This window comes from Amblyomma americanum, chromosome 6 (genome assembly GCF_052857255.1).
Source record: "Amblyomma americanum isolate KBUSLIRL-KWMA chromosome 6, ASM5285725v1, whole genome shotgun sequence".
NCBI lineage: Eukaryota > Metazoa > Arthropoda > Arachnida > Ixodida > Ixodidae > Amblyomma > Amblyomma americanum.
The window spans coordinates 175785896-175930074 of NC_135502.1; the positions used below are offsets into that span (position 1 = coordinate 175785896).

A 144179-nucleotide genomic window follows, 5' to 3' on the forward strand; every position below is an offset into this window, starting at 1 on the left:
TTGATGCAATTGGAACCCTTCGCTCACGAACTCGGTACTAAACAGGCGGTTCTCACTGTTGAAGCGCCCGTTTATGCTCCTCGTGGTGCAGGTCTAGCTTTCATGGTGCGCGCATCGCTGGACGTAGTTGTTGTGGCAGGTTCATACCAGAATAGGTCGCCGTTACTGTGCCTAGGCACAGTAACGGCCGCTATCGCTTGAGTGCTACATATCTGCGGGAATAACACTTGAAAATTCAAGCGAGGATCTCCTTTAATCGTAGCGGCAGACATTTTCTTTTTCTGTTTTCAATTGTCGGTTTAAACGACTTCCTAAATGGCCAACGTGTTTGCTTTAATCTGGGCTGAATAAATTATTTATTATTTTTCAGCGCTTGAATTTTTTTTTGCATGCTGCTTCGACCGAAAGCGATTAATTAACTGCGGCAGTCCAGGCTACTGCGCGTTAGGCATGGAGAATACAAGAGGGAAAGCAATGCTCTCTTACAAGCTATTATTGCATACTCTGACCCAAGACGATAATCACCTAAACAAGCAGCATTCGAATGACTCATGCGGCGCTGTAGTTGCTCACTAAACAGCGTCTAAAGGCCTTCTTTGTTGCGGTTAATCAACCCAACTATTAACCCTACATCCAACTTCTGATCACAACCGTGTTACAGTGAGCAACAATAGGCCATCGTATTCGCCTGTTTACAAACAAACATAACGTGACTACCGTCAGTCGGATATTTTTAATGGTAGCCTGCGAGGTTTCCGAGGTATATTAACTCCGAAATAATCTCCAACCTTTCCTGCCCTAAAATAATTAAAATTGAGATGGGCAATCGCCTACACACTGAATAGCACAGCCCTTTGCACGAGCGAACGCGCCTTTGAGAAAATATATTATAGGAGCTTTGAACCTCCATCCATTCAAACAAAGCCTAGGCCGCACATCCTGTCGAATGTCTTTTCTCTTCCTCTTTACGCAATTAAAATTTTAATAAGATTGGGCAAAAGATGCCGGTTGAAAAACACGACTCCGAGACGCGAGCTCGCGAGCTCACTCCACTTCCACCGTGTGCACCGCGATCAAAGCGATCGCAGTACGAAAAGTTCCGATAAAGCAGTGCAACGCGGGTCGCGGCATTTACTTGGGTAAGTAATTTTTGTATCTCCCATGCCATGCGGCCGAATAAGAGGAAGAAAATGCAAAAAACTCATTCGGGCGCGGTCCACTGCGCGCCAAACCGCGAGCGTTGGGAGCGCAACGTGCAGAGTATATTCATTATAGTGCCGCGTACTCGCTCGCGCACGCCACTTCCAACGTATGCCCCGCAATCAAAGCGATCGCAGGACAAAAAGTTTTGATAAAGCAGCGCAGCGTTGGTCGCGGCAGTTAATTCATGAACTGATTTTTCGATCTTCGATGCCATCATGTCATTTCGTCCGAAGCCAAGACAAAAAAAAACGCAACACAAAATTCATTCGGGCGCGCGGTCTGCTGCGCGCCAAAAGGCGAGCATTGGGAGCGTCTGCTAGCATCCCCCTGCCCAGGTGCCGCCACCGTCGGCGCCCGGGAGGAGCCGCGAGAAGGAGCGCCGGCATAGGTGCAGGAAGGAGGAGATGTTACCTTTAGTCTATTGAGGGGTTTAAAGGGATGGATGGATGGATAAGGCTGAACCCTTTATATCGGGCGGTGGCTCAAGCCACCTAGCCATGACTTGTGAAATTTTACTCTTGTCTTGCTTCGCTTGGTTACTTCTACCGCTGAAAATCTACTTTCCCTTCACTGTCCTTAAACCCCAATGCCTTGGATAAATCAGCCCCGCTGCTTTCCACTGTAGTATGAAGCCCTTTACAAAAAAGTGTCAAGTGTTCAGCCGTTTTCTCCTCCTCTCCGCACGCAACGCACAACGTGTCTTTCTCGTGGTACCTGATTCCGTCTGTCTTCTGTTTATCTATCTATCTCGCGGCACCTAAGGCTGGCAGCTCAGTAGTGCCATCTCTCGCCCTGCAGACGAAGGAACATTTTGTGGTTTATGGCTCACGGGGTGTTTATCGTCCCTAAGCGACTCGCGCTATGAGGGACATCTTAGTGAAGAGCTCCGTAAATTTCGCCCACTTGGGGTTGTTTAACGTGCGCTGACATCGCGCAGTACACGGGCCACTAGCATTTTGCCTTCATCGAAATTCGACCGGCGTAGCCGGCAAGCCTTTTGCTGTGAAATCAAGCATCTGTTTGGAAAAAAGTGAACGATATTTTCCCGAACCGTAACCGATCTGAGAACTGGCATCTGTATATCGGCCACTATGGAGATTCGCCGTGAGATCGAGCTATAGGTGGCGGCACCGTCGCTCCACGAGTGTGGATCGGCAGCCGGCGGCGGTTCGCTTCCAAGTTCACGGAGGGTTTTCTGCCGAAGAAAACGTGCCCTGTTCAATGGATGAGTGATATATTTGGTGAAATGTTTGATTGGCACAGAAAAGCGTAAAATTTTCGAACGATGCGTAAAAGAAGCGCGGATTGTAGAAAAACACGGGGGCTGCCATGCAACCACATAAAATCGGTTTTGTGATTTTGACATTTTTGGCATGAGTTTGCCTTGTACTCCTCTCACGGGGCCGATATATTTCGTGCGTGACACTTCACTAACGGCACCTTTTTTTTCTTCGCCTTTTCATCAATGTGCACGCCACTGCCTGTGCCACAGAAGTTATATAGTCGTAGGCTGTCAGGAAAATTCAGCATGACTGACTGCCAGTGGGTGCATTTCGCCTCATGGAGTGTCACTGTGGCGAGACATGGTGCAACACTTAGATAGGCGCCATACAAAACGTACTTTTTTCCAGCAACGTACAATGCATGCGCTTTCCCTCCACTATTTGTTCTAAAGCGACGCCGCTGTGCCTGTCTTCCACGACAGGCGCTTCACTGGGCAGAGACACGACGAACTTCGGGGCAATGCATTAGTTGCTGTGTCAGCATTTTCTCAGCGCACACAGAGGCGCAGGTACTTTCCGCCCTTACCTGCTTAAACAAAAAAGACACGGTCTTTTTCACTAGCTTTCATCAGTCGAAGATTAAGTGGTTTGAATGGAGCGTTGCCGGCGTACCACCCGGCGGGTGTGTCCAGATGGTGAGCGCACATATCTGGTCTTGCTAGACGACACCGGCACTTCTCCAAACTGTTCCCCGAAAGTAAATCAGGCAGGCATTGCAAAAGAACTTTCGCCGCAAAAGAAAACTAACTAGTCATGCGTGTGCCGTGCGAGGAATGTTTCAGCCGAGTGGAGCCAGCTCGCGACGTGAGGCTATCATTTTTGCAGCCAGTTAGTGAACCATTTGACGCTGCGCGAATGACTCTGAACGCGAGTGTAAACGTTTAAAATTACAGTCATCCAAATTTAAAAGCTTCAGCAATTAATTTTTTATATGCTGATGTGCAAGCTACGCATTAGTCGCTTTAAAGACACTGCAGATCCTTGCGGGTAAATGCGGTTAGGCGTATGAAATTAATTGTGGGGGAATGAAGATTTCTTTAGCACTGTAATTAAATGCAGTACCAGTATTATTAAAATGTAAATGGGGGATATTTAGAAAAGATATGCTGGAAATAAAACGGGGTAAAGACGACAGGAAAGAAACGCAACTTTCAACTTTGATAACGACAAAAGAAGCCAGGCACGCACTTATATATCCGCTGTTATCCAGAGACGAGCTGCATGAAAGTGCGTGAACCTAACAACCAAACAAGAGATCGAGCAATAGGGCATATCTAATGAGATTATAAAAAATCCAAGAGAGAGAGAGAGAGAAAAGTGGTAGAGGAAAGGCAGAGAGGTTAACCAGAAGAATTTTCCGGTTGGCTACCCTGCACATGGGGAAAGGGATGAGGGGGGCGTAAAAGAATAAGAAGTAGAGCAATGCGGTCTGTATCTAGCACGACAAAAAATGACAAGCGCACTGAAAGTCACAGGCCGTCGAAGCAGTAGTCAGCACACCTTGAGGGCTGCCGAACACTGCGACCTAAGCAGAACAGATCAACAGTCCTCTATCACTGATACGAGGCAGACAGGCAGCGCAGACGTTCTAGTGTGTGGAAAGGCTGCTTGCCGTTCCGGCTGATAATGTTGATGACAACGTAGCACATCCCGACTTCTCAAAACAATGAAGCTGGAGGATGCGTTGTGCCAGCTATAGGACAGCTGCAAGCACTGTATTCAACAAATCCAGCATCTGCAGTGCATTCTGAGCAGCTGGTATGTGCAAGCTGGAAAGCAGCACAATCATGGCATTCAGGATTGGCTTCAGCATTGCAATCACTTGCTCCTCTGCGACTTGGGCCGGTTCCTGACCTACTGCCCGACCAGCAGTAGGCTCAACATACTGGGTGCGCGGTGACTGTTCTGTCATTGATGTTGTGCAGTCCTTCGGGAGCAATGGCCAAGTCACTTGCCGGTCCCGGTCTTGGGCCTTGTGTTTGATTACCAGTAGGCTCAGGACTCTGGATGCGCAATACCTGCTTGGTCACTGCCGATGTGTGTAGCTCCGGCAGGGATGGCCAAGGCCCGTCTGCAACAACCGTCCCTGCCTCGCCAGTCGTGTGGCTCCCGTTCCTTAAAGTAGTATACGGAGGGGGAGGAGAAGCTGCGAAAATTCTTGGAGCATCCTTTCCAATGCTCACTACACGTTTAGAAGGCTTGTGACGGGGGTGACGACGTCGTCGCCCCTTAGCGGCGGCTTCTCTGTGCGTGGAATTGTCTCTTGCCATTTGTTTGAGTATCGCCCTTTCCCTTTTCAGTCGAGGACAATCCTTTGGGGCAGCGTCATGAGGGTCCGCGAAAGCTGGCACACTTAAAGGGACTACGCAAAGAATTCAAAGTCGCTGGTAAATGTTTTCTACGTTTAGAAATGATGCTAATGAGCATTCGCACCAAGTATAAGTCTTCGAAGGGAGCCGGCAATTTAATAAAAATTTAAAAAAAAAAGTGTTTTTTTAAAATTCGCGGGCCGCTTGGTGTGCTCGTAGTGACCGATTTTGGAACTAAAATCGTGGAAGAAAGACGTCACAATAGAAGCGTTTGCGGGTCGGTGGGCTGGAAACGCCGATTGGTCGGTGGGATGCGTGTCTGCGTGACGTTTTTTCGCTTCGCCCTCGTTCTCAGCCGGATGTGGGGTCGCCGCGCCTCTCTCGGCCTGTCCCTAGAGTGCCTAGGGAATCGCTAGGGCCGGCTGGCCGGCCGCCGGGCGTGCGTGGTCTGCGGGCATTCTCTTCGTGAGCGTAGGCGGCGGCGCGCGCGTTTCGGAAGCTGTCCAGGTATGGCTTTTTTTTTTGCGTGGTGCGCTCGTCGGCGCAGCCAGCTGAAATTTCTGTACAGTTCTTGCTTCCACGACATTGTGACGACCCCCAAAAGGCGCTGGCCCGCGAGAAATCGCCAGCGACATAAAGGTACGCATTTAATCTCAAATTTCGCTTCATGAAGTGCTGTACCGCTTACCTACATGCCTTGCGCCTCGTTTTCCTGCTGCAGGAGCACGTCGTGCTGGTGTTCAAAATTTTGCAACTCCATTACGACGACCCACATAAGGTGCGGTTTGAGGACCGCCGGCGTCGCCATCTGAACCGCCGTCTGACAGCCACGATGAAGCGCTTGTCGGGCGTGCACGTTCTCAATCACGAGGTAAGGGTTGAACAACGTTTTCGCAAGTTTTCTCGTGCAGAACTCACCAAATTGCGGCGCTTGTAACGTAACTTTTTTTGCAGCATCGTTTCCTGGATGCTTCTGGCGAGCCGATGCTGTCCTTATTTGCCGCGGACCGATACCACGTGGCGAGACGCCAGGGCATCGACCCCAGTGCGCCTTTGTTCCTTTGCAGTGGCAAGTCCAGGGTAAAAGTGGCCACGATAATTCTGCCACTACAATCTGCCCTTTAGGATCGCTATCAGCTGTAACGGTAAGTCCAGAAGTTCCGACTCGCGCATTGTGGAAATCGCGCCTGGCCTAAGTGTCCAGCATTCACCCAGTGCAGTGCAGCTTTGTTTAATTCCTTAGAGACTTCTCGCGCTTTACATATTAGACCCCGCTACAGCATTATCCCAGCGCAGCGCGCCTTTGTTTCTTTGCGTCGGCAAGCGTTAGAAGTGCGCGCCGTCTCGCGCTTTGTCCAAGTCGGCTCTAAAACTCGCGCTAGGCCTCGTTGCCTGGTTGACAAAGTGCACGGCTTTGTTCCTTTCAATGACAAGCTTCTGTCACTACAGTCGGCGGCCTTAATTTTTATGATCGCTGTCAGCTTCAACAGCAAGTCGAAGAAAAGTTATGACGATCACGCGGTGTGGAAATCGGCGGTAGAGACAAAAAACTCGTGCTTGTAGCTGCAGACTTACCCAGCTCCAGTGCGCCTTTGTTTATTTCCGTAGCGACTACCCGCGCTTTGTAGAAATCGACGCCAGCCGTGAAATTTTACATATTAGACCTCGCTACAGCATTAGCGCAGGGCGCCTTCGTTTCTTAGCGTTCTAACTTGTTTGCTCGTTACTTTTGTTCTTTTCAGTCGTTTCCTGAATCTGTCCAAAGAGCCGGGCTAGGTGGATGATTGTTCGCCGTCACTGGAACCACATGGCGATCGCACAGCATACAGCACGACTTTGGTCCATGTGTTTTTTAAATAAAAACATCAGATGTCGAAGGTCGTGCCCGAGTATTGGTTCGACAGCTGGGGCAAAACCATGGGGACCGCACACGCTGTGTCGTCGCTGCCAAGTGAAGAGGCACAAAACGGCTGTCAACCTTAATAAAGGCCCTTCTCGGGGCCGCCTCAGTGTTTCCTGGCAGATCACACGCTTTCCACCCTGTGCACGTGTTCTCATTTCCAATTAAATAGGTCCTTCAAACCCTGCAGAAGGCTTGAATTAGGAACTACTAATATCAAGATGGTACTTGAGAAACAATAGCGGCTACGATAACAGAGATGAAGAGGGGCTGGAGTTACACGCAAATAAATAAGGTTGGAGGTACCCATATAGGCTGAAATGGTTTTGGGCGGGAGTCCTACTTATTCTATATAGGACTCAAATAATGCATATTAAGCGTTTATCAATGTTTTTTGTAGAAATATATAAAGAACATTAAACAGTCTAAACGAATAAGAGAACCATGGATCACGCCAGAGCTCAGAAGAATGATAAAGAGCAAAAACAAGTACCAGGCCTTTTTAAATAATCGCTCTCTTGAATCTCTTATTAAAAAAAACAAGAAATAATCTAAATGCTGAGCTTAAGCGTGCTAAGACTGTGTATCATCAAAAACTGTTCTCTTATGTTAGAATGAAAAATTCAGACACTGTGTGGAAAGTTGTAGATAACTTGTTACGTCGCAATACGAAAAATGCGCCAGCTCAACGAATAATCTATAATGGCTCTGAATTATCCGGTCAGGCTCTTGCTGGCCATTTAAACAGCAATTTTTAACCACCCAGTTACCTATGATGCATCTACCTGAACTTCCTTCATTTTGTAGCCCTTTCGAAAGCCTTTTCCTTGAGCCCACCAGTGAGACCTTTATGAATTTGAATAATAGCAAAGCCTTAGATGTTGACAATATTCAGATAAAACCAGTCAAATATGTACTATCATATATTGCACCTGTGCTTGCATACATCTTCAATTTGTTAATTGAAACGGGAGTTTACCCGGAATAAATGAAGAAAGCAAGAGTGACAGTTGTGTTTAAAGGGGGAGATAAAGATGTAGTGTCCAATTATAGACCAATATCTGTAATTCCAGTCTTTTCAAAGGGCTTGGAAAAAGTAATCTTTTCCCGTGTAGTGAACTTTTTTAATGCAAAACAAATCCTGTCTGATGCTCAATTTGGCTTCCGAAGGGGAAAGTCGACGGAAACGGCTTTGTTATCACTTAAGGAATGTATCCTGCAAAACACTGAAGCAGGTATTCTCACTGTCAGACTCTTCATTGATTTTAGTAAGGCTTTCGATTCCCTAAACCATCAAATTTTAACTCATAAACTTTCTCAAAACGGAGTTCGTAGAACACCTTTAGACCTCATGAAATCATACCTGCAAAATCGAAAACAATCTGTCTATATCCACAACCATCAGTCTTTTTTTCTGGCGGTACGAAATGGCGTGCCTCAAGGCAGCATTCTGGGCCCGATGCTTTTTAACATCTATATAAATGACATTGTGCATATTTATGACAAAGCGAAATTTATTATATACGCCGATGATAGCAGTTTACTAATCCCTGGTCACGACACAAACAAGTTAATTGAAGATTTCTACGTAATCCTTACGAAACTAGAAAACTGGTCCTCTTCTAATTGCCTACAAATAAACCCTACAAAGACAAAGGTAATGATTTTCCGTGCAAGGAACAAGCCAGTCGAACTACAACGCGCTCCTAAATACGAAGGTCAAGAAATTCAAATTGTAGACAGCCACAAAATCCTTGAAGTTACTTTCTCGTCGCATCTCAGGTGGGATCGACATGTGGAAAATATTTGCAAAAAGCTCTCTTCAGTAGCAGGTGTTCTAACACGATGTCGATGGCTCCTTCCCACTCACGTGAAAATTCAAATTTATCATGCTCTTTTCGGTTCCATAACTCTGTTTGGGCAACACCACAAAAACAAATGTGATAAAAATACAGGTTCTGCAGAAGAAAATGATCCGCTACATTGCAAACCTTCTTTATCTGTCTCTCCAACGCAAACTGCTTTTAGAAATTATAACATCATTCGTTTTGAACATATTAATGTTTTTCGCATTTTGAGGTTCTTTTACCATTCTTCTCCTGCTTAGAGAGATTTCTTAATACGTACTACACATTTAAGGACCGCTTCGAATCGACTCTACACCTGAAATACCGATCTCTGGTATATTCCATATTTTCGAATTAATTATAAACTACAAACGCTTGAATACAATTTACCGACAACTCTTAATAAGCACAAAGTTTTGGATAGTGTTAAACCAAGCGAGTTAAAAATGTATTTTGTTAATATAAAGCCAGGTTGCATTTAATGTTCCTTTGTTGTCTGCCGGTGCCATGTATGCCTATTGAGTGTTTCTTTTCTCTTTATTTTTCTCGGGTCTTCTCTTTGTTTTCATGCGTCTGTAAACTATTGTTAGTGAACATACATGCTCATTGTTTTCATTGCAGTTCAAAAAATTGAACAAAAAAGTAAAAAAAATAAAGATAGGGGTGTGGGGAGCACACAGGGACAAGATTGGGGGAGGAAGCAAAAAATAGAAAGAAAAAAAAAGGGGAGGGGACTATTCTAGTAAGGAAGGACGGGGTAAAAAAAGGAGATGGCGAAACGAGAGAAAGGGAGAGGAGGACGGTGCCCGCGACATGGGCAGCGCGGCAACGACAGGCGTACGAAAGCAAAACGTGCAAACAAGACACAAACAAAATGCACAAACACAAAGATGGGCGCCGCTGCAGATGCGTGGCCAAAGAGGCGCCGCTGCGCAAATGACACTGGCAGCGACGAACAGGCCAAACCAGGCGCATTTTGGGGGGTCTCACTAATTTCCGGTGAGCCGAGGGCTAGAACGTTAAGGAAGGAGTGGGCTACGTTAACGAGCACATGTGGAAGAACTTACTCAGGGGTATGGGCTTCACTGAACGGTGCACCCCTCTCCCTGGGCGGGTCGTTGAACCGACTTCGTCGGGAATACTTGGTTGTAGTGGAGGAGGGCTGGGCTAGCAGTGTACAAAGATTTCAAATTGTCGGAAAAAACTAAGGAAAGAACGTCAAAGCTTATTAATACTGCACGAGGCAGGATAGTGTAAGTATGGAGGGGTATGATTGCCTGGGATATACACTAGGAGTTATAAAGGGTATATCTGAGTTAGCCAATTAACGAGAGGTGCAGTATTATTTTGTTTGGAGGTCGTGAATAAAAGAAAGGATACCAGGCTTTTCGTTAAGACATCCTTGAATAGTATTAAACTTGTGGATAAAATAGAATTCACGTTGTTCACGTTCTCGCCTGTTTTTGAAGCCCCCTTGAATAATTGTTACTTTTAGTTGGCCAAATGGGTGTCCTTCTGAGTTTACATGCTTGGATAGGGGAAGATTTGGGAGAGACTTGGTGTGTGCGCGGTGATTGTTAAATCGAATGCGGAATGCAGTGTTTGTCTGTCCTATGTATTGCTGGTTACACTCGGTGCATTAAAAAAGGTAATGTTTGATGAGTCGCAGTCAAAGTTACCGTTAATTGAATGCTGCAAAACTGACCTCGTACTAGTTGCGGAACACGTAGTCTTCATGGGCTTGCAAACTTTGCAGCGATCTTTACTACAGGGCTGGCATCCATATTTTGGGGTATTGCGTTCCTTGGAGTGGACTAGATGGTTCTGAATGTTTTTGGCACGCCTGTCAATCACGCGGGGTGCGCATGTAAATATTTTCGATAGTCGTTGACTTTGCTGGGGAATATTAAAGTACTTATTAAGAATTCTGTTTATGTTCGGTGCGTTACTGTTAAATGTGAGAATAAGGTTTGTAGTGTAATCATTTCGGTTATCTCTTCGGTGCCCCTGGAGTATTAGACTACGGTTCAGATTTGAAGCTCTGCTTATGGCGTCATCAATAAAAGAGCGGGCGCGGCGGAAGCCTTGGGCGCACAACGCTGACTATGCGTCCGATTCTTCTTGTACAGGTTTTGTTCCTGCCAACTGCCAGCCTCCTTGTTGCGCCTTCAGCCAAGCCGTTTACAACAGTGACATCAAGCCATATCGACGATGCAGTTTCGTGCCTCTTTCCGAAAACGGATGATGCAGTGTTTTCAAGTCACGGGTTCCTGACGTCACCAGCTTCAACTGCTATAAAGACAGCACCGCACGATGGACTTACCAGTGGGCGCGGCGAAAGCCTTGGGCGCACAACGCTGACTATGCGTCCGATTCTTCTTGTACAGGTTTTGTTCCTGCCAACTGCCAGCCTCCTTGTTGCGCCTTCAGCCAAGCCGTTTACAACAGTGACATCAAGCCATATCGACGATGCAGTTTCGTGCCTCTTTCCGAAAACGGATGATGCAGTGTTTTCAAGTCACGGGTTCCTGACGTCACCAGCTTCAACTGCTATAAAGACAGCACCGCACGATGGACTTACCAGTGGGCGCGGCGAAAGCCTTGGGCGCACAACGCTGACTATGCGTCCGATTCTTCTTGTACAGGTTAGTTACAACAGCACAATACGCAGTGATGATCGTTTTCTTGTTGTACTGCCGCGCCCACATCTGTGTTTGAGTATTGCCTATGAGTGTTTAAATTCGTGTAAGCTTCTCGTTTGTGGGGACATTGAAGAAAATCCGGGACCGACTGTTGATGAAATGTTCGAGTCTATATTGAGTGGCCAGCAAGCAATTAGAGCTGACATCGCTTCATTGAAAGAACGCCTTGAATCCACGGAGACAGCAATACACTGTTTCGAACAGCGTTTAATCAGCTTGGAATGCAGTATGACCGAGGTTCGAGCAAAGACCCGTGAAAATGAAGAAACACATGCAGTTGCAACCGCAGCGCATGACCTACTTAAACTTCACCATGAAAAACTGGTTGATTTGGAAAACCGCAGCCGCCGTTCAAATTTGATTGTTTTTGGGATTACCGAAGATCCTAATGAAACGGAAACAACGCTACGGGAGAAGGTTATTGAAGACGTCTTCAAGGATAAGGTGGGGGTAGATTGTGTTTCAGTAGCGAGAATTCACAGACTCGGGAAGAGACCCACAGGAAGGCCCGTCATCGCGTTTTTCCAGGATTACACTGAAAAACAAGCCCTCATGAAGAATGCTCACAAACTGAAAGGATCAGGAATATCCTTGCAAAATGATTACTGCGCAGACACGCTGCGCAAGCGCCGACTACTTTGGAACAGCGCGAAAGAAGAAAAAGATAGCGGCAGAAAGGTCTGGCTTGTTCATGATAAGATTCGCGTTGGCGGCGACTTATATATTTGGGACGACGTACACAACACACGGAAACTAGTTGCAAAAAGGGATGACACAGAAATGAGACTAGAGCAGGCAGAATAGCAATCACGGTCTTTCCAGTTTCGGCTGCTTTCACTAAATGCCCAAAGCATTGTCAATAAAACAGACAGACTGAAAGATCTTTTATTAGTATACGATCCTCATATATGCGTTATTTCTGAAACCTGGTTGCATGACGGGGTGCAGGATGATGAAATAATTTCGCCAGGTTACCAACTGTTTAGAAGAGATAGATTCTCCCGAGGTGGTGGCGTCGCAGTTATAGCAAAAAATAGTGTTGATATACGAGAACTAGATCAGATTGATAACCACGAAAGCTTGTTTTTGAATGTCTCTGTCTGGGGTTTTTCATTCATACTATGTTCTGTGTACCGCGCACCAAATGCTGATGATCACTTTATGCAGAAATTATATGATCACCTTTTGAAATTCAGAGGAAAAAACTTAATTATAACTGGTGATTTTAATCTTCCTCAAATAAAATGGAATAACTGGAGCTATGGGCACAGTCCTTCCTGTGATATACTCATTGATATGATGCTAACTTTTAGTCTTGAACAGGTTATTACTGTTTCTACCAGAGGAGACAATATTCTAGACCTCTTATTCCTCAGTGAAATTTTCCATGAAGGAACCGCTGAAATTGATGCAGGCATTTCAGACCACAAATTAATTTCTTTTTCATCAACAATCAACGTGAATAGAAGAAAACAACGTGAACGATTTAAGGTTAGGGACTATGCTAAAGCAGATGATACATCAATTATCGATTACTTAGACCTATACCTAAATGTTGTCCATGATGATGTCGAGCTTTCATGGCAAAAGTTCAGGGACATAGCCTCTTATTGCATTAACAGATTCATTCCACTGAGAAGTGTCAAGAAACCTCCATCAAACCCGTGGATAAACAGAGATATTATCCAAACTAAGCGAAAGCTAAAGCGAATGAAGAAACATAGCAGGCAGAGTTTGTCTTCCAAAAAATTGAAAACTGAATTACTAACAAAAGTGAAAGCAGCCCGAGATAAGTTTTTCAGTCATGATCTTGTTGATTTTATTTCACATGCCCCACAGAAGTTTTGGCGTTTTTTAGGTCAATCTAAACAGGCAATTCATAAAATTAAGGTTAATGATGAAATAATTGAAGACGCTTCCAGTATTGCCGAACACTTCAATGAATATTTTTGGAGTGTGTTTTCTGACCTGGATGAATTTGAACATCATAACAATGATAGGTCTTTTGTACATGACATTGTGATTTCCAGGCAAGGTGTTTTGGATATGCTCTTAAAAATTGATGTCAGGAAATCTGCCGGGCCGGATAATATACCAAATGCTTTTTTACGAAGGTATGCGGAACAGATATGCGTTTTTTTAACTGACTTTTTCAAATTATCATTACAATTAGGAGAAATACCATCTGACTGGCGTACCGCAAGAGTTGTTCCAATTCATAAAAAGGGTGACCATCTTACAGTATCGAATTATCGTCCCATTTCTATAACGACCACTTGCAGCAAATTATTAGAGCACATTGTCGCAGGCTTTATTCGTCAGTTTTTGACAGACCATAATGTCCTCTCTCCATTTCAACATGGGTTTCGAAAGAGACTGTCGACAACAACTCAACTTGTGTCAGTTGTTCATGAAATCTCTCAGGTGCTTGACACGTCCGGGCAAGTCGATATGCTCTTTTTTGATTTTAGTAAAGCATTCGATAAGGTTCCCCATGGAAAATTACTCCACAAACTAGAGCGCATTGGTCTTCCTACAAATATTATAACATGGATCCAGGCCTACCTCCGCCATAGACAGCAATTTGTTGAAATAAACAAATGTACTTCCAATATCCGTCAGGTAACTTCTGGTGTACCGCAAGGCAGCGTATTAGGACCACTTTTATTTTTGATCTATATTAATGATATAGTCGACGTAATTCCTGATGATGTCCATGTTAATTTATTTGCGGATGACTGTGTCATTTTTAGAAAAATTGTTTCCAGGAACGACAGCAATTACTTACAGGAATCAGTTAATGCTATCCGTGATTGGTGTGAACTTTGGTGCATGGAAATCAATTTAAACAAAACAGTTTTGCTGCGAGTCACACGGAAAAAAGAACCTAGTGTATTTTCTTATGTACTTAACAACACAATAATATCTGAGGTTGAAAAATACAAGTATTTGGGTCTCACATTCAACAGTAAACTCTCTTGGTCAAACCATATTTCCATTACATGTTCAGCAGCATTGCGCAAATTGTGGTTCTTGAAAAGGAAACTTAGAAATGCACCTGCAAATACCAAAATGTTAGCATACAACACATTTGTCCGTTCCAAACTGGAGTATGCAGCAGTTGTATGGGATCCTCATACTAAAAAGAATATAATGAATTTAGAGCGTGTTCAAAGGAAGGCTATCAGATTTATCTTTAGTAAATATAAAAGAGAGGATTCTCCGTCTTTAATAATGCTTGCAAATAAAATCAGTACGCTGGAAAACAGGCGGAAGATAAGTCGTCTCCAATTTTTACATAACATTATAAATGGAAAAAGCGCACTTCAGCAGCCTCATTACGTAAAACCTCTAAGTTCACGCCAGACAAGACACAGACATAACCTTTCACTTACGCCAATATTTTCTAAAACAAAATCCCATATGAATAGTTTCTTTCCGCGTACTATACATGAATGGAATTCTATACCTGTCGATGTATTGCAGTCACAAAACTTTGCAGAAGAGCTGGAAAAACATCTTTCTTCCATAAACTAACTGAAACAAAACCAGTGTTCACAATCTGTTATGTTTTCCTAACTCCTTCACTTTGTGATGCCTTTTTTTTCCCCCAGAAACAGTTCTGTTGTTCTGAGTAAAAATTGCCCGCCTGTTTGTTATTTCACATGTGCCACTCTTCATGTTTTGTTCGTTATTGTGCTGGTGCCAGAGCGTATTCATTGAGTAACACTGCTACACCCAGCATTATTTTTCGTTACTGTTTATTGTTGTTTTGCACTGTCACACTTTTTACTGTACTGCCTCTCCTGCTAGGGCCAGTTTATTGGCCTGCAGTATCAATAAATAAATAAATAAATAAACGTGGATAGCGCTGCGTTAAGAGCACGTAAACATTTCTTAATGCTTTTTATACGTATATGTAAACATTTTTTTTTGCTTGAACTGCGTTTGTCGTGTACTGCCATTTCAGAGGCGCTTGGGCCCAGTCAAGCTGCTTTTTAGCAGCTTTTAGCCCTTGCATCTCTGTAGTATGTAACTTGCATTTTGTAAAAATGAAATGAAATTGCATTTGGAAGAGAAAGACAAGGTTTCATTTTGCAGTGTAAGCTTGCGTCTCTAGAATGAACAGAGAACGTTGCCTCACACTGCTTGGGCCTGTCGTTTGACCCCTCGTTCACCGCAGGGAAAAAAAGGACCTCTCTAGGAAACTATTTGTGGGATCTTTCCTCTGCTTCAGGAGGGGAGAGGGAGGGGAAGGGGGTTGATGGCCTCCCCTTTGTCGGGTTCGCCGCGACACGCGACGCACGACGGACGACGAAAGGAAGCGGGGAAAGCTGCCTTGCCGATATTAACCGTGACTTGCAGGTGCCTATAGGTGTGTTTGGATTCCAGGGAAGTAGCAGCCGACCTCTGAATCCTCCTCGCCCATTCCTACGGGGCTCCGCGTGCCATGTCGCCATGTGCGGTGAAAAGAGCAGTGTGCAGAGTTTAAATTAAACAAGTATGAAGCTATACAATGAAGCCAATTACAGACAGCTAGAGGAATTTCAAGAGCATGCTGTGTGATGCTAGTTATCTCAGTGAAAACTAATGCAGCCAATTAATATTTCGTTTTTTTTTTACCCAACAGACATGAAAGGTCTGAAGATGAATTACTACCAAACACATCGGTACGTCAGTTGTAATGCCTGAAAGAAGTTGTACCAAAATATAGATGCCCATGTCGTGATAATCAGGAATACTGAAGAATTAAGGAAAATTAAATCATTTATTTTTGTTCGGGCTCACACACCTGCTACAAACATCTTTATACGTAGCAATTTAAATGACTCTGTGGGAAGCTTTTTGGGTAAAAAGTACAGTATGGCAGAAAGGAGTCTTTAGGAAATGCACTGTGTAGAAATAGCCATACCAATTCCATCTCATCGTTCGATAAATATAACAAATACCGTGCAAAGAAGCTTGCTGCATAGTATAGTTGCAAGTTACTGGTTGCAGACCGCACTGCAGTCACTGAACTGTGATTGTGTATGTACTGCATGACAGTGCGTGGATAGCAAAGCAGTTAACCAACAAAGAGATGCTTGTTCATATCGTTTACCACACATATAAACAACATCAATGAAACAGGATGCTATGTGTAACTTTTTGACATGTTCCTTTTTGGCAGCCTCTAAAAATGTTTCCGCCTAAATGAGCTGGCTTGTTTTGCAACAATATAACCACGGGACTGCTGTAAATTGCCACATTTTCAAATTGTATGAAAATCATTGCATGTGAGGGGTCACAACTATATCCTGTTTCTTGAAGGTCCCGTTGCTTTGTTGGCAATGCTTGGACAACCATGGCCAGCTTTCCGCATTCATGTGCACAGGGTATGTCCATTACGTGCATGCCTTTCCACCTAGTAATGGCTTACATTGCAAACTGACAAAAAAAACACATAGAGCACAAGTACAGTTAGTATTTGTAGTCCACACTCTTCTTCTTCACCTCAGTAAATATGGCACATACCCACGCGGGGAGATTGGCCAAGGTTCAGTGGAGATTTGCCAGTGAAGTATTTGCACGGGAAAAAAGACGTGAGGCGGCGGCGTAGAAGACTGAATCAAGATTAAGATAGGAAAATTCAATTAAATTTAAGAAATATGAATTACCAGGAATAGAACCAAGCATTTCGGACATGAGACAAAATTTTGTATACAGCTAACAAGGTAACCAATCAGTTGCACTTATGCAATCATGAAGGTAGCCACAAACACTTCTTAACGGGAATTCCTTGGCGCTCGCACCGAACGAGAGAAGAACTGGAAGAGACAGAGGGAGGCCTAACCTCGAAAGAGGGACCTCCAAATACTGCTTTCCTTGAACTGCGAACCGCCGGCGAGACAGGAGAAAATGACCTATTGTTTCAACTTGCCCACATGAGACACAAAGGTGTGTCGCAGCGAACCCGTATCTGCGTAAGTACAAAATTTAAGTGAGGGATTCTGCATCGCAGAAGCGTCATTGACACCTCAAAACGCCTTGATTTACACCATCGGACATCCCATGGGTACTTTAAGTGGTGAAAATCCACGGTATTGAGCAACGGATCACTCAAGCTGGCTGAAATATGTTAGAACCACTGGAAACGTGAAGCTTCCAACAGAATGAGGTGAGGGATGGGATAGATTAAGATTACAGGAGCGCTGAGAGCTGACATTGCCAATAAATCAGCCACCTCGTTAAAATAGACACCAGAATGCCTGCAGGTACCCGGACAAAGCGGTTCTCACGCACTCTGCACGGAACAAAAAACCTAAGCGGCCGATTCAATAAAGATTTTCCGGAGTTTTGGAGAGAGCCTAAAACTGAAAGGCAGTCTGCAAGAATAAGAACCCGTGCTACATGTCTGGGAATTTTGAGAAGAACAAAACCAATAGCCAAAAACTCAACGAAGAATTTAGAAGTATAATCAGGGATACGAACGGAATAGCTCTAAGTCAGATCCTGCGAATATATCCCAATCGCCGCCTTCTGACAGCTGCCGGAGGCATCAGTGGAGAGAACAGTATGATGAGGAAAATTGTGTAGGTGTTCAGAAAGAAGACCATTTAGGATATTTGCGGGCATATGTTTCGCATGGAACGGGTAAATATGGTCGTAATAGAAGACGAGGTCAGCCTGCGTATCAGCAACTCGTTGCAAGGAGATCAGATCAACCTGAAGCGGAGCTTGCGTGAACCTAACTTGCGGAAGCTGATAGCCTGGCCAATGTTGCTGTTGTTGTTAGCCTATCAAAAGATCGCACATACCCACACTGGGCGATCGGCGAAGAATCCGGTGGCTATTCATCTGTACTCAATTAACAAAAAAGAAAACCACGCGGGAACGTAACACTGGCGGATGTGCTGAATTTCAGGAACAAACCATGCAACAAGTAACAAAATATTCCTAAATCAGATTTTACATTGCATAATGAACCATGACTGTACCAAAGCAATGAGACATAAGTGAAGCATTTCATTCCTTTCGTGACGTAAATGAGTTATGAGGTTTGTTGAACAATTAAAAAAGTGATTTTTCATGGCAGCCAGCATGGGTCATTTCAAGTTATAGCTCAAGATTACAATCACATCTGATATAGATGACACGCATGCTATGAAAGCAAGATAATTTTTTTTCCTTTTTTTATGAGAAATGCACAGGCAGTTTCAAGGCTTGCTTCACAATTTAATTTCTGGCGTATACACAAAGGCATGTCTATAAATTATTCGTGCGTTACACCAGAACCAACACTACTTAAGTTGGTAAATCATGTTCAATACCTGGTTGTCATTAATAGCAAACATATGCTAATGCTGCTAATGTTATAGACGAACAAACAGTGGTTTTATGAAGACGTTAAGCGATACGTGATACTGTTGTGTCTATCAGGTAATGAACTGTGCGGCAGTTTCAGTTTCGCTTCTCTTATTTTCAAATTCAATTCTCTTACTTTCAGTTTCTCTTCTTCAGAGTTTCAGTTTCAGTCACATGCATGTTGCTTGACACCGCGTATACGTGACGCAGAAAAAGTAGAGGGGGGGGGGGAGGTGAGGGGGGGGGGGGGGGGTCGGAGGAAACTTGGCGTCAGCATGACATCGCTCGCTCCGGTGTGTCGTTCGATCTTGCGTCTACAATACAACAACGTGCCGACGAGGTAAACCTTTACTATGAGTTTCACGGGATCTTACGCCCCCTCGTAGATTCCTGAAAACCCCGGATCAGCCACCAATACCATGGAACCAGTGGAAGGCACTGTTTTCTACCTACTTAGAGGCGTCTGGCGCCTGCGTTTCCTGCATCCCGGCGCAAAGCTATAGATGCTTCTGCAATCGCGCGGCGTCGGAGGTCAGCGTCGTTCCAGAACGCCTCCCGCCACGAGCGCAATTTTAAAACGAAGGAGACCTCAATTAAGTGAGGTCACGTAACGCGAAGATGCGTCGAAGGTGCCTCCGCCCGCCTTCCGTCGCGGAGACAAAAAGAGGGCTCCTTCCTAAAAACTGAGGGAGAGGGGAGAGCAACAGAAAGAAAATGGGGAACGAAGGCGCGAAATCGCCCAAGTGTGCGTTTTTGCAATAGGTTACTGCCCTATATGGAGCATCACGCTCTATTATCTGCAAAGCAGGAAAAAAGAAATAAATCAAATATATAAAAAATATAAAAAGTTGAGGGGGGGAATAGGCAATATGCTTTGCTCTCATAACTGTTTTCTCTGGTCATGAGCAAGAAAGACTGGCAGGGGGAGGAGAAGGGCGGCATGTGGAAGCAAGCACGCAAATTGGCATGACCTCAGGCGATGCAGTCCGGGTGCTGTGAATTTCAGTAGGGCTAGGACTATGATCTTTGAAGTGTGGAGAGAGTACCAGGGTTTTCATTCATACCGGCCTGCACAGTATTAAACTGATATATAAAGTATGACTCGTTGCTCACGCTCACGGGCATTATGGAAGCCGCTCTGTAGCAGCGTAACTTTTAGTTTGTGAAACTCGTGACCTTCCTGGGAAAGATGTTTCGACAGGGGGAGGAGAGAAAGAGATCTGGTGTGCGCGCGGTGGTTATTGAATCTAATTCGGAAGGAATTCTCTGTTTGGCCAATGTATTGCATCTGACAATCGCCACACTCGAGCATGCATACTACGTTACTACTGTCACAGTTCAAGTTTTCACGGATGGAGTGTTTGAAGTTAGAGTGTGTGCTTTGAGCTAGTGTTGTTGTCCGCATGTGCTGGCAAACTTGACAGCGATTCTTCCTGCATGTTTTTTGGTAGTCTGTAGGTAACCTGTAGAACTGTTTGAAAAATTTTTGACAGTCGATCGTTTTGTTCGATTATGTTGAAATGTTTTTTTAGAGTTTTGTTGACATTAGGAAGGTTGTTTGCGAAGGTTAAGACGAGATTAGAGCGGTGTTCATTTGCGGTTGCTAATGGGGGATCCCCAAACATTTAATTACGATCTGTTGCTTCCGCTTTCGTAACGGCATAATCAATAATGGAGGCCGGATAGCATTGGTCCCTCAGAACCTCCCGCATACGGCTAGAATTTTTTTCGAAGTCTTCTGGTCGCGAGCAGATCCGTTTGAATCTGATGGCTTGAGAATATGGAATTGAAGTTTTGCAGTGGCGTGGGTGGCAGCTCTTCTAATGAAGGTACTGTTGCCTATCCGTGGGCTTTCTATAGACACTGGTGATTAAGGTACCCTTCTCCATTCGAATTGAGACGTCCAAGAAATTAATTTGACTGGTGGAGTAAGGGTGTGTGAAACAGATGTTTGGATGTACGTTGTTAAATGCTGAAATAAACTGGATGAATTGGTCCTCTGTTTTCGTCCATACCATGAATATGTTGTCTAGGAAGCGTTTGTAAAAAGCCGTTTTTGTTGGGTATGAGCGGATAAACTCCGATTCAATGCTATGCATATATATGTTGGCATAGTTTGGGGCCATTTTCGTTCCCATAGCGGTACCACTCGTTTGTAGGTAAAAGGAGTTGTTGAATTCAAAAAAGTGGAGCTTGAGGACCAGATCAGTAAGTGCAGCGATGGTACTTAATTTGGCTAGGAGCATCATCGTTTTTGTGTTTTCCATAGGATGCGACCAGAATCGGATGCCATCATCATGCGGTATGTTTGTGTACAGAGACACTACAACAAGGGTAACTAAATATATATATATGCAAAGTTGAGAGACGCTTCATTTAGACAGATTTATTTTGAGTCGACGTTTCGGACAGAGCCTGTCCTTTCTCAAGAGTGAAGTTACAGCGATCTTCCTCCCGTTCTTGAGGAGTTGTAATTGGCACACATGTCCGCCACATGAAAATAGCAACAAGCAATCGGGTGCTGGAAAGAAGATGGGCAGAAAAGAAAAGTACTAGAAAAGGAAGAAAGAGTAATAAATAGAAAAAGAATACGCGCTATCGCACCCTGTCCACCGAAAAGCCGCTGGGAGCGTGCAGAAAAAAAAGAGAAAGAATTAAAGGAAAACGAGGAGCGGGAGGGGAGAATGGTCGCGCCTCAAGGCAGAGCGGCGGCGAGTACAGAAGCAGACGGTGGCGGATTCGCGGAGATGCGTGTACTCGCGTGCGCCTGGCCAAAACGAGTAAAAAAAAAAAACAGAATAAAGCGCAGACATGGCAGGACACTTCCCTGGAGCCTCTTCGGCAGGAATAGTCAATGTGGAATCAGCGGCGCAGTATGCTTAAGTAGAGACATGTGCACTGTGCATGCAAACACAAAAAATAAAAATAAAAAAGGCGACAAAACATCCGAGTTCGGGAAAGTGTCGGGGGGGGGGGGGGGGGGGGAAGGCGGGGGGTAAACGTGAATGGCGGGAGCATTTAGGCAAGGGTTCTTCAACTGCACCCCGCTCGGCAAAGTGTTCGAACTGGGTGGGGTGCAGGTAAAGATGCGCTTCTTTATCCCGCGCACGCTGTCACAAACGTGGGGAATTCTGAGAAAACTCTAGAGAAAATGTGTCTGTCCCCAACCGGACATGACGTCATTAAAAGTCACGTGACCATGACGTTAGAGGCGTGACGTCACTTTTTTTGGGCCAATCAGCGTTTTTAGCCCACCGACCCGCAATCGCTTGTGTCACAATACCAATAACGTAGCCAGGCCACCACACGCTGTCATTAGAGAAGCGTTTGCGGTTCGGTAGGCTGCACACGCCGATTGGTCGGTGGGATGCGTGCCTGCGTGACGTTTTTTTCGCTTCGCCCTCGTTCTCAACCGGATGTGGGGTCGCCGCGCCTCTCTCGGCCTGTGCCTAGAGTGCCTAGGGAATCGCTAGGTCCGGCCGTCCGCCGTGCGTGCGGGTCCGCGGACATTCCCTTCGTGAGCTTAGGCGGCGGCGCGCGCGTTTCGGGAGCTGTCCAGGTATCGCTTTTTTGCGTGGTGCGCTCGTCGGCGACAGCCAGCTGAAATTTCTCTACAGTTCTCGCTTCCACGACATTACGACGACCCGCATAAAGGTACGTATTTTATCTCAAATTTCGCTTCAGGTAGTGCTGTACTGTTTACCTACATGCCTTGCGCATTCCAGGACCTCGTTTTACTGCTGCAGGAGCACGTGGGTAGTGTCGTGCTGGTGTTGAAAGCTTTGCCACGCCATTACGACGACCCACATAAGGCGCGGTTTGAGGACCGCCGGCGCCGCCAGCTGAACCGCCGTCTGCCAGTGCAGTGCAGCTTTGTTTTAATTCCTTAGAGACTTCTCGCGTTTTGTCGAAATCGACGGCAGCCGTGAAAATCCGCCTTTTTCATGTTCCTGTGCTGCCACCTCGCGTACAGCGCTAGAAGCTCATTGGAAGGGTACTGTGCGCCCAACCCGGCCGGAGTGAGTGCCGCTGCGGAGCAGGTTTTGTAGGAATCTGTCAACGATTGCTTGTCCTGGGCAGCACCTGGTGCCTGGAGGATTTCTAGGATTGACTGGTGGCTGTGTGCGAACTCCGAGGCAGGCTGCTGAGCCCACCGAAGAGCAAATTCTTCAGTACCTCCGATCATGCGGCATGCGATGCAATCGCCAGCTGAGCAAGGGCCGCCGCTTCAAAGATGAAGGCTACATTCGGAACACAATGTTCAATGAAATATCCGCGATCAGTGAGAATGGCGTTTTCCGCTGTATCTGCCTGCAATCCATGAAAGGTGGATACTACATCGTGCACGCCGTAGCACAGAAAACGACTGGAGACAACAGTTTTCACAATCCCGCCGTGCTGGCCGAGTGGTTATGGCGCTCGGCTGCTGGCCCGAAAGACGCGGGTTCGATCCCGGCCTCGGGGGTCGAATTTCAATGAAGGCGAAATTATAGAGGCCCGTGTGCTGTGTCAGTGCACGTTAAAGAACCCCAGGTGGCCGAAATTTTCGGAGCCCTTCACTACGGCGTCCCTCATAGCCTGAGTCGCTTAGGGACGTTAAATCCCACTAAACCAAACCAAGTTTTCACAAGCAATCGTTGTGCTCAAGCGCTTCCGAATAGCTACACGAGCGCAAAAGCACAAGCGTACTCGCAACATGGCAGCTCTGCTAGCATTTTACTTCATTTTCCCGCAGCACACCGCTGCATAGGTTAAACAAGCATGCGCGTCCATAAAGACGTGCGCGAGAAGCGCACATTGAGCCATTCCGACGAAACCACGCAGAACTTATCATCATGGATATGATGCGAACACACGCATAACGCACCTTCTGCTTCTTCTGCCTCTTAATACATGGCACATACCCACATAGGGGTATTGGCCAAGATGTAGTGGCATAAACAAGGAAATTTCCTTAGGAGATTACGACAAAATTGTAGCATCATGCGTGAATGCTCTCGTAGCTTCATTTTCGTTGCCCGCTCCATCGCGCGTTGAAAGCGGCTCACAGCACTTGCCCATTTGGCCTTCTTGCTTGAGAAAGCAAAAAGCGTCGGAACGAAGTTTGGGTGCCGCGGTGACATTCGAGGCCTTCCTGCCCATGAATAAAACACTTCCTGAGAGACTGCACACACATTTAAACCCAGTACCTCGTCCGCACCTGTCACAAAGTGATTCCCGCACAGTCTTGACGGTGCCCAATGGCGGCCACGATCGTCGAGCCGGCGAACGGCTTTTATCATGCACGCTTCGCGTTGAAGGCGGTTCCGGGAAGCGTTCGGAAAGCGAAAAAATCCGAGTTTGCTTCCCTTTACATATTGGGCAATGCAGCCGTATGCAACACATGTCGTACGCATTGCCAAATGCGTCGCACTGAACGCCCGACAGCTGCAGCAACGCACCCCGCCCGCGTAGGAAGCCGGTTTGTTTACACTTCCACGACCGGTCTCGAGTGGCGCGCGACCCTTCCAATATGTTTCGCGACACCGCCGCCAGGGGATGGGCGCATGCGCAGTCGCGTCGTGAAAAAGGCGGATTTACATATTAGACCACGCTACAGCGTTATCCCAGCGGTGCGCGCCTTTGTTTCTTTGCGTTGGCAAGCGTTAGAAGCGCGCGCCGTCTAGCGCTTTGTCCAAGTCGGCCCTAAAACTCGCGCTAGGCCTCGTTACCGGGTTGACAAAGTGCATGGCTTTGTTCCTTTCAATGGCAAGCCTCTGTCACTACGTTTGGCGCCCTTAATTTTATATCGCTGTCAGCTTCAACAGCAAGTCCAAGAAAAGTTATGACGATCACGCGGTGTGGAAATCGGCGGTAGAGACAAAAAACTCGTGCTTGTAGCTAGAGACTTACCCAGCTCCAGTGCGCCTTTGTTTATTTCCGTACCGACTACTCGCGCTTTGTAGAAATCGACGCCAGCCGTGAAAGTTATATTAGACCTCGCTAGAGCATTAGCCCAGCGCAGCGCGCCTTCGTTTCTTTGCGTTCTAACTTGTATGCAGCACACCTTTGTTTGCTCGTTACTTTTGTTCTTTTCAGTCGTTTCCTGAATCTGTCCAAAGAGCCGGGCTAGGTAGATGATTGTTCGCCGTCAGTGGAACCACGTGGCGATCGCACTGCATACAGCACGACTTTGGTACATGTGTTTTTTGAATAAAAACATCAGATGTCGAAGGTCATGGTCGTGTCCGAGTATTGGTTCGACAGCTGGGGCAAAACCATGGGGACCGCACACGCTGTGTCGTCGCTGCCAAGTGAAGAGGCACAAAACGGCTGTCAACCTTAATAAAGGCCTTTTCGGGGCCGCCTCAGTGTTTCCTGGCAGATTACACGCTTTCCACCCTGCGCACGTGTTCTTCTCATTTCCAATTAAATAGGTCCTTCAAACCCTGCAGAAGGCTTGAATTAGGAACTGCTATATTAAGATGGTGCATGGTACTTGAGAAACAATAGCGGCTACAATGGCAAAGGTGAAGCAGGGCTGGAGTTACACGCAAATAAAGAAAGTTTGTGGGTACCCAGATAACAAGCTGAAATGGTTTTGGACAGGACTCCTAGTTATTCGATATCAAAGACTCAAATAATGCATATTCAAGAGTTTATCAAGGTTTTTGTTGAAATATACTCTAAGCACTTTCCCTTCAAGAACAATAAGCAGTCTAAACGAATAAGAAAACCATGGATCACGCCATGCCTTTTTGAATAATCCCTTTCTAGAATCTCTAATCTTATTTGAAAAAAACAAGAAATTAACTAAATGCTGAGCTTAGGCGTGCTAAGATTGTGTATCATCAAAAACTGTTCTCTGATGTTAGAATGAAATATTCAGACGCTGTCTGAAAATGTTGTAAATAACTTGTTACGTCGCAATACGAGAAATGCGCCAACTCAACGAATAATCTATAAGGGCTCTGAATTATCCGATCAGGCTCTTGCTGACCATTTCAACAGCAATTTTTAACTATCCATTTATCTATGATGCATCTACCTGAAGTTCCTTCATCTTGTAGCCCTTTCGAAAGCCTTTTCCATGAGCCCACCAGTGAGACCGAAGTATGTACAACCTTTATGAATTTAAGTAATAGGAAAGCCTTAGATGTTGGCAATATTCAGATAAAACCAGTCAAATATGTACTATCTTTTATTATAACTGCTTGCATACATCTTCAATTTGTTAATTGAAACGGGAGTTTACCCGGAAGAAATGAAGAAATCAAGAGTGACAGCTGTGTTTAAAGGGGGAGATAAAGATGTAGTGTCCAATTATAGACCAATATCTGTGATTCCAATGTTTTCAAAGTGCTTGGAAAAAGTAATCTTTTCCCGTGTAGTGCACTTTTTTAATGCAAAACAAATCCTGTCTGATGCTCAATTTGGCTTCCGAAGGGGCAAGTCGACGGAAACGGCTTTGTTACCACATAAGGAATGTATCCTGCAAAACATTGAAGCAAATATTCTCACTGTCGGACCCTTCATTGATTTTAGTAATGCTTTAGATTACCTAAACCATCAAATATTAACTCATAAACTTTCTCAAAATGGAGTTCGCGGAACACCTTTAGACCTCATGAAATCATACCTCAAAATCGAAAACAATCTGTCTATATCCACAACCATCAGTCTTCTTTTCTGGCGGTACGAAGTGGCGTGCCTCAAGGCAGCATTCTGCGCCCGGTGCTTTTTATTATCTATATAAATGACATTGTGCATATTTATGACAAAGCGAAATTTATTATATACGCCGATGATAGCAGTTTACTAATCCCTGGTCACGACATAAACAAGTTAATTGAAGAGTGCAACGTAATCCTTACGAAACTAGAGAACTGGTCCTCTTCTGATTGCCTCCAAATAAACCCTACAAAGACTAAGGTAATAATTTTCCGTGCAAGGAACAAGCCAGTCGAACTACAATGCGCTTCTAAATACGCAGGTTAAGACATTCAAATTGTAGACAGCCACAAAATCCTTGAAGTTACATTCTCGTCGCATCTCAGGTGGGATCGGCATGTGAAAAATATTTGCAAAAACCTCTCTTCAGTAGCAGGTGTTCTAACACGATGTCGATGGCTCCTTCCCACTCACGTGAAAATTCAAATTTATCATGCCCTTTTCGGTTCCGTAACTCTGTTTGGGAACCACCACAGAAACAAATGTGATAAAAATACAGGTTCTGCAGAAGAAAATGATCCGCTACATTGCAAACCTTCCTTATCTGTCTCTCCAACGCAAACTGCTTTTAGAAATTATAACATAATTCGTTTTGAACATATATATGTTTTTCGCATTTTGAGGTTCTTTTACCATTCTTCTCCTGCTTATAGAGATTTCTTAATACGTACTACACATTTAAGGACCGCTTCGAATCGACTCTACACCTGAAACACCGATCTCTGGTATATTCCATATTTTCGTATTAATTGTAAACTACAAACGCTTGAACACAATTTACCGACCACTCTTAATAAGTACAAAGTTTTGGCTAGTGTTAAACCAAGCGAGTTAAAAACGTATTTTGTTAATATATAGCCAGGTTGCATTTTATGTGCCTCTGTTGTCTGCCGGTGCCATGTATGCCTATTGAGTGTCTTTTTTTCTCTTTATTTTTCTCGGGTCTTCTCTTTGTTTTCATGCGTCTGTAAACTATTGTTAGTGAACATACATGCTCATTGTTTTCATTGCATTTAATCTGTATGTCACTTGCTTCGTTGTTCTTTTGTTTATTCTAAAAGAATATATATATATATATATATATATATATATACACTTGCTTCGTTGTTCTTTTGTTTATTCTAAAAGAATATATATATATATATATATATATATATATAATATATATATATATATATATATATATATATATATATATATATATATATATATATATATAGACTGGTGGAGGAAGCAAAAAATAGGAAGAAAAGAAAAAAAGGTGGGGGAACTGTTATAGTAAGGAAGGATGGGGTCAAAAAAGGAGATGGCGAAACGAGAGAAAGGGAGAGGAAGACGGTGCGGTGGACATGGGCAGCGCGGCAACCACAGGCGTACGAAAGCAAAACGTGCAAACACGACACAAACAAAATCCACAAACATAAAGATGGGCGCCGCTGCAGATGCGTGGCCAAAGAGGCGCCGCTGCGCAAATGACACTGGCAGCGACGAACAGGCCAAACCAGGCGCCTTTTGGCGGGTCTCACTAATTTCCGGTGAGCCGAGGGCTAGAACGTTAAGGAAGGAGTGGGCTACGTTAACGACCACATGTGGAAGAACTTACTCAGGGGTATGGGCTTCACTGAACGGTGCACCCCTCTCCCTGGGCGGGTCGTTGAACAGACTTCGTCGGGAATATTGTTTGTAGGGGTGGAGGACTGGGCTAGCTGTGTACAAAGATTTCAAATTGTCGGAAAAAACTAAGGAAAGAACGTCAAAGCTTATCAATACTGCACGAGGCAGGATAGTATAAGTAAGAAGGGCTATGATTGCCTGGGATATACACTAGGATTTATAAAGCGTATATCAGAGTTAGCCAATTAACGAGAGGTGTAGTATTATTCTATTTGGAGGTCGTGAATAAAAGAAAGGATACCAGGCTTTTCGTTAAGATATTCTTGAATAGTATTAAACTTGTGGATAAAATAGAATTCACGTTGTTCACGTTCTCGCCTGTTTTTGAAGCCCCCTTGAATAATTGTTACTTTTAGTTGGCCAAATGGGTGTCCTTCTGAGTTTACATGCTTGGATAAGGGAACATTTGGGAGAGACTTGGTGTGTGCGCGGTGATTGTTAAATCGAATGCGGAATGCAGTGTTTGTCTGTCCTATGTATTGCTGGTTACACTCGGTGCATTAAAAAAGGTAATGTTTGATGAGTCGCAGTCAAACTTGCCGTTGATTCAATGCTGGAAAACTGACCTCGTACTAGTTGCGGAACACGTAGTCTTCATGTGCTTGCAAACTTTTCAGCGACCTTCACCACAGGGCTGGCATCCATATTTTGGGGTTCTGTATTCCTTGGAGTGGACGAGATGGTTCTGAATGTTTTTGGCACGCCTGTAAATCACGCGGGGTGCGCATGTAAATATTTTCGATAGTCGTTGACTTTGCTGGAGAATATTAAAGTGCTTATTAAGAATTCTGTTTATGTTCGGTGCGTTACTGTTAAATGTGAGAATAAGGTTTGTAGTGTAATCATTTCGGTTATCTCTTCGGTGCCCCTGGAGTATTTGACTACGGTTCAGATTTGAAGTTCTGCTTATGGCGTCATCAATAAAAGAACGTGGATAGCGCTGCGTTAAGAGCACGTAAACATTTTTAATGCTTTTTTATACGTATATGTAAACATTTTTTTTTTGCTTGAAGTGCGTTTGTCGTGTACTGCCATTTCAGAGGCACTTGGGCCCAGTCAAGCTGCTTTTTAGCAGCTTTTAGCTCTTGCATGTCTCTAGGATGTAACTTGCATTCTGTAAAAATGAAATGAAATTGCATTTGGTAGAGAAAGACAAGGTTTCATTTTGCAGTGTAAGCTTGCGTCTCTAGAATGAACAGAGAACGTTGCCTCACACTGCTTGGTCCTGCCGTTTGACCCCTCGTTGACCCCACGAAAAAAAAGGATGTCTCTAGGAAACTATTTTGAAAACTAACCATTTTGACAGATTTGCATGTCTGGTTGGGTTTGAAGACATAATAAACTGCACATCTCCAACCAAAATTTTAACTTTAACCCGACGTTTCGAAGCCGCCTCGGCTCCTTCATCAGGGGTGACTGAGGGCAGTAGCTAGCGTCTTTTAAGTATGGAGGGGAGGAGGGGAGGAGGGTGAAGAGAACTACAGCTGTGTCGCGAAAGGCGCGGGGGAGGGGGAGAGGGGTTTAGGCTGTTAGTCACGCTGGCGCACTGCAGGGAGGTGCTGAGTGGCGAGTTTTTTTCGTTGCGTTGAAAAGCGAAGTCCCTTGGCATTTACTGGGGGCAGGTTTCCTTTTGTACGGTTGATATTGTTCGGGGTGGTTTGGATATGCCAGGATTCCAGGAGGAGCCTCTTGTGGTAATTTGTTTCGGTTCCGAGGATGCGGGTTTCTTCAAAGTTGATTCTATGGTCGGAGTCCTCGGACTGTTCGGCTACTGGATCGCGCTCTCTTGTGAATTTGCGGACGTCGTTCTTATGTTGCCTAATTCTTTCTTTGAAATTTCTGGTTTCGCCGATGTAGCTTGTGTCGCAGTCGGCGCATGGAATTTGGTAGACAATGCCTTGGGCTCTTTCTCTCGGCGACCGGTCTTTGGGAACAGGTAGACAAAGCGCAACAGTGTTTGTGGGCTTGTGCGTGGAATTTGGTAGACAATGCCTTGGGCTCTTTCTCTCGGCGGCCGGTCTTTGGGAACAGGTAGGCAAAGCGCAACAGTGTTTGTGGGCTTTTGCGCACAAGCCCACAAACACTGTTGCGCTTTGCAGCGTGCAGTGCGCCAAACCCCCCCCCCCCCCCCCCCCCCCCCCGCGCGCCTTTCGCGACATAGCTGTCGTTCTTTTCACCCCCCCCCCCCCCCCCCTTCATACTTCAAAGACGCTAGCTACTTACAATGCTTACAATGCAAACAGACAAAAAAAAACACAGAGCACAAGTACAGATAGTGTTTGCAGTCCACTCTCTTCTTCTTCTTCTTCACCTCAGTAAACATGGCACATATCCACGCGGCGGGATTGGCCAAGGTACAGTGGAGATTGCCAATGAACTATTTGCACGGGGGAAAAAAAAGACGTGAGGCGGCGGCGTAGAAGACTGAATCGAGATAAAGATAGGGAAATTCAGTTAAATTTAAGAAATATGAATTACCAGGAATAGAATCAAGCATTTTGGACATGAGACAGAATTTTGTATACAGCTAACAAGGTAACCGATCAGTCGCACTTATGCAATCATGAAGGTAGCCACAAACACTTCTTAACGGGAATTCCTTGGCGCTCGCACCGAACGAGAGAAGAACTGGAAGAGACAGAGGGAGGCCTAACCTCGAAAGAGGGACCTCCAAATACTCCTTTCCTTGAACTGCGAACCGCCGGCGAGACAGGAGAAAATGACCTATTGTTTCAACTTGCCCACATGAGACACAAAGGTTTGTCGCAGCGAACACGTATATGCGTAAGTACAAATTTAAGTGAGGGATTCTGCATCGCAGAAGCGTCATTGACACCTCAAAACGCCTTGATTTACACCACCGGACATCCCATGGGTACTTCAAGTGGTGAAAATTCACAATATTGAGCAACGGATCACTCAAGCAGGCTGAAATATGTTGGAACCACTGGAAACGTGAAGTTTCCAAGAGAATGAGGTGAAGGACGGGATAGATTACAGGAACGCTGAGAGCTGACCTTGCCAATAAATCAGCCACCTCTTTAAAATAGACACCCGAATGCCTGCAGGTACCCGGACAAAGCGGATATCACGCACTGAGCACGGAACAAAAAACCTAAGCGGCCGATTCAATATAGATTTTCCGGAGTTTTGGAGAGAGCCTAAAACTGAAAGGCAGTCTGCAAGAATAAGAGCCCGTGCTACATGTCTGGGAATTTTGAGAAGAACCAAACCAATAGTCAAAAACTCTACGAAGAATATAGAAGTATAATCAGGGATACGAACGGAATAGCTCCAAGCCAGATCCCGCGAATATATCCCAATCGCCGCCTTCTCACAGCTGCCGGATGCATCAGTGGAGAGAACAGTATGATGAGAAAAAATTGTATAGGTGTTCAGAAAGAAGACCGTTTAGGATATTTGCGGGCATATGTTTCGCATGGAACGGGTAAATATGGTCGTAATAGAAGACGGGGTCAGCCTGCGTATCAGCAACTCGTTGCAAGGAGATCAGATCAACCTGAAGCGGAGCTCGCGTGAACCTGACTTGCGGAAACTGATAGCGTGGCCAATGTTGCTGTTGTTGTTAGCCTATCAAAAGATGGCACATACCCACACTGGGCGATCGGCGAAGAATCCGGTGGCTACTCACCTGTACTCAATTAACAAAAAAGAAAACCACGTCGGAACGCAACACTGGTGGATGTGCTGAATTTCAGGAACAGACCGTGCAACAAGTAACAAAACTATTCGTGAATCAGATTTTACATTGCATAATGATCCATGACTGTACCAAAGCAATGATATATAAGTGGAGCATTTCATTCCTTTCGTGACAGAAATAAGTTATGAGGTTTGTTGATTAATTAAAGTGATTTTTGATGGCAGCTAGTACGGGTCATTTCAAGTTATAGCTCAAGATTACAATCACATCTGATATAGATGACACGCATGCTATGAAAGCAAGATAATTTTTTCCTTTTTTTTATGAGAAATGCACAGGCAGTTTCAAGGCTTGCTTCACAATTTGATTTCTGACGTATACCCAAAGGCATGCCTATAAATTATTCGTTTGTTACACCAGAACCAGCACTACTTAAGTTGGTAAATCATGTTCATTACCTGGGTGTCATTAATAGCAAACATATACTAACGCTGCTAATCCTATAGAAGAACAAACAGCGGTTTTATGAAGACGTTAAGTATTACGTGATACCGTGTCCATCAGGTAATGAGCTGTGCGGCAGTTTCAGTTTCTCTTCTCTTATTTTCAGTTTCTCTTCAGAGTTTCAGTTTCTGTCACATGCATGTTGCTTGACACCACGTATACGTGACGCAGGAAAAGTAGAGGGGGGGGGGGGGGCGGTCGGTGGAAACTTGGCGTCAGCATGACATCGCTCGCTCCGGTCGTTCGATCTTGCATCTACAATACAACAACGTGCTGACGAGGTAAACCTTTACTACGAGTTTCACGGGATCATACGCCCCCTCGTACATTCCTGGGAACCCGGCCAGCCACCAATACCATGGAACCAGTGAAAGCACTGTTTTTCTACTTACTTAGAGGCCTCTGGCGCATGAGTTTGCTGCATCCCGGCGCAAAGCTATGCTCCTGCATTCGCGCGGCGTCGAAGGTCAGCGCCGTTCCGGAACGCCTTCCACCACGAGCGCAATTTTAAAACGAAGGAGGCCTCAATTACGTGAAGTTACGAAAGGCGAAGTGCGTTTCAAACCGCGCTCAGCACTTGCGACCGTCTGTTCTCAGCCACGACAGAACGCCACCGCGGTTCAAGATATGTTTACAGAACCCTGGTAAGCCTGTCAGAGGTTTATATTGCTCAGTTACGCGAACTTGCGAAGAATTGCGACTTCGACAATTCCTGCCGCTCCCCGCGACTGCTCGGTGAACAGGGGGCGACCAACGCGTTTTTCTCTCTCTCTTATTCTCTTTCTTCCTTTTCTAGTAATTCTCTTTTGTGCCCATCTTCTTTTCAGCATCTGATTGTTTGTTGCCCTGTCATGTGGGCGGACATGTGTGCCAATTCCAACTCCTTAAGAAGGGGAGGAAGATCGCTGTAACTTCAGTCTTGAGAAAGGACAGGATCTGTCCGAAACATCGACTCAAAATAAATCTGTCTAAATGAAGCGTTTCTAAACTTTGCACACACACACACACACACACACACACACACACACACACACACACACACACACACACACACACACACACACACACACACACACACACACACGGGTCGGTAGGATGGAAACGCTGATTGGTCAAAAAAATGTGACGTCACGTTTGTAACGTCATGTCCGGTTGGAGACACATTTTCCCCAGGTTTTCTCGGAATTCCTCACGTTTTTCCAACGCGCGAGGCATAAAAAAAAACGCATCTTGCACGTGTGCACGTGTCTCTAGTTAAGCTAACTGCGCCGCTGATCCGCATTGACTATTCTGCCGAAGAGGCTCCAGGGAAGTGTGCCCTGTCTGCGTTTGATTCTGTTTATTTGTTTACTCGTTTTGGCCAGCGGCACTTGAGTACATGCATCTATAATCTTATCTGTTCCGCGAATCCGCCACCGTCTGTTTCTGTACTAGACGCCGCTCTGCCTTGTGGGCGCCTATTCTCACGTCCTGCTCTCGTTTTTCTTTTTTTATTTCTCTTTTTTTTCTGCCCGCTCCCTGCGGCTGCTAGGCAGACAGGGGGCGACAGCGCGTTTTTTCTTTTCTCTTCATTTCTCTTTCTCCTTTGAAAAACGCTCTCCTTAGAGCAAACAAACAGATCACACAAGAGACAAACAGCGAGCGACCAGACTCCTCTCTTCTACTGAGGGAAAGGAGTAGGGTGGTGAAAGGAACAGACGAAAAAAAAAAGGGGGGGGGGGGGGAATAGAAAGCAGAGGTTAGAGACAGCGGGGGCGGAGAGGAGTGAATCCGCCTTTTTTCACGACGCGACTGCGCATGCGCCCATCCCCTGGCGGCGGTGTCGCGAAACATATTAGAAGGGTGGCGCGCTCCCTCGAGACCGGCCGCGGGAGTGTAAACAAACCGGCTTCCTACGCGGGGTGCGTTGCTGCAGGCGTCGGGCGTTCAGCGCGACGCAATTGCGATACCTACGAAATGTGTTGCAATACGGCATGATGGATTCAACGAACCACCTTAAAGAAAGCCGCCCTGTCAGCTCGTCCGGAGGTAAGGGACGCCTTTGCAATCTTATGATGGATTCGCGCTATGTGAAGCGACAGGTTCGGAACGAGCGCTGGACTGCCGGGCTCGGCGGTGCGCGTGGTTTTCGGCTTTTCGCGCCTCGTTTTCCTTCTTCATTTGTTGAAACTGGTCGCTTGCGTTGCTTCTGTTTGTAAATTGCCTCTTACGTCTTCAATTTTGCTTTTACGAAACACTGCTGCATAGAGTTCGTGCCGTATCTTGTGTAGTGCGTGGCTGCCTGCGTTAATTGCAACCTAATTCAGTTCCGGAGTCGTAATCAGGCAAAACTGAGCACGGTTTCTGTTTACACTGGTTCTTCGCGGCCTCGTTAAAAGCGCTGATAGTGCTCGAGGCTACGCGCTGCTGTGTTCCTGTTAACCGTCGTTACTGCAATAGCTGGTCTCAGCAGAACGATGTATCAGTAGTACAGTGCAGTAGCGCAGAGAGCAGTAAACGAACTCTCTATATAACGATTCAAACCAAGTGTGATCCGGAGTTCCCGGGTTCGAACCCGACCGCGGCGGCTGCGTTTTTATGGAGGAAAAACGCTAAGGCACCCGTGTGCTGTGCGATGTCAGTGCATGTTGAGGATCCCCAGGTGGTCGAGATTATTCCGGAGCCCTCCACTACGGCACCTTTCTTCCTTCTTTCACTCCCTCCCTTATCCCTTCCCTTACGGCGCGGTTCAGGTGTCCAACGATATATGAGACAGATCCTGCGCCATTTCCTTTCCCCAAAACCAATTATTATTATTATTATTATTATTATTATTATTATTATTATTATTATTATTATTATTATTATTATTATTATTATTATTATTATTATACGGCTGCAATGCCCAATATGTAAAGGGAAGCAAACTCAGATTTTTCGCTTCCCGGGACAGCTTCGACGCGAAGCGTGGATAAAAGCAGTTCGCCGGCTCGACGATAGTGGCCGCCCTTGGCACCGGTCAAGCACGTCAAGACAGTGCGGGAATCACTTTGTGACAGGTACGGACGAGGTACTGGGTTTAAATGCGTGTGCAGTCTATCACGAAGTGTTTTATTCATGGGCAGGAAGGCCTCGAATGTCACCGCGGCACCCAAACTTCGTTCCGACGCTTTTTGCTTTCTCAAGCAAGAAGGCCAAATGGGCAAGTGCTGTGAGCCGCTTTCAACGCGCGATGGAGCGGGGCAACGAAAAAGAAGCTACGAGAGCATTCACGCATGGTGCTAAAATTTTGTCATAATCTCCTATATTTTCTTGTTTATGCCACTACACCCTGACCAATCCCCCGGTGTGGGTATGTGCCATGTATTAACAGGCAGAAGAAGAAGGTGCGTTATGCGTGTGTTCGAATCATATCCATGATGAAGAGCTCTGCGTGGTATCTCCGGAATGGATCAATGTGCGCCTCTCACGCTCGTCTTTATGGACGTGCATGCTTGTTTAACCTATGCAGCGGTGTGTTGTGGGAAAATACAGTGAAATGCTAGCAGAGCTGCTTTGTTGCGAGAACGCTTGTGCTTTTATAGCTCGTGTAGCTATTCGGCAGCGCTTGAGCACAACGATTGCTTGTGAAAACTGTTGTCCCCAGTCGTTTTCTGTACTACGGCGTGCACGATGTAGTATCCACCTTTCATGAATGGCAGGCATATACAGCGGAAAACGCCAACCTCACTGATCGGGGATATTTCATTGAACATTATGTTCCGAATGTAGCCTTCATCTCTGAAGCGGCGGCCCTTGCTCAGCTGGTGTTCGCATCGCATGCCGGATGATCGGAGATACTGAAGAATTTGCTCTTCGGTGGGCACTGCAGCCTGCCTCGGACTTCGCACCCAGCCATCAGTCAACCCTAGAAATCCTCCAGGTACCAGGTGCTGCCCAGGACACGCCATCGTTGACAGATTCCAACAAAACGTGCTCCGCAGCGGCACTCAGACCGGCCGGGTTGGGCGCGCAGTACCCTACCAGTGAGCTTCCAGCGTTGTACGCCAGGTGGCAGCACAGGAAAATGAAAAGGGCGGATTGTCCGCAAGGAAAATAGGGGGGGGGGGGGGGGCGCCAAGAATTATTATGGGGGGAAGCTTCCATCGGCGGAAGCGAGAGCTTCGAACAGCAGGAAAGAAAATATCATAAACAAGCAAACAGCAAGAAGAGAACAAAGAAACGGAAAACAACACTGCGCGCATATGCCTCAGAGCGCGATGCGCTCCCCGCGGGTGCGGCTGTTAACAGTTAAAATGTAAGTTACGGCGGTGTTGCGGCCGGCCAAACGCACCGCAGAAACCCGATTCCGCACCCGGGTGCCGCAAAGCACAGTCTCCGCGCTGCCTCGCGTCAGAAGGGCGCCTCCGCCCCGCGTTCCCTCGCGGAGACAAAAAGAGGGCTCCTTCCTGGAAACTAAGAGAGAGAGGAGAGTAACAGATGGAAAATGGGGAACGAAGGCGCGAAATCGCCCAAGTGTCCCTTATTGCAATGGGTCCTATATGGAGCATCGCGCTCTACTATCTGAAAAATAGGATAAAAGAAATAAATAAAAATAAAATATAAAAATATAAAAAGTTGAGGGGGGAATAGGCAATATGCTTTGCTCTCAGAACTGTTTTCTCTGGTCATGAGCAAGAAAGAATGGCAGGGGGAGGAGAAGGGCGGCATGTGGAAGCAAGCACGCAAATTGGCATGACCTCAGGCGATGCAGTCGGTGTGCTGTGAATTTCAGTAGGGCTAGGACTATGATCTCTGAAGTGTGGAGAGTGCCAGGGTTTTCATTTATACCGGCCTGCACAGTATTAAACTGATATATAAAGTGTGACTCTCATTGCTCACGCTCACGGGTATTTTGGAAGCCGCTCTGTAGCAGCGTAACTTATAGTTTGTGAAACTCGTGACCTTCCTGGGAAAGATGTTTCGACAGGGGGAGGAGAGGAAGAGATCTGGTGTGCGCGCGGTGGTTGTTGAATCTAATTCGGAAGGAATTCTCGGTTTGGCCAATGTATTGCACCTGACAATCACCACACTCGAGCATCTACACTACGTTACTACTGCCACAATTCAAGTTTTCACGGATGCAGTGTTTGAAGTTAGAGTGTGTGCTTTGAGCTAGTGTTGTTGTCCGCATATGCTGGCAAACTTGACATCGATTCTTCCTGCAAGGTAGGCAACCAACAGGCTTTCCCTTATAGTCAGTAGAGTGAACTACATAATCATGTATATTTTTTTGGTAGCCTGTAGGTAACGTGTGGAACTGTTGGAAAATTTTTTGACAGTCTATCGTTTTGTTCGATTATGTTGAAATGTTTTTTTAGAATTTTGTTGACATTAGGAAGGTTGCTTGCGAAGGTTAAGTCGAGATTAGAGCGGTGTCATTTGCGGTTGCTGATGGGGGATCCCCAAACATTTCGTTACGACTTTTTACTTCCGCTTTCCTAATGGCATCATCAAAAATAGAGGCCGTGGATAGCATTGGTCCCTCAGAACCTCCCGCATACGGTTAGAATTTTCTTTGAAGTCTTCTGGTCGTGAGCAGATCCGTTTGAATCTGATGACTTGGGAATATGGAATTGAACTTTTGCAGTGGCGTTGGTGGCAGCTCTTGTAATGAAGGTACTGTTGTCTAGCCGTGGGCTTTCTATAGACACTGGTGATTAAGCTACCCTTCTCCACTCGAACTGAGACGTCCAAGAAATTAATTTGACTCGTGGAGTAAGTGTGTGTGAAACAGAGGTTTGGATGTATGTCGTTAAATGTTGAAATAAACTGGATAAATTGGTCCTCGGTTTTCGTCCATACCATTAATATGTCGTCTAGGAAGCGTTTGTTAAAAGCCGGTTTTGTTGGGTATGAGCGGAAAAACTCCGATTCAATGCTATGCATATATATGTTGGCATAGTTTGGCGCCATTTTCGTTCCCATAGTGGTACCACTCGTTTGTAGGTAAAAGGAGTTGTAGAACTTTCGAAAGAGTTGAGTTTGAGGACCAGATCAGTAAGTGCAGCGATGGTACTTTGGCTAGGAGCATCAGCGCTTGTGTGTTTTCCATAGGATGCGACCAGAGCTCGGATGCCATCATCATGCGGTAAGTTGGTGTACAGAGACACTACATCAAGGGTAACTAATATATGTATATATATATATATATATATATATATATATATTATATATATATATATATATATATATTTATATATATATATATATATATATATATATATATATATATATATATAATATATATATATATATATATATATATATAGACAGATTTATTTTGAGTCTATGTTTTGGACAGATCCTGTCCTTTCTCAAGACTGAAGTTACAGCGATCTTCCTCCCCTTCTTAAGGAGTTGGAATTGGCACACATGTCCGCCACATGAACAGAGCAACACACAATGAGATGCTGAAAAGAAGATGGGCACAAAAGAGAAATACTAGAAAAGGAAGAAAGAGAAATAAAAAGAGAGAAAAACGCGCTGTCACCCCCTATTCACCGAGCAGTCGCGGGGAGCGGCAGGAATTGTCGAAGTCGCAATTCTTCGCAAGTTCGCGTAACTGATCAATATAAACCTCTGACAGGCTCACCAGGGTTCTGTAAACATATCTTGAACCGTGGTGGCGTTTCTGTCGTGGCTGAAAACAGACGGTCGCAAGTGCTGAGCGCGGTTTGAAACGCATCTTCGCCTTTCGTAACTTCACTTAATTGAGGCCTCCTTCGTTTTAAAATTGCGCTCGTGGTGGAAGGCGTTCCGGAACGGCGCTGACCTTCGACGCCGCGCGAATGCAGGAGCATAGCTTTGCGCCGGGATGCAGCAAACTCATGCGCCAGAGGCCTCTTAGTAAGTAGAAAACAGTCCCTTTCACTGGTTCCATGGTATTGGTGGCTGGCCCGGGGTTCCCAGGAATGTACGAGGGGGCGTAAGATCCCGCGAAACTCATAGTAAAGGTTTACCTCGTCGGCACGTTGTATTGTAGATGCAAGTTCGAACGACACACCGGAGCGAACGATATCATGCTGACGCCAAGTTCCCGCCAACCCCCCCCCCCCCTCTCTCTCTACTTTTCCTGCGTCACGTATACGTGGTGTCAAGCAACATGCATGTGACTGAAACTGAAACTCTGAAGAGAAACTGAAAATAAGAGAAGAGAAACTGAAACTGCCGCACAGTTCATTACCTGATGGACACAACGGTATCACGTATTACTTAACGTCTTCATAACACCGCTGTCTGTTCTTCTATAGGATTAGCAGCATTAGTATATGTCTGCTATTAATGACACCCAGGTAATGAACATGATTTACCAACTTAAGTAGTGTTGGTTCTGATGTAACACACGAATAATTTATAGGCATGCCTTTGTGTATACGTCAGAAATCAAATTGTGAAGCAAGCCTTGAAACTGCCTGTGCATTTCTCATAAAAAAAGGAAAAAATTTTCTTGCTTTCATAGCATGTGTGTCATCTATATCAGATATGATTGTAATCTTGAGCTATAACTTGAAAGGACCCGTAGTAGCCATCAGAAATCACTTTTTTAATTGTTCAACAAACCTCATAACTCATTTCTGTCACGAAAGGAATGAAATGCTTCACTTATGTCTCATTGCTTTGGTACTGTCATGGTTCAATATGCAATGTAAAATCTGATTCAGGAATATTTTGTTACTTGTTGCATAGTTTGTTCCTGAAATTCAGCACATCCGCCTGTGTTGCGTTCCCGCGCGGTTTTCGTTTTTGTTAATTGAGTACAGATGAATAGCCACCGGATTCTTCTCCGATCGACCAGTTGTGTATGTGCCATCTTTTGATAGGCTAACAACAACAGCAACATTGGCCACGCTATCAGCTTCCGCAAGTTAGGTTCACGCAAGCTCCGCTTCAGGTTGATCTGATCTCCTTGCAACGAGTTGCTGATACGCAGGCTGACCCCGTCTTCTATTACGACCATATTTACCAGTCCCATGCGAAACATAAGCCCGCAGATATCCTAAATGGTCTTCTTTCTGAACACCTACACAATTTTCCTCATCATACTGTTCTCTCCACTGATGCCTCCGGCAGCTGTGTGAAGGCGGCGATTGGGATATATTCGCAGGATCTGGCTTGGAGCTATTCCGTTCGTATCCCTGATTATACTTCTGTGACGTTCCTTGTGTGTGCTACGAGCGTCCGCGTTCGACGGCGCGGCGTAGACGGAGCCCCCAGTGGCGGCGAAAGCACAACCGGACCCCATTTCATTTTTCTACTGTATATGGCTGCAAGCAAATTGAGTGGGATTGCTTTCGGGCCTGCCGCCGTGGACCGCACGGAGACGACCAGAACGAAGGGGTTTAAGCACAACCGGACCCCCTTTCCATAGTGTCGGCACGAGACGAACGCCGCCGCCGCCGCGGGGAGACGGGCGTTATCATCCCCAATTGCCGTGGCCGTTCCAGGGCGGCCTCGTTTCGGCGGGCCTGGCCCCGTGGCAAGACGGCGGGCATCATCAATCAACCCTTCCGAGCACATCCCAGGACAAGGGACCACTTTCCCGGCCTTTTAGTGACCTCGCGTTCCGGCCTTGAGGGGCGAGTGTCATTTGTTGGAGAACGGAGGCCGGTGACCCGCGGCAACCGACAGCGGGCCAGAGCGCGCCTTACCACAGCCGACGCTATGCGCTACCTCGACGACAACCTTCTTTCCCTCGGACTCAACACGTGAGGGGGGCGAGACCATAAGTGCGGTGGTGTGTTTGTGCGCCCAAGTGAAAGCCCTAGCCCCCCCCCCCCACTCCGGCGTGGGCGTCCTCACCCTAGGGAGTGTGGGGATCATCATCATCAGCCTTACTACACCCACTGCAGGGCAAAGGCCTCTCCCAAGTCTCTCCAATTAACCCTATCCTTTGCCAGCTGCATCCACCCTTTGCCTGCAAACTTCTTAATCTCATCCGCCCACCTAACCTTCTGCCGCCCCCTGCTACGCTTACTTTCTCTTGGAATCCACTCCGTTACCCTTAAGGACCAGCGGTTATCTTGCCTTCGCATTACATGCCCTGCCCAAGCCCATTTCTTTCTCTTGATTTCGACTAGGATGTCATTAACCCGTGTTTGTTCCCTCACCCACTCTGCCCGCTTCCGATCTCTTAACGTTACACCTATCATTTTTCTTTCCATGGCTCGCTGCGTTGTCCTTAACTTAAGCTGAACTCTTTTCGTTAGCCTCCACGTTTCTGCCCCGTAGGTGAGTACCGGTAGCATTATGCTGTTGTACACTTTCCTCTTGAGGGAAATTGGTAAACTGCCACTCATGATCTGCGAGAATTTGCCATATGCGCTCCACCCCATTCTTATCCTTCTAGTTATCTCCCTCTCATGATCCGGATCAGCTGTCACTACCTGCCCTAAGTAGACGTATTCCGGCACAATTTCTAGGCTCTCGCTGCCAATTGTGAACTGTTGTTCCCTTGCTAGGCTGTTGAACATTACCTTGGTTTTCTGCATGTTAATTTTTAGACCCATCGATCTGCTCTGCCTGTCTAACTCATTGATCATGATTTGCAGTTCACCTCCTGAGTGACTCAGCAAGGCAATGTCATCAGCAAATCGCAGATTATTTAGGTATTCTCCATTTATTCTTATTCCCAACTGTTCCCAATTCAGGCCTCGAAATACCTCCTGTAAACATGCGGTGAACAGCATTGGAGAGATCGTGTCTCCTTGCCTGACGCCCTTCCTTATTGGAATTTTATTGCTGACTTTATGGAGGACTATAGTAGCTGTGCAGTTGCTATATATATCTTCCAGTATTTTGACATAAGGCTCTTCTACCCCCTGATTACGCAATGCCTGTATGACTGCTGAGGTTTCCACTGAGTCGAATGCTTTCTCGTAATCAATGAAAGCTGTATATAGAGGTTGGTTATATTCTGCGCATTTCTCTATCACCTGATTGATAGTGTGAATATGATCTATTGTGGAATATCCTTTACGAAAGCCTGCCTGATCATTTGGGTGATTAAAGTCTAATGTTGCCCTGACTCTATTAGCGATTACCTTAGTAAATACTTTGTAGGCAACGGATAGTAAGCTGATCGGCCTGTAATTTTTCAAGTCCTTGGCGTCTCCCTTCTTATGAATTAAGATAATGTTTGCATTCTTCCAAGCTTCTGGTACAGTCGAGGTCATAAGGCTTTGCGTATACAGGGTGGCTAGTTTTTCTAGCACGATGTCCCCTCCATCCTTCAACAGATCGGTTGTTACCTGATCCTCCCCAGCTGCTTTTCCCCTTTTCATTGCTTCTAAGGCTTTCTTTACTTCATCTTTCGTTACTGGCGGGATGACGCATTGCTGTGCACTGCTGTCTTTCTCAATAACGCTCTGATTACATTGGCTACTGTACAGGTCTGTGTAGAACTCTTCGGCTATGTTAACTATCTTATCCATATTGCTAATGACATTGCCCTGCTTGTCTCTTAATGCATACATCTGGTTTTTACCTATGCCTAGTTTCCTCTTCACTGTTTTTAGGCTACGTCCGTTCTTTATAGCATGCTCGATTCTCTCCATGTTAAACTTCCTTATGTCGGCTACCTTGCGCTTATTTATTAACTTTGATAGCTCCGTTAGTTCTATTCTATCGGTAGGGTTAGATGCCCTCATGTTTTGGCGCTTCTTAATCAGATCTTTCGTCACCTGAGATAGCTTCCCGGTATCTTTTCGAACTGTCCTACCGCCTACTTCTACTGCGCACTCCGTAATTATTGATGTCAGATTATCGTGCATTGAATGAACATCAAGATCATCTTCCTCAGTTAAAGCCGAATATCTGTTTTGCAGCGCTATCCTAAACTCCTGTGCTTTCCCTCTTACGGCTAACTCGTTAATGGTCTTCTTCTTCACTAGCTTCTTCCGTTCCCTCTTCAAGTCTAAGCTAATTCTAGACCTTACCATTCTGTGGTCGCTACAACGCACCTTTCCGAGGACGGCCACATCCTGAATGATGCCAGGTTTAGCGCATAGTATGAAGTCGATTTCATTTTTAATCTCACCATTGGGGCTCTTCCAGGTCCACTTCCTGTTTTCTCGTTTGCGGAAGAAGGTATTCATGATCCGTAAATTATTTCTATCCGCGAATTCGACTAATAACTCTCCCCTGCTATTTCTAGAGCCTATCCCAAAGTCACCTACCGCGTGGTCATCAGCCTGCTTCTTGCCCACCTTTGCATTGAAGTCGCCCATCAGTACTGTGTACTGCGATTTTACTTTATTCAATGCTGATTCTACGTCCTCATAGAAACTTTCAACGGTCTGGTCTTCATGGCTGGATGTGGGTGCGTAGGCCTGCACCACTTTCAGCTTGTACCTCCTATTCAGCCTAATTACTATAGCTGCTACTCTCTCGTTAATACTGTAGAGCTCCTCTACGTTGCCAGCTATATCCTTATTAATGAGGAATCCCACGCCTAGTTCTCTTCTATCCTCTAACCCGCGATAGCACAGTATGTGGCCGTCCTTTAGTACTGTATACGCCTCACCTGTCCTCCTAACTTCACTAAGCCCTATCACATCCCATTTAATTCCCGCTAGTTCCTCAAACAGCACTGCTAGGCTAGCCTCACTAGCTAAAGTTCTAGCGTTAAACGTTGCCAGGTTCAGATTCCAATGGCGGCCTGTCCGGAGCCAGAGATTCTTAGCACCCTCCGCTGCATCACAGGTCTGACCGCCGCCGTGGTCAGTTGCTCTGCAGCCGCTGGGGACTGAGGGCCGAAGGTTAATTGGTTCGATCATAGAAGGTGTTGGCCAAGTACTACACCAGGGTGGCCAAATCCTTCTCTGGTGAGAGAGTGCGTTATCGGTTCTGGTCACCGAGATCAGGCCGCACTCCAGGCCTGGTTATGCAATTCCATCGACACGCGGATTTTTTTTTAAACCCGGTGGAGAATTGCGCGGCACCAGGATTTGAACCCCGGTCCTCTTGCACGCGATGCGGATGTTCTACCTCTACGCCATCGCTGCACAGAGTGTGGGGATAAGAGGATATCAAAATCGACAAGGAGTACCGAAGAACGAACGCTCAGGACGACATCGTTCGCCAAGGGGGCCTTCAGCGCCGAAGCCCGACGGCGTGCAGCTTCTGCCAGCAACCGTTCGAGCTCAACTCCGGAGCCCCTCCATCGTCCCCATGAATTCGTCGGCACGTAAGCTCGGACGCCCCAGCCTCTGATGTATAATCTTAATCATGTGTAATATTGAATATATCTGTTTGTTTAAACTGAGCCATACGGTGTCTTTTTGCCTCTCCGTCCCGTGTGGACCTGCGCATTATGGGGGGTCATCACACTGGTGTCAGAAGTGGGGTCTCAAAAGCAAATGTCCTCTGAATGCTGCGACATTCATGACTTCAAAATTGCAATCAAAAGGGAATCACGGGACTGATTGTGGGACTTTTACCCCCATTTGAGAGGCTTGAGGCACCGGAGGGCTTGAAAAAAAAATGTCTTTATCTGAGGGAGCTCCCACTCCACAGCCGTCGCTCGGAGCAAGCATGCTGGCATTAGGAAGCGTCATTCCGACGTTTACAGGAGATAAGACAGGGGTTCCAATCTGCGATTTCTTTTCCATGCTAGAAGAGATTGGGAAAATGGGGGGATGGTCCGATGCTCAAATGCTGGGAATGGCGAGGTGTAAGATGGCAGGAGCTGCTCATGATTTTGCATGGCGAGACGAAAAGGCAAAATCCACAAAATCATTTGCGGAATTTAAGAAGCTCGCGTTCGAGCATTTCGACACTGAACCACGTCACGTGCGGGTACAGAGGTTCCGTGACGCCGGACAGATGGTAGGGGAGGACGTGCGAACGTTTGCGTCGCGGCTTCAGCGCCTAGCACGCGATACGTTAAGCAGGGAGGAGGAAGGGGACCAGCTAAGGAAGAAATACGCGGAGGATCTACTTAAAGAGGAAGTGACCGCTTTGTTCGTGGCTGGTCTGCAAGACCCCGTGCGCCGGTTCGTGCTCTCGCGCAAGCCGAGCAATTTCGACCAAGCCGTGGCGGCCGCATTGGAGGAGGAACGAAATGAGGCGTTAACGACAGCCGCAGCGAGAGTACGCCTCATAGAGAGAGCGGTGCTCAACCCTGAGGTTGCTCTCTTGACAGAGCGGTTAGATCGCTTACTACAGCTGCTATCTCAGCAGGTGGAATGCCAGGTGGAAGCGCGCGCTCAACAGCGCCCATTCGCTGGAAACCGGAGACCGCCACAAAGCTACAGGCGCGGTTTGCGAGATTTTGAAGAAATCGTATGCTTCGCTTGTCAGGGTCGCGGACACATCGCCAGGTTTTGCCAAAACGTGCGCCGTGGGGAGCGACAAAGAGAAGCAGGCGAGACACGCCCTAAGCAAGCCTACAGCGGGGCTCCAGATACCGAGACAAAAAACTAGATAGTCCTCCCCATCCTGAGGAGCATGGGGAGGGAGCAGTGGATGATGAGGTGGTGGTAGTTTGTGTGGCCGACAAGGCATGCTCTGTTGTGCGTTGCAAGTTAAATGGTTGTTGCATGGAATTGTTGATAGATACGGGGTCAAAGGTGACATTGCTTAAGGAGAGCAGTTTTAACACGCTTCGAAGGCAGGGGGACCGCGAGGTGTTGGAAGCGTCTGGTGGTATGGCAACCAAATTTGTAGGCATAACGGGGGATCCTCTTGGCATAAGTGGACTCTACCGGTTACACTTCTCTCTCGGCGGAATTGCATTGGAGCACCCCTGCTACGTATGCCCGGACACGGTATCTCTGCCAAACGGAGTGTCAGGTATATTAGGGCAGGATTTTTTGAGAAAAGGGAAGGTAGTAGTCTCATTCTCTGAGGAAGAGGTTAATGCGGGCGGCTCAAAAGTTCCGTTTTTGAACAGGAGAGGGGCTGAGATTCGCATTACCGATATTGACACCCGTCAAACAGTGGGATCATTGGAGAAGGTATATTCGCGGGTTGCCGTCAGGCTGGTCGATGAGGCGGTCGTCCTTCCTTGGTCGGAGCACATTTTGTACGCGTTTGTGCCTTCAGATGTAGAGAGCGGCGCCGTGGGAGTGCTTGAGCCGGTCGACTCTCTCAGCAATGGCGTGAAGGCAGCCGCGTGCCTCGTGACAGTTAATGACGCCCACAGAGTGCCCCTACGGGTGGTTAACTGTAGCCAGCAGCCACTGAGCCTTCCCAAGAACAAAACATTGGCTTTCTTCACCTCTGCGATAGAGAAACATGAGCCCACCGATACGGTACTCGCAACTGTAGAGCATGCTAGTCCTTCGGCTGCTCCAAAGGTGTCGTTCGATCTTTCTCACGTAAAATCCAGGGAGAGGGAGGCTCTGGCTGGTTTGCTGAACGACTACTCGGAGGTATTCGCCGCGTCCAACCTGGATTTGGGCTGCTGTGGCGTTATAAAGCACAGGATAGAAACCGGCACTTCATCGCCCGTTTACCAGCGTGCGTACAGGATTCCTTACTCCCAACGTGAGGAGATGGAGAGGCAGATGCAGGACCTGATTGATCGCGGCATTGTCGAACACTCAAAGTCACCCTGGGGAGCACCAGCACTATTGGTGGAAAAGCCAGATGGCTCGTATCGATTGGTAGTGGACTACCGCAAACTAAATGCCGTAACTCGCATCGATCCATACCCCATCCCCAATATACAGGAGACGCTTTCTCAGCTGGATTCTGCCAGGTACTTCACGGTAGTGGAGATGGCGGCGGGATTCTGGCCGATAGCAATGGATCCGGCAGATGCCGAGAAAACGGCATTCAACACGCCCTCAGGGCACTATGAATGGAAAAGAATGCCGATGGGTCTGGCCAACAGCCCTGCTGTCTGGCAGAGAGCCGCTGATGTTATCCTGGCAGGTCTTCTGGGGAGGCTGTGCTTCGCGTATATGGATGACATAATCATATACAGTGACAGTTTTGAGAACTATTTGCGCAATATTGAGCAGGTTTTGGTGCGACTAAGAGGGGCGGGTCTCAAGCTGAAGCCCTCTAAGTGCCAATTCCTCAAAAACGAGGTGAAATACCTCGGGCACGTTGTTTCAGCTGACGGCGTGCGACCGGACCCTGAGAAACTAAGGTGTGTCTCGGATTTTTCATCCCCGACTAGCGTCCGCCAGGTCCGGCAGTTTCTCGGCCTGATCGGTTACTACCGAAGGCACATAGAGGAGTTCGCCAAGCTCGCTAAGCCGCTCACCGCCTTAACAGCCAAAAATGTCGCCTTTCGCTGGGACGAAAACGCGGAGGATGCTTTTGGGGCCCTGAAAAGGAAGCTAATGAGTGCACCGCTGTTGCGCCACCCGGATTTTAATTTGTCCTTCGTTATGGCCACAGATGCGTCAAAGTTCGCAGTTGGTGCCGTGCTATCTCAGGTTATCGAGGGCAAAGAACATCCCGTTGCTTTTGCTAGCCGACAGCTGAGCCCCACAGAGCAAAAGTACGGAGCTACGGAAAGGGAGTGCCTCGCCGTTGTCTGGGCAGTAAAGCACTTCAGATGCTACCTTTACGGCCGCAAATTCAAGCTAGTCACAGACTGCCATCCTCTGAAATGGGTGATGAGTGTCAGGGACCCTAGCTCGCGACTCGCTAGATAGAATCTACACCTGCAGGAATACTGCTTTGAAGTTGAGCATAAGTCAGGAAAGACACATCTGAATGCTGATGCACTCAGCCGCACAGCTGCCGTGGCAGCTATAGATGAGTTTGTCCCCGTAGTCGACCCCGCCGAATTACGCACAGAGCAGTGCAAAGATCCTGAGCTGAAGCGAATAATCGAAAGCTTAGAGGGCGCACCGTCTCACCCCGAACAGCTAGGTTATTTCATTGGCAAAGACGGCACCATGTGTCGGCGCACGAGGCCAACCAGGAAAGGGAGACCAGAGAAAACCGCTTGGGAGAGAGTCGTCATACCTCGGTCGTGGACTGAAAGGGTTCTTCGCGCGTTTCACGATGCGCCATGCGCCGGTCATTTTGGCGTAGCGAAGACACGCAGACGTGTGGAGCGTTTGTACTTTTGGAGTGGCATGCGACAGGATGTTAGAGACTACTGTGCGAAGTGTCATTCCTGTCTCGAAAGAAAAACACCCAAGGGACGAAGACCAGCTCCAATTCAGCCGTTCCCTGAGGTTTCGGCTCCCTTCGAGCGGACAGGTATGGACATAATGGGCCCATTGCCCACGACCACTTCCGGAAACAAGTACATTTTAGTATTTGTCGATCACCTTTCAAAATACGCGGAAGCGGTAGCACTCCCAGATCAGAAGGCAGACACGGTTGCAAGAGCATTTGTCGAACAAATCGTGCTCCGACATGGACCCCCGAGGCAACTCTTGACAGACCGGGGAACGAACTTCGTGTCGCAGCTAAACGAACTTCGTGTCGCAGCTAATGAGGAGAGTTTGCGAGCTGCTTAAGATCGTTAAGAAGCAGACAACACCGTACCATCCGACTTGCAACGGCGCGGTAGAGCGACTGAACCAAACCTTGGCCGGGTTCCTGTCGCATTTTGTTTCGCGCGACCAGCGGGACTGGGACTTGTGGCTCCCGTATGCAATGTTTGCCTACAATTCCGCAGCACACGAGAGCACGGGCGAATCGCCATTCTATATTCTCTACGGCCGAGACCCGGACCAGCCTAGTGAAGTGCCGGAGGGCCCCCGTCGTGTCCCATACGCTTCACTGGACGACTGTAAGGTTGAGCTAGAATCGCGCTTGCAAGTGGCGAGGGACATCGCAAAGGAGGCCTTAAAGAAAGCGGCGAAGCGCAGGAAGGAGGTGCACGATCGCAGTGCTAGAGACGCGCCGTTTGATGTGGGGGACAGCGTGTACATTGAAAGCTGCCAAAGGCAGATTGGGCTAGCTCGTAAGTTCCAGACGAAGTGGAGAGGACCGTGCGAGGTTGTAGAGAAGCTTTCCCCGGTAAACTTCAGAGTCCGAGACGTGAACCGGCGCTTGATAAGGATACACGCAAATCGCCTCAAGTCGGCACCGGTTCAGTATTCACGAAATGAGGAAAGGGAAAGCGCGGATTTTGATGGAGACAGAAGTGAAGCGGAGCGCGCAGATTGTTCCCAAGAAACGCCCTCTCCTGCATTTGTTCGGCAGGCGCCAGAGGTGACGGCCGGAATGCCACCGGATTTACTTCATGCATTGCTAGAAGAAGAAGAAGCGCGCGAGGTTGCCGCGCAGATAACGCAAGGAGAGGCTCCTGCCACGAGCCCTCGCGAGTCCCAAAGCAGACAAAGGGTCACAGACTTACTTAGTATGACTCATGAAGGCCGATATCCGCTGCGAGATCGGAAAGCTAAGTCGGACTAATGGCGTAAACAGAGCGGAGTTGTGAACTGGTTAGAATTGTGTAATGCCGCAGCTCATAACATTGCTATGTGCTTATGTGTTATGTTATCGGAGTTGGTAGTTAAACCTTTCTGTCATTAAGTAACACCTTCACAGGAGAGCATGCGGAGCGCAGGCAGAACCTGCCCTACTTCCTTTCGTTATCTATATTTTTGTCTGTGCCGTGATCGTGCTAGAAGTGGGAGCTCCTTTGTAACTGTGGTAAATTTATTTCGTCCAGTTTGGACTAGAAAGGAGAGGCTTGGGTGCTGAGTTTCATGTTTATTTGTAAAAGAAGATCACTGCTGCCCCTGGAGATGCCAGTTATGACAGCGGAGGCATATGGTGTTGTGCAGTGGTGTTAATTGCAGCGAAAAGTGTTTTGTCGGACGCGCTGTGCGAGGCGATTCAGAGAGACAAGGGGAGCTGCATGGACTCAAATGTTCGGAGAACATTCTTCTGGAGGGTGAGCGAGTGTGACGTTCCTTGTGTGTGCTACGAGCGTCCGCGTTCGACGGCGCGGCGTAGACGGAGCCCGCAGTGGCGGCGAAAGCACAACCGGACTCCCTTTCATGTTTCTACTGTATATGGCTGCAAGCAACTTGAGTGGGATTGCTTTCGGGCCTGCCGCCGTGGACCGCACGGAGACGACCAGAACGAAGGGGTTTAAGCACAACCGGACCCCCTTTCCATAGTGTCGGCACGAGACGAACGCCGCCGCCGCCGCCGCCGCGGGGAGACGGGCGTTATCTTCCCCAATTGCCGTGGCCGTTCCAGGGCGGCCTCGTTGCGGCGGGCCTGGCCCCGTGGCAAGACGGCGGGCATCATCAATCAACCCTTCCGAGCACATCCCAGGACAAGGGACCACTTTTCCGGCCTTTTAGTGACCTCGCGTTCCGGCCTTGAGGGGCTAGGGTCATTTGATGGAGAACGGAGGCCGGTGACCCGCGGGAACAGTCAGCGGGCCAGAGCGCGCCTTACCACAGCCGACGCTATGCGCTACCTCGACGACAACCTTCTTTCCCTCGGACTCAACACGTGAGGGGGGCGAGACCATAAGTGCGGTGGTGTGTTTGTGCGCCCAAGTGAAAGCCCTAGCCCCCCCCCACTCCGGCGTGGGCGTCCTCACCCTAGGGAGTGTGGGGATAAGAGGATATAAAAATCGACAAGGTGTACCGAAGAACGAACGCTCAGGACGACATCGTTCGCCAAGGGGGCCTTCAGCGCCGAAGCCCGACGGCGTGCAGCTTCTGCCAGCAACCGTTCGAGCTCAACTCCGGAGCCCCTCCATCGTCCCCATGAAGTCGTCGGCACGTAAGCTCGGACGCCCCAGCCTCTGATGTATAATCTTAATCATGTGTAGTTATTGAATATATCTGTTTGTTTAAACTGAGCCATACGGTGTCTCTTTGCCTCTCCGTCCCGTGTGGACCTGCGCATTATGGGGGGTCATCACACTTCTATAGTCTTCGTAGAGTTTTTGGCTATTGGTTTGGTTCTTCTCGAAATTCCCAGACATGTAGCACGGGTTCTTATTCTTGCAGACTGCCTTTCAGTTTTAGGCTCTCTCCAAAACTCCGGAAAATCTTTATTGAATAGGCCGCTTAGGTTTTTTGTTCCGTGCACAGTGCGTGAGATCCGCTTTGTTCGGATACCTGCAGGCATTCCGGAGTCTATTTTAACGAGGTGGCTGATTTATTGGCAAAATCAGCTCTCAGCGCTCCTGTAATCTACCCGTCCCTCACCTCATTTTGTTGTAAACTTCACGTTTCCAGTGGTTCCAACATATTTCAGCCAGCTTGAGTGATCCGTTGCTCAATACCGTGGATTTTCACCACTTAAAGTGCCCATGGAATGTCCGGTGGTGTACATCAAGGCGTTTTGAGGTGTCAATGACGCTTCTGCGATGCAGAATCCCTCACTTAAATTTGTACTTACGCAGGTACGGGTTCCCTGCGACAAACCTTTGTGTCTCATGTGCGCAAGTTAAAACATTAAACAATATTCTCCTCTCTTGCCGGGGGTTGTTCAAGGAAATCAGTATTTGGAGGTCCCTCTTTCAAGGTTAGGACTCCCTCTGTCTCTCCCAGTTCTTCTCTCGTTTGGTGCGAGCGCCAAAGAATTCCCGTTAAGCAGTGTTTACGGCTACCTTCATGATTACATAAGTGCGACTGATCGGTTACCTTGTTAGCTGTTGTTACGTTTGGAGACGCCAACATGCCAAGAATATTCAAGCCACTGGGAATCATCAATCTACCGAGGCTTCAAAGGGCCGTCGATGTGGTTGCAGCGCTACGAGTGCAGGTGGTGGCGTCTACAAGGGTCCTTCCCCCCCCCCCTGCTGTTTACGGGGTGAAACGGCCCGCCGCTGTCTGAGAACGGCTTTGGTGAACCTGTCTTTGGTTCTCAACGCCGGACCTACCCGGGACATGTTTCTCCTGGAGGGGACGACGGGGGAGCCGGCGAGCGGCGGGACTGCAAATGAGCCGTGGCAAATGCGGCCGGGTTTGACTAAGCCAACGTCTCCGGAATCCTCGTGCTTCGAAAACAACTTCGTCTTAGACTGTGCTTTCCCTTATACGTGGAACCTTCTGCAAACTGCAGTGGTAGCCTTTCGGTCCCACGCTCCACGTGAAAGCTTCTGCGAACTGCGGTGGGATCCTTTCGCTCCCACGCTACCGCTGTGTAGTGCAGGTGACTGACCTTCGACGCGGCCATGGGACCCCCTTCGGGCTATTCATCACTGAAGCCTGGACAGCGCGGACCCTAATCTGCCAGAAGTGGCAAGAGTGTGTGGCTGGGGGTGGACCCGGAAGACTGGACACGTGATCTACATCACAGTGATTCGACGCATTTTTAATGAACTAGATTCCCCAACTAGGGACCTGGGGACAGCGCACCCTATTTAAGCACCGATCTGGCGTGTGATCAGCCAGCTCCCGATTCACTCTTTCAATCTTTGTATAAATGTAAATAAACCCTTCAGTCTCTTCTTCACCTCGAAGACCCTCTCATCTCTTCGTCATCCCCACTGCAGCAGTCTCCCGATCCGGAACCCAGCGACACCGACCTTGGCGAGAGACGGCACAGGCGAACCAGGGGCCCGCATCTAACAACTGGTTGGCAGCGGTTGGATCGACCATGCGGCGTGGTGTTGCTTCCGTGGGTGAGTGCTTGAACTTTGCTTGAGATTCGCCAGGCTTCAATTGTTTGGGTTAAAACTGAACTGCTGGGAATCGTGTGAAGTTGATCAGTGAGACGAGTGTGTGTAGCTCACGTCAACAGTTGTTCAGCAAAGTCAAGGCTGAAAACAGCAAACATGGATCTAATGAAGTTGCTAAGGGCAGATTTGGTGGCACTGTGCGAAGAGTTGGGTGTAGAGGAGAAGATGAAAAAGTCAGACATTTGCACATTGCTCTTAGAATCCGCCGAGGAAGAAACAGTTAGCAATACGTGGGAACTCATCAAAGCGGAGCGAAAGAAAAAGGAAAATGAGCAAAAAAAAATTGAGGAGCAACGGCTAGCGGCCGAGCAAGAGGAACGGGAGCTCAGAAGGTTGCAGCTTACGAATGAACAAAAGAAACTGGAATATGAGAGCTCGAGAAGCACGACGCTAGAGAGAGCGAGTCAGGCCGAATCGTTTCAGATGGACAGATTGATGCAGCCGTATAAGATTGCCGAGGATCTTGGTTATTACCTCGTGAATTTCGAGAGGACGTGTGAGAAACGGGGTTACGCTGAGACATGGCCACAAAGGCTACTAATGGTGTTGCCCTGTGAGGCGGCCACTATAGTCGCGAGGCTTAATGCGAAAGATGCCGATGATTACGAGAAGGTGAAAGCGAGCTTGCTAAGAAAGTACCGGCTTTCGGCGGAAGAATTCCGACAGCGGTTCAGAGGTGCCAGCAAGAAAAGTAGCGAGAGCTATGCAGAATTCGCATTCAGTTTGAAGGCCAACCTTACAGAGTGGTTGAAGGGCGCGGAGGCATATGACACCAAAGATAAGGTTGTCGAATGTGTAGGCCTCGAGCAGTTCTATAACAGTATCCCTGAGGCCGTTAAGTTATGGGTGCAAGACAGAGAAAATGTGGGCACAGTGGAGAAAGCTGCAGAACTAGCGGACGAATATGCAACACGTAGAAAGCTGAGTTCTGAGTCAACCGAGTCTGAAAAGAAAGCGTTCGGTTTAAGGAAGCGTTTCATTCCCAAAAATCGATCGCAATTTAGGAATCGCGAGACAGTTGAGGGCACTAGACAGGCCCCAGAAAAAACTGAGGATCGTGCCAAGCAGGCCGAAGCTCAGAAAGCATTGACGAAGGAGTTCGAGGCCAGGAAGCCGTTCCGTTGTTTCAACTGTCAGGAAACTGGACATATTGCAGCAAGGTGTACAAAGACGCGATTAGCTTTCTCATATGCCAACGACAGTGATGAGAATTTGGAACTTCTGCGTCCATATATTCACGAACTCCAAGTAAATGGAAAATTGTGCAGGGTCCTTCGGGACAGCGGGGCAACAATGGACATTGTTCACCCCTCATATGTCAAGGAGGAAGACTTTACTGGGGAAGTAGCATGGATAAGACAGGTACTAGAAAATCAGAGTGTGTGCCTGCCTATGGCAAGGGTGGTGATTTCCGGCCCGTTCGGCGAGCTAGTGACAGAAGCCACCGTCTCGTCGGCTGTTTCATTGCAGTACCCTATCTATTCTCCAATAAGTCAAATCAGCTGCTTTGAGATCGAGGTCAGAAGCTGGCTGAGGGGACAGTGAAAGCCCTGACTAGGTCCAAATCATGCGAGCTTGCTTCCAAGCTTAGGTACAGCCAGGAATCAGAGGCAACTGGTGAGAGGGAGGGAATTCCCGAGATTGCGGAACCAAGCAAAGAAAATGCAGCTCGAGCACATGAACAGCAGCAGGAACCTGTTACCGAAGGTAGCCCAATCGATGCCAGCCTACAAGAAGCGTGCAGTCCAGACTCCATGTTATTACCCACCTCCCTGTGCATGGATCGCTTGTTGCGCGTTGACAGAGACTCCTTAATCACAGAACAGGAAAGAGACCCTAGCTTGTCGAAGTTACACTTCATAGCCAAGGAGGGTATTGCTAGGCGTAACGTGACATTGCACCACAAAGGCGGATTGCTGTATCGCCATTACAGGGACAAAAAGGGGAAGACGCTTGATCAGCTGGTCGTGCCTGAAAAGTACCGCTCTGACCGTTTAGGCATCTGTCACGGAAACAGTTGGTCAGGGCACTTAGGTGTGAAACGAAGGAAAGGCTGCTTGGGGAATACTACTGGCCGGGATGTTTCCGAGATGCTGAACGCCGCGTGCAGTCATGCGACGCGTGTCAGCGCACCGGAAAACCAGGAGAAAGATGGAAGGCCCCGCTAAAGCTGGAGCCGCTTATCTCGGAGCCTTTTCGACGTCTGGTCATTGACACCGTCGGGCCACTGCCCAGAACTAAGTCAGGCTATAAGTACGTGCTCACTATGATATGCCCTGCTACCAAGTTCCCGGAGGCGGTGCCGCTAAAGGATCTTAGCTCGGCAGAGATAGTGGGCGGTCTCCTGTCCGTTTTCGCTCGAATTGGTTTTCCGGCAGAAATTCAGGCTGATCAGGGGACAGTTTTCACGAGCGCATTCACAACCACGTTCTTACAGAGGTGTGGGGTTAGGTTGATTCATAGCTCCGTTTACCACCCTCAATCGAACAGCGTCGAGAAGTGGCGCTCAGTGCTCAAAAGAGTGCTACGTGCTTCCTGCTATGAGCACAAAGACGATTGGGAAAGTTGCCTCCCGGCAACGCTGTTCGCCCTGAGAACAGTACCGCACGAAGCGACGGGCTTCACTCCTGCATAACTAGTGTACGGAAGGGCTCTTCGTTCCCCGCTTAGGATGCTCAGAGAAATGTGGGAGGGGACAGGAGAGTCAGTCAGTAGTGGAGTATGTGTTGCAGTTACTAAACCGCCTGAGTGCCACACGAGAACTAGTGGATCGGAATCTCAAAACGGCTCAGGACACGGCGAAGAAGTACTACGACAAGAATGCTAGACTGAGAACCTTCAAGGTGGGGAATCGTGTGCTTATTCTCAGGTCCGCACGCAAAAATAAGATGGAAGTTCACTGGGACGGGCCAGTGGAAGTTTTGGATCAGATTTCAGAAACCAACTACACTTTGAAAACGCCAGGGAGAGGACTGCAGATAAAGATCTATCACTGCAATTTAATGAAGCTCTATGTAGAAAGAAGCGGGGTTGTAAACATGGCAGTAAATATCCCCGAAGAGCTACTAACCGAAAACCCTGAGTGGAAAGGCAGCATGAAAGAAAATGCTACCAACAGCATAGAGGAAATCGTGTCCCGATCCGCGAGCACCTTGGATCTAGAACCAAAGCAACTGCAAGAATTGAGGCAACTGCTGTGCGAATTCTGGGAGAGTTTTAGCGACCGGCCGGGGAAGACAAATCTCATCACGCATGAGATAGAGCTAACTTCGACCGATCCAGTAAGATCGAAAGCCTACAGAGTTTCTCCAAGGCAGAAAGAGATAATTGAGGCGGAGATAAAGCACATGCTGGAACTTGGCGTGATAGAGTCAGCTGAGAGCGACTACACCTCCCCGCTGATACTCGTGGAGGCACCAGGCAAAGATCCGCGACCTTGCGTGGACTACAGGAAGCTGAATACCATAACAAAGGACCAGCTGTACCCAATACCGAACATCGAAGAAAGGATCGAGACAGTTAGCACGGCACAGTACATCTCCACCCTTGACCTAGTGAGAGGGTACTGGCAAGTCCCCCTCTCGGAAAGCGCGAGTCGGTATGCAGCATTTATTTCTCCCATGGGGGTATTCCGACCTTTGGTGCTCAGTTTTGGGCTAAAGAATGCACCTTTTAGCTTTTAAAAGCTAATGGACATCACCCTCAAGGACATGCAGGATTTCGCGCTGCCTTACCTTGACGATGTGGCCACTTTTTCTAACTCTTGGGAAGACCATGTTTCCCATCTCAGGAGGGTACTGATGAGTTTGAGGGACGCTGGGCTAACCATTAAGGCCGAAAAATGTAGTTTTGGCTCCTCACATGTCACCTATCTTGGTCATGTTGTCGGTAGAGGGACGAGGAGGCCGTCAGACCTCAAGATAGCCCCTATCGCTGAATTCCCGCAGCCCCGAACTAAGACGGATGTACGTTCATTTCTCGGTCTTGTGGAATACTACCAAAGGTACATACCCAACTATTCACAGCTAGCAAGTCCTTTGACCGATGCGCTTCGAAAAGAAAAGCCGAATAGCGTTATCTGGGACGCAGCAAAAGAAATTTCGTTTCAGAGCTGGAAGAGCGTGCTGGTTTCGCGGCCCGTGTTACGCGCGCCGGACTACAGCAAGGAATTCGTGGTCCAGTGTGACGCCAGCGACCGGGGTATGGGGGTCGTATTAAGCCAAGTCAGAGACGACAATGAGGAGCACCCTATCCTTTATGCCAGCAGGAAGTTAACCGTAAGGGAAGAAGCCTACAGCGCTTCGGAAAAGGAATGCGCTTGTCTGGTTTGGGCCGCACAGAAGCTAGCCTGTTATGTTTACGGGGCGAAATTTACTTTCGAGACAGATCATTGTCCGCTTACATGGCTGCGTCAAATGTCGCCCAAGAATGGCCGCTTGCTACGATGGAGTCTAGCCCTCCAGCAATATAACTTTTCTGTGCGATACAAAAGGGGCAAATGTCATGGAAATGCCGACGGATTGAGCAGGTTATTCCCATAATTGAGGTATCCGTTCGGTGGCAATTCGGTGCCTTTTCGTATTTTTTTAGGTACTAGTTAGCTTTGTTTTGGCGTGGTGTCCTATTATCCTTTTTTGCTTCCAAATTTGCCACCTCTCTTCAAGCCGTGTTCGGCGAATCGGTCTTTGGCAGCGAATTTGGCAGACATGGAAGCTGTCCTTAGTAGCCGAGATTACTGCTGTCAGCTACAAAATCTTGTGCTTACGTTTACATTGACAATGCAGTAGTATTGCATAACAGCCTGGCGGCTCTCGGGTGAATTTCGTGCACTGCCTGGGGAGTGGTGCCATGTTGAGTGGCTGGCTTCGACTAATGCCTCCGTTGTCCGAGGTTTAGGACTCTACTCTGTGCTTGAAGACAAGATGAAGAAGGGCCTCCCACGCTACAACTCAAGTCATCTCTCCTCGACCAGTGATTGTGACCACTGGCCGATCGAGATTGTCCTGGCCGCGGAGGAGCTGTTACGTTTGGAGACGCCAACATGCCAAGAATATTCAAGCCACTGGGAATCATCAATCTACCGAGGCTTCAAAGGGCCGTCGATGTGGTTGCAGCGCTACGAGTGCGGGTGGTGGCGTCTACAAGGGTCCTCCCCCCCCCCCCCTGCTGTTTACGGGGTGAAACGGCCCTCCGCTGTCTGAGAACGGCTTTGGTGAACCTGTTTTTTGTTCTCAACGCCGGACCCACCCGGGACATGTTTCTCCCGGAGGGGACGACGGGGGAGCCGGCGAGCGGCGGGACTGCAAATGAGCCGTGGCAAATGCGGCCGGGTTTGACTAAGCCAACGTCTCCGGAATCCTCGTGCTTCGAAAACAACTTCGTCTTAGACTGTGCTTTCCCTTATACGTGGAACCTTCTGCAAACTGCAGTGGTAGCCTTTCGGTCCCACGCTCCACGTGAAAGCTTCTGCGAACTGCGGTGGGATCCTTTCGCTCCCACGCTACCGCTGTGAAGTGCAGGTGACTGACCTTCGACGCGGCCATGGGACCCCTTCGGGCTATTCATCACTGAAGCCTGGACAGCGCGGACCCTAATCTGCAGAAGTGGCAAGAGTGTGTGGCTGGGGGCGGACCCCGAAGACTGGACACGTGATCTACATCACAGTGATTCGACGCATTTTTAATGAACTAGATTCCCCAACTAGGGACCTGGGGAGAGCGGACCCTATTTAAGCACCGATCTGGCGTGTGATCAGCCAGCTCCCGATTCACTCTTTCAATCTTTGTATAAATGTAAATAAACCCTTCAGTCTCTTCACCTCGAAGACCCTCTCATCTCTTCGTCACCCCCACTACAGCAGTCTCTCGATCCGGAACCCAGCGACACCGACCTTGGCGAGAGACGGCACAGGCGAACCAGGGGCCCGCATCTAACACTGTATACAACATTCTGTAACATGTACAAAATGCTTGATTCTATTCCTGGTAATTCATATTTCTTAAATTTAACTGAAATTTCCTATCTTTATCTTGATTCAGTCTTCTACGCCGCCGCCTCATGTCTTTTTTCCCCCGTGCAAATACTTCATTGGCAAATCTCCACTGTACCTTGGCCAATCCCCCCGCGTGTGTGTGTAGGAAGGAAGGAAGGAAGGCCTCAGACGTTGCTGGCACATACCCACTACGGGGGAGTGGCCAAGACACAGGCGGTTAATTGCTGAATACAGGAAAGTTTTGACGGGAAAAGGAGTTGTAATAGTATGTAGTCTGATAGATTGGAAGAGGGAAGGAAAGGGGTCCAGTTAACTTAGAGATCGAAGACGGGACAATTGCTTAATGTGCATAATAGTACACAATGCCTGTAATGTTGCAATGTCGTACTGACTGAGGGCGGGAAAAAGAAATTAGAATGGAAGTCGCTGCGTTTCTTGAAGAAAATTTTGCACAGCAGAGCGCACACTCCTGTCGCTTCGTCCAAGCAAAGTAGCGCCAATGGAAATGTGCCATATTTACTGAGGTGAAGAAGAAGAAGAGTGTGGACTACAAACACTATCTGTACTTGTGCTCTGTGTGTTTTCTTTGTCTGTTTGCAATGTAAGCCATTACTAGGTGGAAAGGCATGCACGTAATGGGCATACCCTGTGCACATGAATGCGGAAAGCTGGCCATGGTTGTCCAAGCATTGCCAACAAAGCAACGGGACCTTCAAGAAACAGGATATGGTTGTGATCGCTCACATGCAATGATTTTCATACAATTTGAAAATGTGGCAATTTACAGCAGTCTCATAGTTATATTGTTGCAAAACAAGCCAGCTCATTTAGGCGGAAACATTTTTAGAGGCTGCCAAAAGGAACATGTCAAAAAGTCACACATAGCATCCTGTTTCATTGATAATGTTTATATGTGTGGTAAACGATATGAACAAGCAGCTCTTTGTTGGTTAACTGTTCTGCAATCCAGCCACTGTCATGCAGTGCATACACAATCACAGTCCAGTGACTGCAGCGCGGTCTGCAACCAGTAACTTGCAACTATACTATGCAGCAAGCTTCTTTGCAAGGTATTTGTTACATTTATCGAACGATGAGATGGAATTGGTGTGGCTATTTCTACACAGTGCATTTCCTAAAGACTCCTTTCTGCCATATTGTACTTTTTACCCAAAAAGCTTCCTACAGAGTCATTTAAATTCTTACGTATAAAGATGTTTGTAGCAGGTCTGTGAGCCCGAAGAAAAAAAACCCTTTTACTTTTCCTTAATTCTTCAGTATTCCTGATTATCACGACATGGGCATTTATATGTTGGTACAACTTTTTTCAGGCATCACAACTGAGGCACCGATGTGTTTGGTACTAATTCATCTTCAGACCTTTCATGTCTGTTGGGTAAAAAAAGGAAATAATAGTTGGCTGCATTAGTTTTCACTGAGATAACTAGCATCACACAGCATGCTCTTGGAATTCCTCTAGCTGTCTGTAATTGACTTCATTGTATAGCTTCATACTTGTTTCATTTAAACTCTGCACACTGCTCTTTTCACCGCCCATGGCGACATGGCACGCGGAGCCCCGTGGGAATGGGCGAGGAGGATTCAGAGGTCGGCTGCTACTTCCCTGGAATCCAAACACAGCTATAGGCGCCTGGAAGTCACGGTTAATATCGGCAAGGCAGCTTTGCCCGCTTCCTTTCGTCGTCTTGTCCGTCGTGCGTCGCGTGTCGCGGCGAACCCGACAAAGGGGAGGCCATCAACCCCCCTTTCCCCTCCCCCACCCCTCCTGAAGCAGAGGAAAGATCCCGCAAATAGTTTCCTAGAGACGTCCTTTTTTTTTCCGTGGGGTGAACGAGGGGTCAAACGACAGGCCCAAGCAGTGTGAGGCAACGTTCTCTGTTCATTCTAAAGACGCAAGCTTACACTGCAAAATGAAACCTTGTCTTTCTCTTCCAAATGCAATTTCATTTCATTTTTACAAAATGCAAGTTACATCCTAGAGAAATGCAAGGGCTAAAAGCTGCTAAAAAGCAACTTGACTGGGCCCAAGCGCCTCTGAAATGGCACTACACGACAAACGCACTTCAAGCAAAAAAAAAATGTTTACATATACGTATAAAAAAGCATTAAAAAATGTTTACGTGCTCTTAACGCAGCGCTATGCACGTTCTTTTATTGATGACGCCATAAGCAGAGCTTCAAATCTGAACCGTAGTCAAAATACTCCAGGGGCACCGAAGAGATAACCGAAATGAGTACACTACAAACCTTATTCTCACATTTAACAGTAACGCACCGAACATAAACAGAATTCTTAATAAGCACTTTAATATTCTCCAGCAAATCAACGACTATCGAAAATATTTACATGCGCACCCCGCGTGATTTACAGGCGTGCCAAAAACATTCAGAACCATCTAGTCCACTCCAAGGAACACAAAACCCCAAAATATGGATGCCAGCCCTGTGGTAAAGGTCGCTGCAAAGTTTGCAAGCACATGAAGACTACGTGTTCCGCAACTAGTACGAGGTCAGTTTTCCAGCATTCAATCAACGGCAAGTTTGACTGCGACTCATCAAACATTATTTACCTTCTTGAATGCACTGTGTGTAACCAGCAATACATAGAACAGACAAGCACTGCATTCCACATTCGATTTAACAATCACCGTGCACACACCAAGTCTCTCCCCAATCTTCCCCTATCCAAGCATGTAAACTCAGAAGGACACTCAATTGACCAACTAAAAGTAACAATTATTCAAGGGGGTTTCAAAAACAGGCGAGAACGTGAACAACGTGAATTCTATTTTATCAACAAGTTTAATACTATTCAAGAATGTCTTAACGAAAAGCCTGGTATCCTTTGTTTTATTCACGACCTCCAAACAAAATACTGCACCTCTCGTTATTTGGCTAACTCTGATATACCCTTTATAACTCCTAGTGTATGGACCTCCTTCACCCCGCGACGTCACGAAGATGCGGTGGCGCTGATGTTAGCAGCGACTTTCGCATGGTAGGCAAAACAGGTTCCGCTTGCCCGTGCCTACCGCAGCTGCCGCAGCTACCGGCGGCTGCTTCAAGCCTGTGCACTGCAGAAGCAGCATGTATTGACCAGCTGCGTCACTTCTGGATCCGCGTAGTAGCATAAAAAATATTAAATTAGCCTCGATAGGTTTCTCGCGCATAAATTCCGCATTCGGAAACTGGCTAACAGGCATTGGGCCACGGTAGTAATGCGCGAAATATGGGAGTCGATAGGCACTGCCACTCAATGCGCTTAATAGCATGCAAGTTACTGCGTTCATTCACCTGAACTTCAGGATAGTAGGCTGATAATTGCTCAAGGAAAAAAAAAGACATATGCAGCTGCACACGTACTTATCACCTTGAACCGGAGTGCACGGGGCGCCGACAGGTTCACTCGCCCCCAAGGAATGCGTTTTTTTTTTGTTAATAGCACACCATGTTTTAATGGCGCGTTTTATGACATTTAATATTTACTTGAAACTGTTTCTTGATATGACGACGTAATTATTTCATTCGAGTAGAAAGAAGTCTGGTAAGTTGTATCAGTCTTGCGCGGTCGCGTTGGTGTGCTTAGAATAGCGTACCTTACGTGTGCTAAACGCCATATGCTTTTTCATTGCATCATGCATGTGTCATGTTTCATGAGGTAGTACATGATCGCGAAGCTTGTTTGGAAAGAAGCAGCCGCAAGCGTGCTACTAACAGACACGTGGCGAGATTGAGAGGGGACGCGGCAATGAAAAGTGCTTTCGTTATTCATGCATGCGATATGTAACTAAACTTGGTGCAAATATGAAATTCCTACGCTAGTTTCAGTAATTCCTTTTATTTATAGCTATACCTGGTGCAGTTCTGGGTAATTATAATTAACACCGTCGTCAAGTCCCCCCAAGGTCTCAAATAATTGAGTAGATAGTGCGCAGTTTTTTTATGCCAGCATGTACATAAAGCCCTGTTCTGTACGATGACGCGATTAGTTCTTTTTCTATATGATCAGTACTTATGCATGCGTAGTTACATGAAAACGTTTCTTCCAAGAAATAACTAACACAGTACTGCACGTGTAGGGAAAAAAGTCGAGATTTATTACGCTCCTCAACGTCTCAGGAATAGTTTGCGAGAAATGGGATCATTTGATTTTCATGCGAATTACGAAGGTGAGTGATCCAGTCGCAGAAAATGTGAGAGGTCACAAAACATACCTTAAAGTTTATGGCATCTTCGCTTTCGCTTTTGTCAAAGAAATGCGGCACTGAAATCAAATAAATTACCTCACAATTTTGGACGACCACACTTCTAAAAAGCGTAATTTATAAATTTGTACTCAATATTTTGCTATAATTTTTCGTCACGAAACTAGACTTCAGGGCTAGGAAAGAAATAATTCTAGAAATAAAAAAAAATTCACCAAATCGACCAGCTTAACAAGAGGACAAGTCGGCTTGGCTGGTGCGTGGTCATGCGGCTAAAAACAGCGCTAAGCGAGACAGGAGATCAGAGACACGACGCTGTCACCACTTTTCGCACAGCGCGACACGCATGCCAACAGATGATGAGCGCACGTCTGCTCCGACGAAACAACGCCAGCACTTTCCCTCACTATTGTCCCGAAGTAAAATCATTCCGGCTAGTGCAGAGTGTCAAAACATGTTTTATTCAATGCCTAGCGCATAAATAAACGGCAGGAACGCTTTCTACATGTTTACTACTAACCATATATACAATGCAGTGGCAAACTATTTCTCTTTATAGGCCGCACGTGGCCAACGCGAGCTCGTGTACTTCAACGAATTACCAAGTCGGAAGCATCGACCATTGCTATGATTCGCAGAAACTGGAAACGCGCCTACAAGCCTTGAAAACCCGCGCTCAACACCTATCCGCGACGCCACTCCCCGACCTTTTGCCTACCACGAGCTCGCTAGCAACTGCAGCGCCACCTCGTTTGTTTACAAACATGCAGGAGGTCCATATCCCAGGCAATCATACCCCTCCTTACACTATCCTGCCTCGTGCAGTATTGATAAGCTTTGACGTTCTTTCCTTACTTTTTTCCGACAATTTGAAATCTTTGTACACAGCTAGCCCAGTCCTCCACCCCTACAAACAATATTCCCTACGAAGTAGGTTCAACGACCCGCCCAGGAAGAGGGGTGCACCGCTCAGAGAAACCCAGACCCCTGAGTAAGTTCTTCCACATGTGGTCGTTAACGTAGCCCACTCCTTCCTTAACGTTCTAGCCCTCGGCTCACCGGAAATTAGTGAGACCCGCCAAAAGGCGCCTGGTTTGGCCTGTTCGTCGCTGCCAGTGTCATTTGCGCAGCGGCGCCTTTTTGGCCACGCATCTGCAGCGGCGCCCATCTTTATGTTTGTGCATTTTGTTTGTGTCGTGTTTACACGTTTTGCTTTCGTACGCCTGTGGTTGCCGCGCTGCCCATGTCCACCGCACCGTCTTCCTGTCCCTTTCTCTCGTTCCGCCATCTCCTTTTTTTACCCCATCCTTCCTTACTATATTAGTTCCCCCCACCTTTTTTTCTTTTCTTCCTATTTTTTGCTTCCTCCACCAGTCTTGTTCCTGTTTGCTCCCCGCACCCCTATCTTTATTTTCTTACTTTTTTGTCAATTTTTTGAACTGTTGTTGCTATTTGCTTATAATATATACCGTACGCTAGGGGGTCGAGCTAAGTGATCGTCGAGTCGAGCTGGGCCAGCCCGGCTGCAGGGGGTGGGTTGACTCGTCCCGACGTTGGCCCGACCCGGTTGGAAGGACCATGTATACGCTGCCGCATCGGCTTAGCGCCTCCTCTCCTGCCTCCTCTCTGGTCTGGCGGCGCTGCGCAAGCCTGGGCGCTCCTCGTCTTCTAGCATCCGCGCGTGGTTTGCTTGCTCGACGCTAGGGGTAGCGGCGATCTCTGCCCGACAGAAAATGGGTTCATATAAACGCTGTCGCGTCGGGTGGTCAGCCCGACATCTGGCGCGGCCCTACTCGACCCGCCGCTGTCGGGCTCATGTAAACAGGGCTACAGTCCTTTTGCCCTCCTCTGCAGCTCACAAACTTAAAACGTCCATTTGACGCGAGACCACTACAGTCCTGAAGAAGACCGCATCGCGGTCGAAATGTTGATAAATAAATGTGTCGCTGTAGAAGTGCCCACTTCTCTTAAATCTCTCTCTCTCTCTCTCTCTCTCTATATATATATATATATATATATATATATATATATATATATATATATATATACATATATATATATATATATATATATATATATTCTTTTAGAACAAACACAAGAACAACGAAGCAAGTGACATGCAGATTAAATGCAATGAAAACAATGAGCATGTATGTTCACTAACAATAGTTTACAGACGCATGAAAACAAAGAGAAGACCCGAGAAAAATAAAGAGAAAAGAAACACTCAATAGGCATACATGGCACCGGCAGACAACAAAGGAACATTAAATGCAACCTGGCTTTATATTAACAAAATACATTTTTAACTCGCTTGGTTTAACACTAGCCAAAACTTTTTACTTATTAAGAGTGGTCGGTAAATTATGTTCAAGCGTTTGTAGTGTATAATTATAAAATATGGAATATACCAGAGATCGGTGTTTCAGGTGTAGAGTCGATTCAAAGCGGTCCTTAAATGTGTAGTACGTATTAAGAAATCTCTATAAGCAGGAGAAGAATGGTAAAAGAACCTCAAAATGCGAAAAACATATATGTTCAAAACGAATTATGTTATTATTTCTAAAAGCAGTTTGCGTTGGAGAGACAGATAAGGAAGGTTTGCAATGTAGCGGATCATTTTCTTCTGCCGAACCTGTATTTTTATCACATTTGTTTTTGTGGTGGTTGCCCAAACAGAGTTACGCAACCGAAAAGAGCATGATAAATTTGAATTTTCACGTGAGTGGGAAGGAGCCATCGACATCGTGTTAGAACACCTGCTACTGAAGAGAGCTTTTTGCAAATATTTTCCACATGCCGATCCCACCTGAGATGCGACGAGAATGTAACTTCAAGGATTTTGTGGCTGTCTACAATTTGAATTTCTTGACCTGCGTATTTAGGAGCGCGTTGTAGTTCGACTGGCTTGTTCCTTGCACGGAAAATTATTACCTTAGTCTTTGTAGGGTTTATTTGTAGGCAATTAGAAGAGGACCAGTTCTCTAGTTTCGTAAGGATTATGTTACACTCTTCAATTAACTTGTTTATGTCGTGACTAGAGATTAATATACTGCTATCATCGGCGTATATAATAAATTTCGCTTTGTCATAAATATGCACAATGTCATTTATATAGATGTTAAAAAGCATCGGGCCCAGAATGCTGCCTTGAGGCACACCATTTCGTACCGCCAGAAAAGAAGACTGATGGTTGTGGATATAGACGGATTGTTTTCGATTTTGCAGGTATGATTTCATGAGGTCTAAAGGTGTTCCACGAACTCCGTTTTGAGAAATTTTATGAGTTAAAATTTGATGGTTTAGGGAATCAAAAGCCTTACTAAAATCAATGAAAAGTCCGACAGTGAGAATACCTGCTTCAGTGTTTTGCAGGATACATTCCTTAAGTGATAACAAAGCCGTTTCCGTCGACTTGCCCCTTCGGAAGCCAAATTGAGCATCAGACATGATTTGTTTTGCAATAAAAAGCTCACTACACGGGAAAAGATTACTTTTTCCAAGCCCTTTGAAAACCTTGGAATCACATATATTGGTCTATAATTGGACACTACATCTTTATCTCCCCCTTTAAACATAACTGTCACTCTTGCTTTCTTCATTTCTTCCGGGTAAACTCCCGTTTCAATTAACAAATTGACGATATATGCAAGCACAGGTGCAATAAACGATAGTACATATTTGTCTGGTTTTATATGAATATTGTCAACATCTAAGGCTTTGCTATTACTCAAATTTATAAGGGTTGTACATACTTCGGTCTCATTGGTGGGCTCAAGGAAAGGGCTTTCGAAAGGGCTACAAGATGAAGGAACTTCAGGTAGATGCATCATAGATAAATGGGAAGTTAAAAATTGCTGTTGAAATGGTCAGCAAGAGCCTTACCGGATAATTCAGAGACCTTATAGGTTACTCGTTGAGTTGGCGCATTTTTCGTATTGCGACGTAACAAGTTATTTACAACTTTCCAGACAGCGTCTCAATATTTCATTTTAACATCAGAGAACAGTTTTTGATGATACATAATCAAGCGCGCCTAAGCTCAGCATTTAGTTAATTTCTTTTTTTTAATAAGATTAGAGATTCTAGAGAGGGATTATTCAAAAAGGCATGGTACAACTTGTTTTTGCGCTTTATCATTCTTTTGAGCTCTGGCGTGATCTATGGTTTTCTTTTTCGTTTAGACTGCTTAATGTTCTTGAAGGGAAAGTGCTGAAAGTATATTTCTACAAAAACCTTGATAAACTCTTGAATATGCATTATTTGAGTCTTTGATATCGAATAACTAGGAGTCCTGTCCAAAACCATTTCAGCTTGTTATCTGGGTACCCACAAACTTTCTTTATTTGCGTGTAACTCCAACCCTGCTTCACCTTTGCCATTGTAGCCGCTATTGTTTCTCAAGTACCATGCACCATCTTAATATAGCAGTTCCTAATTCAAGCCTTCTGCAGGGTTTGAAGGACCTATTTAATTGGAAATGAGGAGAACACGTGCACAGGGTGCAAAGCGCGTGATGTGCCAGGAAACACTGAGGCGGCCCCGAGAAGGGCCTTCATTAAGGTTGACAGCCGTTTTGTGCCTCTTCACTTGGCAGCGACGACACAGCGTGTGCGGTCCCCACGGTTTTGCCCCAGGGGCCAGATCCAGCGACGGTTCCGTTCGGGAACTGGTTCCTTTCGTCACGCCTAATTGGCTGGCTACCGTCATGTCCGGCGTGACGCGCGACTTCCGGAGGAGGGTCCGCGTTTTCCGTTTACGTCACGGGGCGGGGCCACGAAACCGAAAGGAACCGTTTTGGCGGCCGAGACGGGAACCGTGGACGGAAGGTTCGTTTCAGCGCGAACCGGCTTGTCAACAAACATGGCGGCACCCATGACGCCGTTCCTCTTCGCGGCACTTTTCGGCCGCAATCGACGGAGGCAGCATGAAGAGCCGGACGACGCATTTGCCTTGCCGGAGGAGGATTTTCGCCGACACTTTCGGCTGACCAAGGCACTCGCGCGCAGGCTGTGTGCTGATTTGGAAGGAGAGATTGGGACGAAGTTGTCGACCGGGCTGACGACAGAAGCGAAAGTTCTCAGTGCGCTTCGCTTCTTTGCGACAGGGAGCTTCCAGACATCTGTCGGCAGCGAGGTCACCATTCGTCTCCCGCCATCCTCGGTCAGCCGCAGCCTTCACGCGGTGGCCGAGGCTATCACCCACGTTGGCAAGCGCAAACGGTGGGTGTCCTTCCCTTCGACTACAGCCGAGAGGGAGCAAGCCGGAGCCGGCCTCTTGGAGCGCGGCCGGATCCCCGGGGTTGTCGGCTGCGTGGATGGGCCGCTGATTGCTATCAGCGACCCGAGGGGCCTCAGCCCGGGCGAAACTCAGGGTTTCATGACCAGGAAGGGCTACTATGCCCTCAACATGATGCTGGTAAGTGCTGTTCACGTCTGCATTCATACATGCGTCCAGAATATGGTATTCGAGATTCGCAAGTAGCAACAGCACGCGTGGCCTGCATGCATACGAATGCTTTAAGTTCCCGCTGTTTGCGCACATAAGCAGAAAGTTGCGTGGCAGAGAATGATAGCAGACATATGCTTTGCTACGAATTTAGCGTATATGTTTAACCTATCGCCACCTATGGCGGCGAAAGAAATCATTTATACAGAGTTTTGTGCATGAATCTCTCAATATCAATTAGATACTGCAAAAATCCTTACATTTTTGTGTTTCATTCTGCATAAGAATATGTTATGTCTGCAGCTATATACCAGAGAACACCCAGGGAGGGTGTTATAATTAAATTATTATTGGCAATATCTGTGTCATTGTGCACTCAGGAAGTCTAGTGCATGCATCATTTGCTATTAAACTAGTTATCACCTTTTTACAGCATTGCACAGGGAAGCTTTCAATGAACAGCCAATTAAGTTTGCTTCACAAGATGGACCTGACAGTACACTGCATTATATGTAAATTGCAGTGCACATTATAGGCAGTTTTTTGGAGGTAATAACTATCTCCTGCATGTGTCGATCTTCATGCTACATTTGTAACTTTTTGCAGGTCTCGGATGCCAATTACAAAATCCTGGCCATTGACCCACGTCGACCAGGCTCCAGCCACGACTCATTTGGCTGGAAGTATTCTACGCTTCGCCGTCGGATCTCTGAGAAGGGGCTGCTTGGTCCCACGGAGTTTCTGCTTGGCGAGTCTTTACGGGACACAGGCGACCACAGATAATGAGCGCGCCCCTTTTTCTTTCTGCAGGGGATAGCGGCTACCCACTGGAGCCATGGCTAATGACTCCAGTGGCGGGGCATCCCAGTCTACAAACCCCTGAAGGGCTGTACAACCATGCCCATTCCTCAATGAGGTCGGTTGTGGAGCGCTGTATTGGGGTGCTGAAAAGCAGGTTTCGGTGCCTGCAACGGTACCTAACTCTGCATTACAGCCCCAAGCGTGCTGCTACCATAATAGCAGCATGCGCAGCGCTCCACAACTTGTGCCTCGAAGAGGGTGGTGCTGTTGACAGCTCGTGGAGCAGCGATGACGACAACAGCAGTGATGACGATGACAGCAGCTCAGGTGACCAGCAGGAAGACGGCACTGCTGCGCAAGGTGTCAGGCCACCATCTTATAGCCGCTCAACCCTTGCGAAAGGAAAGGAGGTGCGCAGCCGCCTCGTGCGCCTCTTTTCTCTGACGCGTGCCCAGCACACTGCACATCTCAGGTGAGTACGTCGGCAGTTAACAAGGCAGCTGGCCAGGCAGCGACGGCACCCGTCACACTAATGACTACACTAATTGCAGCGTAATGGACAAGACAGAGGAGAAAAGCTACAGCACAGTGCTGTGTTGTATCCTTTCTCCAGTGTGTAGTTGATCACACTGTAATCATGGAATACCATCACCGACACACTGAACAACTCGTCTTGAGATGACAGTTTGTTTTTAGCCTCATCCTAATCCAGTAAATAGAAAGGTGTGTCTTTCTTCCCAATAGGTAAGATTTTAATTCATAAAGTCATTTGCCATAGCCTAACAAAATATGGGTCATTAATAGTTTCTATTAGTCTCATTAATTATTCAGAAATGCTAGCACAACTTAAATGGACAAGGTATGCTGTGTATGGGGGTTTAATGAGCTGAAGCTGCACATGGGCTATGCGACACATCGTAGTGGAGTGCTCCAAATTAATATTGACCTACTAGAATTTTTTTTAATGTACTACACTCACATCGCACATTGTCATCATCATCAGCTTTATGCCCACTGCAGGGCAAAGGCCCCTCCCATAGTTCTCCAAATAACCAGATCTTGTGCCAGCTGCTGCCACTTTAACCCCACAAACTTCCTAATCTCATCCGCCCATGTAGCCTTGTGCCTCCCCCTGCTACTCTTGCCTTCGTTTGGAATCCACTCTGTTACTCTTAACGATCATTGGTTACCTTAACAAAATCGCACAGCACACAGTAATCAGTATACAGTTGGCACAATGCTGCAAACTGGGCTTAAGGTGCTACTAAAAATTTTTTTAAGACCTAAAACGCGGACACCATGATTGCCTTTAGGTCTTAGAAAAGTTTTAGTAAAAGCATGGTAATTTGTGCACAAAAAAGGACACAAGAAAGAGAACACGACATGACAAGCACAAATAACTGATTTTATTCAGCGGTTGACACCTCCGAATATGAGAGAATATGAAGTGATTGAAGCAGCAATGGTGAAATTAGCTACCTTGAACACTTTTTGTCTTCAATTGTTTGTTTTGTTTTAAGTAGACTAGCCAAATGTAACCATGTTTTCTATATCCTGTCACCTTTTTCCCCCCTTTGACCTCGATATGCTCATGAGTCATTGTAGTACTTGATTCACCATGTGTGTCATACTCGGGCACGGTCATGCAAACGAGCTAAAGGCTCAGACTGGCCTGTTTGTGTTGTAATGCATTTTTTGGTGATAATAAACATCATTATTACTTCTTCTATCACTACAAATTGTTTTGTATTCTGATTATGTGTGCTTGTATTCTTTTTTGCCTCTCTACATATTGCCATGTTAATCTTGCTGCTGTTATAATCTAAAATGTTATGGCACCCAGAAGCTTTTCAAGCTCTTCCGAGGATTTGGTTTTAGTGTCCTCTATCGGTTGTGGCAGAAATAAAGGGCTTGAAAATAAAACACCTTAATTCTGCCACAATTCTTGCGGTTGTTTATTATGCGCAAATGATTCATTGTCAATATGGCCTTCTAAGCACCGTTCAAGTAAAAATGAAAAATGTGCGCAATCAAAAAATTACTTTCTTATATCGAACTGTTCAATTCATGGGGAAATGTCCAAGTACAATTCAGTTATATAGACCGCAGCGGTGGCCGAGTGGTTAAGCATCCGCCTCGCATGCGGGAGGTGTGGGGCTCGATCCCCAGTGCCGCCAGGTACCCACCGGTGATACATTGGGTACTAGCTTTCCCCTGGCCTGGTGCTCGGCTAGTAAGGGGTGAAATGCTTCGAAAATTGGTCTTTGAGCCCACCTTGAGTAATCAAAAACTTGTGTCAGGGCGCTCTTTGGCCATAGACGCCCTTGCGCCATAAAAATCAATCATCATCAATTCAGTTATGTAGAGATGGTAGCATTGATGACCTTTGTATTCAGAAAAATCACAGCAGAAGTTGCACTGTCACGGTAAAAGGTCACTACGTGAAGCTGCAGCCTTGTAAAACTGGCTGGCAATCCATGACAAGACTCGTAGCTGTCAGCAGTTGGAAAATATCACAGTTACGACGATTGCCAGTCATTTGGCAACATATGCAAAGTACACTTTGTGAGTTCTGTGAAACAAAAATAATGTAAAATAAAGTAACATGAAATAGCACAGTAAAATGAACAGAAGGTAATCATTCTGGGTGGGCATCGTTATGAAATTATAACAGTGTGTGACTAAGGTAGCAGTAGAGTAAATGAAATAAATGCAGTCAATGTTCATTACACACTACTAAAAATTATTGCACTGTACACCAATAAAAACTTCGGTGTGTATAAAAAGAAAATGAACAAAAATACTCTTTGTAAATGCACACCATTACAAAATCATTGCAGTGTCTTTGGCTGGGTAAACATTATACAGTGAAAAGATGTAGTTAAATAAAATGAATGAATTGCCATTAATCATGGCAACACACTACCATGAAGTTATCACAGTCAACTTGAGTAACATACTAAAGTAAAATGAGAGTAATAACATGATAATGGAAAATATTGAGGTAGTGACATGACTATATATATAACAAATATTTGTACTAACTTTGTTTTCGATAATATAGCATAATAAAACTTCAATAAGAAATGAAACCGACAAGCTGCTGTTTAACTACAGCTGCTGCCCTCCCGGAGGTGCCGCATCATCATTGGCAACTAACTGCGGCAAGCCGCTGTAGTTTCTGCTCTATCAGCTGGCCTACAATCACTTGCCGCTCAGCTGCAGGAACAAGGAGTGCCTGGGATGCAACCGTGTTGCTAAGCTGCTGCTCTGCAATTGCTGTCCTGCGTTCCAGCGCAGCGGCCTGGCGTGCCTGGCACTCAGCCTGTGCCTCTGCTGCGGCAGCCAAGCGTTGCAGGGCAGCAGACTGGCCCACGGCGGTCTCGACCAGTTGGCGTGAGCTTGTGGCGACCGTTGCCACATCATCTTTGAGCTGCTGTAGCTCCTGTTTACAAAAGGATGTCGATATCATGGACCAACATATTAGCTCACAGTCATATGCAAGACAAGTAGTGCAAAAGTTTGCTAATACACGGGTTGCATGCTATTGTCAAGACTATGCTAAGATGTCTGTCCCAAATTGAAATACATAAATCAACATCAATCATCAACATCGTGATCCGCAGCATGTGCCAAGCTGCAGCCAGGCCGATGCTCCTAGCTAGCTCTTTAATGAGTTCTGTGAACTCTGCATAGCAGTTCGGCACATAGTGCATAGTGCAAAACATCATCACCGGGCTAAGCATCGTCTGGCCTTGCATTCTTCTTCATTGCTAACAGCAATGTAGTAAACAGGAAAACGTGTACGTACAGACTTGATCTCTGAAACCAACTCCAATGACTTCTCATATCCAGCTACTATGCTGGGAAGAAAATCTTCTGCAGCTGGCCCGCGTGCTGGTGTGCGCCGCTCCTGCTGGCTTGAACCTACAAATATACACAGAAAAAACATTCTTGCAGTGCTCAATTGCTGCAGTGTAGATCTCATCGCATGGCAGTGTACACAATGACGTGCAGCAGGGAAGCTTGTAACCACTATAGTAACAAGTCATGCACATGGTTGAACTTACGCGACGAGCCACTCGTCCCTGGATGTTCCCCAACAGAAATACGTTGGGACAGGGACTGCCGCTGAAAGGGCGTGACTTGGGCAGCAGGCTGTGCGCTGCACATCACGGGCTGCACATCAGCAGCTGATGGGGAAGTGCACTGGGGATAAGAAGTGCTCCCCTCCAGCGACTGTGCAGCGGAAGATGGTGGACTGCTATCCTGAATGCACAAGATGAGCACAATGAATATCGGTATTGTGATTTTTCTCTCAACATAAATAATCTCAACTAGTCACATGAGTGTTGCAGCAAAGCAAAAATAAATGAAACACAAACAGATTAGATCTCAGAACCAGACAAATTCAGTCCATGAACATTCACAATATTTCACACTGTAATGCATTGAAGCCATATTTGCGAGAACATTTTGAGCAGATCATCTATTTAGCATTTTCTAAACATGTCGCTCAATGTAAATCGCAGACCTTCTACCAGGTGACTTTTTTGTGGACAGTCAAAACAGAAAATTGACGCTGTTCATTATGTATTCAGAGGGAGTTAATGCATGTTGACCTCGATAGTCTATTAAAAATGTGTGCTGCTGTATATATGTATTGTCTTACGACCGGGCTTTGGAGACTTACCGTTTTAATGTGTTCATTACTACATACATTGTTCAAAGCAAGCATAATTAACGATTGGACTATTCATGTTTTTATATATCGAAAATTGGTGTGCTCACGTCTGTCTTATTTTTGTGACGTGAACTTCCGCAAGCTGGCGCGCTCGCCGATTGGCCGGTGTCTTTCCCCTCTTCCTCCTGACCTGCTGGCCCCGCCCTCGCTTACGTCAATTTGACGTCACCCTGCAAAAGAACGGTTCTCCAAAGGAACCGCCGCAGGATCCGGCCCCAGCTGTCGAAGCAATCCTCGGACACGACCATGACCTTCGACATCTGATGTTTTTATTCAAAAAACACATGTATCAAAGTCGTGCTGTATGCAGTGCGATCGCCACGTGGTTCCATTGACGGCGAACAATCATCCACCTAGCCCGGCTCTTTGGACTGATTCAGGAAACGACTGAAAAGAACAGAAGTAACGAGCAAACAAAGGTGTGCTGCATACAAGTTAGAACGCAAAGAAACGAAGGCGCGCTGCGCTGGGCTAATGCTCTAGCGAGGTCTAATATAACTTTCACGGCTGGCGTCGATTTCTACAAAGCGCGAGTAGTCGGTACGGAAATAAACAAAGGCGCACTGGAGCTGGGTAAGCCTGTAGCTACAAGCACGAGTTTTTTGTCTCTACCGCCGATTTCCACACCACGCGATCGTCATAACTTTTCTTGGACTTGCTGTTGAAGCTGACAGCGATCATAAAATTAAGGGCGCCGACTGTAGTGGCAGAGGCTTGCCATTGAAGAGAACAAAGCCATGCACTTTGTCAACCCGGCAACGAGGCCTAGCGCGAGTTTTAGAGCCGACTTGGACAAAGCGCGAGACGGCGCGCGCTTCTAACGCTTGCCAACGCAAAGAAACAAAGGCGCGCTACGCTGGGATAATGCTGTAGCGAGGTCTGATGTGTAAATTTTCACAGCTGCCGTCGATTTCGACAAAACGCGAAAAGTCTCTAAGCAATTAAGCAAAGCTGCACTGCACTGGCAGACGGCGGTTCAGCTGGCGGCGCCGGCGGTCCTCAAACCGCGCCTTATGTGGGTCGTCGTAATGGCGTGGCAAAACTTTGAACACCAGCACGACACTACCCACGTGCACCTGCAGCAGTAAAACGAGGTCCTGGAATGCGCAAGGCATGTAGGTAAGCGGTACAGCACTACATGAAGAGAAATTTGAGATAAAATGCGTACCTTTATGCGGGTCGTCGTAATGTCGTGGAAGCGAGAACTGTACAGAAATTTCAGCTGGCTGTCGCCGACGAGCGCACCACGCAAAAAAGCGATACCTGGACAGCTCCCGAAACGCGCGCGCCTCCGCCTAGGGTCACGAAGGGAATGCCCGCGGACCATTCCAAAGCCTCCTCGAATTTTTTAAGGCCTCCGCACTTTCCTCCTCGCACCCTTTGACGTCACCCCACCTTGACCGGTCGGGCGGTAGGGTGACCGGTCAAACAAGTTGGTGCACTACCGCCTAGGCTTGTCAGTACACACGTGCTGCGTGCAGTGTCCTGTCACGGCAGCTTGACTCTGAAGCTAAGCACGTGTTTCTTTTCGTAGCGTGGTCTGATTTCCTTCTGCAAACGTGTGTTGTGTGCTGCATATCTGCGTCGTGAAAGTGTCAGTGAAAGTTCCGGCAGTCCAGGATGGGCCGCTGTTGCGTGCCGAACTGCCGTGGAAATTATGACGGCGGTCCGAAGGTCCGTGTCTTTTCATTCCCAAAAGACGACCGGAGGATGAAATGGAAGCAGGCCATCCGGCGTGATGATTTGGACATCGACACACTGCGGGATCCAAAGGTAATATAATTTTCCCATATGTCAATCACTGTTAATGTCAAATGATAATATACATTCGGATGCATTAAGCATACGGCATGCAACCAGTTCGATACACGGCGTGCTGCAGTTGATGGCAGTTAACTGACATACAGCAGCACTTATAAGCAGCACCAATAGCAGTAATTAGCCAATCTGTGGTAGTAACAACAGCACTTACATCGCAAAAGAAAAAAAGAAAACAGGACGTAGAAAAATTTCATATACTCAAAGGGAACATTCCTCTTTTATGCAGGTGTGCGAGCTCCATTTTAAGCCCGAATACCTCCGGTCTACAACATCGTACACAGATGCTGATGGAAAGACAATAGAAGTTGCGATGAACCTCACCCGACTCACTCCTGACGCGGTACCTACGATACTGCCAAATTGCGCATCATACTTGTCTAATTCTGCACCGATTCGCGAGGAGCCCGATGCAAAACGGAGACGACGCGAAGCAACTCGTCTGCAAGACGCCATCGATATGTCACTTGCGACACATGAAGAAGAGGAGCGCAGGAACAAAGTCTCGTCGTATGGGCAACTTCTGTCTCTCCTTGAAGGTCTTCACGTCTCAGACTTCTGGGTGATGCGAAAAACTGACGCCGCCGTAGCATTCTTTCACGTCAACGAGAATTCAGCGCCCCCAGAAATCGAACGCTCCGTGGTAGTAAATAATTCGTTGAAGGTGTCAGCCTTTTGGAGAAAAGTTGAGCTGCGCGGTGGTGAAATGACAGTTCCCGACAGACATGAAGACATGCGCAGTTTGGAATCCGTCCTCAAAAGAGTGCAGCAGTTCAAAGCACCCGACCGTTGCGAGAAAGATGAAAAACTGAAAGCCTGCTTTCAATTACTTTTTTCTCTTCTTGATGATCTTTCAAGTGATGACCTTCTGCCAGTGGAAAAGATGGAAACCCTAAGATTTCTAAAAGAACAGCTTCATCTGCTCAACAGAGAACGGACTGCATTTAGATATTCTTCAGAGCTTGTCATCTTGTCAAGCATATTTTTCACAATTTCCCCACATGCGTACAAATTTGTTCGCAGCTCTGGAAAATTGATCTTGCCTCATCCCTGTACAATCACCAGACTCTGTAACAAATACAACGTTAGCCCTGCGGCAGACCAAAGTGATCAGGGTTTTTTAAGTTATATAACAAAAAAGCAAATCTTCTGAAACCCCATGAGAGGACGGTAACACTTATGATGGATGAGATCCATATACAGCAATATTTTGAGTATAAGGGAGGTTCCCTCACGGGAACAGCATCCAACTCCTCTGAAGCTGCCAAAGCTGCGCACGTATTTATGACGCAGTCGTTGCTTTCTGGACACAAAGATGTGGCACATATCTTGCCAGTTTTCAGCATTGAGGCAAGTGACTTGCATGAAGTCCTCAAAAAGGTTATTTTAGGGCTTGAAAAAGCCGGTCTCAAGGTTATTGCGGTTGTAAGCGATAACAATTCTATAAACAGAAAAGTAATGTCATTATTTTCCAAGAAAAAAGCAATTGACATAGTGTATCCTCATCCGGCAGACAATGCACGGCCGTTGTTTTTTGCGGTGGATCCTGTGCACCTGTTAAAGTGCATTAGGAACAATTGGCTCAATCAAAAAAATCCAGATACATCTTTTCTTTATCCAGAGTTTAAAAGCACAGAATCAAAGCTTGACATAAAAAAAGCTTCGTTTCAGACGCTTCGGGACCTGTATACTTCAGAGCGACACAACCTGTCTAAATTTGCCTATGGACTAACATACAAGGCCTTGAACCCAATAAATATTGAGCGTCAAAATGTGAAACTTGCGCTCAAAGTAATCAATCCTTTTGTAGCACAAGCTCTGAAGACTCCCGGTACGAAACCCGGCTTTCCTTATGCCGCTGATACTCCGGAGTTCATTGATTTAATACACAGGTGGTGGTGCATCGTGAACACAAAAACACCATCAAAGGGCCGACACCTCAGAGATCCTTATCAGGAGCCTGTCAGAAACATGACTGGTGTGCAGCTGCAATTTCTTGGTGAATTTGTAGACTGGTTGGACACATGGAATGACCTGAAGATGAGTGGCAGCCGTTCTGGTTCACTGACTCCAGAAACTCATGCAGCACTCCGGCTGACATCATATGCGTTGATAGAACTCAGCAGGTACTGTCTCGAAGAGCTTAATTTTGAATATGTCTTGCTGGGGAAATTTCAAACAGATAGTTTGGAGAGCAGGTTTGGACGTTACCGCCGGCTTGCTGGATCCAATTATCATATTTCTGTTCAGCAAATATTTGAGTCGGAAACCAAACTGCGTCTTCAAGACTCACTGGTATTTCCAGATATGAAAGAACTCTCAGAGTCCAGCACCATCACATTTGAAGGCAGAAAATTGCAAGACCAATACAACATCACGGTTACATGGGATGACATCAATTCAAAGAAACAAAGTTTGCCCGCAATAATTTACATAGCTGGTTTCTGCGCCCACGCCGCCTTGAACAAACTTCCTTGCGAAGCTTGTGCAAGAAACCTGACTAGAGAGGACAGGGACATTCCACCGGACGAGAACTGTCTAATTCAAGGGCTCACTAGAGGAGCGCTCAAATTTCCGCAGCCTGTCGTTGTGAACGCTGTTCTGCACACAGAAATTGTGCTTGAAAAATTGACGACAAAAGAAAACGCCGCGCAGTTCCATTCCACACGCCATCAGAGAGAGCAGCTCCTTTGCTTACTGAAGCACTTGTTGAGCGATGACGAAGAGTTGGATGTTTGCTGCAACGGACATCACCCGGACAAAGTGATTTCCAACATTTTGTGGGCTGCCACGAACACCTACATGAAAAATTACGTCCAGATGAAGACGGACCTGCTAACGGCTAAGAAGGCCGCAGCTCAAGAGAGAAAATTAAAAAAGTTTAGATGTTTAGATGTTTAGAGCTATGCGTGCCGCATGCACTGCGCGCGACGCCGGCAGATGCTTTCCCGCACTGCTCGGTCAAGGTGCGTGACGTCACGGAGCGAGTGCGCAGGCCTGAAAGTATTCTAGGAGGCTTTGACCATGCACGCCCGGCGGCCGGCCGGCCAGCCCTAGCGATTCCCTAGGCCCTCTAGGGACAGGCCGAGAGAGGCGCGGCGACCCCACATCCGGTTGAGAACGAGGGCGAAGCGAAAAAAACGTCACGCAGACACGCATCCCATCGACCAATCGGCGTTTCCAGCCTACCGACCCGCAAACGCTTCTGACGATTTTCACGGCTACCGGAAGTGTGCCCGTGACGTCGTGGCTGCACAAGCGTTTCGGTGCAGGTGGGCTGGAAACGCTGATTGGTCAAACAAAATGTGACGTCACGCCTAAAACGTCACGTGACGTCATGGTCACGTGACTTTTAATGACGTCGTGTCCGGTTGGGAAGAGACATATTTTCCCTAGGTTTTTCTCGGAATTGCCCACGTTTTTGACAGCGCGCGCGGGTTCAAAAAGCGCACCTGATGCGCCGCGCTTTCACGCACTGCATGCGCGTTTCTATATTTTTATTATATATGATATCCTTGAACTGCTGGTGTATTATTTTAGTGCGCTCGAACGGCGCGCTTCGTTGTGCATTTATTATAATCGCCACTGCCTGGCGGACCCGATACAGCTTTTGCAGACCTGAGAGGTTAAACACGTACTATCCATGCAAAGCCACGCAAATGCGCCTACAGGTGACCACGCCCGTCTATCAGCGCTCCGTCGAGTGCCTGCATTTACAATCGAGTGCTGTAGGACTATGAACCTGACCTAGAGCATACATATTATAATTTTTCCTTGTATTCTACATTCTCTACATGCAGGAGACTACACTCATAGCTTTCGTTAGTGCAGAAATTTCGTACAACCATGTCAAAATTTGGCGGTCCGGTTTTTTTCTGCACGACGTTTTGGAGGAGAAAAGCATTGGGTCTTTGAAGGACGACAGTCTATATAAACTCCTATTCACTGTGTCGTCGTACCTATCGTAATTAATGACGACATATAAAGGCTTTTGATACAACTCTCGTGATTTAAAACAAAACTGTTCGTTAGCACTAACCCGCGAAAAAATATTGCGCGCAATCATTCGCCACAGCCCGTTGCTGCGTAATTTTTGTTTTGTGCGGATTTTCTTTTATAATCTGACAGCTGCACGCGATAGCTTATATATATAGTTGCGCAGCCGACCACTGCAGGTACCAGTAAACACGTACCCCGTTTAGAATGAATTTAAAAACGCGGTCGGGAGTTGGAATTATTTGTCCGGGACGCTGCGGTCAAAGTTCGCAGTTTTGAAAATTGAAACACGGAAATTTTTGCGCATAGCTAGTCACTCTTGCATAAGTAAATATCTTATTCCTACCCATCATCCCCCTGTCAAAACACATATATTAATGAGAAAAACGACCCATTTGATGCAATTAAGTTCACAGTCCTACAGGGTGGGTTCCACAACAAAGAGAGCAACGGGAGCCGTACTTTATTTACAAATTTGTAACAATTCCTCACGGCATTAATGAAAGTCCGGGTTTATTGACCTCCATCGCCCCTTTCAGAGCCAGTGCTGACCTTAGGAGTGCCGGCGCGTCAAACCTCGGTCGTTTGCCGCCAGCGGCATCTTTTTCAAGCTTCGCTGCCCGTCCGCTTACACAAAGCTCATAATTCATCCCCCACCCCTGTCTTCCCAGTTCGACGTACCACCTTGTCGAGCGGGGTGCAATTGAAGAACCAAGAACCCTTGATTAAATGCTCCTGCCATTCACCTTTACCCCCCCACAGGACACTTTCGCGAACACGTATGTTTTGCCGCCTTTTTTCTTTTTCTTTTGTGTGTGTGTTTCATGCACAGTGCACGTGTGTGTAGTTAAGCTAACTGCGCCGCTGATTCCGCCTTCACTATTCGTACCGAAGACGCTCCTGGAACGTCTCCTGCCCTGTCTGAATTTATTGTTTATTTGTTTGCTCGTTTTGGCCGGCGGCACGGGCAGTACATGCATCTATGATTCTTATCTGCTCCGGGACTCCGCCAAAGTCTGTTATTGTTGCTTTGAGGGCCCGGATGCCCTCCCTCCCCTCGTTATTCCATTTTTCCCCCGGGCTGGCCTCCCGCGCAAGCTCGCTGGGCGGCAGGGGACAAAGCGTTTTTCTTTTTCTCTTTATTTCTTTCTCCTTTTTCTAGTATTTTTCTTTTGTGCCCATCAAGGGTTCTTGGTTCTTCAATTGCACCCCGCTCGGCAAGGTGGTGCGTCGAACTGGCAAGACAGGGGTGGGGGATGAATTCAGAGCTTTGTGTAAGCGGGCAGCGAAGCTTGAAATAGATGCCGCTGGCGACAAACGACCGAGGTTTGTCGCGCCGGAATTCCTAAGGTCAGCATTGGCTCTGCAAGGGGCGATGGAGGTCAATACACCCGGACTTTCATTAATGCCGTGAGGAATTGTTATTAAATTTGTAAATAAAGTACGACTCGCGTTGCTCGAGATCTCTTTGTTGTGGAACCCACCCTGTAGGACTGTTAACTTAATTGCATCAAATGGGTCGTTTTTCTCATTAATATATGTGTTTTAACAAGGGGAGGTAGGGATAAAATATGCGCGCGGTGGTTATTAAAGCGAATTCGTATAAAGTTAACGGTCTGCCCAATGTACTGCGTACTGCACACACTGCATCCTAGGAGGTATATTACGTTGCATAAATCCCAATCAGAGTTGTCATTAATTTTCCATTTGAATCCTGAAGCTGTGCTTATTTCACAGCTTGATGTTTGTAATGTGTTTGCAGACCTGGAATCTACTTTTTCCACAAGGTCGACACCCCAAAACCGGCTCTTTATGTGACTGAGTGTATTAGAATGTTTCGAATGTTTTTCGGTCGTCTGTAGACTGCATGAGGGAGAGCAGTGAAAATTTTGGCGAGGCGCTAGCTCGCTTTGTTTGAGAATGTTGAAATGTTTTTTTGAAGATTTTGTTTACGTACGTTAGGCGGCTGGTTACTGGTGAAGGGGAGTACGAGATTTGCCTGATGGTCTGTTTGCTCGCTGTATCGACGTCACTCCAGTATTTGCTCTCGGTTGGGTTTAGATGTCCTTTGAATGGCATCGTCGGCAATGGCGACGGGTATCGCTGCTTAATGAGGACTTCTTGCATGCGTTTGGAATTTTTTACGAAGTCTTCATCTTGGGAACATATTCCTTTAGATCGATGTGCCTGAGAGTATGGGATGCTTGTTTTAGAGTGACGAGGATGGCAGCTTTGGAAGTGTACGTATTGTTGACGGTCCGTCGGTTTACTGGTGGTGAGTGAGCTTTCGTTTACCAAAATCTCAACATCTAGGAAGTTAATTGTGGTGTGGGCGCACGTGTAAGTGAAAGATATGTTGGGGTGGACGAGGTGTGTCAGTCCAAATTAAAAAGATGTCATCCAAGTAGCGTTTGTATAGGGTGGGCTTAATGGGACAATCTTTCAAAAATTTAGACTTATTACTATGCATGAAGATGTTGACGTAGGTGTGGGCCATCCTTGTACCCATGGCTGTGCCGTTAATTTGTGAATAGTGTTGATTGATGAATTCGAAGTTGTTATATTCGAGTACGATTTTCGACAGTATTTATAAAACACGTGGAGCAGGGGAGCATCAAATCACTGATCGAAGCGTATGAACAAAACAGAAAGGAGGAATCCCCTGCTGCACGTGTATTAGATATGTTGTTCACAGCAACATCTTGCATGAAGCTGCAGGGAAGAGAAAAGTCGATGAGACGTAGCCAGTTGTACTTGAGCCGTCTACATCGAAGGAATCACCACCGATCCTCTCACCAGGTTTCGTGAAGCTTGCGCTTTATCGTGCCGGTTTACCACTGTCCTTCTTGCTAGTGAAGCGATTATTTTTTTAATGTTCTCTTTTTGCCCCATTTGCCATCTGCCATTTTTGATCGTGCCATCTTCTGGGCAAGTACTACGTTTGAGGTTCGAAAAAGGTGCATAAGCGATCACGACCTATGCAAACAATAACAAAGACGAAACACGCTACAAGAGCACCACTAGCTGCATATCTGCTGTAAAAGTAAATATTTCCAACAATACATTATCTTTTAGTATGCACCGTTTACTTGCCATACATACACACACACAAGCAAAAAAAAAACACGCCATAATGAAGAAAACCGCGAAAAACAACGATAAACAAACCGGCCTCCGAACTCCACTTGCCACTTTTACACGCCAGGGCGCGCGGCACATTTCGGCGCGACATCTGAACCGCGCTGTGTGTGTCTTGTGTGTCCCTCCTGTGTCCGTGTCTTTTGCGCTGTTTAAAACAAGTGTGCAGCACCAACTAGCCCGCACGTCTACCCTTGTAGCCTTCATTTAAACCGCTTTGAGCGGGCGCTCGAGGCCGCGCTTCCGCAGGACTGTTCCGCATAGTGTAGTCGATTTTTCTGTGCCAAAATTCCAAATTTGATTTTTGGTGGAGGGTTACCCTACCATACTCCCTTAAAAACACACTGATATCATTGCCTTCAATACCTTTGATATTACTTTATTCATCGGGCGCACACGTCCACAAGACAATAACGATAACACGAGGGGATCGCATTCCAGGATTCCACCACGCAATTGCATGCTTCAGCGTTAAAGTGGGTATTACGAGATAGTAACTAGGGCCACATAGCAAACACGCGTGCAGATATTGAGCCAGGTGATGGCAACAGAAGCATATAGCGCAAGTATCGCAAACCTTCGTGATATTGTTGAATTGGGCATTTGAATGCTGTATTTTCTGCAAGGTACAAAGTTCCGCTTTTTGGTATGTACAGTGTATACATGAAATTATGGTGCACATAATCCTCCATGTTTTTCGAATATTTTTCAAGCATTGTTCATTCGTCACTGACAATGACAGTGCCTTCAGTTTTAACACCTTTCTACACAATATTTTCTAAAGTATTTTTTATGCATTTTACAGAGTTCCATGATTGGAAAGGACAGGAGGAAGCGAGCCAGGTGTGCAAGTTCGTAATATCCACAGGTGAAAAAAGGCTCACCAACGGATGTACGAGGACCTACTACGCTTGCAACAGGTCAGGAGTGGCACGACCAGGTCGAGGCAACAAGACTCGTGCGATGAAAAGTCAGGGAAGCTGCAGGAGCGGCAGGACATGCCTTTCTTTTCTGATCGTTACTAGAGACGAGGGTACTGTCAAGGTATCGTACCAAAGGGCGCATTATGGGCATGATGCAGAGGTTGAACACCTGAGTATGACTGACCAGGAAAGGGCAAGCATTGCGGATGACCTTTCGAAAGGAGTGCCCATGAGGACAATATTGAAGAAAATAAGGGAATCGGTGACAAGCAAGCTAACTCCTCTGCATTTGACAAATCGCATGGACTTGCACAACATCAAGCGGCAATATAACCTCACAGTTCCTGAAAGATGTCATGATAATGATGCTGTGAGTGTAAGCATATGGGTGCAAAGCATGAGGAACAAGGGGCAACCTGTTGTTCTCTTGTACAAAGAGCAGGCAGTTGTTGACCCAACGAATACCTTTAGTACAAAAAACTTTGCTCTTGCCTTAATGACGGAGCCACAGGAAGAGCTGCTGAAAGTTCTAGGTACAGGAACAGTCTGTGTTGATTCCACACATGGAACAACGGGGTACCAATTTGAACTGGTGACTGTTCTGCTGCTGGATGAATATGGAGCAGGATTGCCTATATCTTACTTCATCTGCAGCACGATTAATGAGAAAACCCTATCAGCATTCTTTGAATCCCTGAAGTCCTCCACAGGAGCCCTGTCAGCTAGAACTTTCATGACAGATGATGCATCCGAATACTTCAAGGCCTGGTCAACAGTCATGAGCCCACCTCAACATCGACTACTCTGCACATGGAATGTGGACAAAAACTGGAAGCGAAGGATTTCTGAGAAGATAAAAGGAAAAGAACTCGCAGTAGATGTTTACCATGCTGTTCGTACACTGATAGAGTGCCCAAAAAAGGACGAAGTGGCTGAGCTTCTCGAGTCATTTCTTGCCAACAAAGATCCCAGGCTTCAGGAGTTTATTCAGTACTTCAGAGGAAATTATGCTCACCGCCTGGAGATGTGGGCCTACAGTTTTCGAACTGGACTTGGCATCAACACAAACATGTATCTTGAAAGGATGCACAGGACTTTAAAGCATAGTTTCCTGGAAGGTAAGAAGAATCATCGTGTTGACAGGCTCATCACTGCACTGATGGACATGACATACGAGTCTTTGATGAAGTGGGTACAACACATTGTGAAAGCAAAGAGAACGAGCAAGATGAGCCGGATCGAGAAGAACCACAGATCTGCTGTGGCAATTACTACGCCTGCCAAGAGGAATGAAGATGGAACATGGACTGTGCAATCCCAGTCCACAAGAGGCCTCACATACAGGATTTCAAAAGAGAAAGATAGTGCCTGCTGCCCTCTGAAGTGCAGCGAGTGCATGGTGTGTGTGCATAGCTATTCATGTGATTGTGAGGAGCACCGAATGAGCTTGACGATCTGCAAACACATTCACTGTGTGGTCATCGCTGGCGCACCTGAAGGAAGAGATCAGAAGATCCTGAAAGCTACTGAAGCAGTGTCATCCAATTCAAAGGCAAGCGAGACTTTCCACATTTTGGAAAGTGTTCAAACAGCAGAAGCCTCTACAAGCATGACAAAATCTGACTTGGTCTTGGCCAAGATGGAATTGCTCAAAGAGTATGTCGCAGAGCAAGAAATTCCTCAAGAAGTGCACAACAAGGCCAGCAAGCTTTTGGACCCTGTACTGAAGATTTATGAAGGCACTAAGAAGCAAGAAATGCCCCACACATCAAGGGAGCCTGCAAACAAGAAAATCGAACACCAAGTTAGGTTTCATTCCACTAAGAAGCAGAGGCTGTCCAGCTCAGGTACAAGTTTTTCAAAGCCAACTGAGCTTCAGAAGGAGAACATAAAAAAGCAAATCCTTAACAGCAATGATGAGGCAACTGTTATAATAACATCTCCAGGACACAACTACATATGAAAGATGAGATCGACTCTATGGCACTCTCTTCTGGTTTACAACCCGTCTACAAGTTCATCTGTGTACTTATAGACCTCACCTATGAGGTGTGCAGCTGTCTCGAACCAGATGGATGGTGTGTGCGTTAGAACGCGAGAGGCACCTCCATACTGGCCATATATGCTGCAGGTAAGTATATTTTCCTTTCAGCAGCAGCTTTGTGGTACCAGTAGGATGGTGTGTGCGTTAGAGCGCGAGAGGCACCTCCATACTGGCCATATATGCTGCAGGTAAGTATATTTTCCTTTCAGCTCAGTGTGTTGCACACGTAAACAACTGAAGCGAAACCTACAGCACAATGGTTTCTCTGCATCTGGCTTAGCCAGACCATTTTTTTCTCTCGGCAGAACCTGACTGCTAGAGAGCGCGTCTCCCAGGTGGCGGATAGGGAGGCTCTTACCAAGCACCTGAAGTGTGCAAATTGCAAAAGGCACAATAAGTTTGATTAAATGAGGGAACCTTCTGGCATGGTGTGTCTTATAAGTACAGAGTGCTCGGTAAGAGTGGTGCGTGCACCCGCGGTCCAACAGGGGTTTCACTGCCTTGACACATTCCCCACCTGTACATGCTTCCTTTTTCCTCAGGTCCATGGCTACACATTGCTGGCAATTCACAAAGTTGCTGTTAGGGTGCAACTTGATGCAGACATTTTCTGAACAACTCTGCTAAGTGGCACATGGTACTATTATGCGCTGTCAAATAAGAGTTCAGTGTGTGCAGAGCTAAAAGCGACGACTGTTCTAATTTGCGCTGTTGTGATTGTCTTTCAGGTGTCAAACAACCAAAGAGACGTGAAGACAACATTGATGGCCTTTCATGATTGTACTGAAGATGTCATTAGCACCAGTTATTGAAATACTTGGAAGATCGCAACTTATACTATGCCTTACCTTTCCTTCAGATTCTAGTATATTGCAATCTGCCTGTCATAGCACAGAAATAAACCTATATTTATTTTGTTCCTGCAACTGCGTTGTCGTCCAATCTCTTTGCAGGTACATGCATCCAGAGATTTGAATTCATTACCAGCATTGTCTGGCGTGCAGTGCAGAAATAAACAAAGCTGCAACACTTTTTAAAGATGCATTGTCACCACAAGCAATCGTAAATTATTTTTCCAATAAAAACAATCTATACATTGTAGATTGTTTACATATTTTCTTAAGCACCCACATAAATTAAACTAGATAAACTGAGGTGTGACAACTGAACAGATGTGTGAATTGAGATATGGTTAAGTGAGTGCACAAAATAGACAAAGGGACCACAATAACACTGTTCATAACACTGCTCAAAATGCTATACTGTTGCAGTACTGTAGAATCTGCAGAAAGGGCCACACAGCATTTCACTGAGTTAATAGGTAAGATAGATTAGCCTGCATTCATAGTGACAGTCATTAGAACAGCTGCATGGCAAACTCTTTAAGAATGCATCCAAGTCATCAGAGCCTTTTTTTATTAAATAATTATTGCATTAGCACTGCACAAATATTTACTGTTTACATTACAATAGACTACATTGGTAACAATAGCTTGGATTATCATCTCCTGATATGCGTATACAGTTGAGCTTAAAGTGGTATAGACACAAAATTTTTGCTTACATCTTCTATGAAATGATGCATCAAACATTAGTATTGACGGGTCATCACTTGACATTTGCCTACGGCAGCTAAATAATTTGTAACAATGTCACTAATTAGGTTACATTGTTCACGATACAAAATGTGTGATGCATGTTCTAGGTTTGGGCTAGGATTAGTGTAATGTATGCAAGTCATTTTTCATTTACAGGAGCTTATTCTAGATGTTCAATAAAGCCCAGGAAGGTGTTAGCAGAACACACAGTTATTCTTTTGATTCCATGACAGGTATGACTTAAGATGAACACCAAGATATTTATATCTTGTGATAAGCACGCTAATAGCTGTTATCTGGAAACTATCTGGAGGATATTCGGGTACTCTGTGAATGATGAATTCAGCATTAGAGACATTAAGGAGCAAGAAATTGTTTCATCGAGATGTGACCTTTAATATTAGCAGTCCATATGAGCAATCACACTGAGGTAAATCAAAGCATCATCAGTGAATAATCTAGTCATGCAGACAATCTTATATTACGTGTCGATCAACGACTGGTTCCATGTGATGAGTATAGGGTAAACTGTGCTTGATGACCTGCTTCAATTCGAACTTCCTCCCCCATAAAAAGTAATGCTGATATTCATATGCCCATACACACGCCCATGCCAATATTCATATGCCCATACACAGAGTGTTTAGCGTGGGAGAGTTGAGATGCAAATATGCAGCAGTATGCAGGCCTCCATTACATTTCTGCTACAAAACAGCTCGAATGAGTTCTGCACCAATTGCGTGAATTAATTATCAACTCTTGCAGGAGAAAATATACAATTTAGATTTCAACAACATATATCATACAAATGCTCACACTGAATTCGAAAATTTTGCTGAGGCTCTTGAGTCTGCCATATCGAAATGCACATTATGCACTACCCGTAGGTACGAACAATTCTTTGTGCCTGTGGATGAATCAGAACATACTTGAGGCTATACAAGAGAAGGATCAATGGTATCGTAAGTGGAAACGTCAAAAAGAAAACATTTGTTATTCAAACAAGTTCAGATCCTCCAGAAACTATGGAGTGGCATTAATACAGATGAGAAAGAAAGAATACAACTGTATGCTAATACAGAAAGCAGAAGGAAACTCCTGAAAAATGTGGGATGTGGGAAATAGCGTAATCGGTAGACAGTTAAAACAGCGCGTAGTTCCTGAACACATTGATGAAAACACAGTTGATAGGTTTGATAATTCCTTCACAAACATTGGCCCTGAGTTTGTAGCTCATATCCCTAATCTACCATGCTCTGGTAATGACCCTTGTGTTCATGACACCTTCTTACCACAAGCTGTTGCCGATTGTGACATCACAGCAATCAAGAAAACTCGTTGCAAACAAGGCAACCAGACATGACGGGATTACTTTGAGAGCATTAAAGAGAACATCCACCAACTTGCTCCACTCCTGTCAATAATAATGGATCATGCAGTTTACGAAGGTATTTATGCAAATATTTTGAGGATCGCTGCAGCTATACCAGTTCACAAACAAGGATAGTAATGATTCAGGCAGTTACCGTCCAATCTCGGTTTTGAGTATCATTAACACTGTGTTCGAAAAACTTGTTGGAAAGCAACTAAATGACTACTTGGAGAGAACTAGAATCATATCTCACTGTCAACAAGGCTTCAGAAATAACAGGTCTACATCTACAGCAGTAATGGCATTGTCTCAAGAGTTATGTTCATCTTTGCATAATTATGAAATGTCTGCAGCCTTGTTCCTAGACTTAAAGAAAGCATTTGATACTGTTAATCATAACATTTTAATTCACAAGCTAATGAAATATCTGCAGCCTTGTTCCTAGACACAAAGAAAGCATTTGATACTGTTAATCATAACATTTTAATTCACAAGCTAGAGCACTATGGTTTTAGGGATTCCACTCTTGATTTCTTTACAAGCTACATTACTAACAGAAAACAATTTTTCCACATAAAACACTTAAAATCATCTCGACAGCCTGTGTGTGTTGGAGTGCCTCCAGGGGTCAGTCTTAGGCCCTGTGCTGTTGAGTGTTGCTTGCTAATACTTTGTTCACTGATCATTTATAACCAAGTTTCATGTTGACATCTTCTGTTGCTGTAATAACAAATGTGTACATTGGGCCTATACTAGCTTCGGCTATTGACCCAGCAGTTTTTGCAAACGTTTTGTAGTATCTGAAGTTAAAAGAAAGTACATGCTCTGAATTAAGCATCTGTGATCACGACCACTGGTAGAGCCGGATCAAACAAGTGCATTACGTCACAAGTTGAAAGTAGTTGCTTCACTTCATGAAAGCTTTGAACTGCCTCAGAGTCCCAAGCGAAAGCAACGTAGTGTCACAAGAGCCTGCGCAGAGGCTCAACAACACCTGCATAGTGAGACCACAATTGGGACCACTTGTTAAAACCACTTGTTTTGAGGTGGCACCACTTGAAAACAAGTGGGACCATTTGAAATCCCACTTCATATTTGGAATCATTGTCTATAAAGTGGGGACATTTGGAATCCCACTTCATAGACACCTCGAATTGCAATGAACTACTTAAGCGCACACTCCAAGGGAATGTTGAAAATCCGCTGCAGCACGAAGAGGCTCATGACTGAAAAAATGCAGATGCAGGAACCATTGGAAGCAAGCTGTTGTCAATGCACAGTGTTTAGAGTAAATGGTACCACAGGCCCACAAAGCGCAGATTTTGTTTAAAAAATCGGCCGTCTTGTTAGCATCAATGCCGCAGTGTCCAGGTATCCAGTGAAAGCGCATTTCTTTAACATGTAGTGGAATGAAAAATCTTAGAGAATGGCCCAGAAGAGCGTCCTTCGAGCCTTCGAGTGAGTCAGGACAGAAAGGCCGTCAGCAAGTATAATGACATCAGTAACGATGCAAGAGACCTTATCTATAGGGTCAACTGAACCCCTAGAAAATGAACAGCGAATATAGGTGTATAATCAGGGGCCCGAAACGAATAACTGCAATCTAGAGCCAATAGCTGCCTATAGGCGACTTCATGCAAACATTTAAAGCGAAAGCCTTTAATGGCTCTCGTTATCCATCCGTCCGCGAAATCTGTCACACTATGACGTCATCAATGGTATAATAATTGATATAACCCATATAGTCTTAGCAATTAAGATGTAATTGGTGATTAGAAATTGCGCATTAGTTTGTAATTACACATTAATTTGTGAAGTAAATTAATAGCTCAAAACGAAACGTTAAAAATAAAAATAAATAACAATTTTAAAGAAACAAAAATAAAAAGAAAAAATTAACTTATGTGACAATGCAGTTTCAGAAGCGAAAAATTAAAAATAATTAAATAAGAAATAAAAGAAGCAGCCACAGTGGGCGCAGAAAGGCTTTCGCCTCGCGCACTTTACATCGCCAAAGTGACCACTGAATTTTAAAAAAAAGTGCCTCTTCGTACAAGCGATTAATCGCCTTTTCCCGGTTCGCCCTGCACCTTCGAGCAACAATTTCATCCTATGAAGTTGTCCGACGCAACGCCAGAAACGAGCTGATCACGAACAACAGTGTTCACGGAATTGTCGAAGTCGCAGTTCTACGCAGGTTCGCGTAACTGAGCAATGTAAACCTGCAGCTGACAGGCTCGCCAGGGTTCTGTAAACATATCTTGAACCGCGGTAGCGTTCCGTCGTGGCTGAGGACAGACGGTTGCAAGTGCTGAGCGCGGTTTGAAACTTATCTTCGCCTTTCGTAACTTCACTTATGGCGAATTCCACTGGTGGATCTGAAGTGAGGCGCTCGAATCGCAAAAGAGCGCCCCAAACCGCCTCGGAGCAGATCCGCCACTGGTCGGCGTATCAACCTTGTGAGCTCCGTTGGAACGGAGTTGCTCCAATCGACCAGCGGAATTCGCGCGGTCGGTCCAGGTCGACCAGTTGAACTCGAATTCGTCGTCGCGGAGCAAGAAAAGCTGCTCCAGCACGACCAGTGGAAATCGCCATTAATTTAGGTCCCTGCTCCTTCATTTTGCGCTCGTGGCAGGAGGCGTTAATTGCGGAACGACGCTGACCTTCGACGCCGCGCGACTGCAAAGGCATGGCTTTGCGCCGGGTTGCAGCAAACTCAGGCCAGACGCCTCTAAGTAGGTAGAAAACAGTGCCTTCCACTGGTTCCATGGTACTGGTGACTGGCCCGGTGTTTCCAGGAATGTACGAGGGGGCGTAAGATCCCGTGCAACTCATAGTAACTGTTTACCTCGTCGACACGTTGTTGTATTGTAGATACAAGATCGAACGACACACCGGAGCGAGCGATGTCATGATGACGCCAAGTTTCCGCCGAACCCCCCCCCCTCCACTTTTCTTGCGTCACGTATACGTGGTGTCAAGAGACATGCATGTGACTGAAACTCTGAAGAAGCGAAACTGAAAGTAAGACAACCGAAACTGAAAATAAGAGAAGAGAAACTGAAACTGCCGCACAGTTCATTGCCTGATGGACACATATCAGTATCACGTATTATTTAACGTCTTCATAAAACCGCTGTTTGTTCTTCTATAGGATTAGCAGCATTAGTATATGTTTGCTATTAATGACACCCAGGTAATGAACATGATTTACCAACTTAAGTAGTGTTGGTTCTGGTGTAACACACGAAAAATTTATAGGCATGCCTTTGTGTATACGCCAGAAATGAAATTGTGAAGCAAGCCTTGAAACTGCCTGTGCATTTCTCATAAAAAAAAAGAAAAACATTATCTTGTTTTCAAAGCATGCGTGTCATCTATATCAGATGTGACTAATGTTGAGCTATAACTTTAAATGGCTCATGCTGGCTGCCATCAAAAATCACTTTTTTTTATTCAACAAACCTCATAACTCATTTCTGTCACGAAAGCAACGAAATGCTTCACTTATATCTCATTATTTTGGTGCAGTCATGGTTCATTATGCAATGTAAAATCTGATTCACGAATATTATTTTTACTTGTTGCACGATACGTTTGTTCCTGAAATTCAGCACATCCACCAGTATTGCGTTCCCGCGCGGCTTTCTTTTTTTTTAACTGAGTACAGGTGAATAGCCACCGGATTCTTGGCTGATCGCCCAGTGTAGGTATGTGCCATCTTTTGATAGGCTAACAACATCAACAAAATTCGTCTTTCACTTCCAATCATGTGTGCTGCGGTATACTTTTTCTTCGACTTTGTATTGATTCCATCCGTAGTAGGCATGGGAGGCATTGGCCACGCTATCAGCTTCCGCAAGTTAGGTTCACGCAGAATTTGTTAGCTCCGCTTCAAGTTGATCTGATCTCCATGCAACGAGTTGCTGAAGAAAACGGGTGGACGGGGCAGTGCGGGAAGAAGAGTCGTCGAAGGAAGACATTTGTAATGTTTCTTGGAATATAGCCAAAGTTTCTGTTACCGTTATTCAGTTTTTGTCCCCCTGTGATTTATCAGCTATTATTCGAACCCCCAAAGTTTAAAGTTCAAAGTAGGAGCATTACTTTTAAATTCAGAAGAAGCTACTAAACATTACAATTGGGATATATTCGCAGGATCTGGCTTGGAGCTATTCTGTTTGTATCCCTGATTATACTCCTATATTCTTCTTAGTGTTTTTGGTTATTTTGGCTCTTCTCTTAATTCCCAGGCATGTAGCTTGAGTTCTCATTCTTGCAGACTGCCTTTCAGTTCTAGTCTCCAAAATTCCGGAAAATCGTTATTGAATTGGTCGCTTAGGTTTTATGTCCCGTGCACAGTGCGTGAGATCCACTTGGTCTGAGTACCTGCCTATTCGGGTGTTTATTTTAACGAGGTGGCTGATTTATTGGCAAGGTCGGCTCTCAGCGCTCCTGTAATCTTTCCTGTCCTTCACCTCATTATGTTGGAAACTTCACGTTTCCAGAGGTTCCAACATATTTCAGCCAGCTTGAGTGATCCGTTGCTCAATACCGTGGATTTTCACCACTTAAATTACCCATGGAATGTCCAGTGGTGTAAATCAAGGCGTTGCGAGGTGTCAGTTACGCTTCTGCGATGCAAAATCCCTCACTTAAATTTATACTTGCGCCGATGCGGGTTCGCTGCGACAAACCTTTGTGTCTCATGTGGGCAAGTTGAAACAATAGGTCATTTTCTCCTCTCTCGCCGACGGTTCGCAGTTCAAGGAAGGCAGTATTTGGAGGTCCCTCTTTCGAGGTTAGGCCTCCCTCTAGCCCATTCATGCGGAAATATTTTTAGAGGCTGCCAAAAAGGAACATGTCAAAAAGTTACACGTCCTGTTTCATTGTGTTTGAAATGAGGCTTAAGATTAAATTAATGTTACAAATACGCGCTGAAGAAATGAAACGATTAAACTCTCATGTGAAGGAAATACAAAAGGGTATATTTACGAAAACTTATTTACAAGCTAAAATAGCATCGCACACACACTCTCACGGGTTCCTTGTCGTCTGTCACTTGACTGAGTCTCCTCCAAGCGCTGCAGGCTACCGCGCACCTGCAGTGCACCGGAAGCGCACACACACACAAACACACACACTCTCACGCGCACACGTGCATGGGTCCACTTGAAAGGAGACGCCGCACGGCTCTCCGGTTCGTACTTCGGGCAGCGGCGGCATTTCCCGCGGCCCTAACGACCACACCAATAATAAGCTAACGAAGCGGGCGCCCATCGGTCCGTTCGCAGAACGGAGGGTGCCGCCAAGGACGCCCTCCCGCACCGAAAGCACACATGCGGGCACAAAGGAACGCTCGCTGCGCAGAACGACACTCGCAGAGAAACACATGTATATGAGAAATGGCCCCTTCTTACAAATGATGGTGGTAAACGAAATGAACAAGAAACTGCTGTGCAATCCATGCACTGTCATGCAGTACTTACACAATCACAGTCCAGTGACTGCAGAGCGGTCTGCAACCAGTAACTTGCAAAAAAACTATACTATGCAGCGAGCTTGTTTGCACGGTATTTGTTACATTTATCGAACGATCACATGAAATTGGTATGGCTATTTCTACACAGTGCATTTCCTAAAGACTCCTTTCTGCCATACTCTACTTTTTACCCAAAATGCTTCTTACAGAGTCATAAATTGTTACGTACGCGTATAAAGATGTTTGTAGCAGGTGTGTGAGCCTGAACAAAAAAAAAACGTTTTATTTTCCTTAATTCTTCAGTATTCCTGATTACGACGACATATGGGCATTTATATGTTAGTACAATTTTTTTCACGCATCACAATTAACTGATGCACCAATGTGTTTGGTACACATTCATCTTCAGACGTTTCATGTCTGTTTGGTCAAAAAAATACGAAATAATAGTTGAATGCATTAGTTTTGACTAGCATCACACAGCATGCTCTTGAAATTCCTCTAGCTGTTGTACAGAAGTCTGTAATTGGCTTCATTGCATAGCTTCATACTTGAACCATATAAACTCTGCAAACTGTTCTTTTTACCGCACATGGCGACATGGCATGCGAAGCCGCGTGGGAACGGGCGAGGAGGATTCGGAGGTACAGCTGCAACTTCGCCGGAATCCAAAGACAGCTAGGCACTTGTCACGGTTAATTTCGGAAAGGCGGCTATGCCCCAGTAAAGTTGCGTAAGGTCTTTCCTTGCAGACCTTACTAAGTTCCTTCACTTCGCACCAGAAATGCTCACCGCCCGATTTTCACGGCAATGAATACGCTTGCAAGGAATGTTATCGGCGGTCACACGTGCATGACAATCCTTTCGACATGCGTGACGATGCCCACCGAAGGCATTTCAGGCTGTCGAAGGGACTTGTACGCTGGCTAAGCGAAGAGCGCGGAACATGCGTCACTGACAGCCCCCTTCCTTTCGCCGTCTTGTCCATCGTGCGTCGCGCCGAGCCCGACAAAGAGTAGGCTGTCACCCCCCCCCCCCACCCTTCCCTCCTGAATGGGGGGGGGGGGGCGGAGATTCCGCAAATAGTTTCCCAGAGGCATCCCGTTTTTTTTTTTTTCATGGGGTCAAGGAAGGTGGCCCAAACAGTGCGAGGCAAAGTTCTCTGTTCATTCTAGAGAAGCAAGCTTACACTGCAAAATTAAACCTTGTCTTTCTCTTCCAAATGCAATTAACTAGGAGTCCTGTCCAACCATTCCAGCTTGTTATGTGGGCACCCCCAACCATTTTTTATTTCCGTGTAACTCGCAGCCCTTCTTCACCTTTGTCATTGTAGCCGCTATTGTTCAAGTACCATGCAACATCCTGTTATTAGCACTTGCTAATTCATGCCTTCGCCGGTAGTGAGAACATGCACTTTCAGCTTTAGCGGCCACGACGCAATCAGCCTAGCTGAAATAATTCCCGAGACATGCTTTCGGCGCGCCGATTTTGTCTCGACAGAGGAGATGACCCGCGAGAAATCGCGAGCCACATAAAGGTACGCATTTTATCTCAAATTTCGCTTCCAGCCACATAAAGGTAGGCATTTTATCTCAAATTTCGCTTCATGAAGTGCTGTACCGCTTACCTACATGTCTTGCGCATTCCAGGACCTCGTTTTGCTGCTGCAGGAGAACGTGGCCAGTGTCGTGCTGGTCTTCAAAGTCTTGCCACGCCATTTCGATGAGCCACGTAAGGCGCAATTTGAGGACCGCCGGCGTCGCCAGCTGAACCGCCGTCTGTCAGCCACGCTGAAGCGCTTGTCGGGCGTGCACATTCTCAACCCCGAGGTAAGGGTTGAACAACATTTTCGCAAGTTTTCTCGAGCAGAACTCACCAAATTGCGGCGCTTGTAACGTAACTTTTTTTGCAGCATCGTTTCCTGGATGCTTCTGGCAAGCCGATGCTGTCCTTGTTTGCCGCAGACCGATATCACGTGGCGAGAGACCGGGGCATCGACCAGATGTCAAAGATTATCGTCGCGGCCCTCGTCAAGATCTACGGACCAGGGATAGCGTCGGCTTCAAGGGCAAGACCAGGAGAGGTGTACGTCGTGCACCGGTGTCGTCGGTGCGGAGCCAAAGGGCACAAGACGGACCACTGCTGGGCCTACTGCTCACCGCGCCGCCACGCCGCTGCAGGTCGCGGTTGAAGTGCTCCTGCAAAACGGCCCTTTTTAGGGCCACCTCATTGTTTCCTGGCAGATCGCGAGCGTCCCGTTTCGTGCCCGTATTCCCTCTCTGTCGAAATCGACGCCAGACATCAAAATCGCGCGGTGTGAGCTAGTAAATCGCTGGTAGAGACAAAAACTCGTGCTTGTATACAGACTTACCCATCTCTAGTGCGCCTTTGTTTATTTCCGTAGGCACTACTCGCGCTTTGTAGAAATCGACGCCAGCCGCGAAATTTTACATGTTAGACCTCGCTACAGCATTAGCGCAGCGTGCCTTCGTCTCTTTACGTTCTAACTTTTATGCAGCGCACCTTTGTTTGCTCGTTACTTTTGTTCTTTTCAGTCGTTTCCTGAATCCGTCCAAAGAGCCGGGCTAAATGGATGATTATGTAACCACATGGCGATTGCACTGCATACAGCACGACTTTGGTCCCTGTGTTTTTAAATAAAAACATCAGATGTCGAAGGTCATGGTCGTGTCCGAGGATGGCTTCCACAGCTGGGGCCTAACCATAGGGACCGCACACGCTTTGTCGTCGTTGCCAAGTGGAGAGGCCCAAGATGGCTGGCATCCTTAATAAAGATCCCTTCTCGGGGCCGCTTTAGTGTTTCCTGGCAGATCACGCGCTTTCCAACCTGTGCACATGCTCTCATTTCCAATTAAAAAGGTCCTTTAAACCCTGCAGAAGGCATGAATTAGCAAGTGCTAATAACAAGATGTTGCATGGTACTTGAACAATAGCGGCTACAATGACAAAGGTGAAGAAGTGCTGGAGTTACACGGAAATAAAACAGGTTGGGGGTGCCCACATAACAACCTGAAATGGATTTGGACAGGACTCCTAGTTAATTGCATTTGGAAGAGAAAGACAAGGTTTAATTTTGCAGTGTAAGCTTGCTTCTCTAGAACGAACAGAGAACGTTGCCTCACACTGCTTGCGCCACCTTCCTTGACCACATGAAAAAAAAACACAGGATGCACCTGGGAAACTATTTGCGGAATCTCCGCCCCCCCCCCCCCATTCAGGAGGGAAGGGTGGGGGGGGGGGGGGGGTGACGGCCTCCTCTTTGTCGGGCTCGGCGCGACGCACGATGGACAAGACGGCGAAAGGAAGGGGGCTGTCAGTGACGCATGTTCCGCGCTCTTCGCTTAGCCAGCGTACAAGTCCCTTCGACAGCCTGAAATGCCTTCGGTGGGCATCGTCACGCATGTCGAAAGGATTGTCATGCACGTGCGACCGCCGATAACATTCCTTGCAAGCTTATTCATTGCCGTGAAAATCACGTCCGCCCCGTATCTCGCCCCAATTTTTTTGAGCCGGTGTGAAATTCAATGGATGTATGGAATGCCCACCACTTGTCTACGTCCACCGTCCTCTTTTTTACTAGCATGGGCCTCCCTCCTTTGAACAGGATCCTTTCGGAGATCTGAGCCAACTCAGATCAGGATACCCGGCTTCTTTCAGCCTCTCTACCTGCCCCAGGGAGCTAGCCTCCGCTCTGTGTGTACAGGATTTCCCAAGAGCTCTTTTAAGCATGAAGTCGCTATACCCGCCTTGACGAGTGTGGAATGCCCCTAACTGACGTTCAAGCGAGGTTTTTTTTTTGTCCTAGGGTGATATTCCCAACAGACCCTGCTCTCTAGATAATGGATCCTGAGGTATAAAAACTTTTTTTTATGGCGTAAGGGCATCTATGGCCAAATACGCCTTGACACAAGGTATTTTCTTTTTCTCAAGGTGGGGTCAAAGACCCATTTCCCAAGCATTTCACCCTAAATAAGCCGAGCGCCAGACCAGGGAAAAGCTTGTACCCATTGTATCCCCGGTGGGTACCCGGCGGCACTGGGGATCGAACCCCGCACCTCCCGCATGCGAGGCGGATGCTCAACCACTTGGCCACCGCTGCGGTCAGTCTAAAAACTGTAGGGTAGCTGAGCTGGGTAGTTCGAAGGTCAATCTCAGGCCACTACCTGTATCTTTGAAGATTTTGACGACGTCCGGAACTGCCCTGGGAGAGTTCGACTTAAGAATGATTAAAAAATCATCGACGTAACGGAACACTTTTAGCGCGAGGTCAGCAAGATTTTGTGCCAGTTCTTGATCCATCCTGCTCAAGTAAATATCGCTCAAAACGGGTGCCACACGGGAGCCGATGCACACACCCGATTTTTGGACGTACACCTTTTCGCCCCGCCCAACAACGGTTGACTCTAGGTAAAATGATTGCAGCTCCAGGAAACTTTCTATGGAAACCCCCGCACCCCGCCACGAACACCAACTCGTCATTATCTTTTACAATGCAGTCTTTCACTCTCTTCATGAGCTGAGCATGGGGTAGCGAATAAATAAAGTCCTCCACATCGATGCTGAAGGTAGAGTACTTTTTCTTATCCAGCCCAGACAAGTACTTAACCACACTTGCGGAATTGTTCACCAAGAAAGGATCCGAAAGCTTGAGTGAGCTCAAATGTCGCTGTAGAAATCCCGACACAACATGCTGCCAAGTGTTGCGCTCGGATATGATTGTCCTGAACGTTCAGGGAATGTAATTTCACACCGGCTCAAAAAAGTTGGGGCGAGATACGGGGCGGACGTGATTTTCATGGCAAAGAATAAGCTTTCAAGGATTTGTAGTGCTGTGCGAAAGAAGCTCGAGCCTGAGAGCAATCGTGCTGGAGCTGAGTGCTCGATAGCGCAAAGACAGAAAACCAGGCTCACAGAGTGTAAGACTGGAGTCGTATACGAAGTCCCCCTCTCGTGTGGGAAGAAGTGCATCGGCCAGACGGGTCGATGTATTAACGAGATGTTAGCAGAGCATCGCAGGTCGTTGAAGGGCGCACCTTCCTCTAATCTCGCCTTGCACTGCAAAGAGTGCAAAGATTGCTTCCCACGATTGAACAAGACCAGCGTCTTGTTTAAACACAGGGATCAGGTTTGCAGGGAGTTGGTGGAAGCGTACCAGATCAAGAAGGAATCAGATGACTGTGTAGCATCACCATCTGTAGGCCTCATTGATGGGGCGATACCTTTTTTGCGCAGTTTCTTTAGCGCAAGCAGGCGGTGTGGAGCGCTAGCTTGGCAGGAGTGTGCCTGTGAGTTCGCTGCTTGTTTGTTTTGTATCTTGTCTCTGACGATGCGGAGATTGCTTTTAGGTTGTGATCAGTGGCATCACGTTACATGTGCCAAGATGGTGTGTGATAGGGTTTGCGCTTTCGGGTTTTTAGCATGTTTTTCGCGGGATGAAGATGCATATATAGGCCTTTTTTCCTTGAATAAAAAATCGGTTGATAGTCTGCGCTCGTGTCGTGCCTTCTTGTTCTCTGTCTTCGTTTCTTTGCGCAGTTAAACATGTTACATACCCAGCTCCAGTGCGCCTTTGTTTATCTCCGTAGCGACTACTTGCGCTTTGTGGAAATCCACGCCAGCCACGAAAATTTACATATTAGACCTCGCTACAGCATTATCCCAGCGCAGCGCGCCTTCGTTTCTTTGCGTTCTAACTTTTATGCAGCGCACCTTTGTTTGCTCGTTACTTTTGTTCTTTTCAGTCGTTTCCGGAATCCGTCCAACGAGCCGGGCTAGGTGGATGATTATGTAACCACATGGCGATTGCACTGCATACAGCACGACTTTGGTCCCTGTGTTTTTAAATAAAAACATCAGATGTCGAAGGTCATGGTCGTGTCCGAGGATGGCTTCCACAGCTGGGGCCTAACCATAGGGACCGCACACGCTTTGTCGTCGTTGCCAAGTGGAGAGGCCCAAGATGGCTGGCATCCTTAATAAAGATCCCTTCTCGGGGCCGCTTTAGTGTTTCCTGGCAGATCACGCGCTTTCCACCCTGTGCGCATGTTCGCATTTCCAATTAAAAAGGTCCTTCAAACCCTGCAGAAGGCTTGAATTAGCAACTGCTAATAACAAGATGTTGCATGGTACTTGAGAAAAACAATAGCGGCTACAATGACCAAGGTAAAGAAGTGCTGGAGTTACACGGAAATAAAACAGGTTGGGGGTGCCCACATAACAACCTGAAATGAATTTGGACAGGACTCCTAGTTAATTGCATTTGGAAGAGAAAGACAAGGTTTAATTTTGCAGTGTAAGCTTGCTTCTCTAGAATGAACAGAGAACGTTGCCTCACACTGCTTGCGCCACCTTCCTTGACCACATGAAAAAAAAAAACAGGATGCACCTGGGAAACTATTTGAGGAATTTCCGCCCCCCCCTCCCCCGCCCCCCGATTCAGAAGGGGAGGGGGGGGGGGGTGACGGCCTTTTCTTTGTCGGGCTCGGCGCGACGCACGATGGACAAGACGGCGAAAGGAAGGGGGCTGTCAGTGACGCATGTTCTGCGCTGTCATTAGGACGAGCTGCCCGGCCTCTCCGCGGCAGCTCCCCTTTGAACCCCCCGCCTGTTCAACTGTTCAATCGGAGGCGGGCGACGGCGGGGTGGTGCTGAAAAGGAGCGCCCTTGGGGTCAAGTGCCCCCCCCCCCCCCCCCCCCCTATAGAGACAGAGACGGCCGAGCGCTTTGAATCTCGCGTATTGTTCGCGCCCGAACCGAACAAGACGCGGCGCGCGGCTGAGACCAATTTGAGTCAAACCAGGTCCAGATGTGGCGGTGGCCAGCCGGTTTACCGGCTTCGGGCTAAGCCGCGCGCGAGCAACGCGCAATTCCCCTGGAAGGTCAAGACAAGCGGTCATGCGGGCACAGCGAAAGCGCCTCGCGACAGACGATCTGGCGACACAGCTAATTGAATACAGCGGGAGCGGCCGATCGTCAGCGAAAATCAGTCGCACGTGAGCGCGCGATATGCAGATATGCAGCTAGTGGTGCTCTTGTAGCGTGTTTCGTCTTTGTTATTGTTTGCATAGGTCGTGATCGCTTATGCATCTTTTTCGAACCTCAAACGTAGTACTTGCCCAGAAGATGGCACGATCAAAAATGGCAGATGGCAAATGGGGCAAAAAGAGAACATTAAAAAAATAATCGCTTCACTAGCAAGAAGGACAGTGGTAAACCGGCACGATAAAGCGCAAGCTTCACGAAACCTGGTGAGAGGATCGGTGGTGATTCCTTCGATGTAGACGGCTCAAGTACAACTGGCTACGTCTCATCGACTTTTCTCTTCCCTGCAGCTTCATGCAAGATGTTGCTGTGAACAACATATCTAATACACGTGCAGCAGGGGATTCCTCCTTTCTGTTTTGTTCATACGCTTCGATCAGTGATTTGATGCTCCCCTGCTCCACGTGTTTTATAAATACTGTCGAAAATCGTACTCGAATATAACAACTTCGAATTCATCAATCAACACTATTCACAAATTAACGGCACAGCCATGGGTACAAGGATGGCCCACACCTACGTCAACATCTTCATGCATAGTAATAAGTTTAAATTTTTGAAAGATTGTCCCATTAAGCCCACCCTATACAAACGCTACTTGGATGACATCTTTTTAATTTGGACTGACACACCTCGTCCACCCCAACATATCTTTCACTTACACGTGCGCCCACACCACAATTAACTTCCTAGATGTTGAGATTTTGGTAAACGAAAGCTCACTCACCACCAGTGTATCCAGCCCGGGGGAAAAAAGGAATAACGAGGGGAGGGAGGGCATCCGGGCCCTCAAAGCAACAATAACAGACTTTGGCGGAGTCCCGGAGCAGATAAGAATCATAGATGCATGTACTGCCCGTGCCGCCGGCCAAAACGAGCAAACAAATAAACAATAAATTCAGACAGGGCAGGAGACGTTCCAGGAGCGTCTTCGGTACGAATAGTGAAGGCGGAATCAGCGGCGCAGTTAGCTTAACTACACACACGTGCACTGTGCATGAAACACACACACAAAAGAAAAAGAAAAAAGGCGGCAAAACATACGTGTTCGCGAAAGTGTCCTGTGGGGGGGTAAAGGTGAATGGCAGGAGCATTTAATCAAGGGTTCTTGGTTCTTCAATTGCAACCCGCTCGACAAGGTGGTACGTCGAACTGGGAAGACAGGGGTGGGGGATGAATTAAGAGCTTTGTGTAAGCGGACGGGCAGCGAAGCTTGAAAAAGATGCCGCTGGCGACAAACGACCGAGGTTTGACGCGCCGGCACTCCTAAGGTCAGCACTGGCTCTGAAAGGGGCGATGGAGGTCAATAAACCCGGACTTTCATTAATGCCGTGAGGAATTGTTACAAATTTGTAAATAAAGTACGACTCCCGTTGCTCTCTTTGTTGTGGAACCCACCCTGTAGGACTGTGAACTTAATTGCATCAAATGGGTCGTTTTTCTCATTAATATATGTGTTTTGACAAGGGGATGATGGGTAGGAATAAGATATTTACTTATGCAAGAGTGACTAGCTATGCGCAAAAATTTCCGTGTTTCAATTTTCAAAACTGCGAACTTTGACCGCAGCGTCCCGGACAAATAATTCCAACTCCCGACCGCGTTTTTAAATTCATTCTAAACTGGGTACGTGTTTACTGGTACCTGCAGTGGTCGGCTGCGCAACTATATATATAAGCTATCGCGTGCAGCTGTCATATTATAAAAGAAAATCCGCACAAAACAAAAATTACGTAGCAACGGGCTGTGGCGAATGATTGCGCGCAATATTTTTTCGCGGGTTAGTGAAACGAACAGTTTTGTTTTAAATCACGAGAGTTGTATCAAAAGCCTTTATATGTCGTCATTAATTACGATAGGTACGACGACACAGTGAATAGGAGTTTATATAGACTGTCGTCCTTCAAAGACCCAATGCTTTTCTCCTCCAAAACCTCGTGCAGAAAAAAACCGGACCGCCAAATTTTGACACGGTTGTACGAAATTTCTGCACTAACGAAAGATATGAGTGTAGTCTCTGCATGTAGAGAATGTAGAATACAAGGAAAAATTATAATATGTATGCTCTAGGTCAGGTTCATAGTCCTACAGCACTCGATTGTAAATGCAGGCACTCGACGGAGCGCTGATAGAGGGGCGTGGTCATCTGTAGGCGCATTTACGTGGCTTTGCATGGATAGTACGTGTTTAACCTCTCAGGTCTGCAAAAGCTGTATCGGGTCCGCCAGGCAGTGGCGATTATAATAAATGCACAACGAAGCGCGCCGTTCGAGCGCACTAAAATAATACACCAGCAGTTCAAGGATATCATATATAATAAAAATATAGAAACGCGCATGCAGTGTGTGAAAGCGCGGCGCATCAGGTGCGCTTTTTGAACCCGCGCGCGCTGTCAAAAACGTGGGGAATTCCGAGAAAACCCTAGGGAAAATATGTCTCTTCCCAACCGGACACGACGTCATTAAAAGTCACGTGATTATGACGTCACGTGACGTTTTAAGCGCGACGTCACATTTTGTTTGACCAATCAGCGTTTCCAGCCCGCCTGCACCGAAACGCTTGTGCCACGGCAGCCACAGAAGCGTTTGGGTGCAGGTGGGCTGGAAACGCTGATTGGTCGAAGGGATGCGCTTCTCCGTGACGTTTTTCTGCTTCTCCCTCGTTCTCAATCGGACGTGGCGTCACCGCGCCCACTTTGGACCTGTCCCTAGAGCACCTAGGGAATCGCTAGGCGCCGCTGCCGCCGCGCAGCATGGCATTCGGTTCGTGGGGCTCGGCAGCAGCGCTTGTTTCGGGAGCTGTCCAGCTATGGCTTTTTTGCGTGGTGTGCTCATCGGCCACAGCCAGCTGAAATTTTTGTGCAGTTCTCGCTTGCGGCTTTCGCCGGTAGTGAGAACATGCACTTTCAGCTTTAGCGGCAACGACGCAATCAACCTAGCTGAAATAATTCCCGAGACATGCTTTCGGCGCGCCGATTTTGTGGTCCTATATGTTGGCGGCAACGATCTCGACAGAGGAGATGACCCGCGAGAAATCGCCAGCCACATAAAGGTACGCATTTTATCTCAAATTTCGCTTCCAGCCACATAAAGGTAGGCATTTTATCTCAAATTTCGCTTCATGAAGTGCTGTACCGCTTACCTACATGTCTTGCGCATTCCAGGACCTCGTTTTGCTGCTGCAGGAAAACGTGGCCAGTGTCGTGCTGGTCTTCAAAGTCTTGCCACGCCATTTCGATGAGCCACGTAAGGCGCAATTTGAGGACCGCCGGCGTCGCCAGCTGAACCGCCGTCTGTCAGCCACGCTGAAGCGCTTGTCGGGCGTGCACATTCTCAACCCCGAGGTAAGGGTTGAACAACATTTACGCAAGTTTTCTCGAGCAGAACTCACCAAATTGCGGCGCTTGTAACGTAACTTTTTTTGCAGCATCGTTTCCTGGATGCTTCTGGCAAGCCGATGCTGTCCTTGTTTGCCGCAGACCGATATCACGTGGCGAGAGACCGGGGCATCGACCAGATGTCAAAGATTATCGTCGCGGCCCTTGTCAAGATCTACGGACCAGGGATAGCGTCGGCTTCAAGGGCAAGACCAGGAGAGGTGTACGTCGTGCACCGGTGTCGTCGGTGCGGAGCCAAAGGGCACAAGACGGACCACTGCTGGGCCTACTGTTCACCGCGCCGCCACGCCGCTGCAGGTCGCGGTTGAAGTGCTCCTGCAAACGGCCCTTTTTAGGGCCACCTCATTGTTTCCTGGCAGATTGCGAGCGTCCCGTTTCGTGCCCGTATTCCCTCTCTGTCGAAATCGACGCCAGACATCAAAATCGCGCGGTGTGAGCCAGTAAATCGCTGGTAGAGACAAAAACTCGTGCTTGTATACAGACTTACCCATCTCCAGTGCGCCCTTGTTCATTTCCGTAGGCACTACTCGCGCTTTGTAGAAATCGACGCCAGCCGCGAAATTTTACATGTTAGACCTCGCTACAGCATTAGCGCAGCGTGCCTTCGTCTCTTTAGGTTCTAACTTTTATGCAGCGCACCTTTGTTTGCTCGTTACTTTTGTTCTTTTCAGTCGTTTCCTGAATCCGTCCAAAGAGCCGGGCTAGGTGGATGATTATGGAACCACGTGGCGATTGCACTGCATACAGCACGACTTTGGTCCCTCTGTTTTTAAATAAAAACATCAGATGTCGAAGGTCATGGTCGTGTCTGAGGATGGCTTCCACAGCTTGGGCCTAACCATAGGGACCGCACACGCTTTGTCGTCGTTGCCAAGTGGAGAGGCCCAAGATGGCTAGCATCCTTAATAAAGATCCCTTCTCGGGGCCGCTTTAGTGTTTCCTGGCAGATCACGCGCTTTCCACCCTGTGCACATGCTCTCATTTCCAATTAAAAAGGTCCTTTAAACCCTGCAGAAGGCATGAATTAGCAAGTGCTAATAACAAGATGTTGCATGGTACTTGAACAATAGCGGCTACAATGACAAAGGTGAAGAAGTGCTGGAGTTACACGGAAATAAAAAAGGTTGGGGGTGCCCACATAACAACCTGAAATGGTTTTGGACAGGACTCCTAGTTAATTGCATTTGGAAGAGAAAGACAAGGTTTAATTTTGCAGTGTAAGCTTGCTTCTCTAGAATGAACAGAGAACGTTGCCTCACACTGCTTGGGTTACCTTCCTTGACCCCATGAAAAAAAAAAACAGGATGCCTCTGGGAAACTATTTGCGGAATCTCCGCCCCCCCCCCATTCAGGAGGGAAGGGTGGGTGGGGGGGGGGTGACGGCCTTCTCTTTGTCGGGCTCGGCGCGACGCACGATGGACAAGACGGCGAAAGGAAGGGGGCTGTCAGTGACGCATGTTCCGCGCTCTTCGCTTAGCCAGCGTACAAGTCCCTTCGACAGCCTGAAATGCCTTCGGTGGGCATCGTCACGCATGTCGAAAGGATTGTCATGCACGTGCGACCGCCGATAACATTCCTTGCAAGCTTATTCATTGCCGTGAAAATCACGTCCGCCCCGTATCTCGCCCCAATTTTTTTGAGCCGGTGTGAAATTCAATGGATGTATGGAATGCCCACCACTTGTCTACGTCCACCGTCCTCTTTTTTACTAGCATGGGCCTCCCTCCTTTGAACAGGATCCTTTCGGATATCTGAGCCAACTCAGATCAGGATACCCGGCTTCTTTCAGCCACTCTACCTGCCCCAGGAAGCTAGCCTCCGCTCTGTGTGTACAGGATTTCCCAAGAGCTCTTTTAAGCATGAAGTCGCTATACCCGCCTTGACGAGTGTGGAATGCCCCCCTAACTGACGTTCAAGAGAGGTTTTTTTTTTGTCCTAGGGTGATATTCCCAACAGGCCCTGCTCTCTAGATAATGGATCCTGAGGTATAAAAACTTTTCTTTTTTTATGGCGCAAGGGCATCTATGGCCAAATACGCCTTGACACAAGGTATTTTCTTTTTCTCAAGGTGGGGTCGAAAACCCATTTCCCAAGCATTTCACCCTAAATAAGCCGAGCACCAGACCAGGGAAAAGCTTGTACCCATTGTATCCCCGGTGGGTACCCGGCGGCACTGGGGATCGAACCCCGCACCTCCCGCATGCGAGGCGGATGCTCAACCACTTGGCCACCGCTGCGGTCGGTCTAAAAACTGTAGGGTAGCTGAGCTGGGTAGTTCGAAGGTGAATCTCAGGCCACTACCTGTATCTTTGAAGATTTTGACGACGTCCGGAACTGCCCTGGGAGAGTTCGACTTAAGAATGATTACAAAATCATCGACGTAACGGAACACTTTTAGCGCGAGGTCAGCAAGATTTTGTGCCAGTTCTTGATCCATCCTGCTCAAGTAAATATCGCTCAAAACGGGTGCCACACGGGAGCCGATGCACACACCCGATTTTTGGACGTACACCTTTTCGCCCCGCCGAACAACGGTTGACTCTAGGTAAAATGATAGCAGCTCCAGGAAACTTTCTATGGAAACCCCCGCACCCTGCCACGAACACCAACTCGTCATTGTCTTTTACAATGCAGTCTTTCACTCTCTTCATGAGCTGAGCATGGGGTAGCGAATAAAATAAGTCCTCCACATCGATGCTGAAGGTAGAGTACTTTTTCTTATCCAGCCCAGACAGGTACTTAACCACACTTGCGGAATTGTTCACCAAGAAAGGATCCGAAAGCTTGAGTGAGCTCAAATGTCACTGTAGAAATCCCGACACAACATGCTGCCAAGTGTTGCGCTCGGATATGATTGTCCTGAACGTTCAGGGAATGGAATTTCACACCGGCTCAAAAATGTTGGGGCGAGATACGGGGCGGACGTGATTTTCATGGCAAAGAATAAGCTTTCAAGGATTTGTAGTGCTGTGCGAAAAAAGCTCGAGCCTGAGAGCAATCGTGCTGGAGCTGAGTGCTCGATAGCGCACAGACAGAAAACCAGGCTCACAGAGTGTAAGACTGGAGTCGTATACGAAGTCCCCCTCTCGTGTGGGAAGAAGTACATCGGCCAGACGGGTCGATGTATTAACGAGATGTTAGCAGAGCATCGCAGGTCGTTGAAGGGCGCACCTTCCTCTAATCTCGCCTTGCACTGCAAAGAGTGCAAAGATTGCTTCCCACGATTGAACAAGACCAGCGTCTTGTTTAAACACAGGGATCAGGTTTGCAGGGAGTTGGTGGAAGCGTACCAGATCAAGAAGGAATCAGATGACTGTGTAGCAGCACCATCTGTAGGCCTCATTGATGGGGAGATACCTTTTTTGCGCAGTTTCTTTAGCGCAAGCAGGCGGTGTGGAGCGCTAGCTTGGCAGGAGTGTGCCTGTGAGTTCGCTGCTTGTTTGTTTTGTATCTTGTCTCTGACGATGCGGAGATTGCTTTTAGGTTGTGATCAGTGGCATCACGTTACATGTGCCAAGATGGTGTGTGATAGGGTTTGCGCTTTCGGGTTTTTTAGCATGTTTTTCGCGGGATGAAGATGCATATATAGGCCTTTTTTCCTTGAATAAAAAATCGGTTGATAGTCTGCGCTCGTGTCGTGCCTTCTTGTTCTCTGTCTTCGTTTCTTTGCGCAGTTAAACATGATACATACCCAGCTCCAGTGCGCCTTTGTTTATCTCCGTAGCGACTACTTGCGCTTTGTGGAAATCCACGCCAGCCATGAAAATTTACATATTAGACCTCGCTACAGCATTATCCCAGCGCAGCGCGCCTTCGTTTCTTTGCGTTCTAACTTTTATGCAGCGCACCTTTGTTTGCTCGTTACTTTTGTTCTTTTCAGTCGTTTCCTGAACCCGTCCAAAGAGCCGGGCTAGGTGGATGATTACGGAACCACATGGCGATCGCACTGCATACAGCACGACTTTGGTCCCTGTGTTTTTAAATAAAAACATCAGATGTCGAAGGTCATGGTCGTCTCCGAGGATGGCTTCCACAGCTGGGGCCTAACCATAGGGACCGCGCACGCTGTGTCGTCGTTGCCAAGTGAAGAGGCCCAAGATGGCTGTCATCCTTAATAAAGATCCCTTCTCGGGGCCGCTTTAGTGTTTCCTGGCAGATCACGCGCTTTCCACCCTGTGCACATGTTCTCATTTCCAATTAAAAAGGTCCTTCAAACACTGCACAAGGCTTGAATTAGCAACTGCTAATAACAAGATGTTGCATGGTACTTGAGAAACAATAGCGGCTACAATGACCAAGATGAAGAAGGGCTGCGAGTTACACGGAAATAAAAAATGGTTGGGGGTCCATTCTCGGAATTCAATTGCTCATAGTAGTCTTGATGTTTTTTCATGCTATGTATTTTTGAGAGAGATTTGAAAATTTGCTGAAACTTGAAGGCGTGCCACGCGGCTCATGAACCAATCATGTGGTATATTGTGATTGGGTGATGCGAGGGATGGGCCGGGCCTTTAGGTCTTTAAAACCAGGGCCCGGAGCCATGGAAAAGGGTTCTGGGCTACGATCTGATGTGATGCATCTTCGGCTATGCCGAGTAGGGGCCTCCCATAGTGGTAGCCAGTTCCACTTTTCTGCTGTTTAACCTTTCTAACCTTTTTGCCAGTTTTAACTTGCCTTTCATGTGTATCAATCTGCTTGCAATGTAAATATTTGTGTAAATACAGTCAAGTTATACTCCCCTGCAATACCTGCATTCTGCAAAGTCGCAATGTCGTCTCTGACGGAGCACCTTTGGTGCCAAGAAGCCTTTGGTCATCCAACCAAGTAACCGTCTCGGGCGGTGAGCATTTCTGGTGCGAAGTGAAGGAACTTAGTAAGGTCTGCAAGGAAAGACCTTACGCAACTTTACTGGGGCATAGCCGCCTTTCCGAAATTAACCGTGACAAGTGCCTAGCTGTCTTTGGATTCCAGCGAAGTTGCAGCCGTACCTCCGAATCCTCCTCGCCCGTTCCCACGCGGCTTCGCATGCCATGTCGCCATGTGCGGTAAAAAGAACAGTTTGCAGAGTTTAAATGGTTCAAGTATGAAGCTATGCAATGAAGCCAATTACAGACTTCTGTACAACAGCTAGAGGAATTTCAAGAGCATGCTGTGTGATGCTAGTCAAAACTAATGCAGTCAACTATTATTTCGTATTTTTTGACCAAACAGACATGAAATGTCTGAAGATGAATATGTACCAAACACATCGGTGCATCAGTTAATTGTGATGCTGGAAAAAAATTGTACTAACATATAAATGCCCATATGTCGTCATAATCAGGAATACTGAAGAATTAAGGAAAATAAAAAGTTTTTTTTTGTTCAGGCTCACACACCTGCTACAAGCATCTTTATACGCGTACGTAACAATTTATGACTCTGTAAGAAGCATTTTGGGTAAAAAGTACAGTATGGCAGAAAGGAGCCTTTAGGAAATGCACTGTGTAGAAATAGCCATACCAATTTCATGTGATCGTTCGATAAATGTAACAAATACCGTGCAAACAAGCTCGCTGCATAGTATAGTTTTTTTGCAAGTTACTGGTTGCAGACCGCTCTGCAGTCACTGGACTGTGATTGTGTAAGTACTGCATGACAGTGCATGGATTGCACAGCAGTTGCTTGTTCATTTCGTTTACCACCATCATTTGTAAGAAGGGGCCATTTCTCATATACATGTGTTTCTCTGCGAGTGTCGTTCTGCGCAGCGAGCGTTCTTTTGTGCCCGCATGTGTGCTTTCGGTGCGGGAGGGCGTCCTTGGCGGCACCTTCCGTTCTGCGAACGGACCGATGGGCGCCCGCTTCGTTAGCTTATTGGTGTGGTCGTTAGGGCCGCGGGAAATGCCGCCGCTGCCTGAAGTACGAACCGGAGAGCCGTGCGGCGTCTCCTTTCAAGTGGACCCATACACGTGTGCGCGTGAGAGTGTGTGTGTTTGTGTGTGTGTGCGCTTCCGGTGCACTGCAGGTGCGCGGTAGCCTGCAGCGCTTGGAGGCGACTCAGTCAAGTGACAGACGACAAGGAACCCGTGAGAGTGTGTGTGCGATGCTATTTTAGCTTGTATATAAGTTTTCGTAAATATACCCTTTTGTATTTTCTTCACATGAGAGTTTAATCGTTTCATTTCTTCAGCGCGTATTTGTAACATTAATTTAATCTTAAGCCTCATTTCAAACACAATGAAACAGGACGTGTAACTTTTTGACATGTTCCTTTTTGGCAGCCTCTAAAAATATTTCCGCACGAATGGGCTAGCTTAATTGTTTTGCAGCAATATAACCACGGGACTGCTGTAACTTGCAACATTTTCAAATTGTGTGAGTATCACAGCATGTGAGGGGTCACAACCATATCCTAGCTGTTTCTTGAAGGTCCCGTTGCTTTGATGGCAATGCTTGGACAACCATGACCATCTTCCGCATTCATGCGTACAGGGTATGCCCATTACGTGCATGCCTTTCTACCTATTAATGCCTTACAATGCAAACAGACAACAAATAAAAGGAAGAGCACAAGTACAGACAGTGTTTGTAGCCCACACTCTTCTTCTTCACGTCAGTAAATATATATGGCACATACCCACGCGGGGGGATTTGCCAAGGTACAGTGGAGATTGCCAATGAAATATTTGCACGGGGGAAAAAAAAAGACGTGAGGCGGCGGCGTAGAAGACTGAATCAGGATAAAAATTGGAAAATTCAATAAAATTTAAGAAATATGAATTCCCAGAATAGAATCAAGCATTTTAGACATGCAACAGAATTTTGTATGCAGCTAACAAGGTGACCGATCAGTCGCACTTATGTAATCATGAAGGTAGCCACAAACACTGCTTAACGGAAATTCCTTGGCGCTCGCACCGAACGAGAGAAGAACTGGAAGACATAGAGGGAGGCCTAACCTCGAAAGAGGGACCTCCAAATACTGCTTTCCTTGAACTGCGAACCGCCGGCGAGAGAGGAGAAAATGACCTATTGCTTCAACTTGCCCACATGAGACACAAAGGTTTGTCGCAGCGAACCCGCATCGGCGCAAGTATAAATTTAAGTGAGGGATTTTGCATCGCAGAAGCGTCACTGACACCTCGCAACGCCTTGATTTACACCACTGGACATTCCATGGGTAATTTAAGTGGTGAAAATCCACGGTATTGAGCAACGGATCACTCAAGCTGGCTGAAATATGTTGGAACCGCTGGAAACGTGAAGTTTCCAACATAATGAGATGAAGGACAGGAAAGATTACAGGAGCGCTGAGAGCTGACCTTGCCAATAAATCAGCCACCTCGTTAAAATAAACACCCGAATAGGCAGGTACTCAGACCAAGTGGATCTCACGCACTGTGCACGGAACATAAAACCTAAGCGACCAATTCAATAACGATTTTCCGGAATTTTGGAGACTAGAACTGAAAGGCAGTCTGCAAGAATTAGAACTCAAGCTACATGCCTGGGAATTAAGAGAAGAGCCAAAATAACCAAAAACTCTACGAAGAATATAGGAGTATAATCAGGGATACAAACAGAATAGCTCCAAGCCAGATCCTGCGAATATATCCCAATTGTAATGTTTAGTAGCTTCTTCTGAATTTAAAAGTAATGCTACTACTTTGAATTTTAAACTTTGGGGGTTCGAATAATAGCTGATAAATCACAGGGGGACAAAAACTGAATAACGGTAACAGAAACTTTGGCTATATTCAAGAAACATTACAAATGTCTTCCTTCGACGACTCTTCTTCCCGCACTGCCCCGTCCACCCGTTTTCTTCAGCAACTCTTTGCAAGGAGATCAGATCAACTTGAAGCGGAGCTAACAAATTCTGCGTGAACCTAACTTGCGGAAGCTGATAGCGTGGCCATTGCCTCCCATGCCTACTACGGATGGAATCAATACAAAGTCGAAGCAAAAGTATACTGCAGCACACATGATTGGAAGTGAAAGACGAATTTTGTTGATGTTGTTAGCCTATCAAAAGATGGCACATACCTACACTGGGCGATCAGCCAAGAATCCGGTGGCTATTCACCTGTACTCAGTTAAAAAAAAGAAAGCCGCGCGGGAACGCAATACTGGTGGATGTGCTGAATTTCAGGAACAAACGTATCGTGCAACAAGTAACAAAAATATTCGTGAATCAGATTTTACATTGCATAATGAACCATGACTGCACCAAAGCAATGAGATATAAGTGAAGCATTTCGTTGCTTTCGTGACAGAAATGAGTTATGAGGTTTGTTGAATAAAAAAAAGTGATTTTTGATGGCAGCTAGCATGAGCCATTTAAAGTTATAGCTCAACATTAGTCACATCTGATATAGATGACACGCATGCTATGAAAACAAGATAATGTTTTTCTTTTTTTGATGAGAATTGCACAGGCAGTTACAAGGCTTGCTTCACAATTTCATTTCTGGCGTATACACAAAGGCATGCCTATAAATTTTTCGTGTGTTACACCAGAACCAACACTACTTAAGTTGGTAAATCATGTTCATTACCTGGGTGTCATTAATAGCAAACATATACTAATGCTGCTAATCCTATAGAAGAACAAACAGCGGTTTTACGAAGACGTTAAATAATACGTGATACTGCATGTGTCCATCAGGCAATGAACTGTGCGGCAGTTTCAGTTTCTCTTCTCTTATTTTCAGTTTCGGTTGTCTTACTTTCAGTTTCGCTTCTTCAGAGTTTCAGTCACATGCATGTCTCTTGACACCACGTATACGTGACGCAAGAAAAGTAGAGGGGGGGTGGGGGGGGGGGGGTTCGGCGGAAACTTGGCGTCATCATGACATCGCTCGCTCCGGTGTGTCGTTCGATCTTGCATCTACAATACAACAACGTGTCGACGAGGTAAACAGTTACTATGAGTTGCACGGGATCTTACGCCCCCTCGTACATTCCTGGAAACACCGGGCCAGTCACCAGTACCATGGAACCAGTGGAAGGCACTGTTTTCTACCTACTTAGAGGCGTCTGGCCTGAGTTTGCTGCAACCCAGCGCAAAGCCATGCCTTTGCAGTCGCGCGGCGTCGAAGGTCAGCGTCGTTCCGCAATTAACGCCTCCTGCCACGAGCGCAAAATGAAGGAGCAGGGACCTAAATTAATGGCGATTTCCACTGGTCGTGCTGGAGCAGCTTTTCTTGCTCTGCGACGACGAATTCGAGTTCAACTGGTCGACCTGGACCGATCGCGCGAATTCCGCTGGTCGATTGGAGCAACTCCGTTCCAACGGAGCTCACAAGGTTGATACGCCGACCAGTGGCGGATCTGCTCCGAGGCGGTTTGGGGCGCTCTTTTGCGAGTCGAGCGCCTCACTTCCGATCCACCAGTGGAATTCGCCATAAGTGAAGTTACGAAAGACGAAGATACGTTTCAAACCGCGCTCAGCACTTGCAACCGTCTGTCCTCAGCCACGACGGAACGCTACCGCGGTTCAAGATATGTTTACAGAACCCTGCCGAGCCTGTCAGCTGCAGGTTTACATTGCTCAGTTACGCGAACCTGCGTAGAACTGCGACTTCGACAATTCCGTGAACACTGTTGTTCGTGATCAGCTCGTTTCTGGCGTTGCGTCGGACAACTTCATAGGATGAAATTGTTGCTCGAAGGTGCAGGGCGAACCGGGAAAAGGCGATTAATCGCTTGTACGAAGAGGCACTTTTTTTTAAATTCAGTGGTCACTTTGGGATGTAAAGTGCGCGAGGCGAAAGCCTTTCTGCGCCCACTGTGGCTGCTTCTTTTAATTTTTATTTAATTATTTTTAATTTTTCGCTTCTGAAACTGCATTGTCACATAAGTTAATTTTTCCTTTTTATTTTTGTTTCTTTAAAATTGTTATTTATTTTTATTTTAACGTTTCGTTTTGAGATATTAATTTACTTCACAAATTAATGTGTAATTACAAACTAATGCGCAATTTCTAATCACCAATTACTTCTTAATTGCTAACACTATATGGGTTATATCAATTATTATACCATTGATGACGTCATAGTGTGACAGATTTCGCGGACGGATGGATAAAGAGAGCCATTAAAGGCTTTCGCTTTAAATGCTTGCATGAAGTCGCCTATAGGCAGCTATTGGCTCTAGATTGCAGTTATTCGTTTCGGGCCCCTGATTATACACCTATATTCGCTGTTCATTTTCTAGGGATTCAGTTGGCCCTATAGATAAGGTCTCTTGCATCGTTACTGATGTCATTATACTTGCTGACAGCCTTTCTGTCCTGATTCACTCGAAGGCTCGAAGGACGCTCTTCTGGGCCATTCTCTAAGATTTTTCATTCCACTACATGTTAAAGAAATGCGCTTTCACTGGATACCTGGACACTGCGGCATTGATGCTAACAAGACGGCCGATTTTTTAAACAAAATCTGCGCTTTGTGGGCCTGTGGTACCATTTACTCTAAACACTGTGCATTGACAACAGCTTGCTTCCAATGGTTCCTGCATCTGCATTTTTTCAGTCATGAGCCTCTTCGTGCTGCAGCGGATTTTCAACATTCCCTTGGAGTGTGCGCTTAAGTAGTTCATGGCAATTCGAGGTGTCTATGAAGTGGGATTCCAAATGTCCCCACTTTATAGACAATGATTCCAAATATGAAGTGGGATTTCAAATGGTCCCACTTGTTTTCAAGTGGTGCCACCTCAAAACAAGTGGTTTTAACAAGTGGTCCCAATTGTGGTCTCACTATGCAGGTGTTGTTGAGCCTCTGCGCAGGCTCTTGTGACACTACGTTGCTTTCGCTTGGGACTCTGAGGCAGTTCAAAGCTTTCATGAAGTGAAGCAACTACTTTCAACTTGTTACGTAATGCACTTGTTTGATCCGGCTCTACCAGTGGTCGTGATCACAGATGCTTAATTCAGAGCATGTACTTTCTTTTAACTTCAGATACTACAAAACGTTTGCAAAAACTGCTGGGTCAATAGCCGAAGCTAGTATAGGCCCAATGTACACATTTGTTATTACAGCAACAGAAGATGTCAACATGAAACTTGGTTATAAATGATCAGTGAACAAAGTATTAGCAAGCAACACTCAACAGCACAGGGCCTAAGACTGACCCCTGGAGGCACTCCAACACACACAGGCTGTCGAGATGATTTTAAGTGTTTTATGTGGAAAAATTGTTTTCTGTTAGTAATGTAGCTTGTAAAGAAATCAAGAGTGGAATCCCTAAAACCATAGTGCTCTAGCTTGTGAATTAAAATGTTATGATTAACAGTATCAAATGCTTTCTTTGTGTCTAGGAACAAGGCTGCAGATATTTCATTAGCTTGTGAATTAAAATGTTATGATTAACAGTATCAAATGCTTTCTTTAAGTCTAGGAACAAGGCTGCAGACATTTCATAATTATGCAAAGATGAACATAACTCTTGAGACAATGCCATTACTGCTGTAGATGTAGACCTGTTATTTCTGAAGCCTTGTTGACAGTGAGATATGATTCTAGTTCTCTCCAAGTAGTCATTTAGTTGCTTTCCAACAAGTTTTTCGAACACAGTGTTAATGATACTCAAAACCGAGATTGGACGGTAACTGCCTGAATCATTACTATCTTTGTTTGTGAACTGGTATAGCTGCAGCGATCCTCAAAATATTTGCATAAATACCTTCGTAAACTGCATGATCCATTGTTGTTGATAGGAGTGGAGCAAGTTGGTGGATGTTCTCTTTAATGCTCTCAAAGTAATCCCGTCATGTCTGGTTGCCTTGTTTGCAACGAGTTTTCTTGATTGCTGTGATGTCACCATCGGCAACAGCTTGCGGTAAGAAGGTGTCATGAACACAAGGGTCATTAACAGACCACGGTAGATTAGGGATATGAGCTACAAACTCAGGGCCAATGTTTGTGAAGGAATTATCAAACCTATCAACTGTGTTTTCATCAATGTGTTCAGGAACTACGCGCTGTTTTAACTGTCTACCGATTACGCTATTTCCCACATCCCACATTTTTTAGGAGTTTCCTTCTGCTTTCTGTATTAGCATACAGTTGTATTCTTTCTTTCTCATCTGTATTAATGCCACTCCATAGTTTCTGGAGGATCTGAACTTGTTTGAATAACAAATGTTTTCTTTTTGACGTTTCCACTTACGATACCATTGATCCTTCTCTTGTATAGCCTCAAGTATGTTCTGATTCATCCACAGGCACAAAGAATTGTTCGTACCTACGGGTAGTGCATAATGTGCATTTCGATATGGCAGACTCAAGAGCCTCAGCAAAATTTTCGAATTCAGTGTGAGCATTTGTATGATATATGGTGTTGAAATCTAAATTGTATATTTTCTCCTGCAAGAGTTGATAATTAATTCACGCAATTGGTGCAGAACTCATTCGAGCTGTTTTGTAGCAGAAATGTAATGGAGGCCTGCATACTGCTGCATATTTGCATCTCAACTCTCCCACGCTAAACACTCTGTGTATGGGCATATGAATATTGGCATGGGCGTGTGTATGGGCATATGAATATCAGCATTACTTTTTATGGGGGAGGAAGTTCGAATTGAAGCAGGTCATCAAGCACAGTTTACCCTATACTCATCACATGGAACCAGTCGTTGATCGACACGTAATATAAGATTGTCTGCATGACTAGATTATTCACTGATGATGCTTTGATTTACCTCAGTGTGATTGCTCATATGGACTGCTAATATTAAAGGTCACATCTCGATGAAACAATTTCTTGCTCCTTAATGTCTCTAATGCTGAATTCATCATTCACAGAGTACCCGAATATCCTCCAGATAGTTTCCAGATAACAGCTATTAGCGTGCTTATCACAAGATATAAATATCTTGGTGTTCATCTTAAGTCATACCTGTCATGGAATCAAAAGAATAACTGTGTGTTCTGCTAACACCTTCCTGGGCTTTATTGAACATCTAGAATAAGCTCCTGTAAATGAAAAATGACTTGCATACATTACACTAATCCTAGCCCAAACCTAGAACATGCATCACACATTTTGTATCGTGAACAATGTAACCTAATTAGTGACATTGTTACAAATTATTTAGCTGCCGTAGGCAAATGTCAAGTGATGACCCGTCAATACTAATGTTTGATGCATCATTTCATAGAAGATGTAAGCAAAAATTTTGTGTCTATACCACTTTAAGCTCAACTGTATACGCATATCAGGAGATGATAATCCAAGCTATTGTTACCAATGTAGTCTATTGTAATGTAAACAGTAAATATTTGTGCAGTGCTAATGCAATAATTATTTAATAAAAAAAGGCTCTGATGACTTGGATGCATTCTTAAAGAGTTTGCCATGCAGCTGTTCTAATGACTGTCACTATGAATGCAGGCTAATCTATCTTACCTATTAACTCAGTGAAATGCTGTGTGGCCCTTTCTGCAGATTCTACAGTACTGCAACAGTATAGCATTTTGAGCAGTGTTATGAACAGTGTTATTGTGGTCCCTTTGTCTATTTTGTGCACTCACTTAACCATATCTCAATTCACACATCTGTTCAGTTGTCACACCTCAGTTTATCTAGTTTAATTTATGTGGGTGCTTAAGAAAATATGTAAACAATCTACAATGTATAGATTGTTTTTATTGGAAAAATAATTTACGATTGCTTGTGGTGACAATGCATCTTTAAAAAGTGTTGCAGCTTTGTTTATTTCTGCACTGCACGCCAGACAATGCTGGTAATGAATTCAAATCTCTGGATGCATGTACCTGCAAAGAGATTGGACGACAACGCAGTTGCAGGAACAAAATAAATATAGGTTTATTTCTGTGCTATGACAGGCAGATTGCAATATACTAGAATCTGAAGGAAAGGTAAGGCATAGTATAAGTTGCGATCTTCCAAGTATTTCAATAACTGATGCTAATGACATCTTCAGTACAATCATGAAAGGCCATCAATGTTGTCTTCACGTCTCTTTGGTTGTTTGTCACCTGAAAGACAATCACAACAGCGCAAATTAGAGCAGTCGTCGCTTTTAGCTCTGCACGCACTGAACTCTTATTTGACAGCGCATAATAGTACCATGTGCCACTTAGCAGAGTTGTTCAGAAAATGTCTGCATCAAGTTGCACCCTAACAGCAACTTTGTGAATTGCCTGCAATGTGTAGCCATGGACCTGAGGAAAAAGGAAGCATGTACAGGTGGGGAATGTGTCAAGGCAGTGAAACCCCTGTTGGTCCGCGGGTGCACGCACCACTCTTACCGAGCACTCTGTACTTATAAGACACACCATGCCAGAAGGTTCCCTCATTTAATCAAACTTATTGTGCCTTTTGCAAGCTGCACACTTCAGGTGCTTGGTAAGAGCCTCCCTATCCGCCACCTGGGAGACGCGCTCTCTAGCAGTCAGGTTCTGCCGAGAGAAAAAAATGGTCTGGCTAAGCCAGATGCAGAGAAACCATTGTGCTGTAGGTTTCGCTTCAGTTGTTTAAGTGTGCAACACACTGAGCTGAAAGGAAAATATACTTACCTGCAGCATATATGGCCAGTATGGAGGTGCCTCTCGCGCTCTAACGCACACACCATCCTACTGGTACCACAAAGCTGCTGCTGAAAGGAAAATATACTTACCTGCAGCATATATGGCCAGTATGGAGGTGCCTCTCGCGCTCTAACGCACACACCATCCATCTGGTTCGAGACAGCTGCACACCTCATAGGTGAGGTCTATAAGTACACAGATGAACTTGTAGACGGGTTGTAAACCAGAAGAGAGTGCCATAGAGTCGATCTCATCTTTCATATGTAGTTGTGTCCTGGAGATGTTATTATAACAGTTGCCTCAGCATTGCTGTTAAGGATTTGCTTTTTTATGTTCTCCTTCTGAAGCTCAGTTGGCTTTGAAAAACTTGTACCTGAGCTGGACAGCCTCTGCTTCTTAGTGGAATGAAACCTGACTTGGTGTTCGATTTTCTTGTTTGCAGGCTCCCTTGATGTGTGGGGCATTTCTTGCTTCTTAGTGCCTTCATAAATCTTCAGTACAGGGTCCAAAAGCTTGCTGGCCTTGTTGTGCACTTCTTGAGGAATTTCTTGCTCTGCGACATACTCTTTGAGCAATTCCATCTTGGCCAAGATCAAGTCAGATTTTGTCATGCTTGTAGAGGCTTCTGCTGTTTGAACACTTTTCAAAATGTGGAAAGCCTCGCTTGTCTTTGAATTGGATGACACTGCTTCAGTAGCTTTCAGGATCTTCTGATCTCTTCCTTCAGGTGCGCCAGCGATGACCACACAGTGAATGTGTTTGCAGATCGTCAAGCTCATTCGGTGCTCCTCACAATCACATGAATAGCTATGCACACACACCATGCTCTCGCTGCACTTCAGAGGGCAGCAGGCACTAGCTTTCTCTTTTGAGATCCTGTATGTGAGGCCTCTTGTGGACTGGTATTGCACAGTCCATGTTCCATCTTCATTCCTCTTGGCAGGCGTAGTAATTGCCACAGCAGATCTGTGGTTCTTCTCGATCCGGTTCATCTTGCTCGTTCTCTTTGCTTTCACAATGTGTTGTACCCACTTCATCAAAGACTCGTATGTCATGTCCATCAGTGCAGTGATGAGTCTGTCAACACGATGATTCTTCTTACCTTCCAGGAAACTATGCTTTAAAGTCCTGTGCATCCTTTCAAGATACATGTTTGTGTTGATGCCAAGTCCAGTTCGAAAACTGTAGGCCCACATCTCCAGGCGGTGAGCATAATTTCCTCTGAAGTACTGAATAAACTCCTGAAGCCTGGGATCTTTGTTAGCAAGAAATGACTCGAGAAGCTCAGCCACTTCGTCCTTTTTTGGGCACTCTATCAGTGTACGAACAGCATGGTAAACATCTACTGCGAGTTCTTTTCCTTTTATCTTCTCAGAAATCCTTCGCTTCCAGTTTTTGTCCACATTCCATGTGCAGAGTAGTCGATGTTGAGGTGGGCTCATGACTGTTGACCAGGCCTTGAAGTATTCGGATGCATCATCTGTCATGAAAGTTCTAGCTGACAGGGCTCCTGTGGAGGACTTCAGGGATTCAAAGAATGCTGATAGGGTTTTCTCATTAATCGTGCTGCAGATGAAGTAAGATATAGGCAATCCTGCTCCATATTCATCCAGCAGCAGAACAGTCACCAGTTCAAATTGGTACCCCGTTGTTCCATGTGTGGAATCAACACAGACTGTTCCTGTACCTAGAACTTTCAGCAGCTCTTCCTGTGGCTCCGTCATTAAGGCAAGAGCAAAGTTTTTTGTACTAAAGGTATTCGTTGGGTCAACAACTGCCTGCTCTTTGTACAAGAGAACAACAGGTTGCCCCTTGTTCCTCATGCTTTGCACCCATATGCTTACACTCACAGCATCATTATCATGACATCTTTCAGGAACTGTGAGGTTATATTGCCGCTTGATGTTGTGCAAGTCCATGCGATTTGTCAAATGCAGAGGAGTTAGCTTGCTTGTCACCGATTCCCTTATTTTCTTCAATATTGTCCTCATGGGCACTCCTTTCGAAAGGTCATCCGCAATGCTTGCCCTTTCCTGGTCAGTCATACTCAGGTGTTCAACCTCTGCATCATGCCCATAATGCGCCCTTTGGTACGATACCTTGACAGTACCCTCGTCTCTAGTAACGATCAGAAAAGAAAGGCATGTCCTGCCGCTCCTGCAGCTTCCCTGACTTTTCATCGCACGAGTCTTGTTGCCTCGACCTGGTCGTGCCACTCCTGACCTGTTGCAAGCGTAGTAGGTCCTCGTACATCCGTTGGTGAGCCTTTTTTCACCTGTGGATATTACGAACTTGCACACCTGGCTCGCTTCCTCCTGTCCTTTCCAATCATGGAACTCTGTAAAATGCATAAAAAATACTTTAGAAAATATTGTGTAGAAAGGTGTTAAAACTGAAGGCACTGTCATTGTCAGTGACGAATGAACAATGCTTGAAAAATATTCGAAAAACATGGAGGATTATGTGCACCATAATTTCATGTATACACTGTACATACCAAAAAGCGGAACTTTGTACCTTGCAGAAAATACAGCATTCAAATGCCCAATTCAACAATATCACGAAGGTTTGCGATACTTGCGCTATATGCTTCTGTTGCCATCACCTGGCTCAATATCTGCACGCGTGTTTGCTATGTGGCCCTAGTTACTATCTCGTAATACCCACTTTAACGCTGAAGCATGCAATTGCGTGGTGGAATCCTGGAATGCGATCCCCTCGTGTTATCGTTATTGTCTTGTGGACGTGTGCGCCCGATGAATAAAGTAATATCAAAGGTATTGAAGGCAATGATATCAGTGCGTTTTTAAGGGAGTATGGTAGGGTAACTCTCCACCAAAAATCAAATTTGGAATTTTGGCACAGAAAAATCGACTACACTATGCGGAACAGTCCTGCGGAAGCGCGGCCTCGAGCGCCCGCTCAAAGCGGTTTAAATGAAGGCTACAAGGGTAGACGTGCGGGATAGTTGGTGCTGCATACTTGTTTTAAACAGCGCAAGACACGGACACAGGAGGGACACACAAGACACACACAGCGCGGTTCAGATGTCGCGCCGAAATGTGCCGCGCGCCCTGGCGTGTAAAAGTGGCGAGTGGAGTTCGGAGGCCGGTTTGTTTATCGTTGTTTTTCGCGGTTTTCTTCATTATGGCGTGTTTTTTTTTGCTTGTGTGTGTGTATGTATGGCAAGTAAACGGTGCATACTAAAAGATAATGTATTGTTGGAAATATTTACTTTTATAGCAGATATGCAGCTAGTGGTGCTCTTGTAGCGTGTTTCGCCTTTGTTATTGTTTGCATAGGTCGTGATCGCTTATGCATCTTTTTCGAACCTCAAACGTAGTACTTGCCCAGAAGATGGCACGATCAAAATGGCAGATGGCAAATGGGGCAAAAAGAGAACATTAAAAAAATAATCGCTTCACTAGCAAGAAGGACAGTGGTAAACCGGCACGATAAAGCGCAAGCTTCACGAAACCTGGTGAGAGGATCGGTGGTGAATCCTTCGATGTAGACGGCTCAAGTACAACTGGCTACGTCTCATCGACTTTTCTCTTCCCTGCAGCTTCATGCAAGATGTTGCTGTGAACAACATATCTAATACACGTGCAGCAGGGGATTCATCCTTTCTGTTTTGTTCATACGCTTCAATCAGTGATTTGATGCTCCCCTGCTCCACGTGTTTTATAAATACTGTCGAAAATCGTACTCGAATATAACAACTTCGAATTCATCAATCAACACTATTCACAAATTAACGGCACAGCCATGGGTACAAGGATGGCCCACACCTACGTCAACATCTTCATGCATAGTAATAAGTATAAATTTTTGAAAGATTGTCCCATTAAGCCCACCCTATACAAACGCTACTTGGATGACATCTTTTTAATTTGGACTGACACACCTCGTCCGCCCCAACATATCTTTCACTTACACGTGCGCCCACACTACAATTAACTTCCTAGATGTTGAGATTTTGGTAAACGAAAGCTCACTCACCACCAGTGTATATAGAAAACCGACGGACCGTCAACAATACGTACACTTCCAAAGCTGCCATCCTCGTCACTCTAAAACAAGCATCCCATACTCTCAGGCACATCGATCTAAAGGAATATTTTCCCAAGATGAAGACTTCGTAAAAAATTCCAAACGCATGCAAGAAGTCCTCATTAAGCAGCGATACCCGTCGCCATTGCCGACGATGCCATTCAAAGGACATCTAAACCCAACCGAGAGCAAATACTGGAGTGACGTCGATACAGCGAGCAAACAGACAATCAGGCAAATCTCGTACTTCCCTTCACCAGTAACCCAGCCGCCTAACGTACGTAAACAAAATCTTCAAAAAAACATTTCAACATTCTCAAACAAAGCGAGCTAGCGCCTCGCCAAAATTTTCACTGCTCTCCCTCATACAGTCTACAGACGACCGAAAAACATTCGAAACATTCTAATATACTCAGTCACATAAAGAGCCGGTTTTGGGGTGTCGACCTTGTGGAAAAAGTAGATTCCAGGTCTGCGAACACATTACAAACATCAAGGTGTGAAATAAACACAGCTTCAGGATTCAAATGGAAAATTAATGACAACTCTGATTGGGATTTCTGCAACGTAATATACCTCCTAGGATGCAGTGTATGCAGTACGCAGTACATTGGGCAGACCGTTAACTTTATACGAATTCGCTTTAATAACAACCGCGCGCATATTTTATCCCTCCCTCCCCTTGTTAAAACACATATATTAATGAGAAAAACGACCCATTTGATGCAATTAAGTTAACAGTCCTACAGGGTGGGTTTCACAACAAAGAGATCTCGAGCAACGCTAGTCGTACTTTATTTACAAATTTAATAACAATTCCTCACGGCATTAATGAAAGTCCGGGTGTATTGACCTCCATCGCCCCTTGCAGAGCCAATGCTGACCTTAGGAATTCCGGCGCGACAAACCTCGGTCGTTTGTCGCCAGCGGCATCTTTTTCAAGCTTCGCTGCCCGCTTACACAAAGCTCTGAATTCATCCCCCACCCCTGTCTTGCCAGTTCGACGCGCCACCTTGCCGAGCGGGGTGCAATTGAAGAACCAAGAACCCTTGATGGGCACAAAAGAAAAATACTAGAAAAAGGAGAAAGAAATAAAGAGGAAAAGAAAAACGCTTTTGTCCCCTGCCGCCCAGCGAGCTTGCGCGGGAGGCCAGCCCGGGGGAAAAAAGGAATAACGAGGGGAGCGAGGGCATCCGGGCCCTCAAAGCAACAATAACAGACTTTGGCGGAGTCCCGGAGCAGATAAGAATCATAGATGCATGTACTGCCCGTGCCGTCAGCCAAAACGAGCAAACAAATAAACAATAAATTCAGACAGGGCAGGAGACGTTCCAGGAGCGTCTTCGGTACGAATAGTGAAGGCGGAATCAGCGGCGCAGTTAGCTTAACTTCACACACGTGCACTGTGCATGAAACACACACACAAAAGAAAAAGAAAAAGGCGGCAAAACATACGAGTTCGCGAAAGTGTCCTGTGGGGGGGTAAAGGTGAATGGCAGGAGCATTTAATCAAGGGTTCCTGGTTCTTCAATTGCACCCCGCTCGACAAGGTGGTACGTCGAACTGGGAAGACAGGGGTGGGGGATGAATTAAGAGCTTTGTGTAAGCGGACGGGCAGCGAAGCTTGAAAAAGATGCCGCTGGCGACAAACGACCGAGGTTTGACGCGCCGGCACTCCTAAGGTCAGCACTGGCTCTGAAAGGGGCGATGGAGGTCAATAAACCCGGACTTTCATTAATGCCGTGAGGAATTGTTACAAATTTGTAAATAAAGTACGACTCCCGTTTCTCTCTTTGTTGTGGAACCCACCCTGTAGGACTGTGAACTTAATTGCATCAAATGGGTCGTTTTTCTCATTAATATATGTGTTTTGACAAGGGGATGATGGGTAGGAATAAGATACTTATGCAAGAGTGACTAGCTATGCGCAAAAATTTCCGTGTTTCAATTTTCAAAACTGCGAACTTTGACCGCAGCGTCCCGTACAAATAATTCCAACTCCCGACCGCGTTTTTAAAATTCATTCTAAACGGGGTACGTGTTTTACTGGTACCTGCAGTGGTCGGCTGCGCAACTATATATATAAGCTATCGCGTGCAGCTGTCATATTATAAAAGAAAATCCGCACAAAACAAAAATTACGCAGCAACGGGCTGTGGCGAATGATTGCGCGCAATATTTTTTTGCGGGTTAGTGAAACGAAAAGTTTTGTTTTAAATCACGAGAGTTGTATCATAAGCCTTTATGTCGTCATTATTACGATAGGTACGACGACACAGTGAATAGGAGTTTATATAGACTGTCGTCCTTCAAAGACCCAATGCTTTTCTCCTCCAAAACGTCGTGTAGAACAAAACCGGACCGCCAAATTTTGACACGGTTGTACGAAATTTCTGCACTAACGAAAGCTATGAGTGTAGTCTCCTGCATGTAGAGAATGTAGAATACAAGGAAAAATTATAATATGTATGCTCTAGGTCAGGTTCATAGTCCTACAGCACTCGATTGTAAATGCAGGCACTCGACGGAGCGCTGATAGGACGGGGCGTGGTCACCTGTAGGCGCATTTGCGTGGCTTCGCATGGATAGTACGTGTTTAACCTCTCAGGTCTGCAAAAGCTGTATCGGGTCCGCCAGGCAGTGGCGATTATAATAAATGCACAACGAAGCGCGCCGTTCGAGCGCACTAAAATAATACACCAGCAGTTCAAGGATATCATATATAATAAAAATAAAATGCAGGATTTAGCTCGCTGCAAAAAGCTGTAAATTCGCCCGCTGCGCACATATATAGATGCATTCGCACAGACTTGCTAAGAACGTTAAAGCAAAACAAACAAAAAAAAGCCAAAGAGGCAGCGCAGGAAAATTCATGCACGTCGCGTTGTAAACATGCCTCCTTACCTTTGTCGTTCCCAAAGGACAGTTGCAGATTTTCGGCTGGGAATTTGTGCACCACGTTGCAGTGATGAACCAAATTTTCGAGTGTTGATAGCAGCTGCTGCACTGGTCGCAGTGAAGAAAGGCTCCTTTCGTGTCCAACTTGTGCACCATCCTCATATGCTGCAGCATGTTTTTTCCGCTGAGTGAAGACTTTGTCGCAGACGCCGCAACGTCGATCATGATGCAGATCATGGTCACCGTGCTCAGGTTGACGTTCACTCTGGTTTGGAAACACTGACGCCATTCTGGACACAAACGCGCATGCAGTGTGTGAAAGCGCGGCGCATCAGGTGCGCTTTTAGAACCCGCGCGCGCTGTCAAAAACGTGGGGAATTCCGAGAAAAATCTAGGGAAAATATGTCTCTTCCCAACCAAACATGACGTCATTAAACGTCACGTGACTATGACGTCACGTGACGTTTTTAGACGTGACGTCACATTTTGTTTGACCAATCAGCGTTTCCAGCCCACCTGCCCGCAAACGCTTATGCCGTGGCTCCAGCTAATGACAGAAGCGTTTGCGGGTCGGTGGGCTGGAAACGCCGATTGGTCGGCGGGAAGCGTGTCTGCGTGACGTTTTTTTCGCTTCGCCCTCGTTCTCAACCGGATGTGGGGTCGCCGCGCCTATCTCGGCCTGTCCCTAGACGGCCTATGGAATCGCTAGGTCCGGCCGTCCGCCGTGCTTGCGTGGTGCGCGGGCATTCGCTTCGTGAACCTAGGCGGCGGCGGGCGCGTTTCGGGAGCTGTCCAGGTATGGCTTTTTTGTGTGGTGCGCTCGTCGGCGACAGCCAGCTGAAATTTCTGTGCAGTTCTCGCTTACCGGCTTTCGCCGTTAGTGAGAACATGCACTTTCAGCTTTAGCGGCCACGACGCAATCAGCCTAGCTGAAGTGATTCGAGAGACATGCTTTCGGCACGCCGATTTTGTTGTCCTATATGTTGGCGGCAACGATCTCGACAGAGGGGATGACCCGCGAGAAATCGCGAGCCACATAAAGGTACGCATTTTATCTCAAATTTTCGCTTCATGAAGTGCTGGTACGCATTTTATCTCAAATTTCGCTTCATGAAGTGCTGTACCGCTTACCTACATGTCGTGCGCATTCCAGGGACCTCGTTTTGCTGCTGCAGGAGCTCGTGGCTAGTGTCGTGCTGGTGTTCAAAGTTTGCCGCGCCATTGCGACGACCCACATAAGGCGCGGTATGAGGGACCGCCGTCGTTGCCAGCTGAACCGCCGTCTGACAGCCACGATGAAGCGCTTGTCGGGCGTGCACGTTCTCAACCCCGAGGTAAGGGTTGAATAACGTTTTCGCAAGTTTTCTCGTGCAGAACTCACCAAATTGAGGGGCGCTTGTAACGTAACTTTTTTTGCAGCATCGTTTCCTGATGCTTCTGGTAAGCCGATGCTGTCCTTATTTGCCGCGGACCGATACCACGTGGCGAGAGGCCGGGGCATCGACCAGATGTCAAAGATTATCGTCGCGGCCCTCGTCAAGATCTACGGACCACGGATCGCGTCGGATTCAAGGGCAAGACCAGGAGAGGTGTACGTCGTGCACCGGTGTCGTCGGTGCGGAGCAAAAGGGCACAAGACGGACCACTGCTGGGCCTACTGCTCACCGCGCCGCCACGCCGCTGCAGGTCGACGTTGAAGTGCTCCTGTCAACGGCCCTTTTTTAGGGCCACCTAATTGTTTCCTGGCAGATCGCGAGTGTCCCTGTTTCGTGCCCGTGTTCCCTCTCTGTCGAAATCGGCGCCAGGCGTCAAAACTCGCGCTAGCCCTTGTTGAAGGGTTAGCAGAGTGCAGTGCGCCGTTGTTCCTTTGCAGTGGCAAGTCCAGGGTAAAAGTTGCCGCGATGATTCTGCCACTGTAATCGGCCCTTTAGGATCGCTATCAGCTTCAACGGTAAGACCAGAAGTTCCGCTCGCGCATTGTGGAAATCGTGCTTGGCCTAGGTATACAGCATTCACCCAGTGCAGTGCAGCCTTGTTTAATTCCTTAGAGACTTATCGCGCTTTATCGAAATCGATGGCAGCCATGAAAATTTACATGTTAGGCCTCGCTACAGCATTAGCGCGTTTTTTTCTTTGCGTTGGCAAGCGTAAAAGGCTCTAAAACTCGCGCTAGGCGCGCTAGGCCTCGTTGCGGGTTGACAAAGTGCACGGCTTTGTTCCTTTCAATGGCAATCCTCTGCCACTACAGTTGGCGCCCTTATTTTATGATCGCTATCAGCTTCAACAGCAAGTCCAAGAAAAGTTATGACGATCGCGCGGTGTGGAAATCGGCGGTAGACAAAAGGCCGTGTTTGTAGCTACAGACTTACCCAGCTCCAGTGCGCCTTTGTTTATTTCCGTGGCGACTACTCGCGCTTTGTAGAAATCGACGCCAGCCGTGAAAATTTACAAATTAGTCCTCGCTACAGCATTAGCGCAGCGCGCCTTCGTTTCTTTGCGTTCTAACTTGTATACAGCGCACCTTTGTTTGCTCGTTACTTTTATTCTTTTCAGTCGTTTCCGGATTCCGTCCAAAGAGCCGGGCTAGGTGGATGACTGTTCGCCGTGAGTGGAACCACATGGCGATGGCACTGCATACAGCACGACTTTGGTCCCTGTGTTTTTTAAATAAAAACATCAGATATCGAAGGTCATGGTCGTGTCCGAGGATTGCTTCGACAGCTGGGGCAAAGCCATCGGGACCGCACACGGTGTGTCGTCGCTGCCAAGTGAAGAGGCACAAAACGGCTGTCATCCTTTTTCGGGGTCGCCGCAGTGTTTCCTGGCAGATCACGCGCTTTCCACCATGTGCACGTGTTCTCATTTCCAATAGGTCCTTCAAACCCTGCAGAAGGCTTGAATTAGGAACTGCTAATATCAAGATGGTACTTGAGAAACAATAGCGGCTACAATGACAAAGGTGAAGGACTGGAGTTACACGCAAATAAAAAAAGGTTGGGGGAACCCAGATAACAAGCTGAAATGGTTGTGGACAGGACTCCGAGTTGATTGCATTTGGAAGAGAAAGACTTTCATTTTGCAGTGTAAGCTTGCGTCTCTAGAATGAACAGAGAACGTTGCCTCACCCTGCTTGGGCCTGTCGTACGTTTGACCCCTCGTTGACCCCACAGAAAAAAAAAGAACGTCTCTAGGAAACTATTTGTGGAATCTTTCCCCCGCTTCAGGAGGGGGGGCGGGGGTGATGGCCTCCCCTTTGTCGGGTTCGCCGCGAGACGCGACGCACGATGGACAAGACGACAAAAGGGAGCGGGCAAAGCCGCCTTCCGAAATTAACCGTGACTTACAGGTGCCTAGCTGTGTTTGGATTCCAGCAAAGTAGCAGTGGACCTCCGAATCCTCCTCACCCATTCCCACGGGGCTCCGCGTGCTATGTCGCCATGTGCGGTGAAAAGAGCAGTGTGCAGAGTTTAAATGAAACAAGTATGAAGCTATACAATGAAGCCAATTACAGACAGCTAGAGGAATTTCAAGAGCATGCTGTGTGATGCTAGTCATCTCAGTCAAAACTAATGCAGCCAACTATTATTTCGTATTTTTTGACCCAACAGACATGAAATGTCTGAAGATGAATGTGTACCATACACATCGGTGCATCAGTTGTGATGCCTGAAAAAATTTGTACCAACATATAAATGCCCATGGCGTGATAATCAGGAATACTGAAGAATTGAGAAAAATAAAACCAGTTTTTTTTTTGTTCGGGCTCACACAACTGCTACAAACATCTTTATACGTAGCAATTTAAATGACGCTGTAGGAAGCTTTTTGGGTAAAAAGTACAGTATGGCAGAAAGGAGTCTCTAGGAAATGCACTGTGTAGAAATAGCCATACCAGTTCCATGTGATCGTTTGATAAATGTAACAAATACCGTGCAAAGAAGCTTGCTGCACAGTGTAGTTTTTTTGCAAGTTACAGTTTGCAGACCGCTCTGCAGTCACTGGACTGTGGTTGTATGTGTGCTGCATGACAGTGTGTGGATTGCAGAGCAGTTAACCAACAAAGAGATGCTTGTTCATATCGTTTACCACGCATATAAACATCATCAATGAAACAGGATGCTATGTGTAACATTTGGACATGTTCCTTTTTGGCAGCCCCTAAATATGTTTCCGCATAAATGAGCTAGCTTGTTTTGCAGCAATATAACCACGGGACTGCTGTAACTTGCCACATTTTCAAATTGTGTGAAAATCGTTGCATGTGAGGGGTCACAACCATATCCTGTTTCTTGAAGGCCCCGTCGCTTTGTTGGCAATGCTTGGGCAACCATTACCAGCTTTCCGCATTCATGTGCACAGGGTATGCCCATTACGTGCATGCCTTTCTGCCCATTAATGGCTTACAATGCAAACAGACAAAAAAAGTTACAGAGCACAAGCACAGATAGTGTTTGTAGTCCACACTCTTCTTCTTCTTCACCTCAGTAAATATGGCACATACACACGCGGGGGGATTGGCCGAAGTACAGTGGAGATTGTCAATGAAGTATTTGCACGGGGAAAGAAAAAGGACGTGAGGCGGTGGCGTAGAAGACTGAATCAAGATCAAAATAGAACAATTCAATTAAATTTAAGCAATATGAATTACCAGGAATTTAACGAAGCATTTTGGACATGCAACAGAATTTTGTATACAGCTAACAGGGTGACCGATCAGTCACACTTATGTAATCATGAAGGTAGCCACAAACACTGCTTAACGGGAATTCCTTGGCGCTCGCACCGAACGAGAGAAGAACTGGAAGAGACAGGGGGAGTCCTAACCTTGAAAGGGGGACCTCCAAATACTGCTTTACTTGAACTGTGAACCGCCGGCAGGAGAGGAGAAAATGATCTCATGTTTCTACTTGCCCACATGAGTCACAAAGGTTTGTCGCAGCGAACCCGCATCTGCGTAAGTACAAATTTAAGTCTGAGATTCTGCATCGCAGAAGCGGCATTGACACCTCACAACGCCTTGATTTACCCCACCGGACATTCCATTGTACATTAAGTGGTGAAAATCTACGGTATTGAGCAACGGATCACTCAAGCTGAATGAAATATTTTGGAAAAGCTGAAAACGTGAAGTTTCCAACAGAGTGAGGTGAGGGACGGGATAGATTACAGGAGCGCTGAGAGCTGATATTGCCTCTAAATCAGCCACCTTTTTAAAATAAACACCCGAATGCCTGCAGGTACCCGGACAAAGCGGATCTCACGCACTGTGCACGGAACAAAAAACCTAAGCGAGCGATTCAATAAAGATTTTCCGGAATTTTGGAGTGAGACTAGAACTGAAAGGCAGTCTGCAAAAATAAGAACCCGTGCTACATGCCTGCGAATTTTGAGAAGAGCCAAACCAATAGCCAAAAACTGTACGAAGAATATAGGAGTATAACCAGGGATACGAACGGAATAGCTCCAAGCCAGATCCTGCGAATATATCCTAATCGCCGCCTTAATTCTCACAGCTGCCGGAGGCGTCAGTGGAGAGAACAGTATGATGAGGAAAATTCTGTAGCTGTTCAGAAAGACGACCATTTAGGATATTTGCGGGCATATGTTTCGCATGGGACGGGTAAATATGGTCGTAATAGAAGACGGGGTCAGCCTGCGTATCAGCAACTCGTGGCAAGGAATCAGATCGACCTGAAGCGGAGCTTGCGTGAATCTAACTTGCGGAAGCTGATAGCGTGACCAATGCCTCCCATGCATGCCTACTGTCTTTTTCATGACAGCATTCCGGCTCACCCCTTTCTCCATGCTTACACAGACATTTCTCACAACTAGCCGGCCGTAGTATGGAATGAGCTTAGGGAAAATTACCTCTTTAGTCGTTCTATCTGCACAGCTTAGAAGTATGTGAAATGTACTTTGGCTGTGGGTGCTTTGGCCTTTCTCTCTCATAGTCCTTTTGCGAACTAAAATAGTGGACTATATTAACTTCTTCAATACATATTGTGCCATCATTGTCGCAATAACAAAAATTTTGCCCATAGTAAAGATCTGCAAGCGCTGAGGATTTGTCTTTAAACTCTGATATCATTATGGATGGAATCAATACAATCTAGAGAGCCGCCGCGGTGGCTGAGTGGTTATGGCGCTCGGCTGCCGGCCCGAAAGACGTGGGTTCGACCCTGGCCGCAGTGGTCGAATTTCGATGGAGGCGAAATTCTAGAGGCACGTGTGCTGTGCGATGTCAGTGCACGTTAAAGAACCCCTGGTGGTCGAAATTTCCGGAGCCCTTCACTACGGCGTCTCTCATAGCCTGGGTCGCTGTGGGACGTTAAACCCCCACAAGCCATAAACCAATACAATCTAGAAGAACAAGTATAGTGCAGCACATGTATGATTGGTAGTGAAAGACGAATGTTGTTGTTGAAGAGTGGGCGTGGGACAGCAGCGATGATGGTGCTAAAGCCCTTCTACTTGCTTACGCAGTTGCTCGTGATCGACTGCAACTTCCCTGCTTTTTGCCTGGATTTGCCTGGAGGAGAACCATCGCTGCCAAATGCTGCCCGTTTCTTCTCGGCCGGTCATTGTCCTGCCACTTTGAACTTCGCGCCGTTGGACCATGAAAGCGCGCTGCCACCGCGCTGCGACAAGCAAGACGCACCGCCACCGTCATCAACCAGCGTGCCGTGTATAAATAGTCAACCGATGCATCCGCTCGTCAGTGGCCTCTGGAGCTGCTATCCAGGCGCACCTCTCTCCGCCACATCGAGCGCCTTCACAACGCGCCCGATGGCCGCCCCCTTGTGGACCGCCTTCTCACGAGGCCCAACTCCAAAATGGGTCAGATGGCCCAGTTCTTCGAAGACCTCGTGGGGGGACAGCCTGAGTCCTTCCCCCTCCCTCCTCGCCCGGACCATGGACACCTCTACGAGGTCAACCTCTCTCTACCTGGCTCCCGGACGAGGCGGGAAACTCCCGCTGTGGGCTTACGTCAGGAGGTCGCTGCGGTTCTTCATGCTGAACCCCCTGGCACCGTCACTATTTTCACGGATGGCTCCGTCCTCCCAGGACCATGCTCATCTGCGGCTGCAGCCTGCACAGCCCCATCGCTCCACTTGAGCAGACAGGCCAGGCTTCCTTTTGTGGCATCGTCCACAACCGCAGAACTTGCCGCCATACACTTGGCCGCTGACATCCTAAACCAACGGCCTGGGATCAAGGAGGCAGCCATCTACACCGACTCCAGGGCTGCCCTCCAGCTCCTCCTGAGGCCATTCAAGGGTCCTCCCATCGCCCGCAGGCTTGCTTGGCGGCTCGACGCACTGTGCTCCAGGGGAACCCGCATCCGTCTCACCTGGGTCCCGGCCCATATCGGTGTCCAAGGCAATGAAGAAGCGGACTCCCTTGCCAAATCTGCCCACTCTCCGGGTACTCCGCTCTCCAGGAACCTGTGCCCCTTGGATCTGGCAAGGAACACAGTGGACCGCCTCCTCCTCCTAGATCACCCTGATCCCAGGGTGGCAAACGGCCATCCCCCCCATCCACTCCCAACTCGAGGCATGGACTGCAAAGAGCGCAGCCTCCTACTGAGACTCAGGGTAGGCTCCGCCAACACCGGCTCCCACCTTTTCCGCATCGGCCTCTCTGACTCCCTGGGTTGCTCCTTCTGCACTTACCCGGAAGAGACTGCCCAACACCTCCTGTGTGTATGCCCTGCCCTTGTCTCCGCAAGGACTATCATGGAGGCTGGCTACCGCTCCCTGGGCCTCCCCTGCACATCAGCGGACCACCTTCTCTTCCCCGGCTGTCATAATCCTGCCAAAGCCCTCCGGCACCTCCTCAACTTCCTGGAGGCCTCCAGCCTCTCTGGCCGCCTATAGGCCACAGGGGACTGCGTATGTCATTCGACATTATCATTGCGGCTGCGCTCCTACCCTTTCATTTCAATCATTTTTCCCCTCCCCTCCTCTTTCTACGACACGCTGGCAGTGGGCGTGGAGGCTAGTCCTCCAGTAGACAAGCCCGTGTCTCCCTCCTTTTCATCCTTCCCAACAATCACTGAAGAAGAAGAAGAAGAAGAAGAAGCTCGTCAGTGGGCGTGGGACAGCAGCGATGATTGTGCTAGAGCCCTTCTACTTGCTTACGCAGTTGCTCGTGATCGACTGCAACTTCCCTGCTTTTTGCCTGGATTTGCCTGGAGGAGAACCATCGCTGCCAAATGCTGCCCGTTTCTTTTCGGCCGGTCATTGTCCTGCCACTTTGAACTTCGCGCCGTTGGACCATGAAAGCGCGCTGCCACCGCGCTGCGACAAGCAAGACGCACCGCCACCGTCATCAACCAGCGTGCCGTGTATAGTCAACCGATGCATCCGCTCGTCAGTGGGCGTGGGACAGCAGCGATGATGGTGCTAAAGCCTTTCTACTTGCTTACGCAGGTTAGTTGCCCACTTTCACTATATTCTAAGCGTACCAGTAATCGCTGTTTACTGCTTGTCCCATGCCCACACACTTTGGGATGCTCCGTTGCCGATTGTATTCATGTTGTGAAGTTGCTTTTGTTGTCAGGTGATGTAGAATCGAACCCTGGTCCTAACAAGCAAGGCCTGGGTAATGAGGATATATTAGTCGCAATTAATGACCTCAAAAAATCTATGGAATCGCGCCTTGGGGAAGTAATGGCATCTTTGGGCGAGGTAAAGGCCAGTCAAAAACAGCTAGAGGCCGGTCAAAAACATCTAGAGGCCGGTCAAAAACAGCTAGAGGCTAGTCAAAAGCAGCTTGAAGACACGGTGTCAGACGCATTACATCGACTGGCAGCTCTCGAAGCAAAGGCAAGCGATTCTACAGCTCTTCTGGATGGGGCTGACGTGAAACACTTCGTAACTAAAGCTGTTCTTGATGAAAGCTATCTTCTGCGGACACGCCTTGATGAATTTGAAGATCAGTCTCGAAGAGATAATCTTATATTTTATGGTGTCGATGATGCAGCAGATGAAACATGGGCGGAATCTGAGCGGAAGATACGGAGACGCCTTCTGAGCTCATTTTCCCTGGAACTAACCGATGAAGGCATTGCAAGGGCACATCGCCTTGGAGCTTTCCTTCAAAAGAAATGCCGACCGATCGTCGTGAAGTTCGCGTCGTTCAAAGTTAAAGATAGCATTTGGGCTCAGAGAACAAAACTGAAGAATTCAGGCGTGTCTATGCAGGAGGACTTTTGCAGAGCAACTAGGCTTTCGCGGAAAAAGCTCATGGACTATGGTAAAGCAAGTGGCCATAAATACAACCTGCGTTACAACAGGCTGTACGTAAACAAAAAGTGCTACGTATATTCTGCCGACACGGATGCCGTATGCGAAGTTGAAGCGCCTAGCGGGAGTGCCTCTGAAAATGACGCAACAGCCCCGCCTGCATCTCCTCCGCTTGCATCAGGTACGCCTGCATCAACTTCTACCTCAGGTTCGCCATAGGAAAACGCAGCCGTTCAGGCATTGCCGAATCCAGATTACTCGATTCTTTTCACTAACATTCGCAGCATTTTAAATAAACGAGACTCATTGTCAGCTCTAGCCGACACGTGTTTTGCCGATGTGATTGTCCTGACCGAAACGTGGCTGTCTGAAAAATTTGATTCTCGGGAACTGTTCACTTGCGAAAAAAAATATAACATTTATAGATTTGATCGCTGCGAGCGTGTTGGTGGTGGTGTTTTGATTGCCGTATCAGATGAAATTGCTTCCTATAGCGTTCCCGTGAATTCTTCATTGGAATTTCTCTGCACTTGCTTACGTTTGAACCACAAAGACGTCTTATTCTGTGTATGCTATCGACCACCTAGCTCACAGCCTTGCTTCTGCGATGACCTACATGACGCCATTAACTCGGTCCTTTCTAAGTTTCCGAGGTCTCCTCTTTATATTTTTGGTGATTTCAACCTTCCCGCAATTTCATGGAACAGCCCCTCTTTTCATCTCTTACGTCCTTTCTCAGAATGTTCTGCATTCATTGAATTGTGTTCCACGTTCAACCTTGATCAAATCGTTAAAGAACCAACCCGTGTTACTCAGACATCTGCCAACATACTTGATCGTGTGCTAACCACTTCTCCTGAAACTATATCTTCAATCAGCTTTCTTCCGGGCTTAAGTGACCATAGTGCAATCCACCTAACTATGCCTTCACGCTCGGCTCGTTCTCCAAAAAGATACAAGCTACTTAGGAACTACAACAAGGCGGACTTCCAAGCTATTAATGCAGAGCTCTAGCGCTTTTCCGACACCTTCTTCCCGCAGTTCTGGAGTCGTTCCACTCAAGAAAACTGGCACATATTTAAAACGAAGGTGAACGATCTCATAAATGAATATATTCCCATTCGTCGCGTTTCCTGCTCCAAACAAGCACCTTGGTTCAGCGTATCGCTAAAGCGCCTCCTAAATAAAAAAAGCGCATTTTCCGGCAGCTGAAAAAATCAATAACTACTGATAAGTGGCACCTATATCGTGCTGTCGCGTCACAGTACAAGCAGGCGCTGCAGAGCGCTAAGCATGTCTTTTATCATGACACACTGCCTCATTTGCTCGTTTCCAACCCTCAAAAATTTTGGAACGTCGTTAATATGCGCAAAACAAAAGAGGTCCGACTTCGCTCCATAAATAATATCCCGGTTCCCCCTCACAAGTGCTGCATTGCTTTGAACAATACATTTTTTTCATCCTTTAGTAATTCCGTTGTGCCCACCTTACCCGATATTGCGGTTTCAGAATCTGTTCAGATGGAGCCTATAACTATCAATGATGAAGGTGTTGCCAGGCTTATTCAGAAAGAAAAGCTTGATTCAGCTGCAGGGGTCGACGGTATTAGTTATAGGTTCTTGAAAAGTACATGTTTATATTCATCCATGATGTTGTCCGAAATTTTTACGCAGTCCATCCGCAGCGCATCACTGCCTGACGACTGGAGGATCGCCAAGGTGGTTCCAGTCCACAAGTCTGGTGACGTTCATAATCCTAATAACTACAGGCCTATTTCCTTAACATCTATTCCATGCAAACTCCTTGAACATATTATCTATTCACACCTTGTTGACTATCTGGAAGCTAATTCGTTTTTTACAGATTCACAGCATGGTTTTCGTAAGCATCATTCATGCGAAACTCAATTAATTACATTCACTAATGACTTGATTTTCGCTCTGGACCACTCTTCCCTCATTGATTGTATATATATCGACTTTGCAAAGGCTTTTGACACCGTGTCACATCAACTGTTACTTTATAAGTCAAGTAAATTAAATATTGATAATGGTATTTTAAAGTGGATTGAGTGTTTTTTAAGTAATCGAAGTCAGTATGTAAATGCTAACGATCATGACTCCCCCATTTCCCCCGTAACCTCTGGCGTTCCGCAAGGATCAGTTCTAGGACCTCTTCTTTTCCTTATCTATATTAATGATCTTCCTTCCTCAGTTACTTCCAAAATAAGACTTTTCGCTGATGACTGTGTTTTATACAGAGAAGTTACTAACCAAGATGATGCATGTGCTCTTCAAAATGATCTGAATATAATTGGAACTTGGTGTAATACCTGGCTTATGAAACTAAACGTTAACAAATTTAAATTAATGAGAATTACGCGCACGACTAATCACAACATTCCGTGCTAATACTCTCGACGACACCCCACTGACCCAAGTTACCAAGTATAAGTACCTTGGAGTTCAAATAACAGATGATCTGTCCTGGAAGGCTCACATTGAATATATTACTAACGAGGCCAACCGCATGCTTGGCTTCATCCGTCGTAACTTTTCCCTTGCCCCTATCCCTGTGAAACTACTGCTCTACAAAACACTCGTCTGTTCAAAAATTGAATACGCTGCTCCAGTGTGGGACCCATACACTAACTCTCTCATTGCGCTGCTTGAATCCATCCAAAATCGCTCTGCAAGGTTCATAATGACAAATTACTCCCGCCATGAAAGTGTTTCAGAAATGAAAAGAACGCTTAATCTTCCGGATCTTGCCATACGGCGCCGCATTTCGCGCCTCTGCACATTTCATAAAATATATTACGCCAATGAAACCTTAAAGCAGTCCTTGTTTAATCCTCCGGTGCACATATCGTCCCGCAGAGATCATCAACTAAAGGTGCACATTCCACAGTGCAGGACTGTCCAATATCTAAATTCCTTCGTCCCCAGAACAGCCTCGGACTGGAATCACCTGCCCTCCACCGTCGTCGTCATCAATGATACTCAGAAATTCAAGGATGCTGTTAATGCTTATGAACTGTAAACTGTTTATTTGTTTGTTTCTTTGTATTTATTTTTTTTCCTACTCCTCTCTGTAACGCCTGGCCGGCCTTGAGAGTAATAAAATGAAATGAAATGAAATGTTGTTAGCCTATCAAAACATGACACACCCACACTGGGCGATCGGCCTAGAATACGGTGGCTATTCACCTGTACTCAGTAATAAAAAAGAAAACCACGCGGAAACGGAACACCGGTGGATGTGCTGAATTTCAGGAACAAACCGTGCAACAAGTAGCAAAAAATATTCCTGAATCAGATTTTACATTGCATAATGAACCATGACTGTACCAAAGCAATGAGATATAAGTGAAGCATTTGGTTCCTTTCGTGACAGAAATGAGTTATTAGGTTTGTTGAATAATTAAAAAAGTGATTTTTGATGGCAGCCAGCATGGGTCGTTTCAAGTTATAGCTCAAGATTACAATCACATCTGATATAGATGACACGCATGCTATGAAACCAAGATAATTTTTTTCCAGTTTTGTGAAAAATGCAGAGGCAGTTTCAAGGCTTGCTTCCCAATCTGATTTCTGACGTGTACACAAAGGCATGCCTATAAATTATTCGTGTGTTACACCAGAACCAACACTACTTAAGTTGGTAAATCATGTTCATTACCTGGGTGTCATTAATAGCAAAAATATACTAATGCTGCTAATCCTATAGAAGAACAAACAGCGGTTTTATGAAGACGTTAAGTAAAACGTGATACTGTTAATTGTGTCCATCAGGTAATGAACTGTGCGGCAGTTTCAGTTTCTCTTCTTTTATTTTCAGTTTCGGTTCTCTTACTTTCAGTTTCGCTTCTTCAGAGTTAGTTTCAGTCACATGCATATATTGCTTGACACGTAGAGGAGGGGGGTCGGCGGAAACTTGGCGTCAGCATGACATCGCTCGCTGCGGTGTGTCGTTCGATCTTGTATCTACAATACAACAACGTGCCGGCGAGGTAAACCTTTATGAGTTTCACGGGACCCGCGCCCTTTGTACATTCCTGAAAACCCCGGGCCAGCCACCAATACCATGGAACCAGTGGAAGGCACCGTTTTCTACCTAAACTTAGAGGCGCCTGGCGCCTGAGTTTGCTGCATTCAAGCGCAAAGATATATATGCTTCTGCATTCGCGCGGCGTTGAAGGTCAGCGTCGTTCCGGAACGCCTCGCGCCACGAGCGCAATATTAAAACGAAGGAGCAGGGAGCTCAATTAAGTGAAGTTACGAAAGGCGAACATGCGTTTCAAACAGCGCTCAGCACTTGCGACCGTCTGTTCTCAGCCAAGACGGAACACCACCGCGGTTCAAGATATGTTTACAGAACCCTGGTGAGCCTGTCTGAGGTTTATATTGCTCAGTTACGCGAACTTGCGAAGAATTGCGACTTCGACAATTCCGTGAACACTGTTGTTCGTGATCAGCTCGTTTCTGGCGTTGCGTCGGACAAGCTCCTAGGATTAAATTGTTGCTCGAAGGTGCAGGGCGAACCGGGAAAAGGCGATTAATAGCTTGTACGAATTAGAGGCGCTTTTTTTTAAATTCAGTGATCACTTTGGCGATGTAAAGTGCGCGAGGCGAAAGCCTTTCTGCGCGCACTGTGGCTCCTTCTTTTAACTCTTATTTAATTATTTTTAATTTTTGAAACTGCATTGTCACATACATTATTCTTCCTTTTTATTTTTATTTTTCTTTAAATTTTTATTCGTTTATTTATATATTTATTTATTTATTCTGCCGCCGCGGTGGCTGAGTGGTTATGGCGCTCGGCTACTGGCCCGAAAGACGCAGGTTCGATTCCGGCCTCCGCGGTCGAATTTCGATGGAGGCGAAATTCTAGAGGCCCGTGTACTGTGCAGTGTCAGTGCACGGTTAAAGAACCCCAGGTGGTCAAAGTCTCTGGAGCCCTTCACTACGGCATCTCTCATTGCCTGAGTTGCTTTGGGACGTTTCATAAACCAAACCATTTATTTTTATCTTTAACGTTTTGTTTCTTTCTTTGGTTATTAATTTATTTCTCAAATTTATTAATGAATAATCACAAAAATAATGACTAATTACTAATCACCCATTACTTCGTAATTTCTAAGAGTATATGGGTTATAGCAATTATACCGGTGATGACATCATAGTGTGACAGATTTCGCAGATGGGCAGACAACGATGAGCCATTAAAGGCTTTCGCTTTAAAAGTTTCCATGAAATCGCCTCTTCTGACAGCGTGAAGCAAATATGTAAAGGCAAGTTCGAGCGCCTCTCGTACACGCGCCGTGTCGTCATGCACACAGCTCTGAATCTGGACGCTGCTCACATGCCACCGTCTACTCCGATGCGTAAGTAATAAAGGTGGACATTGCTGTATACCTGGAGCTCCAATCAACATTTGGCCGATTCCACTCATTAGCAGTGCAGAAATTGTTCCAAATGCAAGAAAGTGTCATTTCCAAAAAGTACAGTTTTGACAGAGCATCAAGGAAGTATGCAAGGATGGAGATGGTGGAGAAAAAAACAAGTGAGTGAGATTCGTGGCTTTTCAGTGCTGCTGCATGGATTTTCAAAATGCCCGTGTTGGAATTCTGCCCACCTACCGCTGTAGCAGTAAGGCTGGTGGTTCTTGGGGGCCCACAGAATCAGTTACTGCGACTTTTTCAGGGTTCTCTGTCCATGTGAACTAAAGGTTTGGCTGATAGTCTATCAAGTAGACCCACTGCAACCACGACCATTGCAGGGGGGAACTGCTGGCGGTTTGGCCACAGCACCAAGTGATCTAAGTCGGCAACGCGCTGTCACATATTTGCAAGGACAATCATCCATCAGATGCATTTCTGATTCTCTTAGCTGCTGTGGTTGCCACTGTGCTCACCCAGCTGATTATCTCATATGTCCGAAGCGTGTGGATGAGCCGACTGTCCTGGAAATTATTCAGTGCGACAGGTGCTCACGAGCAGCTGCATATGCCCTGCTGGATAGAAAAAGCTGCTCATATGCAGGCATTGTCTGCACAGCTGGTAGTGATATAGAACCTGGATTGGCAAAGTTAGTTGTTGCTGCTGTGGAAAAGGCTCTTGCTGGTATCCTCGATCATATGATCACGTTCATTGATGCCCTGTCCCAGGTGATCTCAGCACAGGTTGCATCATCTGTTGTGAGCAGCCAAACCATGTCCTTCCTCCTGTGGACTCAGTCCAACCTTCAACCTCTCTTACATAAATGCCAGTGTTGACAAATCTCAGACACAGTCCTTATCTCTAACGTTTTCCCCTCTGACACAGAAATGTTATGGCCAACTGAGAAAACGTCGCGCTTTGTCCTTACCATCAAAATATGATTGTGCTCATGCCAAGACCACAAAAGGGTTAGTCTTTGGGTATCATGAAGAAAACTGACGTGTTGATAGAGGCTGTTGCCGCCTCCTTTCTAAAGCAGTAATTATGGTGAGAATAGCAGTCCTCTAATAAAATTGTTACTCAATCGCATCCTCCTTCAATGATTTACAGCAGCTCTTGCTTAAGCATAGCCCAGACATTATTTTATTGGAGGAATCCTGGATTTCTCCTAATCAGCTCCTCACTTAAGAATTTCCGTGTGTTTAGAACTGACCGCACGAACGGCAGGAGTGGGAGTTTAACATTGATTTCATCCATGAATGTGTCACAAAAACTTATGCTCATGAATTGTGAGATGCTTGCAGTGCCTTGTACTGCAGTGTGAGACTCTAACAGCTGCGAATATTTACTTTTCTGCTGACGTTCATGAGATGGATTGCTTGGATGTTTTATTGTGCAATAACTCCAACGTGGTTTTTGCGGGAGACCTCATTTCACATCATGCTATATGGGGTTTCTGCACAGATGTCAGTTGGCAAGTACTTTGGTGTTGGATATCTGCAAATGATGTGCATTGTTACAACAGCTGTGCCATAACTTGTATGTGGGCTCATTCGCGTTCAGCGGTTGATTTGACTTTCACTGTTAATGGGGTTGGGATATCTTCATGGTCGCCAGTTGACTGTGGTACGTCGAGTGATCACTATTCGGTAAGTTTCATTACAGTGTGAAGCCCCCTTAGGGTGACCGGTTCAACTCAAAAATTCGTTAGCACTGTACAGTTGAAGAAATTGCTAGGTCAAACGCTTTCCTCTGTAGAGTCCTCAGTTAGCTCAAACCGAAGGCAGAAGGAGTTCTCAGCTAGCTCTAGTTACATTGGATATTGCAAAGGCATACGACCGTGTTAAACACAGTATTTTGCTTCATAAACTAGCTGACCTCAAAGCTCCTTCGCACCTACTTGCATAGATAAAAGAGTTCTTCAATGATAGACATTTCTTTTGCACTGGTGGCTATTACAATGTCAACGCACACGCTTGGTTGAGGGGCATGCCTCAAGGTTCAGTGCTCTCACCGTTACTGTTTAATATATTTATATGTGAGATATTCCTGTCCGCCTGGCTGTCAAGGCCTAAGTGTACATAGACAAAATTGCATTTTTCGCTTCTGTGAAGGACGTCCACACTCTGTTTTGGATGTTGCAAGCGTACCTCAATGCTGGAAGCCTGGCTGTGGCCTAGGTCACCTTTAATTGTTAATAAGAGTGCCCTCCTTGTTTTCCCATCAGCATCCCCCCTTTACATCTCCTTGCTGTATCGCAATACCCAAATCCCACAAGTTGATAGTCTATAAAATACCTGGGTATTACCTACGATCTGGAGTTAGACCGGTGACTACAAATAAAAAAAGTACTCAAAGGTGAGTACGTCCTTGGCAGGTTGGTGAGAATCAGCCACAAAAAATTCCGCATGTACCGTGACACTTCGCTCTTTTTTTTATAAATCTTATGTAAGGCCACTACTTGAGTCTGGCTTTGTTCTTTTTTCTGGTTGTCCAAGGTGCAAGCTTCAACCTTTGATTCTTTTAGAGAGACATGATCTGCGTCTTTTCCTTGGATGACCAAAAACTGTGGCCAATGCTGTGCTGCTCTTGGAGGTGCGAATACCTGGTTTAAACTCATGGTTTCAGCTTCTTACTCTGCAAACTTTCCTTAGAGCTTTAAAGCCTATTCCAGGATTGGCTAGCCCCATATATTTACGATATCCCCGACTCTGTTCTCCTGTAGTATTTGGCCTAGCTATAAGCTCCCTCAGATTAGGTTCACAAATTCTCTGCTATCAAAAATTTTCATCACATTCAGTTTTGTAGTAAAGGTTCACAACCTGTGGACCAATGCTGGTATTTACTTTGAGAACACCCTCCTAAGAATTAAATGTAAAGAATTTTCCTGCAAATGTTTTAAATGGGCTTATAGAAGAGTGTCTGGGCAAATTTCCTGCTCATACTGCAATTTTCACAGATGCCTTTCAAGAAAAGGAAACGGTAGCTATTAGCTCTAGATTGCCCCTGATTATACACCTATATTTGCTGTTGATCTTCTAGTGATTCAGTTGGCCCTAGATAAGGTCCCTTGCACCGTTACTAATGTCATAATACTTGCTGACAGCCTTTCTGTCCTGACTGCACTCGAATGCTCGAGGGACGCTCTTCTGGGCCATTCTCTAAGATTTTTCATTCCACTACATGTTAAAGAAGTGGGCTTTCACTGGATACCTGGACACTGCGGCAA

The 144179-nt window shown here is 46.4% G+C and overlaps 2 protein-coding genes, 2 long non-coding RNA genes and 2 pseudogenes across 5 annotated transcripts; 5 read left to right on the forward strand and 1 right to left on the reverse strand.

The window, feature by feature from the left end:
• The first annotated feature begins 5504 nt into the window (after positions 1-5504).
• On the forward strand, positions 5505-96900 carry LOC144095054 (uncharacterized). 2 transcript variants are annotated; one of them, XR_013306686.1, is made up of 3 exons: positions 5505-5666; positions 5750-5940; positions 96871-96900. It is a non-coding gene; the product is annotated as an uncharacterized LOC144095054 (long non-coding RNA). The 2 variants fall into 2 exon arrangements; XR_013306685.1 differs by lacking the exon at positions 96871-96900 and adding an exon at positions 6538-6664.
• Positions 52833-56537, forward strand: LOC144094427 (uncharacterized; annotated as a pseudogene).
• On the forward strand, positions 75287-78936 carry LOC144095052 (uncharacterized; annotated as a pseudogene).
• Positions 95863-96843, forward strand: LOC144095053 (uncharacterized). The gene is made up of 2 exons (XM_077628862.1): positions 95863-96144; positions 96228-96843. Exons 1-2 carry the CDS (start codon positions 95947-95949, stop codon positions 96504-96506), a joined length of 477 nt encoding a protein of 158 aa, XP_077484988.1. The 5' UTR covers positions 95863-95946; the 3' UTR covers positions 96507-96843.
• A 7622-nt stretch (positions 96901-104522) lies between the features above and the next one.
• Positions 104523-105381, forward strand: LOC144095616 (uncharacterized). The gene is made up of 2 exons (XM_077629288.1): positions 104523-104720; positions 104804-105381. The coding sequence occupies exons 1-2, from the start codon at positions 104523-104525 to the stop codon at positions 105080-105082; spliced, it is 477 nt and encodes a 158-aa protein (XP_077485414.1). The 3' UTR covers positions 105083-105381.
• A 13180-nt stretch (positions 105382-118561) lies between these two features.
• Positions 118562-119897, reverse strand: LOC144095055 (uncharacterized). Its single transcript, XR_013306687.1, has 2 exons — positions 118851-119897; positions 118562-118759 (listed from the first exon to the last, which is right to left on the reverse strand). It is a non-coding gene; the product is annotated as an uncharacterized LOC144095055 (long non-coding RNA).
• Between the last annotated feature and the right edge of the window lie 24282 nt (positions 119898-144179).

Excerpts from the sequence above, each read along its gene's own strand:
- LOC144095053 (XM_077628862.1), top strand. The coding sequence starts at position 95,947 with ATGTCTTGCGCATTCCAGGACCTCGTTTTGCTGCTGCAGGAGAACGTG. Across the intron at positions 96,145-96,227 it reads TGCACATTCTCAACCCCGAG|CATCGTTTCCTGGATGCTTC; the intron begins GTAAGGGTTGAA and ends CTTTTTTTGCAG.
- LOC144095616 (XM_077629288.1), top strand. The coding sequence starts at position 104,523 with ATGTCTTGCGCATTCCAGGACCTCGTTTTGCTGCTGCAGGAAAACGTG. Across the intron at positions 104,721-104,803 it reads TGCACATTCTCAACCCCGAG|CATCGTTTCCTGGATGCTTC; the intron begins GTAAGGGTTGAA and ends CTTTTTTTGCAG.